Source organism: Bidens hawaiensis, unplaced genomic scaffold, assembly GCF_021521415.1.
Source record: "Bidens hawaiensis isolate Kalapana, Puna unplaced genomic scaffold, B.hawaiensis_p1.1 tig00020226_1, whole genome shotgun sequence".
Lineage (NCBI taxonomy): Eukaryota > Viridiplantae > Streptophyta > Magnoliopsida > Asterales > Asteraceae > Bidens > Bidens hawaiensis.
In genome coordinates this window covers 120,497-264,675 of record NW_027493076.1, presented here as the reverse complement: position 1 = coordinate 264,675, position 144,179 = coordinate 120,497, and the positions used below count along the sequence as shown (strand labels likewise).

Genomic DNA, 144,179 nt, shown 5'->3' with positions numbered 1-144,179 from the left:
GGTTCGATTGATGGAACGAAGAAGAAGATTCTGGAGACTCTTGTAACCCTAGATCTATTGGAAATAAATTTATTATTATTATTATTATCTCCCTATATAATAAAATAAAACAGTGGGTTTTTAGCCAGATGCCTTTAAACTGCCACGTGTCAATTTTTTGTTAATTTAAAATGGGTTTTCACAATTTTTCCTTTATTTATTTCAAAATATAAAAATCGGGCTCTCTCTGCAGAATCCATATTCATCATTCCAATCTTCTTAACCCTAACCAAAGCTCCGTCACCATCGACATATTCTGCTCAAAATTGCTTAGAGTTCGATGATCAATCTTCAACTTAAAAGGTACCCCTCAAACCCTTTTTCTCTAATGTCAATCTAATTCTAGGTATGCATCAAAGCTGATTCAATCGATCAATATTTGAAGTCGATGAATCTTCAATATCTGATGTCGATCATTAAACAATCCGATTCATCTGATGTCCAAAGTTAATCATATTTTCCATTTACAGATTCAATGTTAACAACCAGTATATAAAAGTTCTTTTATGGAATTTATATAATCATGGATGGTTGATTTCCTACATCAATTTAGATGTTAACCATTAAGCATAATTTCATATTTTGGGTTTGGTCAGCAGTCTATGGATTACCATTTATCTTAGGAATAATTTAATTTTTTTTAGTACTAAATGTTTGTTTCTTTTTGTAGGTGAAGATAATCATCTTCATTTTGAAATTGTTGTTATTGATGATGATTTAGAAGATGAAAAATTCTATCATTCTTGATATTGTTGTTCGTGATCGTATGGTAAGATTTTCTTTTTAACGTTTTTTTTTATTTATTATCTTTTTTTATTATGAGTATGTTTGGAATTGAGTTTGAAAATACCTTACTGGCTTTTTGTTGTTTTCAAAAAGCCAATAAGTTAAAATATGTTTGGCAATTATGAAGTCCTTTTTATTTTAGTTTTTTAAAAGGGTTAAAAAATAGTTTTCTAAAAGCCTCAAATCATGCCTTTTTAAAATGGTTTTTGGTTTTTTCAAAAAGCCAATAAGTTAAAATGTGTTTGGCGATCACAAAAATCTTTTTTATTTTAGCTTTTTGAAAGGGTTAAAAACAGTTTTCTAAAAGGCTCAAATCCATTTTAAAAAACCTAATAAGCAGTTATCAAACTCAATCCCAAACATGCTCTATGTTATTTGTTATTGTGTCTTTGTTGGTGTTTTATTTTGTCTGTGTGGCGTTTACCTGTCAACTTTGCAAGGACTAACGGTTTGGACAAGAAAATACAATTGGTACTGGTAAATATTCAAGCTGATCAAGTAGCTACCAAGATGTAATGTTCTCTGCTTGTGATCAATGATGTCAATACACGCCATGAGACTTTGTAGGTAAAAATGTATGGTTTTGTATCATTTTCAAATACACGTGTCTAATAAATTTGTGTTTTTCTGTTATGTAGATTGTCTAGAGGAAATCTAACAAAAATATAATAGTTAGTCCAAGGTTTGTTTTCTTTAAAATCTAACAACTCCTTATTTTGCCACTATCATATTTGAAACTTGAATAATATTTCATTTGAAATCTTTTAATCTTCTACAACACCTTCTAAAAAAGATCACCAGGATCTTTGTCAACATGATCTTTGCATGAGAATGGTTTAGGTTTGTTCCAAGGGCCAGGCTCAGAGTCCACGGGCAAAAATGTTCTATGATCCAAACATTACCACAATAATGTTGTTTTACATGGCTAACTAGGGGTGTTTAATCATTTTCTTTATTCATTTTACATATTTTCATTAATTAGAACTTCATTAAGATTCAAAGGTGACGTTCCTTAGAAGTTTGCATAATCAATGTGTAAACTATTTTACAACAAGATATTGACAGGGCTTTCATTTTTTTTTTAAATAACAAATTTTTGTTGTAAAAATGATGTAAATCGTATATGATCAAAGTAAAGCAATGTACTCTATTCACGACAAATAAGAAAGCAATATTTTATGTAAAGGAGAAAGGAAACTTTTTTTTTATCTCTATTAATTGATGTATATAAACTTAATATTGTTCATTTTATTTTTTGACACAAGCAACCGATGCTTCATGTGGCCTCCTCTACGAATGGTGAATGATATCTCGGGATTTCCTTATTTGTAGGTACAAATCCCCAAGGCTTTATGGAACCTAACGGTAAATTTGGAGGTCAAACTGTCAACTGGTATGATCATCAAAACTTCAAGATTATACACTTACAAATATTCTAGAATATATGGTCTAACAGATTCAAATTTTGAGTTTATTGGTAATAGTAATTTTCCCGGTTTTAATTTGTAGGTGTGCAAACAGAAGTCCATGTCAATTTTGAATTTATAAGATGATATGTTTGACTAGGAAAGTCAAAGTACATAATAAGATCTGCAAGTTTGGTTTTATGAAAACAAACATGTTTTGATTTGAGTTTCTTTTGTGTCAAAGATCGACCTCAAGTTTGATAAACTGATAGAACTCCGAAAACTTCTTTACCTTTATGTAGTTTTGTTTAGTTATATTACTTTCTATGTATCTTGTGTTGTTATTCAATAATTTTTACCCAAGAACCTAAAAGTTTGTTTATTTGGATAACCTTGTGTGGTTATTTTGTCTTTTTCGCTTGATTATTAATAGCCTAATAGGACTTGACAGGTAAAAATGAAGTATGTGTATATAAAGTTGATTTCCAAATATGCATAGGAAGCTTGGACTCTTTGGAGCAATGAGGCTTGAATTGTGGTAGAGAATGACTTAAACTATTAATATTGGATAAGGACGGTAAAGTCATAAATATGACTACTACAAACAATGTATATATCTTATGAACAAATTATGGTAAAGTCATAAATATGACTACAAACAATGTGTATATCTTATGAACAAATTATGTATCGTAGAGAATTGTAATTTGTATGTTTATAGTTGTATAATGGTTTATATCTTATGAAAAAATTATTTATCTTACTATCTATAGTATTACTTTTTCTTATTTTATTATATTTTTATCAACCCGTGTATGACACGGGTTCTAACCTAGTTATTATTATTATGGTGATGATAAGAAGAGTCTAGAAGCTTGGTGGATGTTGAACGATTTGAGTTGACTCGGTGGTATTTGACCGAGTGAAATCTATCGAAACTATAAGGGTCTGTTTGGTATGAGGTAATGGAATGAATGAATGAATGAATTAATGAGTGAAATGAATGTGGTAATGGAATGGGCAAATGAATAAAATGAATTATTACCATTCCATTGTCATGTTTTGTTACCATATAGAAATAAAATGATTCTTCACTTTATTATTATAATTATTCACCAATGATAATAATTATTATCATTAGTGAATATTATTATTAGTAAATAATACTAATAAACATACTTGTAAAAACGTTGAATAATAATATTAATTAATAATATTATTCATAATAACTAGTTTTTAAGACCCACGCCTTACAACGAGATTATTTAACCAAATAAACATACTAGTAAAAACGTTGAATCACACATGTACATTGTGAAATGTTAATTTCTCAAAATTTAAATATAATAGTAATTCTAATATAATAATAGTTATATTATAATATGCAAACTAATAATAATATATTATTATAATAATATTGATAATATACAATAACTATAATATAAATTGATGACCGTCGTTTGAGTCAATCAAAAACCTAATTATTCTAAATAGATAGAGCAAGTAGGGTATCAAATCACAAGGAGTAAGTGGTCAATGCAATTCGTGTAACAGATTTAATATTATGAAGTACTGGTTTTTAGTGCTGATCACACAAGCAATAGTTTGAATTTAAAGAACTAAGCAACGAACAAGTAAACGAGTTGTAAGCAGTTAACAAAGCAAATCACACCCGGGAATTCAAGTAAGCAACCAACAGTTATCTCATGCAACCTAACAGATTTATTATTAACGATTTACTAAAAACTGGTCAACCAGACAAAACCATAGACGTCAACAATTACTTTACACACGGCACTGGTTATCAAACAGTCATTGCCAGTGTGACTCAGTTAAGGGTAATTGTACGTTTTATCGTATTCAATCTAACCAACATAGTTATATGACTAATTATCTAGCAACTGGTAACAGATCGTTCAGACCAACGCAAACCTAAACCGACCGAACACACAGAAATACTAAACATCAATAATCATATATCAATCATCAATAATCAAAACATAAGTATTCTTAATCACAAGAGAAAAACTGTAAAGAGTTACAAACTATACATCCCGGGTGCGATTCTAGGAGATTAGCAGAGCCTAGACATCATTGAATCTTCGATATGGATGATAGAAATCATATGTAGGATCTTCACACGAGCTAGGATGATAGAAATCGCCTATAGGACTGCTGGAAATCGCCTCTTGGTTGTAAAAACGGAGTTAGGGTTCTTTAGAATGAAAAATATTATTTAACCCTAAATTTCCCGTCTGAGCATCCCATCGCGATACGCGATGGGGTCTTCAACGGTCCATCGCGTATCGCGATGGACCAGGAAAGTCAACGAACAAATTAAACCCATAGTGATACGCTATGGGCCTTCAGCCAAGCCCATCGCGTATCGCAATGGGCCGTGTCATCAGCAAACTTCTTACTTTGTCTAGTTTCGCGTGCTGGACATCCCGGGTCTTTATACCGTGTCACCACAGGTCCAAATTATGCACTTTAACGCCTGTAGCCTGAAATCCAATAATACGCGTATGAAGTATCGATAGTTCTAGAGTAAACAGTTAAAACTAAACAATAAACGAACTAAAACATATACAAATTAACCGACCATCGCATCCCCACACTTATCTTTTGCTTGCCCTCAAGCAAAACTCTAAAGCAAACATCGACCTCCATCATAGGTATGTAGATTATCGCCATTAATACTAGTAAGGTTTAAAGTCATACCCAGTTTCCCAGACTGACACTGTTTTTAGATTGACATCTCACAAATACTGTTAAATGTTATAATAAAAACAACAGAGCCGCCCAGACAGGTGTACTTTGTTTCCGGTTAAGGCACACATGCTCATACCACTCGTAATATAACATCTCTCCTCTCGGTTTAATATATGGACTAGCAAAAGATGTGCCAGTATCACTCAGCTCTCAATATCACTCATAAGTACATATTAATCCATCAAGCTGCTTTGGCACAAATGCAAATCAAGAGATCAATAAAAGGGTTGTAACGGGGCCAGGTGCTTGTATGGAAGGGAAATATTTAAGTAGCTCAAACGATCCGACCCGGCTTATTACAAAACATCTAAATAAACGAAACTAAAGTACAACTAACTGACTGATTATATACATCTAAATAAACAAACTATCAACATACTGATTTCACAATTTTTTTTTTGACATAAACGAACTTCAACGAACTACAGAATATATAATTGAACATAAACAGACATCTTTTTGTCTTTTTCTCAATTTTTTTAAGCATAATAACATGATGCTTAACAATGGAACAAATACAAATACAAGAACAAAAACAAAAACAATTACAATTACAAATAAACCTAGTAAGCCGGATCGTCTCGTAACATAATGTCGGGGTTAAACAAACGAAAAATAAGTCCAAGAAATGTTTTCTAAGGGACCCAACCCCCTGCCCCTCACATTACCCACGCTCATATGTATAATGTATGAGGCCCAACCCCCCAGTACCCATACTCTCGCTCATCCAGACGAGGCTTAACCTAATTGCCTCTATCACTTTTGCATTTTGCCAACTACGATCCCGTAATCCATGAACATCAGTGAAAGCACTCAAATGACGTGTGTTTACTATATATTATATGTGTATTATATATATTTGGGTCAACTCACACACGTACCGGAGGAATAGGGTTGACGATATAAACATGTGTACCTGTCCCCATGACTCGTTATCCCCGCCTAAACGACCCCATTTTCAACTTCTCGTAATAAAAACATTTGTGAGAAATACTAACGAGACGCTGAAAAACCAACCATGACCAAAAACCTATGACTTGGCATTAATGGCAATAATTAACGGTTAACAACTTTGGTTTCTTAACACTCTTCGAGTTACTATCGAGCTAAAATTTTTCAAATTTCCCCCATCCCCACAGTTAAGGTTTACATTGTCCTCAATGTTAAAATAGATATAATGATTAATAAACATTTGAGGGACGGGGTTGGAATTTAATTTTTGACTAATAAGCAATTTTAAAATTCGGGGCTCAAATGTGACGGTTCTACTAATAATTATACAATTACACTTTTAACGTTTAAATTAATAAAAACAAAATAAATTATGAAACTGAAATCACCTGATATCAACGGGACTGGAGAAGGACCAGTCGGCTCGTGAACTCTCATAAACACTCGTATACTCTCGTGTCATCCAATTACCAAACTGACAATCGAACCTGCAAAATCTCGAGACATGTAGAAGCAAGCTTCTCACGAGTGTAAGACATGGGTCTTTTAAGAGTTATGAAAATGAATATTTATTAATTTTATTAAAATAATTACCGAGCCAAATTAAGTCGTTTCATAAGAAATTCTGTTAAGTTAGTTAAAAACGTTAAAAGACCTAACTCACTTTCGTAGGAATCACGATTGCATTTAGCGTATGCAACAAGCCCTGTAAACCTCCCGGTAGCCCGGGAGGACGAGTGGGGTCTCGTGAGGGTTTATAATGAACGACACCCACAAAGTTCGGTTACAACATAATATACACGTACCTGGATTAACCACAGCAAAATGAACATGAAAGCACTCTGGGTCGCTTAACTGAAATCTCATTTTCTCATGGAACGGTATCCCCACACTTAGCTTTTACTATGATGGTACGCTTGAAATACAATTAGTAATAAATAAAAAAAAATGCAAACTAAAATATACTAAAAATAAAATATAATATTTTTTAATGAATAATATAATTGTCATTAAACTCAAAACGATTACAATAAAGTGGCAAACAAGCTGAGTCGCAACTCCCTTTTGAATAGCAAAACCAATCATAATAAAACCGAAACTTTGGGACTTAGGAGCCGAAGAAATGTCATGCACGATAACTGAACTATGCTCAAAAAATTCACAGCCTTCGGGGCCAGAAAATCAAATGTATTAAAAGTAAATTGGAGAAACACATGTTGACTTTCTAAACAAGTTTTCTCGTGTTTAACAACTTTACCCGATTCAGAAAGGATGCTTTCATCCTTAGCCTTCCACGCATCCAACTTTGACTTGAATGATAGACCAGAGTTGTCTTTGATTAGAGTTGACAATCTAAACCAACTCAATTTCTCTAGCAACCTTATAGTTACTGCACTTTTGTTATAACATATAACAACCGTAATTAGTAACCCCACCTCCATTTTAAGGCCGTTAGTTATTGGAGACGTGAATTGGGCACGGAGCACCGCCACTTGGCTTCCTAGGCACCATACACTGGGCATTAAAGGGGCACAAGAGAAAGAATGTGGGCGTGATAGCTAGCATGAGGGCATGTTTGTTTCTTATCTAACCCAGTCATCTCCACTTCATCTCACCATCACACTTCACATTTCACGTCTTCATAACACATGTTGGTAGGTTAGCTATGAAATATGAAACCCCCTATTGTCTACGTTACATCCTTTTTTTTCGCATTTCACACTCACCATAATGGACAGCCTATTGGCACGGTCGTTTGTCAAAAACCCAACCATATTATAGTAAACCAACTCCTGTCTAAAACCCAACAAACACAGGATGTGGAATCCACATATTTAATCCTAAACAAACCATAAAACATGATTTGTGAAGAATAATACCTCAACATTGAACAAAATAAACCACAAATTCGTGATTTTGTTCCTGTCACAACATGTAAGCCTCATCCTAATCTTTATTAAATACATCAAAAATTGTTTGTAATCTCAATCTTAATCGAATCTAGAGTCCAAATATGTTTTGATCTCATTTTTGTATACAAGCGTTAATTTTATAAAATACGATCCGAGTCTTCTTTACTCAAATGTAAATCACTCGATAAAAGCTTGATGTAACAAATTTGTAGACCAAAAAGTTATCGACTCTTAAGAATTAAAACTAGATTCCAAAATATGCTTTTAGTCACTTTGTAATTAAACATGAATTCAGTAAAATATGACCATTGTATTCAAAGGCTATACACTGGATATAAAAATACAAATATTAAAAAGCCATTTCGTCGCCTGAGAGATTCGAACTCTCGCGGGGAAACCCCATGTACTTAGCAGGCACACGCCTTAACCACTCGGCCAAAGCGACAATTGTGATAGTTTTTACTATATATCTAATATAATGTGACATGACATGCTATGATAAATAGAATCTTTTCTATAAAATGTTAACTGGTGTATATATTAAGTGTGTATACCTTGTGAACTGGTAACTCTTTTTTAACTTTTGATTCATCAGTGGAACTGTAGTGTTTTTTTGACTTTTTCTTTATCAGGTTAATCTTTAAATAAATTCAAGACATTAATCTACTTAGCTAAATGTATTAGTAAAATAGTTATAATCAATACAAAGCATGCCACTTGTTTTAAAATTTTATCTTTTTAAAAGCAACTCTCATTTTTCATCATCAATATACTATTGTGATCTCATTATGTCAGGTGTACGTCATGATAGGGTGGGGGACAACGTGTCTCCTTAACACGAAAGTACCATCATGCATCGCCTATCAATGTTTTCGTTAAAGCAGAAAAGTCAAAATGAAAATTTATAATAAAAGTTATTGTGTATGTTGCTTCAAATAGTGCTAGAGTTGACTAGTTTGATGATTTACATACCAACGTTACGTTTTTGGTTTTTATTTGAAACCACACTCATACAAAATAGTTTACGATATAGTATGTGAAACCACTCTTAGTTTGTTTTGCTTTTAACATGGGTCGTAAGATATAGTATCGTTGTAGATGTCATGCTTCATGTTATTTTGTAAATTATTGAATCTTTTAAAAAGAGAGATACCGTCGCAATTTAGGACAACCTTGTCCAACCATACACTTTATCATGTATCTACGCTAATCATTTATACAATACAACGACGAAACTATGGAGTACATACGTTCTCTTACTTTGAAGCGAAAAAAGGAAACGTAAAAAATGGAACAAATGAATAGAAACTGTACATATATCGGCATAGAGTGTAATTTGAGGAATATATCTATACTATATATAATATAAGAGTTAAGGACCTCTTAAAATTTAAAAGGTACTACTCTTATTGCATGTTATACAAGTAATAATGCATAAAATTTTAAAAATGTAGGGACAACTTAGTCTTTGCTCATTCAAAAATAAGTTACAATAATGGTCCTTCAACTTCAATCAAGTTTTGTTAACTTATTAGATAGTTACACATTCCCCCCTAAATCTAAACCAACTACCCACACGACTCTTTAACGACCGTAACTTTTTAACTCTTTAATATTTTTTTCTAAATAATTACATCATAAAAACGAGCATTTTATTCTCTTTAATTTGAGTATGGTATTGCTATAGTTTATTAATTTTTAAAAAACTAACATGTTACGCGATTACCATTTATTACCGGCAACTGGTCGGACATGTTCGGCTAATGGTGTTGGAATTGGTTAGATTTGAACATGTTAATACAAAAAGGGTTAATTTAGTTCATGTTGGGATGAGTTTAGATCGAAAGGGTTCATGTCAAAACGGAATTCGGGTCGGAACTGGTCCGTCAAAATGGATTAGGCTAAAAAATAGTTTATTTGAAATTACTATACATTTCATCTTTGCTTCTTGCTTGTCGCCACCAGTTACGCACGTTTAAGCATCGGTTACGTGGATAACATACCGAGTTGCTCACGTATAGACGCTATGTGACGCGCTTACTGGCACCGGCTACACGTCCGATGCCACGTTAAATGCATACCACCGTCGGTTTACGTACGTACCGTTGCGAGGTTACAAACATACTAACACCAATTACGTTTGCGCGTACACCGCTGCATCGCGCGGGCAACTGGCTAGTGTATATATGTAAACAAGATCACAAAAATCATACAAAATTATGAATCATTTCTCTAACTTCTTCGATCACGAGCGATGCTTTACCCCCACCTATCACTTCTGATTTCATCTCTCCATCCTTCCATAACTACAAGAATGCAAATTTAAATAACGGGCATAAAATGCATGTTCTAAATAGCCAGTTCATAACCTAAAACTCACCTGAATTGTTGGCATTTTCTGCGTCAACAAACAAGTAGAGATCTGTTATCTCACTTTATGTGTTTCATCTTTGTATCATCTATATTATAGGTTATAACTATAGGGCATAATATTACACTATCCTCTATAGTACAAACCTACAATACGTGTGGAACAAATATGACACATAGAAAGTGAGACGACAGATCCGAGCTCATCACAAACAAAAGTAGTGTTAATATCAAAACAAATTAATGAACCATTAGCAACATCATATCAACAAGATTCATCAGATTTAAATAAAAAAGCTCTACGTACAGAGATATTTCCACGCTTCGCGAGTGCTTGTGGTACATTATTCACATCCACGCAATAAAATTTGAGCCTATTTAAGAATTTGAGTAAAAAAAATAATTTGTCAAATATATAGTTATACCCATATCTATGATATTAGATAGATTGTCTCATTTTTTGTCACACTTTTATAGTTTTGTATTATATTGCACAATATAAGTTTATGATACATGATATATAGAAGAGACAAAAGGTGAGTTAATAAACTTGAACTCAAATTAAACTATTTATGTAGACAATAGTTTAAAAGAAAGTACTTGATGTCATATTCTGCTGCCAATTTCTCCAATTTAGGCTTCAAGTATATGCATTTTCTACACCAAGCAGCCATCCTACACATGCATTCTTAGATAGTCTTTAAAACCCGAAAAAAATCGAATAATAATCAGTTTATAATCGAAACCATCCTACACAAATCACAAAATGAGAAAGAATATATACCAATCAATGATGATGGGTTGAGAAGCTTGTTTTGCTTGTTCTAAAATAATATTCAAATGATCAATATCATTGATAGGTTCCATTTCTACAAATGAAGGTCTTGATAAGTCCCCAAAGGCTTCAACTTTACAATCTTTTTTCACAATTTTATTCCATCGATCCGTTTTTCTTCGAACAAAACCAAACCCATGTGTTTTTGTCACGTTTGATCGATACACATTACACCAATTTGGCTTTTGTGCCTGCTGTAGATCTCTATGATGGAGTTCTATGTGAAGAAGTTGAGAACTAGATGATAAAATTGACATTTATGAACAGAAGATTTATTAAAAATAGTTATTTTCTTTAGGAGTTTTGGGCTTTGAGATTGAAATTAAATATTTTGGTTGATGGGGAAAAAATTTGGAAAATAATAAAAGAGAAGGCTTATCCAAAAGGAGAGATGGAGATTCAAATCATAATAAATGTTGGGTTTATTAAAGATATCAAAAAGTAGTTCTCTTTTTTATTTGTGTTGATCATACATGTGTAATTATGGAGATTCAAGTATAAGATTTTAAAAGGTTATTTATCTGTTTTGATCATACTTATGTAACAAATCTACTTAAAACAAAGATAAAATGACTTATGTAAACCGGCAAGGAAGATAAAAATCGAAACTTGTTTGAAAAGAATAACGGTTCAAAGTCAGCTCAACGACAGTATAGTCAAGGACCAAGGTTACTCAGTTTGTAAATGATCTACCAAGTTAAAAAAAACGGGTTGTGTTCAAGTTAACGTGTTTAGTTAAATAGCTCAAGCCCATGTTGACATATTTAACTCGTTTAGTTAAACAGGTTGACCGAAACTACACATGCTTTATATATTATTCTTTCAATATTATGTTGGAGATTTAAGTTTCATCAGGCCTTTTTAGTTAGTCGGACTACTTAAGATGAAAGGTAATAAACATAAACATAAACATTGATACAACTTAGAAGAAGTGGAGTGTATGCGCGTTCAAGCCTATTCTTATCTATGGGTTCAAGTGGGCATATCTACCTAGAACTGGATGTTCAAAGGGGGCATCGCTTTTAGAGAAGTCTACGTAAATAGCTGGACTGGGAGCCTAGCGAGTGGCGCCCACGACGAGTGAAAATTTGATCATTATGTTGAAAGATCTTTAGATTGCTTTTGATCTTGCTTGGTTCATTAATAGAAACAGATCATCTGTAAAAATTTTTTATTTTATATTATTTTTATTTTTATTTTTATTAGATATGTGAACTTGAACATTAGGACATTTATTACTAGCCATGTATCCTACTAAAAGTACTAAGTAATAATAAATTCTATTAAATGCCTTGTTTTTATTAAAAAGAAGGGAGTAAACAATGGGCTTATATGATCCAATTTTGTGCACAGGCCCAATTGCCCAAACACAATGCTTAAAATTTAGAAAGCCCAGTTTGTTTAGGTTTTTACTTTTTAAGTTTCATTTTGTGGGAAATAATAAAAACGTAAACACAGATACAGATCAAGGCTAGTTACGTTCTGTTTTGATTTTCATTTTTCAAATTTACAAACTTATTTACTCTGTAGTTGCACTTAATAGTGTAGACTAAAACGAAGTACAGTTAACTACTAAGTTACACTGATGAAACATGTAATTATCAAGTTATAATAGCTATAAAATAATACACACAAAGTCAGATAATTAAAAGACAATGGCTATAGATTATAGAAATACACATAAGTACATGTGTCATGGTCTATGCTCACGCCCAAAAGTAAGCCACCTAAGCACTTGGAGGCATTGCCATTTCCTTCGTGGCTCAAGCCGTTGGGTCTCTTATTGTTTTCAGTTGAACCTACCATTTCTTGGGGCTAGATAAAATAAAGAAAACAAAATGCACAATAATATTTAACATTTCGATATAAATTTTATTAACGAAAATAGGTCGCTTAAAAAGTATAATTGAATAGTTAAACATTCAAAAATAAGTTCAAGGAAATTTGAACTGAAAGTAAAAAAAAAAAACTCAAAAGTTAACGAGTTTTTGACTTTTGGTATTAAAGTGAGATGAAACGTTGTGTTTTCTAAAATGGTGAGATTATAAGTAAACTTGAAGAGCGTTCAAATTTTTGTTCTATAAAAATCTAATATTTGAAAAACCAGAATATTCAGAGTTGACTGCATCAATTAATTAGTCCTTATGTACTCACCAAATAGTAGTTTGAACTTTGAACAATAATTATTAATTATGATAATTGATTACGCTGAGGGGTGTGGAGCGCTAGGAAGGGCGCAAGAGGACAGCCGCTCGCGCCCCGGGGCGCGAGCACCACACCACCGAGGCGCGAGAGGGGCGCGAGAGGGGCGCGAGCGCGGAAAAAGAGGCAGGCGCAAGAGGGGTAGCGGCTGGGGGGAGCGTGAAGGCATCTTGGGTTCCGTAAATAGAGCCGTTGGCTCATATTAATGTATATTAAAAAAAAAAAAAATTTTTCCTCTATATATATTCCTCTATATATCACATATATATTCCTAAACCAATACATACCACACCCAAAACCCTTCTCACATACCACACCCAAAACCAATATCACATACCAATATCAGATTACATGGCTGGAAATTGGTACCCAAACCTAGATTCAGATTACAGTTACGACGATTTATGGTCGGCACCGGACCAAGCGATGTTTTATTCGGGGTCGCAACAATCATCCGGCTTTCAACCATCCAACATATAACCGTCTCCTAACTTGTAGTTCCGGAGACACAAGAACCAGAACCAGAAGGTGAAGCTGCGGGACAAAGAAGACGCGTCCACCGGAAAAAACAAGTTGCAACGGACGGGTCGGGTTCGGCTTCGACCGGAAGGACGAAACGGAAAATCACTCCGTGGTCATCGGATGAGAAGGAAGCCCTGTGTCGGGCTTGGATAGTCACTTCTGAGGATCGGCGTTGCGGTAATTGTTTTAACGTTTTTAAAAATGATTTTTAATAAAAAAGTTAAATGACTTACAAATTTATTTATGCATTTTGCAGCGGACTACCAAAAGAGCAAGGTCTTTTGGACAAAGGTTAGGGAGACGTTCTATTCGCTCGTTGGGAGTACAGAGCGGAACGCCGATATGATTTCGGGTCGGTGGACCGAAATCAGAAAATTTGTCGGCTTGTTTACTAATCTGTTCAACAGGAACGCCGGTCGTATGAGACCAAGTGGCAGTGACGATTTGGCGGTTTATAATTTCACTGTCGAAGAGTGGAAGCAGGAGTGCCTGCGGAGGTATGGGACGGTGAAGACGTGGGACGATGTAAAGGTGTGGGAGATGTTGAGAAGGTGTTCTAAGTGGGTTGAGCTGGTGGCGCCGGACGTTGATGCGGAAGTAGGGCCGAAACGGACTAAAACTAGTTCGTCTGGAGCGTACAGCACTTCCGCCGGGTCGGATTGCCGGGTTGGATTCGACCTAAACGTTGCGGGGGAGGAAACGTCTTCACCGTCGAGGAGGCGGCCATTGGGAAGGGACGCCAGGGGGAAAAAACCGGCTGAGGGGGAAGCCGTAAACATCACCGATCTTGTTGAATCCCTCAATAAATTCAACAAAACCATGGAGGTGGTCTCTAATGACAAAAAGGAAAAAAAAAGAATGAGAGATTTGGATTTCCTTACAAGAGACTTCAGTAACCTAAATCCGGTCGACCAAATGCTGATGGAAAAACAAAAGGAACGTATCCGGAAGAGGTTGATCGAAAAAGACCAAGCCGAAGAATAAGAATAATGTTTTTTTTAGTACTTTAATTTTTTTTTAGATATTAATGTGTTTTTTTAATTAATGTGTGTTTTTTTAAATAATTTCTTGTTTTTTTAATAATACGTTTTTTTAATACATTTATAAAAAAAAAAAAAATAAACCGCTCGCGCCCCCTCTCGCGCCCCCTCTCGCGCCCCTCCACACCATGGCCCGGGGCGCGAGCACCACTACCAACACCCATCTTATCAAGTTTCTCTCTCTGCCACACGTCACAATATTATTGGCTGGCGCCCCCACTCGCGCCCCCACACCCCTCAGCCTTAGCTCATTGCTCATACTTCTAGAAAAAAAAAAGTTAACAATTTCCTTTTAAAGGGTTTAATATTCATCACACTTTAATCTATGGTCAAGAAGTAATCACCATCCATTTTTATTGAGTTCTTAACCATCAAACGTTTATCAAAAGAGTAATGATGCATGTCCCGTAATAACTTCAATTATGACTAGTTTGTTAATACTGTATATGACTTGGTGTCATATTTACCTTTATTAATCAATTACAAAATGATATTTAAAATTAAGTAAAAAAGAAAATGAATCAACTTTCTTTTATAGGTACCAATTTCATAGTCAAAACCATATCGATCATATGATTACCATCTAACAAAAGAGCTCCAAAAACAATAAAAGAAGCAAAGAAAAACAAATAATTGTCAAAAGAAAGGCAAAATGCATTACTAGAAAATGGTATCATTGCTACGAATTTCGTGACGCAAATTTTTGCGTTGGATTTTGTCACGTGTTTTCCGACACATTTTCGACATAAAATGTAACTCAATTTTTTTGTCGTTTGTTACGACACACTTCCGACAAATCCTAAATTCCGTCAGAAATGCGTCTGAATTTCCGACAACCGTTCCGACGCATCAATTTAATTCTTTATCTTATGTCATATATTTACGCGATAATACAACTGTTGTCTGGATTGCGTCGGGAAAAATATATAACATTTTTTTAATTAAAACATAATACATTGATGTGTTGTAATTTCCGGCGCAAATCCGACACAAAAGTTTAATTTTGTACTTTTGTATTTTTTTAATATGTTAAATATATTTTTTGATATATATTTTTTGACGCATTATTACAACTTTATAAAAAAAATTTGTTAATACGTAATTAGGTAAGAAAATACATATTATGTCGGAAATGTGTCGGAATTTCCGACGCAATTCCGACACAACGGTTACTTTTATTTATTTCCTAATACATTTAGTAAAATACTAATGTCGGTTTCGACGCAGTTCCGACACAACGGTTATTTTGTGGCAAATGCGTAGAAAATTTGTAGCAAGTTGCTACCTATTTGCTACACATTTCCGACTGCTATAATTTGTTTTGTTTACTCGACATTAAAACATACATTTTTTAATCTATTTCTTTGTATAACTTCGCTATATGGGCAATATCTTTCTCCCTAACTTATGCTTGCTATATAATGTACAAGCATACACGTGTAACATTACAGTTGTACTTACACAATTACAAAGAGTTGTTATATGTTATAGTTATACAAACCATATTTATGTAAACGCATTATATGTTTGAATTTGTGAAGTAAACGTGTTTCATTTATAATGACTTTGTGCAAAAGATAGAATAATAAAAAAAAGGTTTCAATTTTGAAAACTAAAAACAAAATTGTATTTTTTGTTTCATAAAAATGGGTCGTGTCATGACTCACGTGGATCAATATCCTATTTAATAAAAATGGGTCGTAAACGTGTCATGACTCACACATGGTTTAACGGGCTGAACCCATTTAGACACGATTTTAATGGTGTACTTTCACCCGTTTATTACCCAAATCAGCTTGTCGAAAACACTTAAAGGTCTTAATGGATCACATTTGCTATAATATATACATTACGTCAAAATATGATAATGCTATATTTTATACTGGACATAGGATATTTACGTCATAATCTGTATACAAAATCGAAGTAACCGACCTGATTAACCGAACCAAGCATATAATACCACTGAATTCGGGCCCCACTAGTCATATTAGCCCCCGTTTAAAGTCCACTAGTGCTTTTTTTATTTATTTGGCAAGAGTTTTTTAACCCCTAAAAGCCTATTGACTTAGTTTTTAAACCCTAAATTCATTTGGCCGTGGCTGTTCTTCGGTAACCTCACGAGGTTAGTTACTTGATTAAATTTATAACCCTATTCAGTTAAAAATCTTCACAGTGTAAAATAATATAAACATCGTCGAGATGTTTTGCTTGCTAATAATAGCTGAAATGTGTATGTGTGTTTAACCATATGATGTCCTATCTTTGTTTGAACAGAAGGTGTTTGTGTTAATGTCTAACAATTTTCCTCTCAAATCAAATAAGTATTGCAATATTTTCTATATTTTATTTACTGTACACTTGTATGTAAATTCTAGATTTTCATCTCTCAAATCAAATAACTAGTGCAATATATGTTTAAATGACTAGCAATTGTTTTGTGTTATATGTTTAAAATATTTCTTGATACTGTACACTTAGAAACATAAATTGTTTATTAAGTAAACATTATGTACTTGACCATTTTTGTTTTATAATAAATGCAGGGTATATTCATTATGTCTGGTAGACAAGATAAGCGACGTGCTGGTGGAGCTCGTGGGCGTGTCCCGCATCCAAGTGTTAGTTCAGGCAGACAACAGTCAGTTTACTCTAGTCCTGTTAGTGGTGATGCTAGTGGCTTACAGAAATACACCTCATCAGGAGGTCGTGTCGTATTTCATGGGGCAGGAGGTCGTGTCGTAAGTCATGGGAGACATATTGGTCCTGGTAATAGTAGTCATACTAGTTCGCATAATCCCCCACACTCTCGACACTTACAATCGATCTCTGACTATGAGGATGATGATTATGATCATGAGTTGGACAATGACGATGACGATGGGGATGAAACACCTAATGATGCCTCTCAACGCGACTCGACTTCCGGAGGTAGAGCTCGTGTTCTATCTCAGAAGCCACCTATAGAGCGAGTTGGTCAAGGGTATGTCTTTAGTTTCTTCATTTTAATCTATGTTATTATAAATATATATGGTTTATTTTTGGAATTTGAGATCACTTGTTCACCTCGTCTGAATTTTTCCTACTTAATATTACAGGTTTGGAAAATTTGAAGTTCACCAAAGTATTTACGCCATTCTAAGTGAGCATCTTAAAGGACCATGGATCACATTTACACAGGTCCCAAAGGATATACTCGATAAGATGTATGACAAATTTAAGGTAACGTATCATAGAGTTATTTATTAACTGTTTGGTTTATGCTTATTTTTGTTAACTTTACACATTTGACTTTCACTTTTTATTTTTTGCAGACTCGTTGGAGTTGGGATCCTGATTGCAATGAATTCAATCGTGAAGCTTTTATCAACATGATAAAGTCACGATACAGGGACATCGTGTACAACCTAAAATTTCAATCTTCAAAAAAAGCCAAGTTAGGCGGATGTGAATCCAAGAAAACGATAACAAATTTGATATCATTCGTAGATTCCCACCTGATTTGATTGCTGAAAGTGTATGGGAAGAGATGTGTGATGTAAGAGAGTTAATAAACAAGTTGATATCATTCCTTATTTCCTGTTTGTCTTTTTTATATTATGCAATTTTTTTTTGTTTTTCATTTTGTACAGGCTTGGGACACGGAGGAGTGGAACATGAAGTCTAAAAGCGCAAAAGCAAACCGCATGAAAATCGACAGTAGTGGCAAGTTTTCCCGGCATACAGGTGGCTCAATTGGATACGATGAGTATCGTGTTAGACTGGTAAGTTAATAATATTTTTCTCATGACTTCTAATAATTGTATATCATTTTAACACTTACTGCACTCTATATCCTTTTATTTCTCCAGAGGAAGGCCCTTGGTAGGGAACCAACTTTTAAGAAAATATTTCTTGTTACCCACCTTAACAAAGAAGGTAAAAGAAAACTGTTGGCTGGAGAGCTAGACGTTAACAACTTGGAGGGGATGGTGTTTTGTACCGAACGAGCTAGAGAAGCTTATGTAAGTTCTATGTTTCACCTTAAAATTGTTAAATAATTTATCATATGAAGCTTAGTATTCAAACAAACTTGTTGGTGATGACTTGTAGGAGGAGTACTTTTTTTTGATGTTGGAGAAGTATGGACCTGAATTCAGTGACGACGATCCTGTTGTGTGATCACAAGTTGTTGCAAAAGGCCGCACGAAACGGGTCTTTGGGATAGGATCTTCGGATCTGAATTATGTGGTGACCGGGAGACCAACATCTTACGAGATTACACGATCATCTATTGAGCAACAATTACAAGAAAAGGTGTGTTGTTATTACTGTTATCATTATATTTTTACTATTATTGTTATTATTATGTGTCGTTTACTAATAGTTATACATGTTTTAAACATATGTAGATTCATAGTATGGAAGTTCAAATGGAAGTTGACAGGAAAACACGGGAGGAGATGGAAGAAAAATTGCGTCAAGACCTGCAACAAAAAATAGACGAAGCGATACAAAGAGGTGTTGCAGAGGCCATCAGAAACTCGCAACTTTCCGATCCTCAGTAGTAGTATTATATCAAGTGTTTTAAACATTTCAGTATGTAGTGGATTTGTGGTCGTTTAAATTGGTTTTGTGGTTTTCTTATGGATGCTAATGACGACTGTATTTTGTGTTTTGATGTGGTAAAAGTTGTTTTGTGTGAGTTTGTGGTTGTTTATACATGTATTGTGGGTTTTATGTATTTTTTGCGTAATAAATAGATAAATATGTGTCGGAATTCTGTCAAAAAACAATTCATGCATGTGTCAAAATTGCGTCGGAAAACATTTCATATTTGCGTCGGATTTGTGACGGAGAATAATTTAAAGTGGTGTTAGAATTGCGTCGGAAAAGGAAAAAACTTAATACGGTATTTATACATATACGATATTATAATATTATAAATACAGTATTTAAAATTATTAAATTAGAAGGTATTAAAGATACAGTAATTATAGTATTAAAATTAGTTGTTAAAAGTGTCGGAAGCGTGTCGGAATATTGCGACAAAAAGTTTGCGTCAGAAAAGTGTCTCAATGTGTGTCGGAAACGTGTCATAAATGAATTTCCGACGAAGGTTTTTCTGACACGCACATTGCGTCGTGAATGAGTCGGAATCGACTGTTTCTGACGCGTTTCCGACGCAATTCTGCGTCACAACACAACCAGTTTTCTAGTAGTGATGTTATTTACATATGCAAGAAAGCTACTTGCATTCATGTTTCTTTTTACCTTCTAAATTCTTAAATTAGTCAAAATCCACTAGCCAAAGCAACCTACTTGACATTTTTATGTTTATGCTAGTGTCCATGACTGCCGGTAGGCGGTGATTGTTGGCCTGGAGAGGTGGTAGCGGTAGTGGTTGTAGTGGTAGCGACACGTTCACAAGACGGGCACATGGTAAGAGTGGTGGCCGGCATTTGCATGTAGAATGGTTGAGAAGTCTTTAAAGCTCGAAGTTCTTGAAGTTCTTTTTGCAAGCGTCGGTTTTCTTCGGTAAGGGTTTCGCAACATCGTTTTAAATATTCACAATCTACCTCAGTTTGCTTCAGTTTTGTCCTGTGATTATTTAATCAACTTAGGTTTAATAACTTCTCATAGGTATATCATTTATCAAAACATTTTAACAATAAAAATGATAATAGTTTATACCTTGCTCTTCTATTTTGAAACCAAACTTCAACCTGTCGTGGACGTAGATTCAACTGTTTAGCTAAAGCTTGCTTTTGTTTCTGAAAAAGATAACCAACAAACAAATTTATTAGTTTCATTATCAGTTAGATACTCCCTCCGTACCATTAAAAGTGTCTACATTTTTTTTTGTCCCATTACGAATGTCCAATTTCAAAATTTATTAGTCAATTTCTAAGTTTACCCTTAAACACACACAATTAACATTAATAAACAAAATTTATGGACCCAAATTCCAAAGGCATTATTGTCATTTGGTAAGCAAAAACAAACAATACTTTAATCCACATTAAACTTTGTGTTTTTCAAACTACGACACTTTGATCGAGACGGAGGGAGTATAAAATAATTAAAATCATAAAATTACACATAAAATTAAATTATAAAAATGCATCTTTATATTTTTAATATTTTGAATTACTTATTTGAATTATAGACTCAAAACCTCAAATGTTTAAAGTAAATGTAGACTAAATGATGGAGATAAGAAAGACATGCCATGCAACATTAATCATGTCTAGAATTACTTTGATAAAAAAATGTTTTATTAGGGTTTAATAATGGAAGTTTGTCACTTTGTCGGACTCTTATATCATACATCTCATGACATATAATCAATGAAAAGTACAACATAAGCATATGGAGCTTGGCAAAGTGGCACCGCACGTTAACTCCTTTCAGTTCTACACCAAAGTCATTTATTACTTATTTATGTGAAATATACTATTTATAAATATATTTTTATTTTGGCGAGACACGTTCGATAAATTGAAAAATAATAATGTCATAAAAAGGGAGCCGTGTATTATTTTTGAAGGTCATCTCTGATCTCTAGTCTAGTCAACTTGATATAGTTGTTGTAAATGAAAGAGAGCGACCATTAAGTTGTCATTAATTTTATGAAATGATACATCAATCTATTAGCATTAATTTACATACATCAGCCTAGTAATAATAGAAAAGAAAATGATACATCAACCATGCTAGCTAGGTTGTTGTGTTGTGTTGTATCATTAGTTTCATGAAAACGTGAGTTTGGTGATAATTAATATATTATAATCCAAAATTCAATATATACAATCATAATTTATTACTACTCCCGTCCCATTATAAGTGTCCATGTTTGAAAAATACAAAGTTTAAGTTGGGTTAAATGATTACTTTTTTTTCTTACCAAATGACAATAATGCTCTTGAAAAGTGGACCCATCAATATTGTTTATTAATGTTAGTTGTGTGTTTAAGGGCAAACTTGAAAATTGACTTATAAATTTTGAAAGTACACACTTGTAATGAGACAAATAAAAAGAAAAATATGGACTCTTATAATGGGACGGATGGAGTAATTAACGGTGAGATAGATGCTCCACTAAGATTAATCATAAAATTTGGCCACTTCAAACATACAAATTACAATCCGTCAACTACCCTAAACTGCTACCCGATTACCAATCTTTCAAGCACTACCCCAAGTAGTGGGGGCGGTGTACGCGTTTAGTGAACTACTACCCTAAAGGCGCACCAGAATGGTTCCCTTTCCCCCCTAACACATAGATTTGCTAAACGTACTATAAGTAAATAAACTCGCTTGGATGTGAAGCAAACTTCATAGAGTTTTCTCCGAACTCAGGATTTTCTCAAATTATATGGAAAAATATAAAGCAAGTATGCAACAAGCTATACTGCTAGCTCTTTTTGGATCGTAAAGCTAGGTCGTTTAAAGATTAAAATTCATCAAATCTTAGGGTTATAAGTTATAACATTACTCTATTCATGACATGTTGGACTCGACTATGCAATTAAAACAAGTGAAAAATGAGAGACTTACAGGGTTAAGTGAGTTATGTTCTTTAAAACTATCTTCCAGGAAAGCCGACTGCTCTTTCGTGAGTCGAAGCTTTTTCCTGGTCAACCCGTTTTCATCTTCATCACTTAAGCCACCACCGCCTCTCGAACAAGCTCTATGATCTCTTTCTATAACATCAACTAATTCAAGGTTGACAGAATCTCTTTTCCTCGAGTTAAAGGACCTTCCACCATTGAAAATGGAAGTGAAATTTATCTGAAATGATGATGTTCCACTGTTAGTACTGTTGTTCGGAGATGAATCTCCAGCCACCTGTTGTTCTTCTCCGGTTTCATGGTCCGATGCGATTGTCAATGGTTTTGCATCGATAACTTTTGTTGGTTTAGTGATTTGTGATCCTGATTCAACTATCACTGTGTCAAAAGAAACATAAAACATTACAACTAATGGTTTGTTGGTTTAAATATTAAATCATAGAATCTAAATCACGGTAAATAATTTACTTGTAATAAATAATACTAACACTAAATAATAATAACAACAACTTGCTAAACATAGAAATGACAATGTTTTTTTTTCATACCATCACTAAAACATTGATATTTATTAACGAAAAAATTTATTAGAAATGTCAATAATTTATAGTCTATCATGGTAACCGAAGTTAGATTAAAATTACTTATAACAATAATAATAGTAATAATAATAATAATAACAAGAATAATAAATGTTGCTATATATAAAAATGACTAGTTTGTTTTATATAAACCCTATACAAACCTAAACTGAATTGAAATTTCTTGTAATAAGTAATATTAATATGAGAATAATAATAACAATACTAATAATAAAAAAGATATTAAAACAGTAATAATAATAATAATAATAATAATAATAATAATAATAATAATAATAATAATAATAATAATAATAATAATAATAAGTTGTTGCTGTATCTAGAAATGACAATTTTCTTTTATAAATCACCAACCAAAATTTCATTAAACTAACTGTAGTAATAATAATAATAATAATAATAATAATAATAATAATAATAATAATAATAAAACGTTGCTGTGTTTAGTAAGACATAAAACATGATAATTTGTTACTAATTATATGTAGTGTATTATTTCACTACAACCTGTAAAAGTATTTTAAAAAAAATTAAGAATTAAAACATGAGATTTTACAGTTTTTTGAGAGCCATGGGAAAGTCCGGTGAGTTGAAGCCGGTGGTGGTGGCGGCGGCGGCGGTGATTTAAGAACCGGTGAGAAGGGTAGCAGATCAAGTTGCAACGGCGGTGATGATGATGATGGATCAGATGAAGAAGAACAACTTATTCTAACTTTGTCATCATGAACATCTTCAAGTTTATTTTTGTTGCTTTTAAACCCCATGCAAAACCCTAAATCTTTCATATTCTTATGTTGTTGTTGATCCAACAACATGAAGGGTTTTGGTGTATCACCTAAACTCAAAGCAAGCTCCATGTTTTGTTTGCTTCTCTCTCTAGAAAACTATATCTTTCTCTCTCTAGAAAATCTGTGAAGACATGAGGTATGTAAGGTTAAGGACAAAAGGAGACTTATATAAATAGGCTATTAGGGTACAGTATGTGTACATGTACGTATTGAATTGAATTAAAAATGTTTTATATTATTATTATTATTATATAGATATGGGTTAGATAGATAGATAGAGATGAGAGAGAGAGTATAAACACAAGACAAAACCCAACAAAAGAAAAACAAGGGTTTTTTGTTTTGTTTTTTTTTTTATTTTTGTTTTTATTTTTTTTTATTTTAATTGTTGGTTTGATTAAGGAGCATAAAGTTATCTTGTTTTTGTGTTTTGATTTTTCTTAAAGAATTTTGTTTAGATTTGATTTGGGGTAGGAAAGATTTATACAAAAACAAATCTTTGTTGACCACATTTGTATTTCTTTATTTATATCTCATGCCTACTTCTTGTGACTACGAACAAGAGAGAGATAATATTTGGATACTATTTGTATATATAAGATTTGGTGTGCGTGCATAAAATAAAATTTTCTTAAAAAGTATTGACGACACTATTACAACTGTTAAAAATGTGGTTCTGGAAACTCAAGGTTTTTTTTATCAGAAATTATAACCTTCATTAATACTAAACACAAGAATCTAATTATAACACAAAAGTAGGTAAGCGGACAACAAGTTGTGTCACTCTCTTTTTGAATGATAAAATTGATCCTACTGAAAACAAAGTTATAGTTCTTTGGCGTCGATAAATACGACCCACTGAACTCTTTTAAAAAGTAGCAGCTTCAGAGGTAATGACCAAAGTGCATCGAAAGTAAAAAGAATAAAATGTATTGATGAGAATTTAAAAATGGTTAGAGGAGAAACAAAATATTATTTTGCTTCAAACCTTCAATATATCTTAGGTTCATCTCTATTTCCAAAACTCATGTAATTTTAATATGAAAAATAAGGCTTAGAAGTTAGAATCGATAATTTTTAACTTTGATTTAAAATATTGTATATATTTTTCTTAAGGAAAAAGTAATTGTCGAATGTAATGTCACATGTAAAATTATAATAACGATTCATCTAAATTGTTTAATTAGAATAATGTTGGCCGTTCAAAAAAAATAACAATGTGTCTATTTTAGTTATAAAAATGCATTTTATATATGATAAACTATATAATAAATATATTATTTAGTTAGAAGTGTTCTAAGGTATTATTTTCATTGCTTGTTGGAGAATTTGGAAAGCTAAAAACGAGTTGATCTTTAAAAACAAACCGGATAATTTAGATATATAAAATTATTGGGAATATACAGGTCTTGGGGTTCCTATGGTATTATAATAGAAAGAAAATTAAATAGGTCTTCCAGGTAGATTGGTGTTTCTTTAATCTTAAGTAATTCGGTCGATTTTTTTTCGTATTCCATAGGGGCGGTTTGGCATGTTTATAATAGTTATCGTTCAAAAATAAATTATCTCTTTGAATTGTGTGTCTAACTTAGCTACGACCAAATTATTCTGAATTGGTAAAATAGGATGTCGCTAAGTTATTTTTGGAAATATATAGGATTTCCTAAAGTTCAAATAAATCTCTCTTGGTTTGTCAAATTTTGTTAATTTTCTTGAAAAGTGTGGATATGCATAAGTGTTGAAATTTGAAAATAGTGGTGCTAAATTTCGGAAAGCAATTAGTCAATAATAGCAAGATCGAATTTGATTGTACCCGTGTTCAATTTCAAACCACGACTTCACTAGTCCACGTTATTTGAAAATGAAAAGACGTGAGGAAGAAAACAAAAGGATATCAAATGTTTTTTTTGTGGTTTCTATGTTTTAGTGTGTAACACATCGGTGTTATTGTGAATTTCTTAAGGATATTCGTAGTATTTCTCGTACCGAATTTATTGGGATAGTATGGGTGCGGGTATTTTGGTACGGTACATGATTTGATACCGTCTTTTCAAATCTCAAATAATCTTGGTATTAATATTGGTATGAGTAACAAATAAGTTGAATAGATATCAGTATCGGTACGACACCAACATTTAATAAACCATAGTGCCAAAACAGTAATACTACAACAAAAATATAAAACCAAAACAAAAAATTAAAAAAATTTCCACATGAAATCTCCTTGCTTTATGATTTGAAAAGTCGGTTAGACCTATCTTTCGGATATTAAATATGGATATCTTCCAATAAAACCTCCACATAATTCAAACAGGTACAAAATACCCATATACACGTACCTGTTATTACCGCACGAATACCGAAAACCAAAAATCTTGGTACCGTTATCTAGACCGAATATGCTATATCAGTAGGGGTATAAGCACAGATACAATATTCGAGAGAAAAATCTCATCGTACTTTTATCTAGTCTTTATCATCAACTATTTTATTTTATCAGCCCTAACTCCTAACTTCTCATACTTCAATATTCTTCACTCGCTTATTCGAATCTCGAGTTAAAAATATAAATTTAAGTTTGTAATTGCGAACAAAAGATAAGAGAGGACGGGGCACTCACATAGATACTATGTATGGCTTCCAAACCACATGACAACACAACCGTCATCCCATGTGAGTATGATGCATGACTTCCATCCATGTCAAATGTTTGCTACATAAAATTGATTTTATGACAAAGATTAGAGAATTAAAATGAATTAATAATTACATAATTACATATGTGAGATTATGGGTAAATTTTTGTAGTTTGTGGAAACTTAAAATATAAATAGGTGACAGTGAAACCATTAAATGATTTTGACACGAATAAGTTAACCAATCATATAAGGTTGACACCATAGTAAAAGTGCATGTAATAATATAAGAGCATTAGTGATTGCCAAAAATCCTTGTAAAATATTAGGAACTTGTTTATATATTTTATTTTAATTAAGAGTAAAGGCAACATGAAAAAGAGTGAACCAGGAAAAGCGACCCGACCAAAAAGAGTGGTTTGGTCGGGATTAACACATGAAAATAGGGTTTGACCATCTCCTCTGACCCAGACAAACACACCCATTTTACTGTTTCAATACAACTGTGCCTTCCATTATAAATTCATTGCAATTGTTTTTATGTTTTCAACTTTAAAACTTTAATAATAACAAAAGTTCAATAAGTTTTAAATAACAAATTAATAATAACATAACTAAATTCTCCCGTCGCATTCAACTCAATTCTCTCGTCGCATGATGAGTTTATTTGGTTTTTAGTTTTTAGTTTTAATAATTTAAATTAATTATGTATATTTAAGTTTTAAATAAAAAATTAATAATAACATAACTAAATTATTTAGGTTTATTAATAAATACAATATCAAACTTCTCACGGATAGCGCCAATGAAAAAACACGGATCTACTCCCTTTAACGGGTCCTAGATCCAATTAGTCTACAGAGTAGGATATGATAACAACCATCACAATATGAGCACAACTTCCCAAAGTCCAATGACCGGAACCTGCAAAACAGACATCGTGAGCTCGTTACGAGAATGACAAGAGAGGGGTCTTCCCGTAACCACCATCCGACGTGAGAATAAGTATAGTTCTGATGGAGATAAAGTACTTAAGTAATTTAAGTAGATAGTGGAGAGTGAACAGGGGCGAATCTTCATTGGGGCCAGGGGTGGCCCCGGCTCCCCTATTTTTCCGCAGTAGTGTAAATTTACCCGTTTTTTGCCGAAAATTTTTATACGTAGTGTAAGTTTAGCCTTTTTTGGTCGAAAATTTGAGTCCGCCACCCCCCCCCCCCCACGTTTGTGAAATTTTGTAAACATTTTGAGCTCGGCCCCGGTGCCTCAGTCAAAGCTTCGCCACTGAGAGTGAATGAATACCTTATGGAGATTGAAAGAGTATCTATAGCCGAGGGGTGTGGGAATGTAATTTGGCCAACTGTCCCTTTCTATAAGATGCACTCGTAACCACCTGGACACGTGCCCTCATATAATAGGTTGAGCTATACGTTGCATGTGTATGAGCATAACAACCTAGACACATGTCTTAATATGATAGGACACTATGTAACCCTGGCCATGTGCACAGTTATAACAACCTGGACATCTGTCCTTTATTTATTGGCTGAGAGACCACGTATTGCCCAAGAAAACATCTTGGTAAGTCTTCGAGAAGGCAATTGGTTATTTACAGTTGTCCTGTTGGCATTGCCTCCTGGTCATTTTGGCGGGTAAATGTGCCATCACGCGGATGACGTCTGAGGGTGCCTGGAAGCTTCCACGTGTGATATAAGAATGTTCTTCCTTTACAAAGTTATGCGGGTGATCCATATGTCCCGCGGGTGCCTTGTGAGGAGTGTTCCTCTTACCTGCGGGTATCATTTAAGGGTATTTTGGTCTTTTTGGTACCCTACCTCTATAAAACTACTAAGAAGAAACCAAGGAGATGCTTGAAAATTTACTTATATTTAGTTTTCTTATGATTTTTTGAACGACCAACGAATAAAAATCCAGGTAGCTAGAGTAATCCAGTGATATAATGTGATCCCATATATTCACGATCGCAGATAATGCTGGATAGCCCAAGTTCGTCATCTCTTGTTTCAGAAAATTCCGTTGCCCGAAGACCTTGAAGCGAAATCCCACAACGTATAGTCTTAGAAGTGAAAGCCTCACTGAGAAAAATTTTAGTAGCAAGTCCTTATTTTATATTTTAACTCGTCATATTAATATGTAATTTTTTTAAAAAGAAAAAAGGAAAACAAGAGTCGTTAGTCAAATGGAGGCATTTAGTTGGCCGAAAGTTGAAAAACGCACCTATCAAAATGATTGGAGGATGGATGGTGAATAAAGGTAATAAAAGGCTTTCACTTTATCAAGATCATCAAGACATAATTTTGTGAATTTCGTATCTTATATTTCTTGATGCATATTTTAAATCTACTAACATATAGGTTACTTATGAAAAGAAAAAAAGTGTGTGTGTGAGAGAGAGAGAGTTTGAATACGAGTTTCAAAGGCCACAGAACACTACATCATGTGTCCGTGAAGTGATTCGCGATCAAGAAACACATATCAACCTTCACTCGGATTTGGTATTGCATATATGGAATGTTTATAATGATGAGTTTTATTGGTGTATTTTCGTTTTGATGTTATCATGAATTTTCAAATTATAAAAGTCTTTTAAGAATTAATATTAATTAAATGTTCATTTAATCACTAATAGTAAAAGTTCTCTTGCCTAGGTAGCACCTAGAGGTGTACATAAAAACTGGTTCGGAACTGGTTAATCAGAAACCGAATCAAACCAGTTCCCAAACCGTCAGTTTGTATCGCGATTTAGGTATTTTTCAATCAAACTTGTTAAAACCGGTTTGAAACCGCCCCAAATCGATCTGGATCAGTTTGGCTTTGGTACTTTATTTTTTACTATCACTAACCATAACCACTTAATTTAACATCTTTTTTAACGACGTATCATTTTACACTTAAATATCACATAACCTTACACTTGTAAGTATTCGACCTCTTACCATATTATAAAAGACAAATATCATAGCACTAAACCACTAGACCATAGTTATATGATCTAACATCTAAACGCTCGTTTTCAAATGCTTAGTATTTCTTTTAAGAGACTACAGTGAGTGAAAAAAGGGGACCCATGGATATGGAATGACATTTATTAAGGGAGTGTTTTGAAATTTTAAAAGGTGAAGGATGGCCAGATATGTCACGCTTTTAGGATCATTGCAATAATTGAAGTCATGCTTGTTTTAATGATGAGGGAAGTGTGTAATTACAAAGGCAAAAGCCACATTTACACTACCACCAACCACCGCTTTCCTTATTAGAAAATAGAGTAATAAATCAACTATACTTGGTTTTCAATTTGTAAACTTTTACTTTTTATATTCAATTTAAAAAGACAATTTCTAGTTATATCTTACATCATGACAAAGACCAACAAACTATCAACTCCAAGTTGCAACTTACTTTGTCACTCCGGTGGGCTCACAGATCTCAACGTTAATTGGTACATAATAGAACGTCTATCGGAAGAGCGTTCATTTCAAAGCCAGTAGTATATTAAGAACCGTGAGATAAATCAAAGGAAGAAATGAAGAATGGAAAGTAAGAAATAAATATATGTTTATTGTCTCTAGTTTGTGTTTTTTTTTCTCTTTTTACATTTATTGTCTTTGGTTATGAAATACATTTTTTTGTTAGAATAAGGAAAATATATATATGAATAAGGTGGAAATCATGTGAGAAAGGAAGATGAGTAATAAATAAGTGACGAGTCCATGGCTTTATAGCCTAGTGGCATCTTGGTGGTGGGATAAGGCTTAGGGACCATAAGGTCCTGGGTTCGAATCCTACAAGGGGGTTTTCCCAAGATTTATTGGGTTTCCTCATGAATTGGTGGTTAGGCATTATTGCCTAGTGAGATGGATATGATCGCGTGGTTCTGCTGGTGACACGATGATACTCCAGTAGTCCGTGAGTGATCCTAATTTGCCGTTCAAAAAAAAATAAATAAGTGACGAGATTGATGGAAATTATTGCATCACCGATTTTGTCCCCTAATGGTGGTGCACTCTTGTCCTTGTTCATGTTCTAACCAGGACCCCTCCCCAAGCACACACTTATCAATAAGCTAATTATAACAAAAGTATATAATATATAATAATATCTATCACATACATATGTAAGTATGTTCCGTTGCATCAAATCTAGCAGGAAGATCTAGACATCTTACAAGAAATTAAGCTTAGTTTTTGATGTAACTATGTAAGTGCCTAGGCAATAGAAAAAGACACCATACATTATATCCCGTGACTTGACTTTACCATGACAATAACTATGATGAAGGCTTTGTATATATAAAGAGCAAATAATTACTTAATTGATGGTGATATGTATAAGCAAGAACAAGTTTATCATGGCGTTTATTATAAGGTCGGGCTTTAAACCTCTACCAAATTCTTACAACTTTGTAAGTGTCACATCACTTAGCAAAACTGAAAGCACAAAACGGTGTTTCCACACCCACATAGATGCCACATCACCAGGCGGCACCAAATAACCCTTGTTTCTTTCTTTGTATTCAACATATAGCAATGTCGTTACCCTAAAAAAGGATGCCGGAAAGAGTTGTCTTGTTGTGTCATAGAAAGGAGCGTGATGTTCCCGCACGACCTCGTGACGTCGTGTCAACACTACAAACCTTGCAAAAATGGTATAACACATGGTCTAACTACTAGAGAGCTAACTAATATTGATAGTCAAAATCCATAGGCAATTGTAGTTGGATCATACAAGGATGAGGTCATATGGTTTTCATGGGGTCATGCTAGGGTTTTACATCTTTTATTTTAGTTTATATTATACGGGTTGTAATCGTGTTGGGTTTATAGATTCCAGTTGATCGGTTTAAAAAGAAAACTTCACCCTTATGGAAAACAAAAATATATATATATATACTGTAACTTAGTTTATCTGCTTGGAAAATAAAAACATATTGACTGTTTTAATAAACTTATAATCAGGAGTAATCAAGTATGAAATAAAAATTATTTAGGTTTGAATTTAAAGCTAATTTTGGATATCAGCGACATAATATTATTTCATCAGAATTATTATACCGTGTTGTCCCTTTCTCTCACAACTTTTGTCCTTTTTGTTTCTCTGTTTATCCTTCAGAAGAGTAAGCATTAACTCTTTACTCTTTCTACTTACATGTTCTCTAGGCTTTTCATCACATTTTTATTTTTTGAATTGTAAAATTAATATCTTTTATACTTTAATATATATACTAGATTGATCTTTTACCTCTATATACATATATATTGTAATATGCTAATATGGATCCTTTTAACCTTACATATTTTATTTTATGCGGACATTATGTCAAGTACGTATTTTTTAGTGTATTAAGTATATGTTTATATATAATTGTATATGAGTCCACATATACCCTAAAATAAATTGTGATGATACGTAATAATAATCAGATAGCGATTATTCTTGTGATTATTTTTTGTAGTAAACATTTTCTAAACGTTGTATTGTTTCGTACTCAGGACCGTGTCCTTTTGGGTTTCAAAGCATTATTCGTTTATCTACATAAAAATAATAATAATAAATTTAATTGTATGAATTATAACATTCTTATAACTATATAATTAGTTTTCTCAAATTTACTTAAGTAAAACAGTTGTTTCAAAGTGGGACATCCTGATGGTTAATGATTATGCGATGCATTTGGAGTCACACAATCAAAAAATTAGGGTTTAAATCTCACCAAGTAAGTTGTAGTTGTAGTGTATTTATGTTTAAAAATCTAGAAATTGTTAAGTAACACTTCTTATTAATATAATTAAAAGTAATATCATTTATAGTTTTTATTTACAGTATTTTCAACAAGAGTTTAATATATTTTTATTTTTAGAATATAAAGTAAAGAATTAATAGAAAAAAGACAATAATTAGAGAATTATTATGTGAAGAATAAATGAAAAGGACAGTTTAGAAATGCATTGCAGACTAGTGATATGACAAAAGAATATGCTACGACCGCTGGAGGTCTGTACGTGAGATTTGGAAAGAAGACATAAGATCCTTCCTAGCTGACCTACCCCACATCTCCTCTTTGGTCAAACTCTATCTCAAGGGTAATTTCGTAATTTATTATTATTACTTTTTAATGTTTTTTAATTAATTGTGTATTTTGTAATTTTCTTTTAAATATTTAACTTTTTCTTTAACATTTGGAGAATTGTATAAATTAGAAAGAGGAAAAAAAACTAGCAGGAAGCTAGGCGAAGAAGTAACAAATTAAAACAGACAGAAGATACAAAAGAAACAAGTCACTTTACCCTGTCCAAGTTCACCAGATTGGTGACCGTATTGGCGGCTTAACACATTACTTTACCCAGTCCAAATTCACCAGATTGATTCAACTTTTTATTCACATGAATACACAGGTTTTTAACCTTTTCAACAATTTGTCTTTGATGAGGACTTTTAAGTTTTTAAACACCTATAAGTTCAAAAATTTGCAAACAAATTAACCTTAAGACCTTGTATGCAAGGGCCGGTGTAAATTAAATTTTAGACTAACTTGAACTTTATCTCTTGATCCTCATCTTTTAATCCATATTCAAGCCCGCCTTAGGGCCCGCCACTGTAAGGCCCCATTTGGTAGTTGATCTTTGGGGGGAAAGTTAATATATAAAGGTCCGTTTTTTAGTACTTGTTTGGGATATCCGAAACTTTCTCGTCTTTGATTATATCTAATCAATGCGAAAAGAGTGAGTTGTTTTATGATTACAAGAAGATGATAGAGTGAAAAGACATCTTCTCATGTAAACAAACACCAACAATGGAAAATGACAGACAAAATGATTATATATTTTCCATGCTTTCTCGTCTTTGATTATATCTAATCATCATCATTAGTATCATTTGCAGCCATGATAATCATCATTAGCATCATCGTGCATTCTTCAATTCAATTCAATCATTCTATCTTGTTTAATATTTTTTTGAACGGCCATTCTAATTTCTATATAACTTTCTTCCTCCTGGGATGCTGTATCATGTTGGACAAGGGTGGGACATGCCTCACACAAAAATCTGATCATGCCATGATGTTTTTGACATGGATAGATGGTCTACCATTATTCTACTCATATAGTCTTGTTATTATCAACACTATGTCCCCTCATATATACTAATGAGAGTATAAATCCATCATAACTTGACATGATGTGTGTTCAAGATTGGTGTTATAAGTTGCCCTAATCAATAATATTCACTCATTAAGGCTGAGGGGTGTGGGGGGCGCGAGAGGGGGCGCGAGTGGGGGCGCCAGCCAATAATATTGTGACGTGTGGCAGAGAGAGAAACTTGATAAGATGGGTGTTGGTAGTGGTGCTCGCGCCCCGGGACATGGTGTGGAGGGGCGCGAGAGGGGGCGCGAGCGGTTTTTTTTTTTATTTTTTTATAAATGTATTAAAAAAACGAATTATTATAAAAACTCGTAAATCATCAATGTGTCTTCTTTCTTCTCAAATCAATTCAACCCAATGGCTCTCACATCTAAACTCCACCCATCTCCATATCCAGTTACCCATTTCAAAAACCCCAAATTCCATCAATTTCACATCATCTTCACACTCTCCCTTCACCGAGAAACACTCAATCGAACGCTACCAACGCGACAACTGGGTCTTCAAAATCGAATCCGGTCAAAACCCATTACCCAATGAATCCAATTTCTTTTTTTTTTTAATAAACAAAAAAATTCGGCTGCCGGAATTTTTTTTTTTTAATAAACAAAGAGCCCAACGGCTCTATTTACGCATTCCCATGCCGTTCACGAGCGGCTGTCCTCTTGCGCCCTTTCTCACGCTCCACACCCCTCAGCCTAAGCATATATTGATCATGAGATTTAGTAGTTAAATAATACAACTTTCATTGCATGTTAATCTTGCAACATTTTTTTTTCTTTTTTCTTTTTTCTTTAACCATATAACCATATAATGATTCATTTCATTAATTCTAGATGTCCTAATCTTCAATTTATTTATGGTTAGTTTCAATCACTCAAGACTGAGATGACCAAACCAAAAACATTAGCGTTTAGTATTTAAGGTTTAAGGTTTAAAATTTATGGAAAAAGGTTAGGGTAATAGTAAATATAAAATAAGTAAAAATTTGAGCATTTGACCTAATGATATCTGGTAGCGTAATAGTTGCTTTATTCCTTGGAGGATGAGGGTTCAAACCTTGCGTTCGATGGATTCATAATCAGCATATTTATTTTTGATAAGGTAGATAATCCTTATATATAACAACAACAACCATACTCAGTAAAAATCACACTAATAGTAAAGTTATTATCAAGGTCTAAAGAGGTAAGATGTAGTAAAACCATACCTCTGTTCTAAAGAATAATCCTCCTTTTAAAGATATTCACAAATATGACGGAAGATCTATATAAAAGAACTAAAATGTGTAGCTTTTATGATGGCATCATTAGTGGCGATAAACATGAAATGATTAAAGGCTATTAATTGTGTGTTTAAAATTGAAACAAGTTAAAAAGAATAATGGCATGCTTATCAACTCCTAAGACCATCCGTAGCGCCACGTTTTGCATTATAACGCCGGGGGCACACCGCCCCCTCTCCGGCGTTTTGTTTTTTTTTAACGTTGTATATATAACGCGGAAAAGACACACATATCAAAAAAAAAAGTAATCGTTGGGGCCATGTATCCGTTGGGTTTTAAAAAAAATTATTAATTAAATTTATACTATAAAAACAAACCAAACTCATTTTTCAACACATTACTCCCACTTCTATACCAATTATATTTTTTACACAAATATTTCTACCAAAATGTTTCCGAATAACAACCAAAATGTTCTCGGTTTCGGTCAATATGCCCGTCAAGGCAACCAAAATCCACAACCGAACTCATCTACCGCCCCGTTGCCAACCGTACCGACCCCGAATCCGTTCGACCCGCAAATGGCCGCGTACATTGCATTTTTACAAAACTCTATGTCAAATGCGGTGTCCGGTTTCCAAAACCCAACGGCAAACATTTTTACCGGTTCGGGTTCCCAACCCGTCCCGGACACCCAACCCGACGTCGAGTCCGTGCCGGAGACACAACCCGTTCCCGAGACCGTAGGCGGTTCGAGCCAACGCGGACGTCCTAGAAAACACGCAAAAAAGCCCACCGGTTAACCTCAGGTTAAAAACACGGTGATACCGTGGAAGAACGACGAGTGCGTACTATGTGCTCGTGCATGGTGCGCGATATCAGAATATGCCAAGTGTAGTAGGTTTTTAAAATACATATATATTTTTTAATTTTCTTAGAACAAATATTAAACTTGTAATGTTTTTATTTTTTTAGCGAACTATCAAAAAACGGGGATATTTTGGCACAAAATTAAAGAGTTGTTCCACAAACTTGGCGGGGACTCGCGTCGAGAAAAAGATTCCCTACTGTCGAAATGGGGCGACATAAACACCAAATGCTAGGGTTTTGTCACACCCTCATCTTAGGCCTAGGAGTGTGATCATTAGTTGGTACCATATTTGTAAATAAATCAGAGTTGCGGGTTAATGCGGAAGACTTTAATAAACATGTGGATTTAAAGTTAAAATATTTACATTACAAAAGACGAGACGAAAGTCTCGTTTAATTTTACTTGTTTATATGTTTTACAAAACCACCATATTTTAATATTTACACAAAGTTATCTGAGCCATCGGATTCTTGATTCAAATACTTGTTAGCCCTTATCATAGAGATTAGACTAACTTGGCCAGCGTCTTTTTCCCCTTCGATTCGTAGGGTACGTTTGTCAGGGGCTCGAAGTTCAACGGTTTTGCTATTGCAAAGTATATGAGCATGGTTGTCGGATAACCAATCCATTCCCAATACAGTATCAAAACCAGCAAGAGTCATAGGTAACAATTGAATAGGCAAAACGTAACCGGCTAATAAGATTTTTCCGTTTTCTAGAGCTTCGGAGATTTTAACGATTTCGCCATTAGCGGTCTCGACGCTTAGAGTTTTATTAAGTTTGATTAAAGGTTCATTTAATAGACTAAAAAAGTTATAATCTATAAAACTTAAATTGGCTCCTGAATCAAACAAAATTGTAGCATACGCATTGTTAACTAAAAACGTACATGTGATGGTTTCCGGCATGTCGGCCGCTTTCTTGGTGTCCAAGACGAAGACTCTTGCATTGCCCTTCTTGGGCTCGTTCTTTTGACCGCTACCACCCGCACCACCAGTCGCAGGCTTATTCTTAGGGCATTCGAAGCTAAGATGCCCCATCTCCTTGTAGTTGTAGCAGGTCATCTTTTTCTTCCAACAGTCGGCAATAGCATGGTCGGGTCGATTACACGATTCACAAACTCGGGGAGTGAAGTTGCATTTATCCTTATGATGTTTCTTACAAACTTTGCATTGAGGAACGTTGGGGTTAAAGCCGGCCCTTCGTTGATCAACTCCTTTACCCTTGAAGCGGGTATCTCCTCCCCTCATTGAGTCATGTGTTGTTACGACTTTCTTATCTTCTTCTTTATTGCGGATCATTCCGCCCATCAGGTAACCTGCCAACTCCATCGCAGAGTCAGCGGTTTATGGAAAGTGTGACCTCACCATGTCACGAATCTCTCGTGGCAGTCCCCTAATGTAACGTGTCACTTTGCTGGATTCAGGGGTAACCAGCTGGGGAACTAAACGACAGTATTCGTGAAATTTCGTGTTGTACTCACGAAGGTTCGTTCCAGCAACCTTGTGAGCCAAGAATTTGGTTTGAATTTGGTCCGTTTCTTGCATCAGACAGAATTTCGACATTAGCAACTCTTTAAACTCGTTCCAGGTCAAACCATACATCACCTCCCTTCCCCTACTCATGATTAGTGTGTTCCACCATTCTAGTACTTCGCCTTTGAACATCAGGGCGGAGTATTGGATCTTTTCTTCGTTCGAACACTTGCTTGTAATTACAATTGTCTCCATTTCTTCGAGCCACCTCAAAGTTGAAATGGCTCCCTTGTCACCAAGGAAATCCTTTGGTCCATAGCATTTAAAGTCTTTGAACGAACATCCACCAATTTTAAGTTTCTTGAACTCTTGACGGACCCCACCATCAACGTTTGATTCATGAACGCTTTCATCCATACGGGAGGGTATAGATCGAGGTTTAGAGACAGACTTTCGGGAAGGATTTTCAGATTGCGAATGCTTTGTTTGTCTAGATTGGGATTTAAACTCAGATTCGGCCCTTACGGCGTCTTTTACTAATTTTTGAATTTGTTTCATGTATTTGTCGGGAATCGGTTCCTCTTCATTATTTTCGGGACCTTTCCCTTTTTCTTGTCGTCTTTCGGCTTCCTTTCGGGAAACCTCTCGGTTATCACTTTGTCTAGACATTCTTTTTATTTTATTCTTTTATCTGAAATTTAACATATTTCTTTTATTAATATACAAGTTTATTTATTTCACATATTTATACATATCATAAAATGATATGTATATTATGTTACAACATTCTTATATATCGTTTATGCGATATACAAGTTCTTATCCTTATTACATCATATAACACATAAACTATTTTACACACATAAACTTCTTATGCTATTGCCATCATCTCCTTAGTCTTTCATGAACTTCTTAACAACCCTTGTCAGTTTGTTGCATTTGCGAAGAATTGTCTCCCCTATCTTTTTCTTTCTCTTTCCATCAGTATCAATCTTCTTCCTCAACTTATCAGTTTCCTGTAGGGCTCGATCCAAATGCTCCTCCTGGGACTTAGGTATGTCGGTAGGATACCCATACCTTGGTGGTGGGTCGCGGTAACCCATCATCACAATATCGTAGTGATTCTTCGGGTTTGGATACGGAGACATTGTCATATCCGAGGGATAGTTAAAGAATGCATTGGCTGCTTCATTTTGCTCACGTATCACATTTGCTTGTTCTTCAATTGATGGGATCTCGCCTGTGTACGGTGGGAAGCTTGACGATGCCTTACCCTTAAGCTCTTGAAGGAATTGCATATATGGGTCAACAGAGCCATAATTTGGGGTTTGTTGAAAGTATGGCTCTTCCACCGGTGTCATCTCTTCATTTGGGTTGTCGGGAAATTCTTCTTCCTCGGGATATGTTTCCTCTTCCGGATCCTCCTCTAGTTCCTCTTCCAGTTCTTCTTTAGTCATTGCAGGTACATGGATCTTCTCGTATGGCATTGTCACTCTCATCTTGGGTTTGTGAGACGGCCCTCCTTTTTTGATGTGAGAATTGGCGGAATCCATAGTTGAAATGCCGGTATGCCACCTCTGTTGATCTAAGTGGCATTGCATCCAATCGGATGAAGGAGAATTGGGTTCTTCCTTTACTTGCTTGTTGGAGAGAAAATAATATGACGGGTGTGGATTTGGCGGCACATATGTTGGATCTGAGTAATGTAGTGGAATCTCCATTGGTTGATATGTTGGCACTTCTGATGAGTGATACATTGGTGGGTTGGATGGATGATAACTCGAGTGCCTTGGTGCTTGGTATATTTGATGTGGAGTGTTATCTAGATGGTAGATTGGACTTTGCTCGATGCCGGGATTTGGTTTGCTTTGATTATGATCCATATCGGAATTGAAAAATGTTTCGAAGTAATCCTTACTCATGATGTCCTTTGGGAACTTGTAGTATTTCTTTGCTCTTCTTGCTTCATTATCATAATACTTCATTAATTCTTCATATGACATCTTTGATGGGTGGTTTAGAATGTAGAGAGGGAAAGAAAGGGTTACCAACCAATCTTATCCCTATTCAAATAAACAAGTATATATTTCCTATGCTTAGATCGAAGCTTGGGTATTGTTTTATGATACCCAATTCGTTAAGATCGATGGCTCTGATACCAACCTGTCACACCCCCATCTTAGGCCTAGGAGTGTGATCATTAGTTGGTACCATATTTATAAATAAATCAGAGTTGCGGGTTAATGCGGAAGACTTTAATAAACATGTGGATTTAAAGTTAAAATATTTACATTACAAAAGACGAGACGAAAGTCTCGTTTAGTTTTACTTGTTTATATGTTTTAAAAAACCACCATATTTTAATATTTACACAAAGTTATCCGAGCCATCGAATTCTTGAGCTCTTCGTCTTTCAAGCTCTAATCTTGATTACCTGCAAAATGTTATAAAATACGACAGCAACGAATGCTGGTGAATATGCTGACGCGAAAATATTTTATTTACTTAATTACCCATCGAGACCACGTAAGCCTCGGCCCATCTTGGCTTAGGAATAATCAAGTTAAAACAATCATTATAAACTTGAGTCTCTACACTAGGTCACCTCAGCAAAACACCGCAGCGTTTCGACATAACTTAGGTACCATAAATATACACATGGTTAGTCTCACTCGGACGTAACTTAGGTCCGGCCCATCGTGGCTGGAGGTCGTGACCAAGCGTGGTGCGATGTGCCCACCGCATTCCACATATGTAAGGATCCAGACAAACGTATACCACAGCCTGAGGGCTAGGCTTATACTCTTATTTACAATGTTTTAAGAGACACGTAGCCTCATGTAATGTTTTACACGTAACACGTTTGATTGTTTAAACAAGTTTATAAAAGTGGGGCGTATTCACCTTTTCAATAGGATCGGCTTCCAACACCGTCCGTGTGTCTTTCTCTTGCTATCTCGCACCTATAGTACGAGTACAACTTTTGTTAGTCGGATACACGATCCGACTTAAGACCTTTACTCTTATTTATCTCGATGAACCTTTAGTTCATTTTCTCTTTTTACTTTAAAACCTTTAGTTTTAATAGTAATTTATAAACCTTTAGTTTATTCTTAAAACCCGACGTTTCTTCTTCTTTAAGAAACATATTCTTTTCTTTATTATTTATGAATACTCATTATTCTTAAATAATATATTTTATAACAAAGATTAATCATATTCATATATATACTCACATATATGTTTTCATTTTTCTTTTCTTTATTTTCTTTGTTATATGTTTCTTCGTTTATCGAGAATAACTTCGACTTGGGTATTAAGACTTTATAACATTTTAATATATTTTAATCGGGCATCATGCCTACCTTTGTTGGCTTAGAAATTGTAACACCCCGACCAAAGGCGGATTATACATCGGGGCGCCACATATTGTTTCATTACTCGTGACACTATTGGTGTCAATATTTATTAATACACATTTTATCGCGCACGCGCAGCGGGGAAAATAAAGAACATAAATCAAACATAAATCAATATATTATAAATTATAACATTCAAACATCATTAACTTGTCTTGATACATTTTAATTCTAGGTCCAAAAGTAAAAACGTCCTACGTGTCCACAAGCTCCAAAACAGCTACTGCAAACCTGAACATGTGTTAAAATAAACGTCAAACACTTGCGTGTTGGTGAGAAATCAAGTTTAATACAATACATAGATAACAATAAATCTGCGCGCAACATGTGTATGTCTGGTTTTCAACAAGGGTGTAATCTGATCGGGACCAACTCTAAGAGACAAGACTGCCAGTGCTCACAATTGAGCTCACAAACAAGACTAACTGTGCAAGTGTAACAAAAGAGAAAATCATAAACGATAGTTCTCCCGTGTTCATCTAATGGTACCATGAAAACTGCGGAATAGACCGTCCATACGGTTAATGATCCACACATACAAATAAACAGCCAAGTCTACGTCCTCAACACATGGGATACTGCGCGACTAAAGTTCATAAACAGTTTAAGACTCAAGTTTTGTATGAACACATGAACATCCCAAAGCATTTAAAATAAAAAGGGATTAGATACGAGATAACTCACTTGATAAACGATGCGGTGAAAGATATGCAAGAATCAACTCTTAAACAAGCAAAGTTAACCTATAATTAAGATTATTGTTTTAATGATTTGTTTTAAGTCTTGATTATAAGTTAGCATAATTAATAAGTAAATTATTATATATAATATATATATATTACCGGAAAAGCAGGGAAGAACAGGGAGGAAGACGGAGGCAGGAGAGGAAGACGGCAGAGAGAGCAAGGAGCAAGAGAACAGGAGAGATTAAGTGTTTGTGTGTGATGTGTTATGAAAATATTATTATTATATATAGGAAAACCCTAGGAGACACAAACCCTAGAAAAAGGGGAAAAGATCTCAAAAAGTAAAAGAAAAGATATCAACGGTAAAAAGTTCTGAAAAGTAAAGATATCAAAAGATATGGCAGCTGCAGGGGGCAAGATAAAGCTGTCAGGAAAACAGTAACAGGCATGGGCGGGTCAGATAAAGGTACTGGTCAAGCATGGCAAAAGCAGATCTCAAAAGATAATGTCAGTCACTTTTTCTACCAACCAATGGGGGTTGGTACGCATGCTGCGCCGAAAGTAACTATTCAGACATTAGATAGGTTAGGTCAACAGCACAACAGATAAGACAACACAAAAGCAAACGGCTAGATTTAAACAGAAGATACAAGGGTTAAGCGCGGGAAGGCTGAGTGCGCGAGCGCGAAGGCTGGCACAACAATCCTTAGCGCACTGCGGGAAGAATCACAAATCCTTAGCGTGCTGCGTGAAGAGCAAGAATTCTAAGCGCATCGCGGGAAGAACATACATTCTTAGCGCATTGCGGGAAGAACATGCATTCTTAGCGCGCTGCGAGAAGAGTTCTCTTCACGCATCGCAGGAACAAGATGTCTTCACGCAGGCTTCCATGTAAGGAGTCTGGCGCGTGGAGCTGCAGACAACCTTAGGCGGGAAGAACCAAAGGACAAGCAAAGAGTTGAGGGAAACAAGGTTTAAGGGCGGGACGGCGACAAGAGGGAAAAGAAGGCGGAATGAGAGAAGGAAGAGGGAGGGGACGGCGGAAAGAAAGAGAGAGAGAAAAAGGCGGGAAGGAAATATATATTATTATTAAAAGTAAAATATAAGTATAAATAAATATTAAATCATAAAAGAAAGAGATCGGGTCAGAGAAACGGGTACCTGGGTCGGGTCGGATCAGGGCAGATGTCACAGTCTCCCCTACTTTAAGAAATTTCGTCCCGAAATTTATCTCGAAGTAGGTTGCGCAGAGAACAGGTGCGGGTACATGATCTTCATCTGATCTTCCCTTTCCCATGTAAACTCGGCTCCGCGCTTGGACTCCCAACGAACTTTCACGATAGGGATACGACTGCGCTTGGTTTGCTTAACCTCGCGATCCATAATCTCAACAGGCTTCTCAACGAAATGCATAGTTTCATCAACTTGAACTTCATCAAGTGGAATGTGAAGGTTCTCGTCAGCTAAACACTTCTTGAGATTGGATACATGGAACGTTGGATGCACATTACTGAGCGCGGGCGGCAGGTCAAGTCTGTAGGCAACTTTTCCCACACGCGCGAGAATCTTGAATGGACCAACATAACGAGGAGCAAGCTTACCCTTCTTCCCAAAGCGGACAACACCTTTCCAGGGCGACACTTTGAGGAGAACAAGATCACCAACTTGAAATTCGAGAGGCTTTCGCCTACGATCTGCGTAACTCTTCTGTCGGCTCCTGGCAGTCAGCAGATGATCACGGATCTTGGCGATTTTATCGGTTGTCTCTTGAACAAGTTCGGGTCCTGTGATTTGAGTTTCACCCACTTCGCTCCAACAAATCGGGGAGCGGCACTTACGACCGTAAAGTGCTTCAAATGGGGCCATACCGATACTGGAATGATAGCTGTTATTATAAGAGAACTCGATCAAAGGTAGGTGTGAATCCCAATTACCTCCAAAATCAAGAACACAAGATCGGAGCATATCCTCAAGAGTTTGAATAGTTCGCTCAGACTGACCGTCAGTCTGAGGATGATATGCCGTACTCATGTCCAAGCGAGTTCCTAGCGCAGATTGGAGAGATTTCCAAAAGCGAGATATAAAACGGCCATCACGATCGGATATGATGCTCAAAGGAGTACCATGGCGGCAGACAATTTCCTTGACATAAAGCTGCGCGAGATGCTCAACACGGTAGTTTTCACGAATGGGCAGAAAGTGAGCAGACTTAGTCAATCGATCCACTATTACCCAAATGCTATCATGCTTGCTTGCTGTCAAAGGTAACTTGGTAATAAAGTCCATCGCTACACATTCCCATTTCCATGTAGGAATTTCTGGTTGTTCGAGCAAACCAGATGGGCGTTGGTGTTCAGCTTTTACTTTAGAACAAGTCAGACATCTAGCTACGAACACAGCAATATCCTTTTTCATACCGGGCCACCAATAAGTAATGCGCAAATCCTTGTACATCTTATCAGCGCCAGGATGAATAGAATACCGAGATTTGTGCGCTTCACTCAGGATATCTGCGCGAAGATTCTCATCAAAGGGAATCCAGATGCGATTAAGATAGCAGAGAATTCCACTCAGATTAGGGACAAAGAGTGCTTCCGCGCCACACGCTAACTCGGCGCGAAGGTTACCATTACTGATGGATGCGCGCTGCGCGTCACGAATACGCGATTCAAGGTTGCTTTGAATCGGCGCGAAGTGAAGCTGGGTGCGCGGCAAGATACAGTTAAGCTGGCAGGGTTTTCGGCTGAGCGCATCGGCTACCACATTAGCCTTACCAGGATGATACCGGATCTCACAATCGTAATCGCTGATGAGTTCGTTCCATCGGCGTTGCCTCATGTTAAGTTCCTTCTGATCAAAGATGTGCTGAAGGCTTTTATGGTCAGTGTAGAGGATACACTTAGTACCATAAAGGTAGTGTCTCCAGATCTTCAAGGCAAAAACAACTGCACCAAGTTCGAGATCGTGAGTTGTATAATTCTTTTCATGAACCTTGAGTTGCCTTGATGCGTAAGCGATAACCTTGCCTCGTTGCATAAGAACACAACCGAGACCTTGGTTGGATGCATCGCAATACACGACAAAATCATCATTACCCTCAGGTAGCGCAAGAACAGGAGCTTCACACAACAAACGCTTGAGCGTTAGAAAGGCTTCTTCTTGCTTCGAGCCCCAAATATACGGTTTACCTTTGTGCGTCAGAGCTGTTAAAGGCAAAGCGATCTTCGAGAAGTTCGAAATGAAGCGCCGGTAATAACCAGCTAAGCCTAGAAAGGAACGGATCTCAGAAGGAGAGGATGGCGTAATCCAGTTCTTGATTGCTTCAATCTTGGATGGGTCGACATGAATACCCATCTTGTTTACAACATGACCAAGAAACTGTACTTCATCAGACCAGAATTCACACTTGGAAAGCTTAGCATAGAGCTGCTCGGTTCGAAGCTTCTGCAACACTAACCGAAGATGTTGCTCATGCTCGGCCTTGGTCTTAGAATACACCAGAACATCATCGATAAACACGATCACGAATTTATCCAAGAAAGGCCTACACACCCGATTAATAAGATCCACGAAAACGGCGGGTGCGTTGGTTAGACCGAAGGACATGACCAAGAATTCAAAATGGCCATAACGAGTTCGAAAAGCAGTTTTCGGAACATCTTCATCGCGGATGCGCAACTGGTGATAGCCAGAGCGGAGATCAATCTTCGAGAAACAAGAGGCACCTTGGAGTTGATCAAAGAGGTCGTCAATACGCGGTAAGGGATACCGGTTTTTAATGGTGAGTTTGTTCAACTCGCGGTAATCAATACACATGCGAAACGATCCATCTTTCTTTTTAACGAACAACACCGGAGCACCCCAGGGCGAAGAGCTAGGGCGAATGAATCCTTTAGCAGTCAACTCTTGAAGTTGGCTGGCCAGTTCTTGCATCTCAGCGGGTGCAAGACGATAAGGAGATTTAGCCACGGGGGAAGCACCAGGGACAAGATCAATACGGAACTCGACTTCACGAGCGGGAGGGATACCAGGAAGATCATCAGGAAAAACTTCAGGGAAATCACGCACAACAGGGATATCGCGAAGCTTCTTCTCTTCAGCAGGCTTAACCACATGGGCTAGGAATGCAATATACTTCTTCCGCATGAGCCTTTGGGCTTCGGCGCAGGACATAAGTTTAAGACCGCGGGAGGGTTTTTCGCCGTAGATGTAAAGATCACCATTTTCTCGAGGTATGCGTATCAACTTCTTGGCGCAAATAACTTCGGCGCGATTATGCGAGAGCCAGTCCATACCAATAATAACATCAAAGCTTCCAAGAGGCATAGGGATGAGGTCGATCAGAAAATCGTTTTCGTTAAGATTAAGCGTACAATCTTTAATCACTGAGTTTATTAAAACAGTTTCACCGTTAGCCAATTCAACTGAAAAATCTTCTTTTAAATCGCTGCGCGGTCGCGCAAGCTTCTGCTCGAAGGCGCGAGAGATAAAACTTCGATCGGCGCCAGTATCAAAAAGTACAGAAGCATAAAATCCGTTAAGTAAAAATGTACCATTAACTACGTCATTATTCGCTTGCGCTTGGTGCGCGGTTATGTTAAAAGCTCGTCCACAGCGTCACTTGGTTTGAAATCTGGTTCACCGGATTCGCTTGCGTAATCTGAACTTGTAGTCTTGGACATGCGTTCCGGAAATGACTGGGATCACCGCAGTTAAAGCACGATCTGGGTCGTGGGTTTTGGTAGATTGATTGTGGGTTCTGCGGGTAGACTGGTGGTGTTGGCGCAATTGGATTTGCGGGAAGGACTCTACAGTTCTCAGCAGTGTGACCAGTACGGCCACATCGGGTACAAAGTCGACACGGGGTTTGGGTTGGGTGGTGAAATCTACAGGTTGGGCAAAAGGGATGGTTTCCTGTGTAAGGTTTCTTAGTTGGCGGGGCAGGGAGTGCTGGATTGGTTAAGGCATTGTTATGGACTGCAGGAGGTGCTGGGTAGGTTGACAGTGGGTTAGGCGCGTAAACTAGGGGTTGGTAAACGGGTTGCTGGACAATGGGCGGGTTGGTAAGCGCATAGGCCTTGCGCCTGCGCTTGAGGTTGTTACGGTTTGAGGGTTCTGGTTTGGTTTCTGCGGGTTCAGGGACAGTTTTGGTGGTTTTGGTCTTCTCAGTTCCCCGCAGGAACAGGGTTCCTGCTCTGACATGGTTGTCGCTGAGCACAGCGGCCAACTCAATGGCGTCAGAGAGGGTAACTGGGTTTCTGGCCCATACAGAATCTTGAATTTCCATGGGGAGACCCCCAAGGAATTTCTCGATTGCTCGGCGGGAAGGGGTAACAAGGTGAGGGACAAGCAGGCTTAGCTCGTGGAAGCGCGTCGCGTACTCGCGCGCTTCACCGCTGTATTGCTTAAGATTCCAAAATTCCTCCTCTAGGCGCTTAATTTCGTTGGGAGGGCAGAATTCTCGCGTCAGAATTTCCTTGAATTCCTCCCATGTCATGCTAGAAGCAGCCTCTGCGCCACGCGCATGAGCTACTCCATTCCACCATGTAAGCGCTCTAGATTCCAGGACACTGGAAGCATACAGGGTTCGTCTGTCTGAGGGGCATTGGGTATGGAGGAAAGTGTTTTCTATCTTCTCGAGCCACTGGAGCATCACGGTGGCTCCTTCGAGACCTGTGAACTTTGGAGGGTTACCCGCATTAAATGTCTTAATGTTATAACTCGAGGTGTTGGTATTGTTTTGGCTCAAAGCTTGGGCTATTGCGGCGGCCATTTCCTGGGAACGTTGCTGTCTACGCATGCGCGAGGCTTCTCTTCTCTGAAATCGGCGAGATAGCGGAGGCATTCTATAAAAATTTTAATTTTAGTTAATATCTTAGTTTTATCGCAAAGTATAACTTTATAGAGCTTGGTTTCGCAGAGTTAGATACTATCAAAAGTTAAAGTAGATTAAATGACCCTAAATGCAGACTTAATAAAGGTAACAAATTCGAATCAAGAATCGACAATTCATGTATCACCATGACTTTCCGAATTCCCAATTTAAAATATACGAGCAAACGAGTATTGGAGATTGACGATTCATGTATCACCATGACTTTTCAATCTTCAATATAAAACATACAAGAAAATGAGTATTGGTGGTTGACAATTCATGTATCACCATGACTTTTCAAGTCTCCAACCTCAGAACATAATCGTAAATGGAAATTGAAAATCAACTATTCATGTATCACCATGACTTTTCGGATTTTCAAACCCAACAAACGAATATGTAAGAAAAATCAATAAAAATCGAAATTCGACAAAAATCGAAATATCGCGAAATAAAACATAAAATCATATACCGCGCAAGCGCGAGCATATTCATAAATAACGAGTAATTAACAATAAGCGCGCAAACATGAGATTTCTCTCATGCGCGAGAAGGGACTCTTAGGTATTCTAGGCCGTTACGTCTAACCACCTATCCTAAAGTCAACGAGCTCTGATACCAATCTGTAACACCCCGACCAAAGGCGGATTATACATCGGGGCGCCACATATTGTTTCATTACTCGTGACACTATTGGTGTCAATATTTATTAATACACATTTTATCGCGCACGCGCAGCGGGGAAAATAAAGAACATAAATCAAACATAAATCAATATATTATAAATTATAACATTCAAACATCATTAACTTGTCTTGATACATTTTAATTCTAGGTCCAAAAGTAAAAACGTCCTACGTGTCCACAAGCTCCAAAACAGCTACTGCAAACCTGAACATGTGTTAAAATAAACGTCAAACACTTGCGTGTTGGTGAGAAATCAAGTTTAATACAATACATAGATAACAATAAATCTGCGCGCAACATGTGTATGTCTGGTTTTCAACAAGGGTGTAATCTGATCGGGACCAACTCTAAGAGACAAGACTGCCAGTGCTCACAATTGAGCTCACAAACAAGACTAACTGTGCAAGTGTAACAAAAGAGAAAATCATAAACGATAGTTCTCCCGTGTTCATCTAATGGTACCATGAAAACTGCGGAATAGACCGTCCATACGGTTAATGATCCACACATACAAATAAACAGCCAAGTCTACGTCCTCAACACATGGGATACTGCGCGACTAAAGTTCATAAACAGTTTAAGACTCAAGTTTTGTATGAACACATGAACATCCCAAAGCATTTAAAATAAAAAGGGATTAGATACGAGATAACTCACTTGATAAACGATGCGGTGAAAGATATGCAAGAATCAACTCTTAAACAAGCAAAGTTAACCTATAATTAAGATTATTGTTTTAATGATTTGTTTTAAGTCTTGATTATAAGTTAGCATAATTAATAAGTAAATTATTATATATAATATATATATATTACCGGAAAAGCAGGGAAGAACAGGGAGGAAGACGGAGGCAGGAGAGGAAGACGGCAGAGAGAGCAAGGAGCAAGAGAACAGGAGAGATTAAGTGTTTGTGTGTGATGTGTTATGAAAATATTATTATTATATATAGGAAAACCCTAGGAGACACAAACCCTAGAAAAAGGGGAAAAGATCTCAAAAAGTAAAAGAAAAGATATCAACGGTAAAAAGTTCTGAAAAGTAAAGATATCAAAAGATATGGCAGCTGCAGGGGCAAGATAAAGCTGTCAGGAAAACAGTAACAGGCATGGGCGGGTCAGATAAAGGTACTGGTCAAGCATGGCAAAAGCAGATCTCAAAAGATAATGTCAGTCACTTTTTCTACCAACCAATGGGGGTTGGTACGCATGCTGCGCCGAAAGTAACTATTCAGACATTAGATAGGTTAGGTCAACAGCACAACAGATAAGACAACACAAAAGCAAACGGCTAGATTTAAACAGAAGATACAAGGGTTAAGCGCGGGAAGGCTGAGTGCGCGAGCGCGAAGGCTGGCACAACAATCCTTAGCGCACTGCGGGAAGAATCACAAATCCTTAGCGTGCTGCGTGAAGAGCAAGAATTCTAAGCGCATCGCGGGAAGAACATACATTCTTAGCGCATTGCGGGAAGAACATGCATTCTTAGCGCGCTGCGAGAAGAGTTCTCTTCACGCATCGCAGGAACAAGATGTCTTCACGCAGGCTTCCATGTAAGGAGTCTGGCGCGTGGAGCTGCAGACAACCTTAGGCGGGAAGAACCAAAGGACAAGCAAAGAGTTGAGGGAAACAAGGTTTAAGGGCGGGACGGCGACAAGAGGGAAAAGAAGGCGGAATGAGAGAAGGAAGAGGGAGGGGACGGCGGAAAGAAAGAGAGAGAGAAAAAGGCGGGAAGGAAATATATATTATTATTAAAAGTAAAATATAAGTATAAATAAATATTAAATCATAAAAGAAAGAGATCGGGTCAGAGAAACGGGTACCTGGGTCGGGTCGGATCAGGGCAGATGTCACAGAAATACCCTAGACACTTAGGTAGCACTTCGACGCCGCTCTATCAACACTCCTTCCTTGCAAACTCTTTCTCCTCACTTGGCACGCTTTTCGAGACACCAACACTCTTCGGCACGCACTTCGAGGTAATCGTCGGGACGTCACCTCCTTCTTGATTATAACGTTGTCGGAAAGTGGTATGTATACGGGCACGCAAAACAAGGAATCGGGCACGCAAAACAAGGTGGATCAATAGCACGTATTTCGAGGTTTAAAGAGAGAGTAGTGAGAGAGTATGTATGGGTTTTTGGTGTGAGTTGGGATTGAATTCGTAGCTGCCTATTTATAGGCTGAAAATGGATCCCATCACGTACCGCGACAGGTCCCTCAGCAAGCCCGTCGCGTACCGCGACGTAGGCTTACTGAAGCAATGCCTAGACCTGCCACGTGGCGACACGTGGCGGACGTGTTGCCACGTGGCGGCAGGTAATGCCATCGTGTGCCACGTGGCACAAGTGTCACAACCTGTCAGATACCCTATCATGTACCGTGATGGGGCGTTCTTCTGATCCATTGCGTACCGCGATGGGTCAGGAAACCAGAATTTACAATTTAGTCCCTAGAGTTTGGAATTTGACAGAATTGGTCCCTTGACTTTTGAAACTTGACATTTTTGGCCCGAAATTTACATGATGTTACAGGTTTCTATACGGTTTTCTCTCGGATGAATCGAACGAGGAGTAGCGGTGTCTCGGACGCGGAAGTCGTGGAAAACGCGTTGACAGAGTATCAACATAAGGTCTCGGGGTCCTTCAGTTACATTGGCATTTGGAAAGACTACTTGAGGTTTCACCCAAAATGGGGCTTGGTTTTGGATGCCAAAGCCGAAGGTGGTCCGCGTAATAAAAAGTCTAAAACATCGTCTTCGGTTGATCTAGACATGCCCCGTTCCGACGCTCGAAACTTCAACCTAAGCGATAATGAAGCCTTGAATACTACCGAGATGCCTCGGCCGGGGGGTAGAAGAAGCAAGGGAAAGGGAAGGGGGAAAGGGGTCACTTCTTCGTCGAATGCCTAAATGGAAACTCAATTCAAAGAAATGAACTTTTGACTCCAAGATTTACACGAACTTGGAACCCAACGACTTAAAGTAAATTTGAACGTCGCCGAACTACTTAGAAGGAATGAAATGGACAAAGACATCGAGATTTTAGCAAGCGAGCTAACCGAAAAAGACCCGAGAGTCCGATCTCTAAAAGCCGCTCGACAAGCGAAAATTTTAGAAAAATATCACATGTAGTTTTATTAGTATCATTCATGTATTTTTTTTATTTTAATTTAGTTTTTATTTGGAAGTTTAATGTATTTTTTAAATTTTAATGTTGTTTTTTAATTTTATGTTTAATTATTTAACTGAATTATTATTTAAAAAAACAAATAAAATTAATAGTGACTGGGCGCCACGTGGTACATAACGTCTGGGGGTGGAGAGTTATGACTACACCATTTTTTTTTGTAAAAAACCATAACTCTGACTGGGCGTCACGTGATATAATGCCTGGAGGTGTAGAGTTATGAGTACTCATGGTCTAATGAATTGATTGACCCCTCTCCATTACTACAAATATACAAGCAAAGAATAACCATGGTGTGGGCTACTCGGGTCTGATTTACGGGTCTGATCCGTACATGCCCCGTTCTGACGCTCGAAAACTTCAACCTAAGCGATAATGAAGCCTTGAATACTACTGAGATGCCTCGGCCGGGGGTAGAAGAAGCAAGGGCAAGGGAAGGGAGAAAGGGGTCGCTTCGTTGTCGAATGCCTAAATGGAAACTCAATTCAAAGAAATGAACTCTTGACTCTAAGATTTACACGAACTTGGAACCCAACGACTTAAAGTAAATTTGAACGCCGTCGAACTACTTAGAAGGAATGAAATGGACAAAGACATCGAGATTTTAGCAAGCAAGCTAACCGAAGAAGACCCGAGAGTCCGATCTCTAAAAGCCGCTCGACAAGCGAAAATTTTAGAAAAATATCACATGTAGTTTTATTAGTATCATTCATGTATTTTTTTTATTTTAATTTAGTTTTTATTTGGAAGTTTAATGTATTTTTTAAATTTTAATGTTGTTTTTTAATTTTATGTTTAATTATTTAAATGAATTATTATTTAAAAAACAAATAAAATTAATAGTGACTGGGCGCCACGTGGCACATAACGCCTGTGGGTGGAGAGTTATGACTACACCATTTTTTTTGTAAAAAGCCATAACTCTGACTGGGCGCCACGTGACGCATAATGTCTGGAGGTGTAGAGTTATGAGTACTCATGGTCTAATGAATTGATTGACCCCTCTCCATCACTACAAATATACAAGCAAAGAATAACCATGGTGTGGGCTACTCGGGTCTGATTTACGGGTCTGATCCATACATGCCCCATTCCGACGCTCGAAACTTCAACCTAAGCGATAATGAAGCCTTGAATACTACCGAGATGCCTCGGCCGGGGGGTAGAAGAAGCAAGGGAAAGGGAAGGGGGAAAGGGGTCGCTTCTTCGTCGAATGCCTAAATGGAAACTCAATTCAAAGAAATGAACTCTTGACTCCAAGATTTACACGAACTTAGAACCCAACGACTTAAAGTAAATTTGAACGCCGTCGAACTACTTAGAAGGAATGAAATGGACAAAGACATCGAGATTTTAGCAAGCGAGCTAACCGAAGAAGACCCGAGAGTCCGATCTCTAAAAGCCGCTTGACAAGCGAAAATTTTAGAAAAATATCACATGTAGTTTTATTAGTATCATTCATTTTTTTTATTATTTTAATTTAGTTTTTATTTGGAAGTTTAATGTATTTTTTAAATTTTAATGTTGTTTTTTAATTTTATGTTTAATTATTTAAATGAATTATTATTTAAAAAAACAAATAAAATTAATAGTGACTGGGCGCCACATGGCACGTAACGTCTGGGGGTGGAGAGTTATGACTACACCATTTTTTTGTAAAAAACCATAACTCTGATTGGGCGCCACGTGACGCATAATACCTGGAGGTGTAGAGTTATGAGTACTCATGGTCTAATGAATTGATTAACCCCTCTCCATCACTACAAATATACAAGCAAAGAATAACCATGGTGTGGGCTACTCGGGTCTGATTTACGTGTCGTGCACAGTAACTTATCAACGCCAAAGAGTTATAACTTTGTTTCAATAGGATCGAGTTTATAATTCGAAATGGGGTGACGGCGTAGCTTGTTGTCCGCTTTGAATCCTTTTATTTAATATATGAAGTATTTCCAAATTTAAAAAATTAGAAAAAATTACGTATCATTACCATATATTTTTGGAAGATACACTTTCTACAACCCGAATCCATAACTTTGTATTACATGATAATGGCATGCTTACCAACTCCTCATGAATTGTTTTAACCAACAGCAATAATTGTATTTATAACATGAAGGAATCTTTCTAACAAAGAGCTAGAAAAGAACAAACATTACAAAGTTTTTTATTTGTACAAAAAGATAGCAAGATTAGAGTATTCTTATCCCATTCTCCATCCTCATATTTATAATTATACTAAAAAACACTATATTTCTCTCTCATGTTTAATTAAATAATATTTTTTTATACCTTTATCATTACAGTTTTCTCTCTCCTCTACTCACAACCAATCCAACAAATATTAAAAAATAAATAGGGGTAAACAATGTTTTCCAAATGTTTCCCCAAATTTACAAAAAATCACTACATTTCTCTCTCCACCCTATAATTTACACTCACAATCACTCACAACCTCACCCCATAATTTACAAACTCCCCACACATAATTATAGGGGATGGGATGTGAATGCTCTTACTCAGTCACTCAAATCTAATGCTTGGAGATTAGACCTATACTAAATCCTTAAGAAACTAGTTGCCTTGAATATTTCATAATAATTACGTGTAACTGCTTCTTTAACCTTTATCGCCTGTAGTCTGCACCACTAACGAGAGATCTCCTTAATCGATCTATTTTGGCAAGCATCAAAGTTACACCATGACCTTATCTTGTTCATTATTTCAATGCAAAGTGCGTAGGGCCCCAAACTCGGGTACCTCACAATGGTTGGATTTATTCATAAGATACAATTCTTAAATAGAAAGTTTCACACAACGGTTTGATTCATTTAGCAGTTGGATTCATGTTAAGATTAATGGTGGGATTTATGAACCTATTGAAATCTATGTTAAGATCAATTAGTTATTTTCCCACCATGTTGATATTATTCCACACATATGTAATTGCGTCATTTTACATGACACTAATGCAAGTTCTTCTACTCGAATGTGTCTCTTTGATTATATTGACCCGTAAGGCATTTGGTTCCGTCTTATATTTCCAATTCATATAGCTAATAGAAATGATTAATTACCTGTAGGCTGACTGGTACACAATTCATTTATTAACCATCATGAAATCTTCAATTCCTAAATTCGGCTAAAGCCAAAAAAATGATGGAACTTAATGAAGTTGTTTGGTTTAATCAAAGAAGGGTCCCATATATAAGTTAACTCAAAAATTTAAAATCATGACTCAGTTAATTTTTTTAGAATGTCCAGCTTTTTCGTTCATGTATTTCTTTAAAAAAACGTGTGTCGGTTTGTGTGTGTATTAATATTTACAACAATACAATAATATAAAGAATAGAAACTTCTTCGTGCATTTTATAAGACCACGTGTAGTAGGGGTGATGCAACAAGCCACTTATTGTCACCTCATCAATATGTGTTTAGCCAAACAATTACACACGGAAGAAGAGGGGCGCCAAAGAAATGAGCCTTGTTTGTCGTTATTGCATTCTCAGGCAAAGGGGCTCAAGATGGTGGGGCCAATCTATGTTATAACCAATCAAATTCACCCTTTCATAATTATAAAGAAATAATAAAATAATAATTATGGTTTCAGTTATATCATTACGAGTTTTAAGTGAAAGGTTAGTGTCCCTTGCGTACATGGGTGGTCGTTTTTATTTTTTCGGTTAAACCCCACCTGGTATAGTTATAAAAACAAAATTTTCATTTCACACTATTATATCAATATATTCGAAGATAGTTATCATCATAATTTACAAAGAAAACAAAAACAAGGAATTTCAAAAGTGATAATGATGAGAAGTAGAGTTGACTGAAATCCAAATGAAGATTTTTGCTTGGAACAGACTCAATTCAGAATTAGACAACTTTTCCTTCTTCTCAGAATTTGTTCTTTTAACCAATCATCAAACCCACTTTAAGTAAATCACCATAATCATGTTACACATTCATTTCCATATAATCAAACCAACCTAAATCATGAGAACATATATAGCTATAATTGGCATTAAAAAAAATAAAATATATAGCTATATATATAAATGGGGTTAACTTTTAAACAAATATTAAGGGTATTATAGGTCCTTATTCTATTTACCTTTTTACCTTAAATACCCTAAAACTTCATCAATCATGTATTGATTGCCATCACATTTTTATCCTGAACTACCTTAACTAGCGGCTCCACCCATTTCAAGTTTCATGTACCCTAAATCAGTGGCGAAGCTTAGACGAAGATAGGGGGGGCTAAAATTTTCGATCTAAAACGGCTAAGTTTATACTATGTATAAAAAATTTAGGGCGAAAACGAGTAAATTTACACTAATGCGCAAAAAAACAGGGGGGCCACCCTGGGCCCTAAGTATGCTTCGCTTCTGCCCTAAATCATTTACTCTCTCTCTCTCTCTCTCTCTCTCTTTCTCTCTCTGAGTCAGTGTTTGTCCCCTCCCCCTTCACCATCTTTCACTCACTGGCGACGATGTACCCACGAATGGTATAGTACCCCTCAACAGGCACCCACCTTACACCTCAGCCACCCTTACATATATTTTCTACTTTCATCATCTTTACACCCCCCCCCCCACAATCTCGTTGATATGATAACAGTGCAAGAGAATGACCTCCCCGGTTAAGGTCCGCCTCTCGATTGATGTGATATGTTTTCTCTCTTCATTGGGTAAAAATGCAAGCTACAACCAAAAGACACCCATTAGATAGTCCATGGACTTGAAGCTCGTGAACATGGCTGGCTCAAGCCTCAAGCCTTTTGGGGAGCCTAAATGGATAATAAAGTTGGTGCCATATATTTTTGTAAAAGAAAAAGAAAAGTGTTCAATCATATGATTTTTATATCATCTATATGTATGCATAGTTTCATATGACAAATATGACCACCAACAATTTCAAAACCTAAAATAATCTTATGTTTTTAAGAAATTGAGTGTCCTAAGGAAGTGAGGGTCTATTACCCTTGCTTTATTTCACACGCCCATATATTCTTTAGACTGTTGACACTCCAATCAAGACAACTGGTGAAGAAGTGGAGAAAATTAAGGGTCTCACTAGAGACACCCCATATACACCTCGTATAGGGTTATATAAGGGGTTATACGGAGGCCTATACGCTTCGTATAAGATTATATGGGGCCTATATGCCCGGTATAACCCTATGCGAGACATATTAATGGTTTCATAGCAAAAATGGGCGGTGTCTCTAGAAATCCCCAAAATTAACCTTTGGCTTGGGCTTATGAAAATTGGATCAACTTTTGTTGGACCTATCTTCTTGAGTTGGGTCTATAAAGGATCACCTCATCAAAATAAAAATAATTTAAAAATATTGTAAATGTTTAAAAAAAACTACTTTGACCAAGTCAATTCAACCTTTATCACTTTCTCAATAAGTTCTATTACCTAGATGACCAGTTTTATTATTTTCATCTACATGCCCTAAACACTATCTTGTAATTAATAAACAAACTATAACTAGTGGATTGATTAATCTAAATCAAGGAAAATCATAATCTGGAGCAAATAAAAGTTTAAGCAGGAAGCTAAGATTCATAAGTAGTTTATAGTTCAAAATTAAATAACTTAGTTTATAGTTCAAAATTAAATAACTTACAAGTAGAGAAAATAATTGTATTAGAGTCTTAAAAGCCCAATTGTTTCCCAGGCTTCCCAAGAGTAACATGTTTTAATAAATTATTTTATTAGCCCAATTGATGAGTGCTTACCTAAACTTCCCAAGATATAAGAAGTAAGTAGTCTTAACACTATATCAAATCCCAATCAAGAATTCCAACAATTTAGAGGCAATTATTGATGCTAGAACTTATAAGATAAAGTATTTATTTGTTTCTTTCTTTTTATGGTTTAACGTGATTGTTTGAGACGTTTTGACTTATTTGTATAAGAACTAAGTAGTCTTAACACTATATCAAATCCCAATCAAGAATTCCAACAATTTAGAGGCAATTATTGATGCTAGAACTTATAAGATAAAGTATTTATTTGTTTCTTTCTTTTTATGGTTTAACGTGATTGTTTGAGACGTTTTGACTTATTTGTTTCTCGTCTTTAGTGATGAAAAAAATACTGTATCCGTCACTAACACCCTTGATAAATCCGTTATTTATTGGTGTTTCCAAGAAAATATCCAGCATATCTTGTTCTCCATTTTTGTGAAAACCAATAAAAAAAACATCCATATCATCCATATCATAACATTAATTTTCATTACACAAGACCACATATTTATTTTCACAAATACAAGCCTGAAGTTGAATGTAACAAAGTACTTTTAACCTTTATAAAAACATAATTCATAATCCAAACAAAACTACTAATTAGTTATTAACTTTTCACAACTAAACTAAACTTATGAAATCAAACCTTCAAAAACAGATTGTAGTATTTCTTGTGCCACTGCACCGGTAACACCTTGAACCGCACTTCCCGCCATTGAAGTCGCGAAACTCGTCTGTCTTGGATATTGTGCATACCCGGGAACACCTATAGCCGGTGTTACCTGCGAGTAATACGGTTGGGCGACTGGCGCTGGTGGTCGCAGTGATTGCGGCATAAAATGGTAAGTTTCATAGCTAGGAAGACTAGTAGACTTTGATAGTACTTGAGGACTTTGCACGGGTTCCGAGTAATATATCTTTATCGATGGTTGTGCTGGCAGTGGAGTAGTGGCTAGCGATGGTTGAGTTTTATAATGAGGAAGACTAGTGGATTTTGATATTGTTTTGGAACGTGTCCTAGACGTGACACACTCCATATGAGCATCAAAGTCACATAAACGGCACCGGTATAGCCATTGGTTCGAGCCAGGTCGCGCACATATATCGCAACTAAACCCTTGGTAATTCTCGTACGGTGGTCTAAAACAAAGACCGAGTTTATGACCATGGGCCCCATGGTCTATTAACAACGGCATCGAAGCACAAACCACATGTAAGTCAAGTTGACAATCGGGACAGTGGTACGAAAACCCTGTCCCGTTAGTGTCACACGCGTTACAATTAAAAACGCCTTCCGGGTAGGCAGGAGAAGATAAAAGAACAAGATCATGTGATTTATCACTTTTGTGTTTTAAGATACAAGGAAGATTGGAACATGTTTTGTGAAGGTAGAAGTTACATGAAACACAAGTATAAAAAAGCGTGTTGGATACACTCATGTCACATGCTAAACATGTGGCTTGAGTGTTTGAGTTTTGAAGGTTTAAAGGATATTCATGACAAAAATGGTTTATGGGTGTATTATCCTCAAGTCTTCCCATTGTTGTTGAAGGTTTATTGTGATTTGTGAACTAAGAACAGGTAATTTAGAGAAAGTAAATGTGTGTATATATAGAAAAATGAGGATTCTTTTATTGACGTTGATTCCTAATTAATAAGATTCGTACCTTTTATTACTTTTTTAATAATTAATCAGAAAATCACATTTTAATATTTTAATAATTTTATGTATGACTCTTAAATACTCGATAGTAATCCATGCTATCAATATGACCAACGACACAGTTAACTTTCGTTTTCATTATTAAGGGCGATCCCTATTTAATGAAAAATTTAGCACGTCTGCTCATAATGAATAATTAATTGATTTTTATCTCGATCAATATTAGTTTGAGTTTTCTTGTCAGTGAAATTAAAAGTTAAGAGAGTCACGGGTCACATTACAACTACCAAATATTGGCCAATGTGTTATTGCTTGGACTATACATATCAAAATTTACCTATTGATTCAATAGTTAAAATGATGTAACGTATATGCTATTTTACCTTTTATCGTCAACGCATTCACATAGCCGATAGATAAGTTTATATTATCAACTAAAGCGAGACTGCAACGTTTACCGGTTGTCGTATTTTCATTGCTCTACTTATTGAAGGATATTCGAAAATGGAGATTAAAATGGAAATACTTTCATCAATCGTCAACTTGTATTTGTTCTTTAAATGGCGTCGTTATGTATAAATAATGAGAAAACAAACACAAACAAACAAAAATATGACTATATTAAGATAGGCCAATGCGGAATATAAATCTTTCATAAAACATCACATATCAATCATAAACATGTCTTAAAACATTCCTCTTGTCTTTCAAAATCAAAACATAACTGGTAAAACATAACATGTCTTCAGATGCCAGACTCTTATTCTTCTACCATGTGCCCCCACTCAAGCCAATTGTCTCATTCTATTCACCTGCGTGCATACTAAAAGTCAGCTACGCTGAGTGAGTTCTAGTTAATCATACATCATACAATGTCTTTACTTACCTTCAATTACGCATCCAAAGGTACATAAGAATTACTTTACTCATTTACTTTCATTACATAATTCCATACATACGTTCATACTTTATTATTTTCATACTATATAATTACTGTTTATTCTATCTCAGATATTATTAGGGTCTGATCCCTCTTTCTTTTGTCTATCTCAGATATTATAAGGGTCTGATCCCTTTCTTGTCTATCTCAGATATTATTAGGGTCTGATCCTTTTTTCCTTTGTCTATCTCAGATATTATTACGGTCTGATCCCTTTCTTGTCTATCTCAAATATTATTAGGGTCTGATCCCTTTTTACTTCTCTATCTCAGATATTATTAGGGTCTGATCCCTTTTTACTTCTCTATATCAAATATTATTAGGGTCTGATCCCTTTCTTCTCTATCTCAGATATTATTAGGGTCTGATCCATTACTTCTTCATCTTCGTACATACCGTTTATACATACCCGTACCATACATATTCTTTCTTTAGTCATTTATACATATTCGATATTCGTATGTTGTACATATATATATATACATACTAGTAGAAACCCGCGCAATGCAGCGGGAGCGACAGTTTATAACGTTGTACCCGTCTTTTTGTTAGTTCATCAATTCTATCGTGATGTATTTGTATAGTACATTTTGTTTTCTTTTCATAGCATTAATGTTTTCAGAATTGATGAGATATAGAAGCGAACGTCTTACTTGTCGGTCCATCAGTCGAATTGGATTACGTTATAAATAAAATAGAAATATACACATTGTAATTATAAGATTCAAACGCATAAATTAATTTTAAGATAAGTATACATTTTTGTTAGTCTAGACAGATACATGTGCAAATATATATACACAACAAGCTTCCATTGTTTAACTAACTTAAACATAAAATTCAAATAAATAGCTATAAAAAATATAATATAAAATAAAAAGATACTATTAGATCATATGGCCCAGTCCATTTTTATACAGCCGGTATTTATACAAATCACAAGATAAACTGTTCACCACGATTAGAAGTTTTTGAGACTAACCAACCGAAATGTGAGAAAAAAAACTAACGAAATCATACTATCGACCCGGACCAGATTAATACATTTTAAAAACAACCAGTTCAGCCCAAACCTGTTTTGTTCTGAGCCTAATTGATATTTTTTTTAAAAAGATAACCCATTTTGACCCAAACCAAATTTGATACATTTTTCAACGACCCGTATTGATTCAAAGTGATTTTGCTTAAAACCCGTATAACCGTTAACCAGAACCCGTTTTGCCCGAACAAAATTTCTACATATTTTAAAAATAACTAATTTTTACATGAGCCAAAAATAGTTACATTTTTAAAACGATATGTTTTGACCCAAATCAAATAAACATATTTTTAAAACTATCCGTTTCAACCCGAACTTAATTTGCTTAAAAAATCCGTAATAACCCGAACTCATTTTCACTCGAACAAGACTGATACATTTTTTTAAAACGACCCGTTTTAATCACACTAATGCACTAATGTGAAAGACAAACTATTAATGGAATATAGATGCATCCCAGTGTATATGAAGTATAAACTCAATCATGTAAACAATAAATAATCACCTAATCACATGTTAGCAATATATATAACACACCTGCATCTCTTTCAAAAATAAATTCTTGTAACTCAGATTGGGATCCAAAGGTTCCTCATCTATCTTGAATGCACGCTCTGCACTTTTACGTTACGTTTTGTATCCTGAAACAAAACATAAGTGTCTAATGATGGCCCGTCTATTACTTTAGTAAATATTATCTAATTATATGATAATAATTCTCATTCCAAAGCTTATTTACAACATTAATCTTACCTTCTCCATATTTGGAACAAGATCTTGTAGCTTCTTCACTTATTCAGGTTTGTATTGCCTGGAAAAATATTCAAAAAGTCAACTGGTCAACTAAAATGTAAATTAATATTTGCAAGTCGGCCGGGGCCATTTTCACTCTAACTAAAATTACTCGTTTTGACACAAATCCATTTTGACCCGCAATAAAAATTACTTGCTTTGACACAAACCAATTTTTGACAAAAATTTAAAAATTACTCATTTTAAAATGAAGTAAAAACATCGTAAAATACAAGTGTGCTAGCAACGTAAAATCTGCTATGGTATTGTTACTGTCAAAGTAGAATTATTTGTGAAACTCATAATGGTTTATGTTGGGATGTGTTTTCTTAAATTACTAAATCCATAGTGAACATGACTTAAAGCTACAAACGGGTTTGAAAATACATGGCTTAAATTCTGTTTGAAAGGACATTTTTATAATTTCCGGTAGCAAGCGAATTCTTTCAGACTACAGGTTGCAATTAAGGGAAAAAATTTAATGTTATAAAGTTGTTTGCAAATTGGTCAAGACCTGAATCCGGTTAGTTGGTCTATGGGTTGAAATTTGAAGTAAGTTCGAGTGTGATATGTGGGATTTAATTAAAACGACATTTTAGTAACGAATGAACGAACTCAAAAAACCTTTTGAGCGTTTTAGTTCATTAAAAGAACTGTAACAATTTTTTTTGTCCATTCACTTAAACGAACGAACATGAACACATGTCTCATATGTCAGTTCATCAACACTCATATGTGTTTCATCAAACAAAAATAAGAAAACCATATTCATTAGATTCTTTGTGTTTGATCGTTTATCTGACTAATGTTAAACGAATGAGCACGAAATTGTCCAATTTGTGTTCGTTTACAAGCCTAATATAAATTGACTTGCAAAAAGTATTCCACGCGCATTAACCAGGATTTTCATTTATTCTTCTCCGATTATTAAAAGTAACTAATAAGAAATGAGAGAATCATTACCTTTGATTTGATTTCTTCTATTAGGCATCCAAAAATATTTGTAACAGAATTTTGCAATCTTGTAGATACTGATATAATTGACGTTTTGATACATCTTTAACAAAATTTGGGAGAAAACCGGAGATATATAAGAACAAATGCCTGCATATAAAAAACAATTATACATTATGAAATTTCAAAATTATTAGGGGTGTTCATTATTCGAACTGCACTCGAAAAAGTCAAAATTCACCCACTCACATCTTGAACAGTAACATGCTCGTTTGCGGTTGCTACAAACTTTATCGGCTTTCCAGGTACCACACCAAGCAGCCAGCTTTGATTGATGTTCGCTCATGGTATCTATACAAACCTGAAGCAACAAGTTGCTTTGTTAAAGATGCATCTTATTTAGTTTTATAATTTTGTAGTTGTGTTCACTCAAGAGACAAAAATAATTATAAAACAATGGCAGTTGACTCAATGTACAGTTGCATTATACCTTCTCTGTATGAGTCCCAATCAAAAGCTTTTATCAACAGTCAACATAAACACTGCCTTTTTCTTCCAATTTCTTAGATTCAAACATAATTTTGAACTGTCAATCCCATTGAAACATGAAATGCGTTTTTAACTTGCGTCAAATTTCTGTTTCAAAAGTAAATAATTTTCATTTACCTTGACTATGAAATCATTTGGGCTTGAGCCATTTTTGGAGAAAGGGAAGAAGACGTTGCGTCTGTAAAACAAAAGGAACGAACAAAACATGATTAGATTACGATGGTGGATCTAGAATTATAGATGGTGGATATCAAATCAAATCAAAATTTAGATATCAAGCAGAAAATCATATCAAACCTGGAATTTTTGAAACCTTACCTTAAACATCAGGTGGTATAGGCGGGATATGTGGGTTTCTAGGGGCTTGTGCATTGTAAACTAGTATGTTAGGCATTAAGAGTTTTTGATTAAATTACCTTATTATCCTTCCTATATATATTATAAGATAGTATATATATATATATATATATATCTATAATATATATAAATGAAGACATAAAAATCCTACGTGTCGCGATGTGGTCGCTCTCCCTTTTTTTAGAGTCACCAGATTTGCTTAATTTTTAAATAGAGATTTCTCATGCATTTGACCCTAATTCATGGGTATGAGTCTTACCAAACATGAGATATTCCTTAAACGGGTTATAACATCTCATTAAATTAAAAAGTATTCTCATCAAATTATTTATGTAAAAATCCTATAAAATAGAATATAATAAAAAATAATGTCTTATTTATTTTAAAAAAGATATATATATTATTTAAATTAAAAAAAACAATTTGATATTAAAAAAAAATAAACGGGTCTTGGGTCTCATATATCAAAACCATACGTAGGATAAAAACTAGTATATATATAAGGGATGGATCTTGCGAGAAGTGATATTACAGCGAGAAGTGCGAGAAGTGAAGGTATAACTCTATTAATCCTTAATTTTACTCCATTTCATATAATGTTACATATATATATATATATGTAGGTTGATTGTATTTATTTCTTAATTATGCATTAAAACCTACCTACAATCATATAAATGTACCGAGCCATATTCAAACCTATGTACCTACACACATACAAACATACATACACATATGCAAACACACGTACACATATACAAACATATGTACACATAGACAAACATACGTACCTACACACATACATATGCACCTACACAACGCACCTACACATAAGAAAGGGAGTGAAATTAGGGATTAATGGAGTTACACATTCACTTCTCGCACTTCTCGCTGTAAAAAAAAACTTCTGAAATTATCCACTACCTATATATGTATATCATGCACATTCATCTTTCATATACATACCTCCCTTGTCAATACGTTCAATATCCGAAGATCGTTCACGTACCAACAAGCTTTCATTTACAATCGTAACATAATGACTATCACAAAAATCATACAAGGCATACACTTACCATTTAAGGTAAGTGTATTAACTATCACATCGAGTATGCACACAGCCCCGAAAACATAACAAGGAAATGGGGCTAGAAACTCACCTGGATCTTATTGTGCTTGCTGTTTATTGTAATTCCTTTCTTTAATTGAGCACGGGTAACTGTTATTTATACATATGAGTTAATCATCTGCACACTTAATTAAGTGGGTTATTTAGTTAACTTATGCATCTTCTAAGTTGGGCTTGCTGTTAGACTTAGGATAATGGGCTAGCGTGTTAATTTAGGTATGGGTTTAGCATGGTGTGGACCTAGTTAATTCGGCTCAATAGTCTGTTAGGGTGTCTGGGCCCAACTGGACTTAGGCCCAACACTCAACAGGGAACCCTTATGCTTGGCCGAAATCCTTCCTTAACCGAGAACCCATGTTTCCAGCCGAGAACCCTGACCGAGAACGCAAGGTTGCCGAGAACATGTGTTCTTGACCGAGAACACATGATCACCGAGAACCTTCTTGGCCGAGAACTCCTGTTGGCCGCCTGTTTGACCGAGAACCATGAGGTTTGACCAAGGATTCTCAAACTTGGCCGAGAACCCCCAGCTCAACTCATTTTTCAAATTTCTATCTTTTATTCCATTTTAGGCTTAATAACGATTAACGGTCCAAGATTGCTCCTTTAGCTACATTACACCACCATTTATAACTGTTTTAACATCTCCTAACCCCCATGGCTCAAAGTCTAGTTCGTTATTGCCATAAAGCTTGAGCCTTTAAGCCTAAAACGTTCTTTAAGCTAGTTATAGGGTTTTATTCATGAACCGTATCTAACCATGATCCTTTTCGTCCATATTAATCATCAAGTTTGCTACTTTATGAACTAACTAGACCCGATATACTATAGGTTTGAATTTCATGATTATTCGTTCATAAAAACGTAAACTTTAAGATCAAGAACATACCTTTATGATGTTCCTAGGTTACGGCTTGGCTTGTTTGTCAATCTTTATTCTTGTATATCATGGATCTACCCGGATTTGGCTTGGTTTGATCTTGGATCTCGCCCTATCTCTCTCTTGCGGCCGAAATGGAAAGGTTGTGTGTGTGTTATGGAGGTGTAGGGAGAATAAGATGGATAAGATGGATGGAAATGAAAAGATTTAGGGTTTAAGGGGTATTTATACTCCCTTAAGCCTATGGACCTAAGGCCCATCTTTCCTTTTTAGTCCATGATTAACCCATCTAATTAGTTTACTTATCTTGCCCTCTTTATTATTATTATTATTATTTATGTATTTACTAACTCGAGTAAACTTTTCCGTTATAAGAAATAATATATAAAATATTATTATTCGAAATTTTGGGATGTTACATAGCCCGAAATTATTTAGTGAAGTGGGGACTAGCGATTAATCAGGGATTAATCAGTGAATAGTTGGGATTTTTGCAATACTACTTACTGGTGTACATTCAGGTTTATCAACTTCGAAGATATTGTTTATCAACATTAAGTAAAAGTATTGGATTACCTGTAGTGTAGCGTTAAGCAAATGCCGCGTGCTACAACATTTGTTGCCTATCCCGACAATGATTTTTGATTTTTTCCCGACGACATGTTGTCGGTATAAACGTTAAAAATCTTGTTCCGGCGACAAGTTCGTTGTAGGGATAGTGTTGTCGGCATTGCTTCGCCGACCCTGATAGAAAAAAGAAAAATCTTTCCGGACGACACGTTGTCGGGACAGATATTACAATTTTTTAAAAAAAAATCATTTATTCAATTATAAAAAGAAAAAGATTTAATAAAAAAAATTAAAATCCTATCCCGCATGTCGTTGGTAAAGAAATTACCAAAAAAATTAGTAAAAAAAATCATTTATTTGTTATTAAAAGAAAAAAAGATTTAATAAACAAAAAATTAAAAATCTATCCCGACAACACGTAAACGGTAACGGTAGACACATGAATGTGCGATCAACGTTTTTTTGAGTTTACCTTCTAACGACATATCGTCAGTATAGGGTTAGCTATACCGACGACACGATGTTGTCGGGATAGGTGTCATAGGGATATATGAGCTCCTATTCTTGTAGCTAGGTTAATTATAGTTTATTCTTAAACTGTCATAAGAGGATACATGATATTGAAAAAAAGTTTAATATGATAACTTATTGGATATTGTTTTGTATATGGATATAAACAATCACTCAAGCTATATGTTCGTATAAGTGATAGTAAATATATTCGTGTTGTCGGCAAATCAGCAAATTGATGAGACTCACATTAGTATATGCATGTAAAGTTGTGATACAATGAATACATGAAGTTAAAAACCAGGTCTATAAACGTGTAGCTGGATAGAATGTAATATATGAAATGCAAAAGAAGTTCATACATGATACATGATCAAGATATGTTTAATGATGTTTTGCTACAATGAATACATCGCATGTGTTTGTTACTAAACTCATCAACAAAGTATGTTTGACAAAACTAGCTGATAGTTATAGCTGGAAGCTGCTAGCTGATGGTTGTAAGCTGCTGGCTGGAAGTTGTAGCTGGTAGCTGAAAGTTGTAACTTTTTAGATATAGATATATTTATATGTTTGACAGAGTACCTGAAGCTTTTAATAAAATGTATAAAATTACTAAAATGAGCATAACTAAAAACAATAATAGTAAATATATTTATTTTAGAAGGTTATTTACGTAAATTAAAATACTAAAAGCTTGTAGCTATTTCTAAACGCAACTAGTAGATTCTTTAAGCTTTAAGTTTTTTCTTCTTACCTAAAAACTTCAAGCTCTTTAAACCAATTAAGGCTTTTAATTGAGTAGGAGTTTTTTTCTTAAAAGCTTGAAACTCTTAAAAACTTCCTACCAAACATACCCGACGTATGTATATTTCTAAGCATGTCCCACGTAAACTTACAAACCCACTAGCAAGGGAATTGTTGGCCGTTGGACAAAGACAACGATTGACATAGTTAAATCCTGATTCAGTTAACCTTATAGAAAATTGAAGTATTTATATTATTAAATGTAACATGCATGATTATTTTGAACTTCTGCCGTATATAGTGAACTCTAAATTTAAATAGTGACGTGTAAACTGTATTACGTTGCACCCTGGTTTTAGTGTGTGACATCACTTTCTTTGATGTTAAGTTAACTCTCTTTAAATGACAACTCTAGTCCCTCATATTTAAGAATGATATTATTTTTTTGTCTATACTTGATGTCCACCATTAATAACACCAAATGTTATTAAACAAACTTAGACGTTCTGTCAGTTATCTAAATTAACCGTTAAAAGAAAAAGAAACATTCGACTTGGAGCATGTTTTATTAGAAAAATAATTCATGTAAACAAAACATCTATCACTATATTACGTTTGAACTTTCCTATTCAACTTTTTTTTTTATAATTTTACCATGTTTACTGTAATTGTTTCAAATCCACATGTTTCAACCGGACTCATTTTGCATGCATAGTTTTCAACAGGGTGTAAACGAGTCAAGTCGAGCATGAGCTCGACTCGTGAGTATTTTTTAAGCTCGCTCGTTTCGAGCACTATTTCTAAAGCCTGAGCTTGGCTCATGAGTAGTTTTTCAAGCTCGAATTCGGTTCCAGCTTAACTCGTTAATCATTTATTAATTACACTCATTTATTACTTAGCAATTATTTACTTACCTTTATACTTATTTTTGTATATATCACTTTAACTTTTTTTTCATAAAACATAATATATATTATCTACTAGTTTTTTTTTCTCATAATGTCATATATAATAATTATCAAAAAACTATATCTTTAATATATTAAATAAAAATTATACACATAACAAGCCTGTTTTTGGGGTGATAACTGGTAAAATGTAGTTTGAATGTGAAATAAAAGGTCAAAGGTTCAATCCCTATAATATACAATATTTTTAGCTATTCAAAGAAAAAAACTTGTTTAAGCTTACGAGTTGGCTCGAGCTCAACAAATGAAACTCCGACTCATTTATTAAACAAGCTTGTTATAATCACAAGCCCATCTCAAGTAGATGACGGATAGGTAGGCCCCGTCTTTAAACTCAATAGTCAAGGGATTACTTTTGCCCTTTCTCTAAACCGCCATCCATCCATCCCAAAACGACATCGTATCACCCTCTATCCAAAATCATATACAAACTCCACTCTGCCTTCGTGGCTCAATCATAGCTTAACAAATTAGGGCTAATTTATTTCCTCTGTTCAATCACATCATCAAATTCGATCAATTCCGCAGGTATTATCTCAATTAATCTCCAATTGCGATTCATCTCGTATCGCTCATCGTCTAATTCGATTCAATTGTTACGAATTCGTTCAAAATTCGTTAAGATCTTCAAAACTTATAGTATGCTTGCGAGTAGCTAAAATGAACGTTATATTGTATAATTCTCTGTAATTGAGCTCTGATTCTGTTCACCGGACGTTCTAATTTGATCATGTGACTACGTGATTATGATTTTGTGACTTAGGGTAGATATTTAGGGTTTGCTTATTGAGAATTTGGATTTGAGATACATTTAAACTTACTTACCTGTGGTTTGCTTTGATTACTAATGATTTGAGTATGATAATTCGATCTAGACAAGTAATTAGTTATTTATTGACTTTTGATATGAGCATTTAGTGTTTGACCTGGAGCTGGCTTTTTAGGTGAAATTAATACCTTAGCTTAAGAAATAGATATGTTAGTATGTTAAAATGTTATGATAGTAGTTTTGGAGATGCCTTGGTGTGCAAGGCACGGTAATTTGGCGTGAAATGTCGATTTAGGATGTGAGGTTGTTATTATTATTATTATCATATTGTTTAGCTTTAGAGGCACGCATGTCTAGGTTTGGGTCTATATAAAGCGTGTAGACGTTATCAGTTGTAACTAAGTTTTGAGCATGTTTCTTAATTACAATATATGTTTGGGTGTTAGCCAACATAATCGTGGTCACCGATTCTTTTCTTGATGTTAAGCCCTCAATATGAAAAATAACGCACTTGTTGAGTTGTTGTTTTGAACTCTTTGTGTAGCAGTAGTATTATTTCTGTATGATGAATCATGAATGTTTTACGATTTTAAACATTAACTTAGATGTTGTATTCAACATATATCCTCTGAATATTGTAACAACTTCTGGATTTTAGTATTCTATAAGATATATTCTTGACCAATATCTATTTGATAAAAGGACCAGTTGTATAAGCTCAATAATAACAATTGGAAGTATAAATCACGTTTAGCAGAATCAGTCTTTAGTTTCAGCTCAAAAAGATCTTTGCAGCACTTAATATTACTTAACCTTCAATTATAGTAGTCAATTTACATCATTCTCTTTCTTGTAGTGATGGTAAATTATGTTTCTAATTAAGATACATGTGTGTAAATACTAAAGTCTTATGGAGTGGTATATGCTTGATATGTTCATTGTTTGACTTATAATGAACTTCTTATAATCATTGTACAGAATTTTGACCAAAATGACACCTGTTGGCCCTTTTGTAAAAGCTGCTAGACCTGATGACGGGTCTTCAAAAAAGTCAACTGAAACTCAAAATAAGCAATCAGGATGCCCAATGAGCAAAGATATCCAAAATAAACAATCGGGATGCCCAATGAGTAAGGATAACCAAAATAAGCAGCAGGGTTGCCCAATGAGTAAAGAAAACCAAAATAAGCAGCAGGGATGCCCAATGAGTAAGGTTAAGCAAGATTCCAGGGAGTCAAATGTCATTCCCGCAAAATGCCCTTTTGGATATGATTCTCAAACCTTCAAGCTGGGACCCTTCAGTTGCCTATTATGCCAGGCACTACTTTTTGACAGTAGCCGATGCGTTCCTTGTACCCACGTCTTTTGCAAGTAAATATACATCCAAACACCTCCTTAGTTTATATTATTCTTCATTACAAACAACTGATTGTGTTTGGCTAATACAAATCTTCAATACAGAGCATGCATATCACGCTTCAATGATTGTCCTCTATGTGGTGCGGATATTGAGAAGACAGAAGCTGATACAAATCTTCAAGCTGTAGTTGACCAATTTATTGATGGCCATGCTAGAATCAAGCGCGGCCCAGTTGACACAGACGAAAAACAAGTAGTTGATGAGAAGAAAACAATTATATATGAAGATGTCTCCTTGGAAAGGGGTGCATTCCTTGTGCAACAAGCAATGAGAGTAAGTTAAAGTCATTCTAATAAAACAGCTTATTAAGATGAAAAGTAGTTTTGTAGTCTTAGATGATGTTTTTAGAATATAGGCTAAGAATATATTATTTAAGCGGTTTTTCGATTAGCGTTTTGAAAGTGATTATGTGTTATTTTGTTGCAATTGATATCAAGATCATAATTGACACATTAATGACAAAAATACAAGAATTTGAATTAGTGATAGTCAGATAATCGCTTTCAAAAGTGCAGCCAAACGTCCCCTTGGTTTATATTATTTTATATATTTTTCTTTCACAAACATACTTATTTTTGTGCATTGCATGTAGGCATTTCGGGCAAATAATTTCGAAAGTGCAAAATCAAGACTAAGTATATGTGCACAAGACATCAGGGAACAGTTGGAAGCTACAGGGAACACATCAGAATTATGCTCACAGTTAGGAGCACTATTGGGTATGCTTGGCGACTGCTGGTATGCGTTTATGGCTTTTTTCTAAATATAATAAACTTTCAATTAAGTGGTGTGTATTATATTACGTAAATCTGTATGAATAAATGATCAGTGAGGTGATATTTGATACAACTGAATAAACAAGGGTTGTGTAAATTGCTAATTTAAAATTCTAAATGGCTAAAAGATACAAGCATATATGAATTATCAAAAGACAAAACGAACCATAAACTGCAGGGTCGGTTTTGGGCTCATCTTTGGGTTTTTGAAAACTCATCTGTTTCGGTTTTTTTTCAATAGTTTCGGTTTTGTTTTTTGGTTTTACTATTTGGGCTGGAAGGTTTTGGGCTGATAAAATAAATGGATAAAAATAATGAATTTGGGCCAGACTTAGGTCTAATTTGTTTTTGGTTAATTAATGATTAATCGTTTATTACACATTTGGAACTAAATTTATAAACCACGTAAAATTGTTTTTTTTTGTTGGTTTGGTTCACTTCTGATCGGTTTGGTTGGGTTTTTCTGGCTTTTGCTTGACGGAGAAACAGTCTTAATTAAAAGATGTTTAATTGAACAAGTGGCTGAATCGTTCTTGTGTATTTATATACTTTAAATTTTGTTTTTAATGAGGGTTTTCCTGGAATAATGACATACGTAATGTTTTGTAGCCGTGCAACCGGAGATGCTCGTTCTGCAGTTGCTTACTTTGATGAGAGTGTTAATTTCCTATCAAAAGTACAAACAGAAGATCTAGAGGTACAGATAATATAATATTATTATAATTGTGAAGGTACCAATTTTGACCTGTTCACCTACAGAGTACATACGGGTCAAGAAACGGGTCAACAGTCATCCTAGTTGTATTCAAATGCAAAAAAGTCTCCTAATTTAACTCTCTAGGCTTGTAAACGTATACGAACGGAGCATGTTCATGTTTGTTCGTTTAATTTTAACCGAACAACCAATCGAACACGAACAATTAAGGGAACTGGTTTTCTTGTTTGTGTTCGTTTGTTAACATGTTTGTGTCCGTATATGTCCTAGCGCATTAACAGTACCAACGAATTTGATGAACGAACGGTAACGGACATAAATGAACGAACAAGGCATGTGTTTTGTGTTCTTACGTTTAACTAATGAACAAAATGTGGTGTTATGTTTTGTTCATGCGTGTTCATTTATCAAACAAACGAACTTCTGGCGAGTTTTTTTCCCCGAATCATGTCAAAATCTTCTTCTTAATGATTTTGTTATGAAGTTTAAATTCAGGTCATGATATATTCTTAATTATATTGCAAATGTTTGCAGGTCACACATACACTTTCAGTTTCCTTGAATAAAATTGGGGATTTGAAATATTATGAAGGCGACTTGAAAGCTGCAAGGGATCACTATTTTCGGGCTTTAGATGTTCGTCGCAAAGCTATCAAGGATTCTTCTGAAACTCCGTCTCAGGTCAGTAACATATAAAATGGATTAAAATTAAATAAAGGTTTAAAATTATGAGTCAAATAATAGTGGTAGGTTACACAAATGAGTTTAATTTAGTTTTTTGAACAAAACAAATTATCATTCATATTTAGAAAAACTTTCAGTTTCAGTTTCCTTGAAAGAAGATTAATGGAAAAGTATAGGGAGAAGAAGCGTGATCTACATATGGTGTTTATTGACCTAGAAAAGGCCTACGACAGTGTGCCACGACAGGTGCTCTGGGAGTGCTTGGAGGGTAGAAGAGTGCCCAGGAAATACATAGAGATAATTATGGATATGTATACCAGGAGTGAAACAAGTGTCCGTGCGCCAGTGGGGGATACTGATTTCTTTCCTGTAGAGGTAGGTCTTCACCAGGGGTCAGCGTTGAGCCCGTTTCTTTTTGCAGTAGTCTTGGATGAGTTGTCAAAGTCGATTCAGGGGACTCTCCCGTGGTGCATGATGTTCGCAGACGATATTGTGTTACTTGCTGAGAAAAAACAAGATCTAAACATGAGGCTTGAGGAGTGGCGAACAACCTTAGAGACAAAAGGTTTAAAGATTAGCCGATCTAAGACGGAGTACCTACACTGTGATTTTGGTGGGATAAACGACAGTGAAGACGCACACATCACAATTGAAGGGCAGGTGGTCCCGCAGGTAACGAAGTTCAAGTATTTAGGATCATTTGTACAGAGCGATGGGGAATTAGACAGTGATGTGACCCACCGAGTTCAGGTAGGATGGTGTAGATGGAAAGCAGCCACAGGTATATTGTGCGACAAGAGTTTCCCGACTAATCTAAAGGGAAAATTCTATAGGGTGGCAGTTAGACCTGCAATGCTTTATGGAACAGATTGTTGGGCCATCAAGAAGGCACAAGTGCGGAAGATGGAGGTAGCAGAAATGAGAATGCTACGTTGGATGTGTGGGCACACGAGGCTAGACAGAATAAGAAACGTTGTGCTTCGCGAGAGATTAGGGGTGGCGAACATAGCAGACAAGATAAGAGAGTGGAGATTGAGATGGTTTGGACATGTAAAGAGAAGACAGACGACGAATCCTGTTAGATCCGTAGAAAACATTACGTTAGAGGGGAGGAGGGGTAGAGGACGACCGAAATTGACTTGGGATGAGAGGATTAGGCATGATTTGATAGACCTAAACCTCTCCGAGGACATGGTTGAGGATAGGAATTCGTGGAGAAGTAGAATTAAAGTTAAGGATTTTTAGAGAGAATTGAATACCTTAGGGCTTAGACTTAACTTATTTAGGTCACATACCATAATGGTATTTCCCTTACATATTTTATTATCATTATTATTATTAGCTTTTATATTGCGGTTAAACGGTGACCTTATTATTAATATTATTATAATTAGTAGTAGTTTTTATATAACTGTTAAACTTTGATTTCCTTTTTTTTTTGCTTCATACACATGTTCTTAGAGCCGAGGGTCTCTCTGGAAGCCACCTCTTTATTCCTTTGGATAGAGGTACGGTGTGCCTACATCCCACCCTCCCCAGACCCTACCTATAGCTTTGCTGTCGGTGGGATTTTACTGGGTATGATTGATTGATTGATTGATTTAGAAAAACTTTAGACAACATGAAGCTAACAAAAGTCTTATTTATCAACTTATATAGAAATTGTAGACAAACTAATCTACAGAATTCTTCAAAATTTTTTATTATGTTAAAAATTGATAAACTTTTAGGTTAGCTATTTGACTAGATGCCATAGGATGAACTAATGCAATCATCAAAGAATGTTGACACAAAGCTAATCAAGAGTTAAAAGATTCACCATTATCAGAATAACAACCAGTAAGGTATATACCTGAATGTAATGTAAACAACGAAACTAAATTTAAGAATATATTCACACATAAATATGAAGTGTGATAATCCCACCAATTCTTATCATTAGCCTAATTAAACTAAATGTAAATACCAACAACCTCGGTTTTAAAATACGTGCATCTGTAGCGCGTAGCGTAGTGCGTCCATCACAAGATATAGTACATGATGTGATTCCACAATGTGTGTCTCACATGATGCGATCTGATGTGATCTTATTAGTGATGCGGCGCCTTATGTAGTTGGCCAGTACATGAACAAATTGGACCGCCAATTGCAACAGGTCCGAGTTTTCAAATCTCATTTTAAAAATCTGACCATTGATTGAACAAGTCTTAACGTGAATGATTAAAATATCTTGTATTTTAGTGTTTAAAAGTTGATAAATTATCATTACTGATAATTTTTTAGTATCCTTTTAATAAAGAAGGTCTCATATACTCACATCACACATTGGTGTTTGGGATTATAACGCATCGGAGCGCCACACACATTGTAAACCAAAAGTCCACCACTAGAATGAGAAGATTAGCCGGACATAATGGAAATAAAGAAAAATTGAAGAGGGAATTCATCCTTACAATTATGAAGAACAACGTTCAAAATCCAAATAATAAGAACAATCTCCAGAATTCTAAAAGTAAAGTGTGGTGAACTTCAAAATCCAAAGCTTGAAAAATGAAAAACAAAAAACTCCATGAATGTAACCACCACTTTATTTAAGTCTCTCTTCATAACCCCCACTTTAATTAAAGACTTAATTATCCACCTATTAAGTTTTCGCCCATTACTTCAGTATTTGATGATTTTAGTTCTTCTTCACTTGTTTTCTTCTTTCTTCTCCCTCGACATGCATATACATAATTGAATAAATTATAATTATAGTTTTGGTTCTTCAAATAAAAATATCAGAATTCACCTTTATGTTCATATTTACTTTCTTTCCACCAACATGTGTTAATTTTTTTTTTCTGTCAAGTCCAGTCATTTGTCTCGCATGAGGACATTCTGGTCTTTTTATTCATAGATACCAATCTTGTAAAATACCAAAACAAGAATTTACAATAATTACAATTTAACAGTAAGGCATTTGTTTTGTTTTGACATGTGTCTTCTATATGTTTGTTGTTTCTAGGTTCTAGATATCGCTGTATCTCTTGCAAAAGTTGCTGACGTGGACAGAAATCTTAATGCTGGGGATGCTGCAACTGAAGGGTTTCAAGAAGCCATAAATTTGTTAAAATCTTTAAAAATAAACCCTGAAGAAGATGCTCTCAAACAGCGGGTAAGAGCCTAGGATCAAAGAATTACTTTTATTTGTATCAATAAAGCAATAGTTTTTTAAAATGCTTTAATACATTTATTATTATTATTATTATTATTATTATAAAAAATAAAGAAAATGCTTTATTACATTTTTTATAACTGCAGAGGCTTTCGGTTTTGGATTTCCTCAACAACCAACTTTCCAAGAAGGAATCCAACTGAGGACCGGATTGGATTTAGGCACGTTTTTCACGTCTTATCAATGACCCACTTGGCTTTCGAGCTTTAACAGGTTCATTATATGGGTTGTTAAATTTGATCCGCAATATAAGGATCTAAGTTGATAATAATATCTAGATTTTGTTGTTATGCTTGTTTTTTGGTTTTCTGTATGAGATGAATGATCGTATGTTTTACTGGGACTGTTCATGTATATAAATAAGCATATATATAATAACTTTTTTTTGGGTTGTAAACTAATCAGTTAAAGGGGTATCGCCGCTTTCAGACCTTTTCAGTAGGGCTGTAGACAAACCGAGTGGAGACGAGGCTAGGCTTGTTTATATTAGCCAACTTGTTGACTTCTATAAGAAATTGAAATGTTAAAAATTTTGTATTTTTTACACATTGACATATAACAATTTAATATTTAAAACCGGCCAAAGTGTATTATGAGTCTTTGAGCTACTTGATTCAAAACGGGCGGAGTGGTGCCGCGTAGGAGGTAGAGAGCCTCAAATGACTCAGAGCTCATGTGAACCCTAAATGTTATAGTTCTAGTCTATTGTTGAGTTGAAGTTTTCATTTGCATTTGAGGGGTTTGGATAATTGTTTTGAACAGATTTTTCATAATTTAACAACATATTTTATTAATTTATAGGTTGGGGGTTGGGGGGGGGGGGATCTAAATAAGTAGAGTAGTTGTGTTTGGATTAGCATAAGTATTATTATTACACACTCTCATTTTAAAATTTACAACAAAAGTAGCGTAAATAATGGATACTCTAGTGTTATCTTATGTTAAAAGTTGTTTGTATCTATCCGGACACTTAATTTATATTATAGTAACAGAGAAAAGTTGAATTCCATGAATATTAAAATGGCACCGTAGCGGCTGCAATTTTGCTTCCCGCAGCATTAACAATGGAAGACAATGTGGTTGGGATTACTATACTCTTTGCTAGAAAGGATGTTAATATTGTTTGGTATTTGATCTTCAGTTACGGTTTAGCTTATCTTGTCAACTTGACAAGTTTCTTGGTTACCAAACACACAAGTGGTTAACTCTTCAGGTGTTCATTTATTGTCGCATGTTTTTTAGTTTATGTTCATGGCATTGACTTTTGTCTATTGTTAGTGAGTACTAGGTTTTGGGAAATGCGAAAGGAGCAGTGGAGGTTGTTATCTCGATTTTGTTATTTAAGAATCGGGAGTTGATGACGGGATGCTCGGTTATTTGTTAAATGTGGCCGGGTGATTTTGTACAGTGAAGCCAAGAAAAGTGCAACATAGATAGAAAAATACAGTTCGTAATCATAGTTCCGTTATAATTTATTTGTTATTTAAGAATCATGTGTCTATTTGTTGACGGTAAAAAATGATATTTGGCTGTGCGTTATTTGTTGACTGTAAAAAGTAATATTTGTCTGTCAGACAACCGTGGTTTATTTGTTATTTAAGAATCATGTGTCTATTTGTTGACGGTAAAAAATGATATTTGGCTGTGCGTTATTTGTTGACTGCAAAAAGTAATATTTGTCTGTCAGACAACCGTGTAACCACGCCTAGACCCATAAGATGGAACCGGCAACGATACGAGCCTATAGAACGGATCCTGTTCAAGTAAGGTCGTGTTTGGTCCACAATTCGTGTTCTTTATAAACATCTGGTGTTTTCTACCTTGCACCGATGGGGATGGTGCAAACTAAACCTGTATTAAGGTCCTCTTTTATAATACAAGCAAAAGTGTATTATACTATTACATGGTTCAATTAATAGTAGCTATGATTATTGATTATTGATTATTAATTTATTATGACTGCTATTTTTCAAATACTGGTGAGGGAATCGAGTCAGAACGAGTTTGAAAGTAATGCTTAACTGATCAAGTTTTGAACTTCGAGATTATAATCAAACCGAACTCAAGATTGACACTATATTGACTCGACTCAACTTGATCACATCTCTACATACCATAAGTTTTGTAAATATTGTGATTTTAGGTTCTAGTGTAAACAAACCAACCGGCTAGTTAATGAGCTAGCCAGTTCACAAGCGCGCACCAACTAGCGAGGTAACTTGGCTCGGGGTCAGATTATTTACAAATCGAGCCAAGCCAGCTTCAAGTGAACTTCAAGTCTCGAGTATCGAGCTATTTGAACTGCCATATCTTTCAGCCGCTGTCACCACAACCATCATCCGCCACCACTCACTATCACCGCCTACCGCTACCATTTATAGTCTGTATGCATAATTTTATAATTTTTTTTATAAATAGTTTCTTGAATTTCTTGAAAATAAAGAGAAAATTATAAATTTTCATTCACAAATATAAAAAATATAATCCTAAAGGTAATACAGGATTTTTTTTAGCCTGTGTAAACATTGATCAAAATGCCGCGGTCTAACAAGCTACATGACTAACACAAGTCCTAATAACTTAACCATCCTAAAATACAACTTTACATCAGGGGCAATTTGCGCATTGTCACCGACAGAAACCTAAGTTCACATTTCAAGAAACAAAAGAATTGCGTTTTCTCAACTCCGCAGATGATAGTCAAGAGTATACGCATGAATATCCGAAGGACTTGTTCCAGGCCTGTAAACAACATACATCATTGTCGTAAGAGCAAATCCATCAATTCACTCGAGTTCACGGTGAAGTAGGCATACAAAAGATGCAAAATGTAAAAGTACCTCTTGTTGATTATCCCGTAGTGAAACTTCGGTTTTCCAACCTTAATGTCTTCAACGTACTAATCAAACAAAAGATTTGAACAAAGTAACCACTCAAATTACTAAACGTAAACAAACACGAAAAACAACAAAAGAAATGACAACTGCATTAACATACCAAATTTAAGGTAACGAACATCGATGAAAAGGAAAGAGATTCGAAAGGAATATCATCAAGCCGAAAAAGGCGACATTCCGATGATTCGGACCCGGTGAAAAATGCGGCGTCATCAATTTCGCCAAAAATATTATATAAGTCTGACCACACACGAAAAAAAAAAGAAAAGTCAAAATCATTTACTAATACTTGGGGGTGTTTGGGTACGTGTTTTGCTACATGAGCTTCAAAACGTGTATCCAAACACTCGCTTTGTAAAAATTAAAGATTTTGTTTTGTGACTTTTGTCTCACTTGGCCTATAAGTGTGATGTCTAACTGAGCAAAGGGGGAAACAATTTCCACTTTAGCCCCTGCTTTTTCCCATGTTTCCCTAATGGCCCCTTCGGTAGTTGACTCACCGAGCTCCAAGAAACCTGCAGGAAGTGTCCTGTGAAAAAAAGTTTCATAATTTAAGTATCTCAACTCTTGACCCGTTTGGTCAGACGGGGGCTGTGTTTCATCTGTAACGGGTGAAACTGGTAAATTACTAACAAAGACTTGAAAAGAAAGTGAAACCGCTCAAATGCATAGAATGTCGTAAATCATTTTATTATGAACTTAAACTATTATTAAAGCAGTATAATTGTTATAATCATACTTTACACACTAATTATTTATTAAACATTTAAAAATTGTGGACCGTCACATAAAAATATCACGCTCGCTCATTTTGCACCTCTAATCATATTCTTGCATATGTATTAAGAAATGATCACATGCATTATTATATATTCACTGTATATGTTATCGTGCTCAATTAAGCAACCTACCACCTGAAATCATCATTTTTTGTTTATAAACATAGTATAAATAAAATAATAACAATAATAATAATAAAAACAATAATACTTCATAATAACAATAAAATGATTTTAAAAAAGCATACCATTTTTGGATTTTCATAATGCAATTTTTCCACAAAGAGTGCAAATAGCTCTTTCTTTCTCCTCACCGTCCGGTATTTCATACTTTGTAGGGCCTCCACATGATTGACAGAAATTAAGTTTACGTCTACCGCCCTGCACATTGCTACAAGTCAAGGCAGGTAATGGATTTCGTACGTCTCGAAACGGGCCAGGTTGACCCAAAACACTAGTTGTGGCAGTATGATTACAAAAGTTGTATTATTTCAACAATAGTCCAATTTTATGCATTAAAACTACAATTTGAGAAACCTTAAACTCATTTGACCCAATTTCCTGGTTGACCCATGAAGCATAAAACATAACCCGAATCAACCATTGCATAAGTCTAAGGGTCAAAATGGCCAGTTATATTAAACAATGTAGTGGACTAGTGGTCATCAAGATCTTATAACAGAAATCAAGATTCCAACTTTATGCTTAAACTTAAAATCCTACAAGAATTTAGAGGTGACAAAATGGCGGGTCGTGGGATTAGGTCAAAACGGGTCGGGCAACCCGCAAAACACATTTTTATCTATATTCTGACCTTCATAAACACATAATGCGCTAAATATAATTACAACTATGACGTTCAACCCGTTTGGCCCATATGATTAAGTAGAGATAAACATGACCCGAATCAACTAAATCTTCGGGTTGCACATGTTAGTAAAAAAATAAACATTAACAGCCGATTGGTGGGACTCGAACTCGTTCTGACCCAAACTGTAACAAAAAGGCCAGAAATTTAATTTCTTGCATTTCTTATAAATGACCCGTTTTGACCCGAATCAAAATAACCTTTTATTAAGCTGGCCCGTGCTGACCCGCACCCATTCTGACCTGGTATTCCACCCGACTCGCCCGTTTTGCCAGGTTTAGATATAATTAACAATCATCAAAAACCAATCTAAATTATCCACCAAGAAACAAACTTTAACAACTTATTATTGCCCTAAAAGCTAAAACACAGTCCCATTTCACAAAAACCAATCTAAATTATCCACCAACCGTTTTGCCAGGTTTAGATATAATTAACAATCATCAAAAACCAATCTAAATTATCCACCAAGAAACAAACTTTAACAACTTATTATTGCCCTAAAAGCTAAAACACAGTCCCATTTCACAAACTAACAAGCACCCATCATGTTAATAACATAAACACTTACAGTTGACCTAAAAGTAGTAGCTGAAGATGATGAAACTGCATCTGGGTTTGATTCAGAAGCAATTGAAGAAGCTCTAAATTGGTGAAAACTGCATCTGGGTTTGGTTCTTGAAGGTGTTAAAAGTGGTGTTCTTGAAATAAAAGAAAGACTGTTGTTATGTTTTAATCTGTGAAAGAAGAAGAACCCTGAAGATGAACCCACAAATTGTATGCTTCTAAACATTATTATTATTATTATTATTATTATTTACATGAAATCTTGGAGAAATATAGAAGAAATCAAGAATCTTGATTCTTGATTTTGAAAGAAGGGTTTGATAATTGATAATCCCCAAAATGGATTTTGGTTTTATCTTTTTTTTATTTCCAAAATAACTTAACTTTTAACTTTTACCGAGTTTTATATGGAAAGATCGTTTAAACTCGTTAAAGCTGTATTTTCAAATTTTAACTTTTGGAGCTTCATTTATTAGTTTCGGACTTTCAGGGTTCACTCTAGTCGAGTTTGAATCGAGTTTTGACTTGTTTAAGGTGTTACACACGAGTTGGAGTGCCGGTTTAAGGTTTTTCTCAACATATAAAAAATAATTAAAATTTTATATAGTTTAGTTAATAAACAAAACACAAGTCGAACCCGTGCTGAGCTCAAGCTTGAAAAAACGACTCACATGCCAAGAAAAAGAACTCGATACGAGCGACTCGAGCTCACGTCTCGAGCTTAGTTAGAATTAACTGGATCGAGCAACACGAACAACATCGATAATTAAAAAAACCATGAAATCTTGTGAAGATTTTCCTTTTGCATCCAAAAATATTGCACTTCAAAGTGGTAACAACAAGAATAGTCTTTAGTACTTGTAAACGAGCTGAGTCACTTGCGAGCTACTGTCTACTTAAGATTGGATTGATAAAATGTTCAAAATGGGATGAGGCTTATCGAGCCCAACCAAGCAGTATAACTCCTTTTTAGTTATTGAGCCTCAACTTAAGCCTTGTATGGAAAAATCATTTAGGCTCTTCGAGCTTGAGTATATTTTAGACTGGAATGAAGTTGAGTTTGGATTGCATTGTTAACAATGGTTCAATTTGAAAGTTTGGGATTATCGATAGCAATTATCTACGTAAACTCTTTGCTTTATCACATGTTAACCTATTTTTGAAAAGATATGACCCCGATCCACAAAACGAAATATTTCCCTTTTAGGGACTACATTGACGGTGTAAGTAATTGATGTTGGGTTCGTGTTTTTTCATAGATCCAAACCATATCTTTTCATCTTATTTATACGTTATACCTTTTTTTCTCCACAACTAAAGCTTGTTTTTGAAATTTACTTTGTTGTGTAGTTTTATTTACTCCGACGATGTTATGTAGTATTGTTTTGGTGTATAACCAAACCCGTTTCGACTCTTTACACAATCCAACCCGACCCGCTCATTTTGTCACTCATACACCATAGGACCACTTATTACTTTGTTAGGTAGCGTTTGGTATGCAGGAATGGAGGACGGAATGGAATGACCCATTGTGAGGGAATGGAAAATAGTGTGTTTGGTTGACCAAAGGAATGGAATGACCCATTACCTAGTCCATTTCATTCCCTCTAAAATACCCCAATTTCATTCCATCCATACCCCATGTTTTTTTTTTCCTTCACCCTACATAACCTCCACCACCCTTCCAACAACACCACCACCTAACATTAACACCCACCACCGCCACCAACCACCGCCGCTGCCACCAGCCACCACCATCGCCGTCCACCACTGCCACCAACCATCGCCATCGGTGGCAGCCACTCAGCACCGCTAGCCGCCCGCCGCATATATCAACCATCACCCCACCATCACACATGCCGCCCACCGTCGCCACTGCCACCAATCCCCACCATCGGCGTCCTCCACCACCACAAACCATCGCCATCAGTGTCAGCCACCCACCAACTCCAGCCACCCGCCGCATCCATCAATCATCGCCCCACCATCACACACGCCGCCTACCGTCATCGATGCCCACCACCACCTCCACTGTTACCGCCACCACCATATCCACCGTTACCGCCACCGCTCCCACCACCACCACCACCACCACCACTCACTACCATTTTAATTTTATTTTTTTATTTTTTCTTACCTACCAATAATACAAAGTAATAATTTATTTCATTCCAATGTGGTAACCAAACATTTTATTGGAATGGTAATAACTCATTCCATTCCTTTGTCCATTCTATTCCGTCGTCCATTCCATTACCCCATACCAAACATACCCTTAGTAAAATTAACAAAACATTGTTAGGCAAAGCGTAATGGGCGATTAAAAGGGCGAGAATGGGGCGACAAAGGGGGAGCACATCGCCCCCTGGGCGATATTTGGGCGAAATGGGGCGGGGGCGAGGAGAATTTGTCGCCCAATAAGAAGAAAAAAATATTATTATTATATTAATGTGTGTGTGTGTTATATATACATATATGTATATATTATTATTATATTAATATTGTAACCCCTACATTATTACACCACACAAACAAATTTTCACCCCTTGCTGACTGAGCGTCACACGGCGCAAACGCCCCAATTTGTAGCCCCTGCACTACACATAGCCTTAGAGTGAACTATTTTTTTATTTTTCAAATCAAACATGACATGGGCACATTGCCATTACAACTATCTTTAATCAATCTCAACAACCCAATTATATTTGTCTTCAATCTTCCCAACTTGAATGCCTACTAGCCTTTTGTACAACTTCTGACACACCAACTCATCATCCTTTTTATACTCAACTCTGCAAACAAGTCATAATAATTTATATAAAATAAATCATTATAATGAATTAATCACAACATCCTATGATTGATGTTTTAACACTAGAAGAACAACCTTTGACCATTGTATGTTATGCTACCAACACTAGCAACCGTAACCGCAGTTCCAGTAGTGAAAACTTCGTCGGCTACCATCAATTCGTCCACTTCAACTAAACGTTCCTCGACCTATAACATTCGAAACATTTCTAGAGTAAATGAAAACAAATAATTAGAAAAATAAATTAAACACAAGCCTTGTTAATACCTTGTATCCTAAATCGCGTGCAATATCAATGATGCTCATTCTAGTGATTCCTTCGAGTATAGTACCCGTCGTTGAAGGTGTTGCAATAACATCACCCTACACATGTAACAAAATAAGTTACAAAAATATTATTAGTATACGTAGAAACAACATCACCTATTTTGACCCAACCCCAGTCGACCAACCTGACCTACCCGTTTTGTCAGGCTTAGTTCGACGAACTCCAACGAGTCATATAAACTAAATGAGTCCATACATTTCTCAAGAAAAGTACCTTAACAAGGAAAATATTACAAGAACTAACTTCCTCGATGTACTTTTTATGGACCGAATCAAGGTACACTACATCCGAAAACCCTTGTTCCTTGCCTCTTAATAACGGTTTGAGTACCTACACAACATAAGTCATGTGTTAAATTTATAATGTTTTTTTGTCACATGTATTTCATGCACTAATGATCATATGTAACATATCAATAAAGTCATCTTAATAGTAATACCGGGGCATAGTTTGTAATGCTCTTGACACCTCCCGCTCCACCACGAGTTGTACGATGAAACTCATTGTTAACGTATAAGTTCAACGGTGCCGTACCGTCCTGTATTTTTGTCAAAATGGGACTGTATAAGTCACTAGTATATATGTATTCAAAAAGAGAAAGTAAAATAAAACCTTGAAATAGTTGCCAACAGGGGAAGCATATACTAAGAATGTATACTCATGGGCAGGAGATAAGCCCAATATAGGCCCACTTCCAATTAGCAAAGGCCTAATGTAGAGAGACCCTTTTCCTGGAGGTGGAATCTGAAAACTAATAATAATAAATAATAAATAAATAAAATAAGATAATAATAATAATAATAATAATAATAATAATAATAATAATGATAAGCCTAATAAGTTAAAATAAAACCTAAAATCTAGAGGTGTAAAATTGGCAAGCCACTCATGAACTACGCTAGATCGGCACGTACAAATCTTAAATTAAGCCGAGCTTAAATAAACTCGATCCTAATAATAATCTTGTTTGATATCAAGATCGATGGCTCGGGAGCTAAAACAAGCCTACTATTTATATAACTTTTATTTAATATATTGAATATATATATATTTAAATAATTATTGTTATAAATAAAATTATGACTAAAATACCAAAAAATGGTTGTATAAATAAAACATAAATTAAGTGTTTATGTTATATATAAGACGTAATTAACCAAGCTTGAAACTATTCACGAGCCAAGCTTGAATTCTCGTAAGTTTTATTAACTAGCCAAATATCAATTTAAGCGAGCTTGGGCTACACTTTTAAACTGTTTTAGTTTTTAAAAGTGTATATTCAGGAAGTGACTAAACCATATGGTAAATGAATATTGAATATTATAAATATTATAAATTCAAGAAAAAATGTTGTAGTTGAAAGAAAGAAAATTTCCATTTCATATTGAGTGTTACCCCACTCTCAAAAACCAAAATACACTACTCTTACTAATCGTTTTAAAACCAGTTTGGTAATATGCGGTACGAAAGGGGTACGTTTAGCAACATCCTAAAAAATTTCAGAAAATATAATGCAATTTATTTTTTGATTTTCGAGAAATACCCAACGTTTGTTCGCTATAGCTGTTTGTTTCACTGCATCTACAAATTGTTCAATAGACGGAGATTGCATGCACATCCTCTCAGCTCCAATTTGCATTCGGATCGCGTTTTGATCTAGTCGAAATAGCAAAATCCGACCATCTTCTCCCCTCACGGCTTTTGTACCTTCAAAGATTCCCTACACGAAGACACTCTTTAATTGTCTGTCTCACTAGATATATACAAGAACTAACGGTTGATACCAAAAACCTGGCCATAGTTTAAAACTCCTGCAGCCGGGCTTAGTTCGATGTTGCCGTAATCACTTAATTGGCCTTGCTCAAAACCGTTGTTTGATGTCCATTTAGCCTTGTACACGTAATCAGTTTGTCTTAGACCAAAACCCAAGTTGGTCCAGTCAATATTAGCATATTCATCATGTCTGGAAATCAAACATCTAAAAGATTAATCGAAAATTTTCATCCAACGATAACAAAGTTTCTCAAGCATTTTAAGTGACTCGAACTTTTTTTTTCTTTAAAGTCACTCAACTTTGGTTAAATATTCAAGTAATTTAAAATGTTTTTTTTATAAATGTTTTGACATAAATGGAACATATAAGAGTCTATGTTAGCCTGTTTTTTTTTCCGAACGGTGACTTTTACAGTTAAGCTATCTCATTGCGCGAACACGTCGCGCCCCGCCACCCCACTCAGGCCAACTATGTTGACATGATCGGGATCCACGCTGGCATCCGAGTTTGGCTTGGCGTTCCCGGTAAAACCCAGTTGGCTCACCCCGCCCGAAGGCACGACAGGTTTTAATGCTCTGGTAAAATCCGGTCAGAATCAGGATTCGAACCCGGGACATCCGGGTCATCCATCATGTTCCTGGCCATTGGGGCAAGCTCCGCTGGCTAGGTTTAGAAACATAGTCACTGATATAGTTACTAGGATTTATATATCTTTTATGTAGGTAACATTTATAAAACAAATTCACAAGATTTAACACAGCAAATGAGAGTATAATTATTTTAGAAAACAGTTGCAAACTTGATTATTACTGAATTCCTTCAAAATGTCGATTCAAATCTTCAAACCGAAATATTAGTTGATCCATACAACTCGAGTTGTTTCGTGAAACCAATCCAGTTGAATCGGACGATGAACACCCCTAACCTAAATTACCTGATCATAGGTTCATTTTCCCGAACCGCAGTCGCAGCCTGTGCCGTTAAACATCTTGCATAAACCTTAAACATCACAACAAAAAATCTACTTTAGGATTTAAACCTTCAATACTAGTATTGGATTTTAGTTTTAACAGGCTAGATCAACTAGTAATTTCAAGGGAGAAAAAGAGCAAAAATACGGAAAAATATAATTAAAAAAAATAACTTTTTGAACAGATTTTCAAGGTTTAATCTTTTATGTATTTGGCCATCTGGCCGGGTCTGATGACATGAGGGTGATGATTAAAACTTTGGAGTTATGTTTGTAGCATCAAAATCAGTATGGAAAGTTGAAATCTCGTCTTGGAAAGACTTACTCGAGTATAAAAAAACATCTTTCATGCATTTCGGACATAAGTAGGAATAAAAATAAAAACTAAAAGTTAAAAATTAAAAAATAATAAAATAAAAACAAAAACAAAGAAGTATGGTTCTGCATGTCATACAGGTTTGCATGTCAGTTTTTTATACATTTGTTCAAGGTACCAGAAGCACTAGGAAAAAGAGTGGGCCGTTATGCTAATACACCAATTCACATATAATAAAAGAGAAAAAGACAAAACCATTTACCAGATTCTTTTTGTTTTGTTTTCCTCCGAATTAATGTTTGATCTTAATCAAATTTTTATAATTATTAAGTTACTCTTAAAAAAATATTATCATTCAAGGCGACTTTTACAGCCTAAACAAATATGAACCTAGCCTCATTTTTCCCCTACCGGGTTCGAATTGTTCGGGTTTCGTTTAACTCGAGACCAAAATATTTGCTTTGTGTCGTGTCGGAGCACATAATACTGATAACCATCGTTGTAATCGATTAAATGAATAGCTATAATGAGGTTTTGAGGTAATCAACTAATCATAACCACAAAAGGACAATGCACTATTTCCCTTTTTTTTGCTTTCCACTTTATTTTTCAAACGTAACATGTATAAATTGTTCTTTTCTAAGTAAACTTAAAAATTTTGGGTTTACGTTGAAAAACCTTGGGATGGTCAAAAAATCGAAAAATACGCTTATAAATATAAACTAAATATAAACTGTGTGATGTAGGTTGACCCACCTACACCCTATATATACCGTAGTAAGTCTATGTGCATAAGCTCTGATTTACGTGATTTTGTTGGTTAGCAGGGTATTGAAGAGTTTCCTGGCAACATATTCTAATGGTAAAGAAAACCATTTATAGTATGTTTTCATGAAAATCAAGCAAGCACACCATAGTTTCTTTAAACTTGCTATTAATATGGAAAAAGATATGTAAAGAAGATGAAGACAGAGAAAGAGGTGACCTTTGATAATAACGAAGTCTGAACCGAACCACGAAATAAGGAGCTATGTCGGATCATCATGTTCAATTTCAGAAAACCAGAGAACAAAAATGGAGAAATTGGGAGAAAGTTATATGTAGAAAAAGAGAGTTTGGTAAGAATATATAGAAAGTGAATGTGAAAAGGTGGATATAGATGTTATATCATCAACTTTATATATATAGACGTCTGTTATAATATATTACAAAGGAAATATGTTAGAAGATGATAATCAAATTTAAAAAGTGTTTCAATTATGTATGTTGTAATTTTATAAAGGAAATATGTCACAAAATGATAATCAAATTTTAAAAGCGTTTCAATTATGTCATTTATGTATTTATTTTTTTCAAATTGAGTCACTAAATCTTTAAATCAAACCATCAAACCTCGTTGGATTTTTTGTGCGTCAAGAAAGCAGTGGGGTGAACATGTGAATGTCGAAATTTACAATATATGTAGTTACATTTGAAAAAAAATTAAAAACGATAATTATATTGAAAATAAAAAATAAAATTCACGTTAAAACTCCACATCAACTTTAAAAAATAGAAGAAAAAAAATTCTTAATTGAAATAAAAATAAAACATGTTAAAACCTATAATTTAATAAAATATAAAGTTGAGTGACCTAATTTTAATATTTTTTATACTTGAATAACTTAATTAAAACACTTTTAAAAAATTAGTTGTTATTCTAAAAAGTTACCTAGTAATAATAAAAATAAAAAATTGATCTTTGAAATTACTGGTTTTCCTTTAGTAAAAAAATAAATAATTATTTAAAAAACACAGTTTTAAGTGTGTTTGATGTTTTAATGTTTGTACATTAGTAAGCGTGTGATCATAATAAAAATAAAGAAATAAAGATAAAAACCAATTTTAAGTGTGTTTGGTGTTTTAATGTTTGTACATGATTAAGCATGTGACAAGTAATGTCCTACGCGGCAGGTTTATCGCGTGTATATATTTTATTTTTGTTTTTATCCATTTTCTATCCTTTAGAAGGCAAAGCCATGTGATACATGATACATGATACATGATACATGTCACATATTCTTTGTATCCAACAATATATCTTTTTATAGTAAGTTACGTATGAAATATGTTCTAGAAATGTTTATTAATTTGAATAAAGCATTCAAATTAGGTTTCGGATATTCGAGTCGGGTTTTTATTTGAACCGAATAAACTCTTGACTATTCGAATTCAGTTTCTAAAATGTCAAACTCGGCTAACCCAAACCCCAATTATGCAAATATTGTTACTTGTGTCGTTGAAATTTATGCATCTTTTTAGATGTGTATAATACTACATTTATATGTGTACAATATTGTCGTTGAATTAGGTTTCGGATATTCGAGTCAGGTTTTTATTTGAACCGAATAAGCTCTTAACTATTCGAATTCAGTTTTAAAATGTCAAACTCGGATAACCCAAACCTCAACAATTATGGAAATATTGTTACTTGTGTCGTTGAAATTTATGCATCTTTTTAGATGGTACAATACTACAATCCCAATGAAACATATTGCATGATAAGATATGAATTTTTGAATAAGGTAATAAGAAAAAAGGTAACAATAAAAGTCGTGAAATTGAATATTGCTTGAAAATGTATGACTACAAGATGTTAAAAAAAATACTAAAAATGCTAATTAGAAATTAATAATCTTACTTTTTGTGTATTGGTCAGTAATAACTTTATCTTTAAAATTTTCTGGCAACGCTCCAACTTTTCGACTATTTTTTCTCTCAATGGACCTCCAATAAAAACACTTAACGTCGTTAGGTTTTTTCCGAATTTCAAGTCGATGTTTTAGGGCTTTTGATCGGAAAAGAAAATACGAGTCGACTGATGTAAAACTTATCTTGAAACGGTGATTTTAAAACCAAAGTCGTTTCAAACTAACATAATAACCTATAGTTTAGTTCTATTTCAAATTAGATTAGATTAGAGGATTTAAAAAGTCTTAAACTTAAGTTGGACAAGACAAGTTCTTAATCACTACCATCAACATCATAAGTACCTAACATAAATTCTAATTTAACTTTTTTATTGTTATTGCATTTTATCCGGTTTTACCTGTGTTTCTTAAGTTCTTATCGTGTTAGATTATTATAATTAATATTCTAAGTTTGCTTTTAATTTTTATTATCACAACTTTATTTACTTTAAAGCTTATAATATAAACATTATAATTATATAAAACCTTGCAACATATATAACTTATTTGCAACTCTCTAAAACTATCGGATGTGTTTCAAATCTTAATTAACTATTTTGGTCTTAACCAACATCTAATCTTGTTATTAACTAACATCACAATAGACCTAATCGAATAAAAGTTACTAAATATAGTTTCAAATCACAGTGTTATGCTGTTGTACGATACTATTTCGATACTAGTAGTGAAAAAAGATACCGAAACCGACTCATATCGTAACCAGTATTCACAATATTGATTGGGCTATCGGTTCGGTAAAAAGTTATGTGTATTAAAACACAAAAAAGGTTATCTACGATGGCTTAATCACATAAAACTTGTCTCACGTAACCCATGAAATAAAGTCATGATATACCCCCAAATGAATTCGACATTTGTTTTACATCAATCAAAAACCATAAAAGCAAACACTGATGAGGGTTTCGATAATACTAGCATTGGTAACGTTGTTGTTCGGTCGATATTGGTCTGGTTCATCACAATATCGATACATAACCAACACTCGGTATAGTTTACGATACTGAATAATTAGTTATAATTAAAATACTAACAAATAGTATTCTAATCTCATACTTCCAAATATGTTTCGTTCCAACGTTTAGACCATTTAAACGTGTCAATTAGTTTACATTGCTCGCTACACGATCCTGTAGAATCAACTTAATTAGCTATATTGTTATATCCAACAGTTTGTTGACACAAGTTCAAACTATGGAAATCCTTCGAATATTCGATCTACACATATTCAATTCAAACAAAAACCACGATTGTGATTGCCAATATAGAAAACAAAGAAAGTGACTTTGTTATCACTCGAACAATTAACACACCTGTTTATTGGTTTTTGTTTGAACCATGGTCACCATTCTATGAATCACATATGTTTAGATACCATAATTAGTTTTATGGGTTCAATATTTTTCGATGATCAGATTTCTAACAACTTGATGTCAAAATTTCCAGGTAGGCTCGAGTCAGATCACATATAAAAGTACACTACTGAAAATACACATAAAAATAATCAACGTGTTATTTGAAATATAAAAATATATATATATATATTACATGGATGCTCCCTGTGGTAAAACCATATTATACGTTTGCTCCTTTTCTAAAATATTAGCTATGGTTTTTAATTGCCACATTGATAATCTTTGGAGGGGATGGAGCAGACATGCAATATAACTTTAAAGAGAGTAGTCACGCATCTAACTATAAAAAATCGCATTTTATAGCTGTGTTTCACTGATTTTCATGCTTTGAGGACAACTTATTGCATTTTCAACATCATACTTCACATGAAAACAGCTAGAAAAAAACTAAACTAGATACATATTGGACGGATTTGAGGTATGCAATTTCACGATTGCATCGTAATTTCGCTTCAACCGGATGGTTTCTTTCTTCAATCACTCGACTTGTTTCTTATGTTTTGTTTGTTGTTCTCAGTTTGTCCATTGCTACTCTCCATATTGGTAATAAGTTTGAGCTTATATACTAAACAATAATTTATTTATCTATCAATGGGCAATGGGGTCACAACTTTTAATAAAAAAACAAAAATGAGTCAGTCGTAAAAAAAGATTTGAGTTGTTCGAAATTCCAGTGTTATACATTCTACATGAAAACACAAAAGAGAATGGGGTCGGTTGACCTTGACCCCTTATAATCTTCGTCTATGACCACGTGGACACGTGATGATCATTCGATCTGCAAGACTTGTTCATGATTACTAACTCATGAGCCATGATAAGCCACAAATGAGTTTGTGTTACATACACCACACATTTGGAACCTAATGGTTATCTTGTGACGATTCAAGCAAACACACTTGTTTGTGATACTTGTTCGAAGATGACAAGATGTTGGCCATTAGATGATGCCTTATTACCTTTACATGTTACGTTTGTCAAAAGTTTAGATTTGATAAATCTATATCATTTATTAACCAACCATGAGAATCACTTTTGTAATGGACTTTAGAAATGAATAAAAAGGAATATTAATAACACACAAATTGAATTTATTTAAATAATTCAGATAAATAATCCAAACTGAAAATATTCCTGCTGGATGTCCTACCTTTTAATTTTTTTCTTCATTGGACCTACGTTAAAAGTAACTTATCGGCATTAAGTTTTACTAATTTTAAACTCATGTTTTAGGGCCTTTGGGCCTTTGATCGTAAGAATGAAATGAGCGATTGATGTAATAAGTATGCTTTTGGTTTTGTTTGTTTGGTTCATTAAATAAAACCAGGCATTTTAACATGTTTAGTTAGTTACTTAGTTATATATAAACTTTGCAAATTATACTTTAAGAGCAACATTGAAAATTTATATATTTTAAAAGTTTAGATATGAAATTTAAAAATCCCTAAATTTTAATTATAAAAAAAAATTCAGATTTTCTTTTATTCAAACATACAACCATTCAAATGTGTAGTTAACAAATTGTTTAATTCAAGATCAAGACATTTCCTTTGTTAGAATCCTAAAAACAATTAAGATTCACCACAAAAACTCTCTTTGGTGTTCTTATATCATTCAAAACATGACAATTCATTCATGCACCCCTTTTTAATCCTTTCAAGGTGCTAAAAACCGATTTCGTTGTCGAGTTGGTGAAACCGCGCATCGAAACTTCATCGATGTCTGTATTTATGCACTGGTCGATAAAAACAACGGCTACTGTGATATCATCGTGCACCGCACGCCTAGAACCTTTTCCCATCCTTTTCACCTCGTCATACCTCCTTTTCGCTTTTCGAGCGGCTTCATTTATTGCTGAGTTAACAAGCCTTCTCGCAATACCCTACGCAAAGAAAAAATATGAGTGTCGTTTAAATGGGTCGATTTGGATTTTATGTTAAAGAAAGGGTCAAACGGGCGAAAGTCGGGCATAAAGCAACTAAATCAGAGAACCCAAAAGGCTAGATTATTAGTGAAATAATATAACTTTTGTATGCATATTTAAATTCTTAACTAAAGTAAAACCGAATTAACCACGTAACCAATCCAAACGAAAACAGACGGTTTGGTACATTTGTCTTCTAGAAAACGAGTTCTTACAGTTCGGTTTCGATTATACATGTCACCATCACCAAACCGAACATGGCGATCAAAATGAACGCGAAACGATCACTTTTGTTTGAATGGTAAGCAAAAAAATATAGACCCTAGTGTGCAATAATAATAAGTGATCAAACTAAAAACTTCAAGCCCAAAATTCTTTTTAGGCCCAGTTTTCAGGAGGCCCAAGCTCATTTTAGGCCCAATTTTCAATAAGCAATTAACCCAAAACGATAGGTTTTCAAAATCCCATAAGCGAAAATATTGGTTCCGGTTTATTTAGAGCCCAAAACTGACCCAAACCGACTCATACTGTAGTAACATAATTTTTGTCATCGTATCTAACTTGCTAATTATTTAACAAAAAGTTGGATAAATATTTGAACGATAAAAATGTGGAAAAGAAATAATAACTTACCGATCGGGGACTATAGTGAACGATTTCAACAACTTGTTGATTTGTTATGTGTTCCCATAATCCATCTGATGCAAACACAATAAACTTGTCATCAGGTTTCAATTCTCTAGTGTACAAAGACGGCCCGTTTCTCAAAACAGGCCGTCGGATGGGTTCACGAAGGTGGAACCGTGGGTATGATGGATCAAGAGCAAATTCGGGTTTCTTCAAGTATGCATCTCCAATGCTTCTTGAAACCTAAAACCAAAAAAGCCAAAATCATGAAAACAACTAAACACATAACATGGGACAATTTGTAGAGGTGGCAATGGATGCGAGTCAAACGGGTAATCTTTTAGTACATGTCTAAACGGGCGGGTCCAGTTGAACCAATTACACGTCGCTCGGGAGCTACTCAAGAGTAGCTCACTAAAAGCTTAAATTAAGTCAAGCCTATATGAGCTAGATCATTAAATAAGCTTGTTTGATAAACGAGCCCAAGCTCGCGCCTAAAAGTAAGCTTATTCAATCACCAAGCCTAAGCTTGAGCTTCATTTAATGATATCGAGCTGACTTGTGAGCCTATTTTGTATAATATTATATAATATATAAAATTTATATTTATATAATAAATATTATTATGTATAATTTTTCTGATATAATAAATAAATTATAAACATCATGTTTTAGAAATCATGATTAAAATATTTATAAAAGTATTTAAAAATATATATAAATTTAATAATAAATGAGTTGAGCACTAGCCAAACTCGATCTTGAAAAACTACTCACTAGCCTAGCTCGAGCTTTTAAAATCGAAGTCGAAACGAGCCGAGCTCAAGCTTGGTGAGTTAAATGAGTCGGGGTCAACCCAAATATGTATCTAGTTTCATAAACATGTTAAATGACGAAAATACCCTTGAAATAATTAAAAAGACAAATACATTCGTGTCTTTCAGAAAACCGAAGGGCATTTTCGTCATTTAAATTAAATTACTCAAAACTGCCATGACACCACTTCTAACAAATGTAACAAACATTTAACGTGTCAAAACACAAAACCTGAATAATGCCTTTAATCCGCCACACGCCTTGTTTCATAACAACAATATGTGGATCATCAGGGTGATCATGCACAAGCTCTTGTCGAATTTCATCCATACACGCGTTATGATCTTCGGTTATTTGTTCGGCCACAATTTTATTCGATTTATGTTTATTTAATTTCCCGATAACCGCTCTAGAGTCACCCATATTAGCAACATATAATGTGTTATCATATATTAATCCAGCTAGACAACACGAACCGACAGCCGCCATTAGTGGTTTTATGCCGCAACTTCTACGAACCAACGTTAGGAATCCGTCTTCTGTGGCGGATACCGCGGTTTTTAGGGCTTGTAAGGATATTAATCCTTGTTCTTGAATAATACCTGTTTTATTGATAAGCATTGAAAATAAGATGATATAAACAAATACATGTAGCATGTTGATATAATAATAATTTCAAATTTGAAACTAATGGACTAAAATTGCAGATTTGGACAAACTAGAGGGACGAAAACCGCAGTTCACTAAAATAAGTATTATAATAAAGAAAGGGTGAAAAGACATGTTTACCCCTGACTTAACGATTAAATTTAAAGGTGTTAGTAATTTGGATGTAATTGGCAAGAACTGGGAAACGTGGAGGGTCCATATGCAAAAAATAAACTCTTTCGACTAAATTCACATTATTTGCCAAACCATAAGGACTAAAATGGCACTTTACTCTAATATAAAATTAGGATAACATAAGTAATTAGTGAAATTTCATTATATGCTAAGTAAACATTGACTAAAATAATTAAAAACCATTGAACATGTACCTAGATTCCTTTTTCAATTTCATTTTAATTTGACAATTATAAAATGACTAAGTTTGATTTAAAATAACGGTGTTAATTGTTAAGTCAAAGGAATTTTATTATATGTTTTTAGATAAATATTATTTTTTTTAGTTTAAACTTTAAAATAAATTACATTTATTTTCCTTAAGGAAATAGCAAATTTCAAGTTTCGTACTTAAACTAAGAAAGTAACAAAATTTGTCCTTTATTTAAATTTGTTTACACGCTCTGTCATTTCCACTAAGTAGTGTATAAAGAACAAACTTAACAGAAAAAATTAGCGCCAGTTAGTTGGTTAGAAAGACGGAACGTGTAAACAAGTTTAAACATCAAGGACAAAAGGTGTAATTTAGTTTTAGTTTCTTAGTTGAAGGACGAAAACTGAAATTTGTTGTATACCTAAATGACAAAAGGTGTAATTTACTCTAAAATTTAATACAAAATTACACTTTTGTAAAAATATATTAATTTTTTTTCTACTATCGAAATATATAACCATGAAAAATGGCCATTTGTCATTTGCCAAAACAATAATTATTCGTTTCGAATCAAAATTTTCGTCAAAAATGGCCGAACCAGACCGTGAACAAAAGTGGAATGCGAAAGTACAAAAGCGAAAAAGATGACTCACGAATAAGATGAGTGAACAAATGATCACAAATATAACGTGAGGCTTCAGGACCACCATGACCATCATAGACACCAACAAATGTGGCATCTTGACCTGTTTCCACCTGGCTATGATCTTCTATGACCTCATTAGCTTGCACAACCGCAAACGAGAACTCTCCGAAGGCGTGTTTTTCAAGATCCTTGGACCATATGAGTGGATCATTGTCATCATGATCCGACACGTCATCCTTGTTCATACGGGCATATAGACTTAAAGGTAGCCATAATGCTGCTGATGCTAACTTCCCCACCCAAGAAAACATCCTTCATTTCCCTCTTAACTCACCAATCTGAGTAAAAGTTATAATCATAAACTATTTTTAACTTATAGAGTTGATTACTTAATCATGACCAACTGACCATTGTTTTGAAGACCGGACTAGTTGGTCGCACCGGGAATTAGGAGTAACTGACACTGGTTTCAAACAATAGTAATTCAGTTTCACATATGTTTTATACTTTCGTTAGAGAGTCATATATTTTTTTTTCTCTTTAAAGTCACTCAACTTTCATTAGATACAATGTTATGATTTTATAAAATGTGTTAAAAAAATTAAAAATAAGTGAGCTAAAAGAAATATATATGAATTTTCTAGTTACTATTTTGTCATTTTGTGATTATTTTTTAATTTACTTGAAATAAGAGGTTATAGAAATGAAAAGGTTCATTAAACAATAAACATAAAAGTTTTTAAACATTTTCAAAGTATTAGAATATGAAATGAAAGTAAAATTTGATTTCTACTTTGTGAAATTTTCTTTAATAGTCACAATTTGAACCCAAACTCATATGAACTCCGTCGAGTCGACTGAGGTGTTGTGAGTACTCGGCCTAGACCGGAAGTACATGATTCTTATAACATATACTCTAATTTAATATCCTTTACCTTTTTGGCTTTTTATAAGTTTTTTTTTCATATAAATACAATTTACATTTTATGTAATAATAAATTAAATGTTTTCTAAAACTAAATATGACGTCATCGGTGCCAGAGTATCAACCACCGGAGTACGTCATCAAATGGCCGGAATTTGACCGGAAAAAAAAGTAGTCAAAGTTGATAAAACATGGAGAACTTACATAGGAAGATAGTGCAAAGCAGTCAGTTCTGCTTCAACCAATTGCTTAAAATATTGCAGGATATTGTGTTGACCGGAATAGATGGTTTATAAATGCTACGGTGGTTGTCGGTGGCGTCACGGTGGCATAGAGGGAGAAAGAAAATGATGGATGAAAGTGAGGAACATAATAATAATAATAACACAAGAAGGTTTAAAAGGATTGTTTATATACACCAAGGCCCCTCATGTATACAAGAGTTCACATTTTAAAATTATACTTATTTTGTAGGGTTTAAAGACTGTTTTCGATTCTTTATTGGTCATTGATCAGATCGGTTGTATATAAGGTTATAAAAGTTTTAAATTTTAAAAAATATCAATATATGTAATTTGTTCCAAAACAAAACATTAAACTGCTTTAGCTTTATCAGATTCCTACTAGCACATCGGATTTTTAAGAGAGCGGTTAGATGTGTAAAGGACTATTTCAAACTTTTGAACAATGAAAACAATATTTATAGAATATAAATAATGATTGATAATAATTAATTTTATTTTTTAACAATCATGATAATAATTTTTTTTTTAAATCAATAGTGAAAAACATATTCTAAGAATAAAATTTTATTTTTCATTATTGAAATATACAAGGTGTTGTTTTCAAATAATATGCATCTCATTTCCCTTCAACAAACTTTTCTAGAGGACGATTAGTTACCTCTTAATTTAATCTTATCATAAGATCTTCATTAAAAAATAATTATGTATTTGCTTATGAAAGTAAAACTTTTAAATAATTCTAAAACTAATTTCACCCAAACATGTTTAACTATAACTATCGCTAAACTGAATGCATGTGATTACTGATTTGTGCGTAAGATCTATTGATTTTTAATTATTGTAAATATGTTGTTTTTTGTTTTCTATCCCTCTCTTTCCTTATCAAATATCTTAATTTTACCGGTTATCATGAACTTTTTATTAAAGATACAAGTAAAAAAATACATGTTAACACGATTATAACGTTGCGTATTTTAAATTACGGAAACGCCCTTACAGGAATGGCACTTGACATTTTGACACATATAAACTACATAAAGGGCTTCACATGCAAAAATGAGGAAAGTCAAGGGGATTGGTTTAATAGAGGTAGATGGATGTCTCTATCCAAAACTTTTGGAGCAGCAAAACTCAAGTCATCCGTGAGCTGACTTGTATTAATTGACCAAACCCTATCTGTCATCTGAGTCCTAGATAATTTACATTAATGTCACTTGAATATAAATTTATACCGATCTAGTCCATGAACATTTTAAAATTGTATATTGGTATTTATAGGTCCCTACCATCTCCTTTTGGCACTGTCGGTCCCAACTAACAAATTAGCTGCTGACGGTCTCAACGGTCCACGACTAATGGAATCCTAACACCGTTAGTTGCAGGTCGCCGGCAAAATGTTTTTTGTTGGAAAAGTAACATTTTTTTCCCAGAAAACACCGCCACCACCACCAGTTGACTCACCACCAACCAACCACCACCAATTGAGAACCATCAACCGTTTCCGTTGATTTTTCTAGGGTTCCGGCAACTACAATAATTGAAGTTTTTACTAGAAAAAGGTTCCTAAAGGTCCGATACAAAGTTACAAAGATGTTTGGGACAAAAATGTTGGGTTTTCTGGAAAAAAATTTGAGTTTTTCAAAAACGTTTTTCCGGCGACCTGCAACTAACGGCTTTATAATTTTGTTAGTCACGGACCGTTGTGAACAAATACGTTAAAAGTCGGGACCCTCATCAGCCAATTCGTTAATTGAACCGACATCGACCAAAATACGATAGTTGAGATTAATAAAAACTAATATACCTTTTAAAATATACACTTAGACCATTCAATTCTTTAATAGTGATAATTGATACATTTAACACTACCCTTACTAGCATAAGTTTGTAGTTAACATTCCATGTAACATGCTAGACAACATCTATCTTTATAATAGAATATCACTAGAGTACTTATTTTCTAGGTATACCAACGTTAGCGTTCATGTCTGGTGTCTCACAGTCTTTAACGCCTATGTTTCCATATCATCATTATGTCACGCCTTTATAATAGTTTTATCTATACGTGAACACAGTTTCGTATCTATTTTTCATGTGTCGACCTGGATTTAAGTTACTAAAGGAGCTCAATATTATGAGCTTATAATTTATATGGTGGGGGAGCCAGTTAGTCAATACTGAGTTAAAGTTGCTATCAACAGAAAGTTACTACTGTTTAAGTTCAAATTTGAGTTTCTACTGACGAGTTCTTACTAAAAAAAAGTTTGTACCAATACAATAAATACGTCAATTCTAGATGTGTGATCTCTGTTCTTCTTTATGTCAAATTGTCCATAGACTTCCATCTCTCATCTCTTCTCTTTAGTTATTTTGTTAGTTAATTATTAAACTATCTTTTTGAAGTTATAAACAGTGTTGTAATAGTCGCTAGTCGCCCGGTGGGGTGGGGACTAGCGATTAATCAGAGTTAATCGAGAATAATCGGGATTAATCGGATCAGACTTTAATGTATAATTTTTCAGTTTTATATACACTCACACATTTTTATATGTAATTTTCAATTTTATACGTACACAAAAACATTTTGGCCGAAAATTGGCTAGAATCTCACAGAAAACCCTTGATTTTGGCTGGAATCTCGCTGAAAAAAGTTGATTTGGCCGGAATCTTGTCGGAAACCGCGTATTTCGGGCGGATTTGACCATTGGCCAATTAATTGGCGGATTAGCCCAAAATTAATCAGTGAAGTTGGGACTAGGATTAATCAGGATTAATCGACACCTAGTCGGGATTTTTGCAACACTAGTTATAACTACTATAATAAAGATCAACCTTCTGTCTTTCGATCTCTTCATCTCAACTCTTTTTCATCAATATTGACATTTTTAATGGTCAACGGATCCCTACATAACATATCTTGTCCATAAAGGTTTGAAACATAAAAAGAAATCTATACACATAACAATTTTACTCCATTGCATACGTACAAGATACTATTGATAAATCATTTATTCCAAGTAATTAAATAAAAGAATATAAAAACATACGTGTGTCCATATCTCACAAGGAAAAAATCAAACAAATCAGGGGTTCCGTCTCATAGTTTTATAAATCAGGTAATTTCGTTTATTTGAGATGAAAACGAAATTCCATATTTCATTAAACTTTAGTAAGGAACCCCTAATAATCTCATTACAACTAGCAACATTATCAGCAAAATGTTGGCTTAGATCGCGTCACTTAGCAAGCGTTTATGCCGATTATAATATTGCTTCTCCATGAACACCTTTGATGCTCCATCAAGAGTTCTTTGCCATGTCTAAAATTAAAAAGCAAAATTAGAGCATAAACAATAATATTCAACTCAATTAAACCCAAAATCAACTTAACACAACAGCAATTTTCAAATTTAGATAAAATTTGATTCAATTATGGTACACACTACATACCTTCTCCATTAAACGCTAAATTAAGCTCAAACGCAATAGCAATATCGAAATCGGATGAAGTTTGATTCAATTACGGTTAGGGGTGTAAAGAGCTACTCAAGATCGGCTTGTTAAAATTCGAATCAAGCGGAGCTTAAACGTGCTTGAGCCGTTTCGCGAGCCTAAACGAGTTTTTTTAATTATAAAACCTTTTTAAATATATTTATACATAACTACTATTATGTATAAACTTATGATAAAAAGAATCAAGTAATATATATTACATTTATATATAAATAAAATAATTACATAATTAAAGCTCGAAAATCTACTCACAAGTCTGAGCTCGAGCTTTAGAGACACAGCTTTTAACAAGCCAATCTCAAAAACTCAAGTTGTATTAAGTTAAAACAAGTCGAGCACAAGCCTCCACGAGCTCAGGCTCGGCTCGTTTACACTTACTATAATATTACACCCTAAATTAAACAAGTTTACTTCAATTTAGGGTTTATTTGAATTCATAACAAGTTTGCTTCCGTTACAGTAATGTACTCAATTAAACCTTAGATTAAACTCCAATCCTCAAATTCATAACAAATATACTTCAATTACAATAATGCCTTAAGGTATGATAGGTACGCGAGACGCTCAAATGCAAAAATACTAAAACGCTCAACGACGGTTTTGGTGAAGAAAAGTAAAAAACTGATCGATTAACGATCCAAAACTGTTAATTTCGGTGAACCAATGATTAATTGGATGTATATTGACGATTTTGAGATCTTGTGATGTGATTTCATGGATCGATTATATGAAATATAAGGATTCTTGTATTTTTGTACGTTAAGCAATTATTGTATTGCATCTTTTCTATATTATATACATTTGAGCTAAATTCTATTCAAAATAAAAAATATATTCGGTTCGGTTTTTTCGGTTTCAGTAACGTACCTTTTCGATGGTACCAAAAATGGACCTCTTTTTAAAACTTCTCGCATTAAAATGACTTCTCCCGACCGTCTAGCAATCGTGATAGCACCGGAAGATCTTCTCACAGAGGGAAGGAGTGACTTCCGTTCCGTTAATACGAACTCGGAACTCTCGCGGTAGTTCGCTTCTGTCGTTTGAACAAACGGAGTGAGGTTTTTGAACGGTGAGTAGTTGGAGAGTCTAGTTCTGCGAATTTGCTGAGGAGTTGGTCTGAGGAGGCTTTGGTGATGTGTTGGACAGTGGTTGTTGTAGGTGAAGCAATGGTGGTGGTGTGTGTTGTCATTGCTTTGTTGTTAATGGTTGTTGAAGAAGAAAAGAAAATGGTTATTGAGTTAGAGATGATAATGAGGGAGAAAGTGATTATGAGACTTAATATTAATCGGAATGGACCGTTGGTGGTGGTGGTAATTGTAATGGTAATGGTGGGTGGGTAGAATAAGGAAATAGAGCCGTTAGGAGCCTGGTGAGGTGACTGTATTATTATTATTATTAATTAAAATATTTTAATTAATATTTGAAATAGATAAATACAAATGAAATTAAAACAAAAACAAAAAAAAGATAATAATAACTTGTAGACTAATAGTAAGATGTTTGGGTTCTTACGTGGAAACCCAAGTTTGATTCTCATTTGTGAAATTTTGGGTGGATATTATCAATAAAGGATTTGTGTTAGAGGTGCACAAATCGGGTTCAAATGGAAAACCCGAACCGGTTCCAAACCGGTTTTTTTACACCGGGTTGTAAAATGGCACCGGTTCCAATCAAGAACCGGTTCGGTTCCCGACCCGAACCGATGCCCAGATATGCGAACTTTTAAGAACCGGGTAGGGTATGAACCGGAACCGGTTTTTACGTAAAAACCGGTTCCACCGATTTTTTTTGAAATTTAAAAATTAGAGCCGTTAGGAACCGGTTCCAACGGCTATATAGCCGTTTTTGACCGTTGGAACCGGTTTTTTAACTATAAATAGGTTATTTTCTTACTATAAATAGCAAGGTTTGTTTGTTTACTTGTTAAACCACTTCCAAAACTATAAAACACACTCCAAACCACAATTAACCTTAAACCGACAACAAATGGCAACCAATGATGACGTTGTTATGGTGATCGAAACAACAAGATGCCCCGATGTTTGGGTTCATTACGATTTGTGTCTCATGACCGACTCACATGAGTTGGCACGTTGCAAATATTGCTCGAAGTTTCTTAAAGCAGGGTCCAACTCGACATTACGAAAACATACGAATAAGTATTGTCGAGAGAAAAGAAGATTGGAAGCTAAAAAAACGGAAGTGGGAGAGTCGTCCGGCTCTACAACCCAAAAATAAGTATTCCCGGATTAAAACGACGGACTTTGTTTTTTATGTTTTAGTTGTTATGTTTAGTATCGTTTATGTTTTAATAATGTTTGTAATAGTTAGTTTTTAAATAAATAAAATGTTCGTCGTTATTAAAAAAGTAACAAAAATTAATCATGAGTAACAAAAGTAATTATAATAAAACAAATCAAAACTAAATATTAGTTGAACAAGTTACAAATAATTTTACCAAAACAAATAATTACAACTCTTCTTCGTCTTCATTCTCGTCTTCACCCTCGTCTTCGTTATCGGAAGAAACCCCGTCCTCTGCCTCCTCATCATGAATATGACGCTCTATTGGTATTTCGTCTTCAAAGTTCGCCTTGTGTTGTACACGATCCACCGCATCCAAATGGTCCTTTAGGCAAATGCAAGCCTCTAGAGACTCGGGAGTTAGTTTTGTTCTTCGCATAGATAACACCCTCCCACTAAGAGAAAAAACCGATTCGGAAGCAACCGTTGAGGCTTGTACGGCAAGCAAATCACGAGCCATGGCGGATAGAATGGGAAATTCGTTTTGTTTACCTTTCCACCAAGCCAACAAATCAATATTGCGAATTTCGTCGACCGTTGCGCCCTCAACATAGTTTGCTCCACTATATCGACCAAGTTCGCTACTTGGTGTGTTTCCTCTTTGCCTCTTAGATGCCGATTCACGAATCCCATTCATCAAGTTTATAAGTGGGTCATTGCACGGCCTACCAGTTGTTGTTTTTTTCACAAAAGACGATCTCGTGCTTGGACCATACATTTGAAAATAATGGTCATAAAGGTCTTGAAGGTTTTTGTTGAACTTGTCCTTCGCTTCCGTCGACAACTTCGGGTCAATCTCGTGCATACCTAAGTTGTCGAATATTTCCTCAATCGTTGTTTCAACCCCATTAACATTCCAATAGGGGTTTAATGCGGCGGCACAAGTAAAGACCGGCGGTATGATTTCAAAATATTTTATGAACTTTTCTTTCATCACCGCAACAATATTTTCGAAGAGTTTGTTCTTCTCCGCAAAGCTTTTAAAAACACAAGACATATAGTACAATTCTTGCAAAACCCAACAACTAGTAGGGTAATAGACTCCCGATAATTTTGTTGTTGACTTTTTGAACACATCAAGATACTCCAACAAATAACCGACTTGGACCCAAACACTTTCCGGAAACATATCGGCCTCGCGTTCTTCAACAAGATTGTTATGAAAAGCTTGTAAAGTTTGGCGTTGGGCAAAAGCACACTTTAACATATGACAAGTTGAGTTCCAACGGGTTGGAACGTCCCAATTCGGCCCCAAATACTTTCTTTCAACCGACTTGCAATAGTTCTTATATTCAAGATGTCTTCTTTTACCACTTTTGAAGACATCTTGTAACATAAGTCTAAAGTATTTTAAATCATCACAAATGTGTTCATTGTCAAGACCTATTTGAACAACCAAGTTGATGATATGTGCAACACATCGGACATGAAAAAAATCCCCGAAACAAGGTGGTGAATATTTAATGATAAATTTTTCAGCCGCCTTAGTATTGTTTGAAGTGTTGTCAAACGAAATCGAAAATATTTTATTTCTCAAGTTGTAAGTCGTTATAACTTCATCAAGTAATTCAAACAATTTTTCGGCGGTATGTGGGAACGGGAAGTTTTCAAAAGCGATGGTGCGTTTCATCAATTGCCATGTCACCGGATCAACCCAATGAGCGGTGACACATATGTATGATTCGGGCAACCCGTGTGGTGCCGACCAAACATCGGTAGTTAAACTAACCATGGCTTCTAAAGAATGAAAAGACTCGATTAACTCTTTTTTAGCACACTCCCACAACCTGATACAATGACGTCTTAAGGTAGTACGACTTACATGTGTGTATCTCGGTTGTAGAGTTTCGCGAATCAACGACGTCAACTCCGGGTCATCAAAGTGGTTAAACGGCAAACGTCGTTGAATAACGAACTTTGCCATTCTATCTTGAACTTGAGTCGTGTTGTAACGAAATAGTGTACCATCTTTACCCAAGTCAATTTGATCGGTCGCGCCAATCCCTTTCAACGCCTTGCAATATGGCTTCTCGATGTGCTTTCTCAAAGTAGAGTTGGAATCGTACTTTAATATTGAACCACATAGTTTGCAACGAGCCTTTTGATAACCTTCGTCATCCACAATCAAATCTCAATTCTTCCATATGTCTTGGTTGCGGTTATGGTTGACTACCGTAACAACCCTTGGGTCCTCCGTAACAGGAACGGGGGCAACAAAAACACTCTTCTTAGCCTTGTTGTTAGTTTTTTTGATGGGTGCCATAATAATATTTAGTTGGATGGTCGGGTAAAGGAACAGGTTTGCTAAAGGAGTAGTATTTTAGTTTGTTTTTGAGTTTGGTGGTGAAACAAGTAATGGAAACAAGTTATATATATGTTTGGGCATCAAAAACCGGTCCCAACGGCTATATTACCGTTGGAACCGGTTCCAACGGATCTTTTGTCTCAAAAACCGGTTCCAACGGCTATATTACCGTTGGAACCGGTTCCAACGGCTAATTGGTGTCTAAAAAACCGGTTCCAACGGCTATATTACCGTTGGAACCGGTTCCAACGGCTAGTTTGACTTTTGTTTGACCCTTCAAAAAAAACCCGTCGGAACCGGTTTTTCCGGGTACGAACCGAACCGGTTCCAATTAAGAACCGGGTTGGAACTGGTACTGACATACAAATAAGAGAATCGGGTACGATTTTCGGGTACAAAAATACCCAAACCGGGTATTGTTCCAACCGGGTTGGAACTGGAACCGGTTCCGGTTCGGTTCCACCAGTTAGGTTCCGGAACCGGTTTTTTTGTGCACGTCTAATTTGTGTTAGCCATTGTGAGGTTATCGGTAAGAATCCTGAGCCCACCCGGATTTAAGTCCCATTGTGTGTTACGTATGTCAGAGAGTTATGCTCTTATGATGGCACAAAGACTGTCAAGTGACAGCTGGCGGCTAGGTTTCCCGGGAGAATGCCCAATCCAAACTCTGAAGTTAGTGTGGGCCCGGTTAATTAAAACAACATGGTCTGTCTAGAGTGGGGCAACAGAGTTTTCCGAATTTGAGGAGTGTGATGGGCTAACGCACAAGAAAGTAGTCGTTCCAAAAAGAAAATTGAGGGGTGCAAACGAGTCAAGCCGACCTAGGCCCGAGCTCGACTAGATTCAAACTCGGCTAGTTTTGATTTACGAGAGCTCGAACTTGGGTCGTTTCTCGCTCTTTTTCTAAGGCTCTAACTCGGTGAGTGAGTTGTTTTTCAAGCTTGGGTTGGCTCGGGCTCGACTCGTTTATTAGTTGTTTATTAGTTTATTTATTATTTTTATATATAATGAGACAACCTTAAAACAAGCCTAAGCTCAGTTAAGACTCGACAAGCCTGAACATGTTTAATTTAAGGCTCAGACTCGGCTTGATCTAGGACAATCTCCGCTTGGATCGAGCTCTTTATTGCTTACTATTTGCAAACTTAAAAAAAATAGAAGACTAATGAGGGGTGAAAACGGAGTTGAAGAGCTTAGTGATTTTGTGTGAGTTGAATATTGTATTACAATGATTTATGAGTATATTTTATTGTGTTGATATTATCATATTGCTTACTTTGAACTTTTTGCTAAACTTGGCAGACTATTAGATCATAGACTTATCCTTGTTAAATACACAAAATGGATGCATACCTCGTCACTCTGCCTAGTGGTAAATGTAGGTGACGAATCAAAGCTTAAAGGTTTATGTTCCGCCCAACACGATATACACATGTTTAGGTTCAGCCTAAACAGATTCCGAACAGTAGTCAGGTTCAACACGTCACAAATACAACCAGTTGAGCAGTTTTTCACATCAAGGAGAGAACCAAAAATCCATAATAAATCAAACAGTCATACAAGTGATTATACGGCAAACACAGTTATAAAACACGTAAACCAACTAAACTTCTAACCGATCACATGCATCAGTAAACCAACCGCTAACCTATATAGTACATCATTAAAGCTCTAAAATTTTTTTACCCGCACGTGTTTATGAGCTGATTTGAACCCCAAAATTGAGAGTGTGGCACTCAAGGTTTCTCAAGTTCACCTACATGCCAAAATCATAGATATTAGATCCTTGTAATCATACTTGACAAGAGTTGAAAAAGCTCGAATCGAGCTGAGGTTTAAACAGGCTTGAGCCTAATCTGAAGCTCATTAATAAAACAAACCCAACCCTGAGCCCAAGCTTCATATACCAAGCTTGACTAGATTCATTTACTAAACGAGCTTGTATTACGTTATTAATTTTTTTTTATTTTTTAACTTCTGTTAACTTTGAAGTAAAATGACCAAAATACCCTTTTATAACCAAAGGAACTATTTGTGTATAATTATGATAAACATAAAAAAATAATATATACTACGTTATATAAACGAGTCTTACCATAACCGCAACACCTGTCTCACTAAACTTCGGGATAGAAATAAGTCTCACCACCTTCCTGCATAAAAGTTTTACCAATATTACACAAACTTAAGCATTATTCATTAATAAATGTTTTTAAAAGAAATGAATTTAATGAACAAAAACCTTTTATTATTTGAGTCCCGAATTTATCCTGATTACCAACAAAGTAAACATGTGGACAGCTCTCAATGAAGAAAGGATCTCTATCAGTGAAGGGATAACATCCTGTACACCAAGATTTTAGTTTTATAAAAGAACCTTTTTAAAATAATTTTATAAAAATTATATAATACGTTACCAAGTGTGTTTGGTGCGGTTGGGGCTAGGTGTCTCCATCTTAATGTTCTTTCCATAAATTCTAATGAATCTTTTGCTTCTGAATACTTGTTAAGATCATCAATGTTTTGACCAGATGTTCCAAGAAATCTAAAACTCATTGAAATTGTGATTTAGATTTATAAATAAATAATAAAAATATATATGGAAAAATGTGAAGGTTGTATTATGAGCCAAAACAGGTCGGGTTGACCTGAAACACCTAGTACACTAATAATTTTAACTTTTATAATAAAGTGATTTAGGCCTGTAATTAAACCGAACATTCAGTAAACCGTTAAGCAGGAAGTTCGTTCTGTTTAATAAATGATTGAACGTGAACAAATAACTTTGTTCATTTAGTTTAAACAAACAAACATGAACACATGTCTCGTTTGTTCATTTATGTTTGTTCATTCAAATTTGTATATGCGTATTCGTCCACGTTCATTTATGTTCATTAGTTTACATTCGTTAATATATTCATTTGATTTTTTAGGCTCATTACAATTTAGTCTAGTTTTAACAACTTTTTAGACCCAAGACATTCTTGTTCACATTTACTTTTAATTGGTTAAGCTCAGTTACATTCATGAAGCATTCGTTAATACTGTACACGAACAAACATAAACGAACACGAAAATTTTAATTTCCTTAACGAACAACACAAACAAGTAAACCTCGTTCAATTAATTGTTCGTGTTTGATCGTTTGTTCAGTTAGAGTTAAACAAACATGCTCCGTTCATGTTCATTCTGTCCGTTTACAAGCCAGTTCAGGTGAATTATAACCCGTTTCTTTTTGGCTTAACCATTATAGATCATACAGACAAACACAACCCGGTTAACCCATTCATAAGTAAACGAATCATAATAACCATCTCTAACACATACACAGTTTGTATCATGAATCTCATATCTTACCTCACATTATCCACATCAAATAGATGAGGATTAGGGCATGACCTAAACGTGTTATAAGCTGATGATCCAGGAAATAGGCACTTATTCAAAGGCTGCAAAAAAAAACATGTAGAGAAATTAATTTTTGCAAGAAAGTTATCAAATATGTGTTGTTTCTAATGTTTAATTATAATGAATTGACAACCTGTTGTGGCAGAGCAAAGTTTGCAGGGTCGTTGTATCCCGGCATGATATCTACAGGAATACCTGCAGCAATCTGCATAAAACAAAAGATTATTATAATAGTTGTATTTATGGTTTTACATAATTTGTTAAGGTACCTGAGTCAAAAAGATATCCAGCTCTTTAACTGGTCCATATAATTTAGATTGGTCCTTTGAGGCCAAATTCTGCAATCGATATATAATATTCATGTTATGAATTTTGACTTTTGAGTGACAAATTGTGAAGCTGATCGCATCAATTAGCTTAATTACCTGCCCATTAAGAAGCCCGTGTTGAATTTGAACAGAATTACCAGCAACAGTTACTTGAACTATTTGTGCTGCAGAGTGTTGTTCCTGTTTAAATATCGAAAAAAATAAAAATATTATTAGGGCTGTTCAAAAAGCTCACAGCTCGTGACTATCTCAAAAAAAAAGCTTGAAAAAAGATCGCTCAAAATCGGCTTGTTTGTAAACTAGCTGAGCCAAGCCGCCTCGATTTATAAATGAGCTGAGGTAAGCACGGCTCAGTGGCTAGTTCGTTAGGTTCGTTTAGCCGGCTCATTTAATCTGAAGCCCAAATTTAATATATATAAACTCTAACCCAAAAGTATAACCCAAATTATAATGTTATGAACTATAAATTCTGTAGTCAATAGTTATGCGTTATGTTTATGTTAAAAAGATTATTTTTTTCATTTTATTAAATCAATATGCGAAAAAAAATATATAACTATTTTTCAAATAAACGAGCTGGGTCTAGCAATTTACGAGCCAAGGCTGAGCTCAACGTTTCAGCTCACTAAGATACTATGCAGTTAATGCCGAAAAATAGCGGATATCGGTCAATGACCGATAACTGAGATATCGGTTATTGCGGTGGGATAGCGGTGTATATATATATATATATACATATACATATACATATATATATAAAACACCAAAAGTTATCTAATAGTAATACTTTAGTCTTAATACAATAACCGGTCTTTAACGTATCGGTCTTTAAACAAACAAGATCTGATGTATCGGTCTTTAACGTTCAATAATATACTGATTTAGGTTAAAATAAGATGGAATTGGGCTATGGGTTAATAAGGTAAACGATTTGGGCCCAAAAATCTAACAAACTTGGGTCAATAATATTGGGCCGATAAACTCAATGAGTAAACCGATATATCGGTTGTTAAATATCGTCAAATAGCGGTAAAAAGCGCCGCAAATAGCGGTTCCGCTATTTTGACCACTATTATACCATGGGGCCGCTATCCGCTATAGCACCGCTATAGCGCCGCAATTAACTGCATAGCTAAGATAAACAAGTTAAGCCCGAGCCCATCCTGGCTCGGCTGGTTTACTGCCCTGGGTATTATTACTTGAAACACATGTAGATGGGGAGCACATGAAAAATATTGGACCTTTTTATCTCCTAGATGACCAGTAATGTGATCAACAAGAAGCTGGAGTTGAAGAGGGTTAAAAGAGCTGCTGCCAACATTCAATCCAGATACTAAAACAACATATTTGTCTTCTCCTGTTAATTAAACAAGAATCAGACTTTATACAAAAGATATATGCATTTTAGCTTTTTTGCTAAAAAGTTTGCAGAAGTGATTAATGAAAAATCTTAAAAATTGATTATTTGTTCGAATAATACCTAATTTATTTGGTAGATCCAACTGTGGTGGCAAACCAGCTTCAAGAATATCTTCAACAAAAAAATCACCTCCACCAGTTTCCTTTCCATGTAAAGCAACAACATTGCCTTTGAACACCAACATAAAACACATATCAACAGTAAAGACACTTTTAGAGTATAATACTATAGTTTTAACAGTTTGAAGATCAACACAAATCATGTGCTTCTTAACTAGTAAAACTTAGCATTTATCTTGATACCTGTTACATACACAGAAGGTGATAACACATTGCCTTTCAGGTTTACTCTTCCACTTTCATCTTCAAGAACCAAAGTATCATCAGTGTGCACAAAATTATCAGGACTTACAAGTGGAGTTGCAGATCTCTGTATAAAATGTAACAAGAATTATAAGCTTACAAATATGATGATTAATAAGTAACAAAAGATAAGCTGTGTGATTGTGCTGATTATATAATTTATACCTCTTGTGAATATTCACTAAGAATTGTAGGTTTCAGTTTCATATGCTTATAAAGTGTACCAACAATAATGCACTCTTTGCCTTCTTCAAGCCCCAAAACCGTACAAACTACATCATAACAAAAGCAAAAAATCATAAGAACAATAAACCCTAATTTTTAACAGGGCTCACAGTAAGTAAAGACGACAATGTACCTGGCAAATGAGGTTTCCAATTAGGAAGAAGAGAGTAAATGAGAGTTCTGATCAAATGTAATCTTATGTAGTAAATCTGGCTGTATTGTTGACCCTTGTACATCTCTTTTTGAATCTCAAATATTTCATCCTGTTAATAGATGAATAAAGTGCTTAAGTGAATATTTATTTTTTTAACCTAGAATTTTATAAATTAATAATAATCTAAGAAAGTAAAAGGTACCAAGGATTGATATAGAGATTGTTTCCGTTGAATCGCACCGGTTTCAACATCCATGGCTGTCATAGCTACTGCAGAAAATTAGGTTCAAATTCAAGCACCGCAAAATAATAATATAATACGTGTTCATAAGCACGGCATTTAAATCGAAATCATTACGCTGCAAATCGACTTCTGAAACAGGAAGCCTAAGCATACATAAAGCTCAATCACTACTCCGTCATGAATCAATTAGAAAACATAAAATCAAAAACCGAACAAGCTTAATTAGCTTCGGAATTTGCGATATTTATCTGTAAATTAGTACTACATCATAGCTTCATTTTTAACTGTGGGAAATTAGGTTAAATCAACAAGGTTCAAATTCAATTCTGCCTACAGTAGTAATTCATACAACAGTTCTATGCAGATCACAAATTATCAAATAATGATCAAAATAACACTTCATATAGACGAAATCTGCACTTGTTCATACGTAAACATCCTCTAAATACCTAAACCTATAAATTATAATAATAATAATAATAGAATAGAATGCGTGTTTATAAACACAGCGTCTGAATCGAATTCACTATACTGCAAATCGACTTCCGAAATAAAAAAAACCTAAGCATACTCAACTCAATCACTACTCCGTCAGGAGCTTAGGTTCATAAGCACGGCATCTAAATCAATATTCATTAGCAGTTCTTCAATAAATTATCAAATAGTTTTGCATGATTACAAATTATCAATTAACGATCACAAAATCACTTCATATTGACGAACTCTGCACTAGTTCATACGATAACGTCCTCTAAATACCTAAACCTAATAATAATAATACGTGTATATAAAAGCACGGCATCTAAATCGAAATGAATATACTGCAAATCGGCTTCCAGAACAGAAAACCTAAGCATACTAAAAGCTCAATCACTGCTATTTGATGAAATCACATTTACAAACATATAAATCTGAAATCGAATATTCGAATTAGCTTTCGGAATATGCGAATTTACCTGTAAATCAGTACAGCAACGAATTGTAAGGTAACAATAAGGTGCCGGTGAGTGGAAAGAAGAAGAGTAAGGGTTTGATTGACGGGAGGCGGGAAATGAAAGAATTGGGGGAGGGGGGGGGGGGGGGGAAGCAGTAATAATAATAATAATAATAATAATAATAATAATAATAATAATAATTATTAATAAACGAAAATTGTTCTGTAAATTATGTTCATTTGTCTAATAAACGAACAAACATGAACAAAAAATTTGTGTTCGTTTAATTAAACGAACGAACATGAATACATGTTCCGTTCGTTTATTTATGTTCATGAGCGTTCGTTTATATCTATTTATTTATGTTCGTTTATGCATTACTAAAAAATAATTAAATATTATTTGGATAGGTCATTTGCTTAAAGGTTTTATATTTGTTAATTTGTGTTCATTTACGTTTGGATAGGTCACGTTCTCATCTTTGTTCCCCTTTATAGAATAACCTAACCCTAAGGATTGATTAACAAAATATTTTAAGTCTTTTTAAGAGGAATCATAATTCTTATCTACCTATTTTTACGGAAAACGTGAATTTTCAAATAAGAATAATTTTTATGCTAGGCTCTTTTTCGAAGAAGTAATGGTTCCGTCACTTGCTTGGCCTTTATAACATAATTCAAATCGACATGTTAAACAGGTTAAAAATAGAAAATGCTACCTCTAATGCAAGTTTTAAATTTTGATATATAGGCTTTATAAAAAATTACATCAACGGGAGCAATGACATATTGTTTTATACAAGCTATAGAACATGGAAACGCGTCTACATACGGAAGCTTGTTAAGTTCAATGCGTAACGCTATCCGCAATGCGCCAAGAGGCTTTAGTAGCGGTGGTGGATGGAATGGAAATCGTTGATTCCCTCAGGTATTAATATTAATGTATTAACGGATTCTTACATGATATATAATAATATCCTAGGAACATTAATCGAACATAGGTAAACTGTTCAACTGTGTAACTAACTGTATCTAATTTTTGTTGACAGGAACCACAAGTGACTTCATGCGAGCCTTTTGATATGTTTGCAAAGCCGTTTTCCTTGTGATCCGACACATATTCTAGTTGTGTACAGACCTGTTGATAGGATTTCGTGATGCTTACAAAGCGAGTTTCCTTGTGTCTCGACAGTCCGACACATATTCTAGTTGTGTACAGACCAGTTGATAGGATTTCGTGATGCTTACAAAGTGAGTTTCCTTATGACCTAACACCTATTCTAGTTGTGTACAGACCGGTTCATGGGATTTCTTGCTCTTCTCAAAGTTAGCGTTGATTGCTTGTTGAATTAGGCTTCGAACATATTAGTATGAAGTGTATTTGAGTGTATATAACTATATATATATGGTGTATTTGACTGTATAACAAGATTTAAGCCATCAATTGAATTGTTTGCTGTTTATTAAATTATTATGAAATAAAAAGTTCTTTTTTTTTAAATATATGTGATATGTCGTAGTTGGGTAATTTCCATGGGCTGGTATGTCTTGCCTTTGTGCATTAAACAATCTCATATGGAAATTTTAGACTGATTATTTGATCCTAACAAATGCACACCACTAAGAGTCTAAGATCTCTCAATATGTGAAAACAAGGGAAACCTTAATTTCTGTTAATGGTTTTTGAGTTGTTACAATTTAGAGTAATTGAATTTGCAAAATGTAACTAAAGGAATTAATTTGAAGTTAAAGATACAATACAAGTTACATGGGTGGAGGACGCACTTTGTACGACATGAGTCACGATTATTAAGTAATATTAATAAAACAAATAAATAATCTCTTATATATAATTTGGGAAATTATAGTACATATAATGTATACAAATCTAAACGAGAATAACAACAAATATAACATATATATACATAACTTGATTCATACTGAGACATTAACTTGTGCTCCTATAGTGAATTCTTCAACCGAGTCGGAGTCGAGTTGATCATCGTGTTGAAACCGCACCAAAGCCGCGTTGACAGCGACCTACCGAGACATGATCATTATTTCCTAGTCGTGTCTTCTTATGTGGTCATTCTCTTAGTGAACCTGCCTTGATCACCATAAGCCATCCGTATCTTCCTAGCTGCAAGATTGAACAAATAGTGGTTCCTGGTTGTGGCTGAGGATTTCTGTTGAACAGAGGTCCCTTAAAACAGATTTCGGGCTACCTTCGCAAGCCTGTCTGTTTCCCAGGATACAACAGCCGAAGCAGTATGTACTGCCAGGATTACCCTAGCACCCGAACTGTATTTGTAACGAGAGATTGGGATCGAGAGAGAGTTGGAATTGAGAACACGAACTGGTTTGGCGTTGTGTGGTCAACTCAGACCGAATAATCTCTAAAACTTTATAACACAAAGTAGAAAATAAAGTCAACTCAGACCGAATACACATGTGTCTGGATCCAAACATAACCATTCAGCCTAATCATTCCAAGGCTACGTGGCTGTGGGCTAATGGTTATAACTAGTTTCCCAGTAAGGGCTACGTGGCTCGGGAACAATTGTGTGTGTAGGGCTGATGTGCTTGAAGTAGTCAAATAATTATTAACTAAAAATAAACTAATATAGACACTAAGTAATACTCTAGACCTTTAAACTTAACTTAAACTACTAACCGGCAAGTGAACCGGTTGACTCTAGTACAACTAAGTAAGTCCGGATATCGAACCCACGAGACTCTTTAAATTACGAAACTAACAAATTAGACTCAACTACAAGACATGACTATTTATTAATAATATTTGAGGGATATTTTAAAACTAATTAATTAAAACTCTAATAATAATTAACTAATGATTACTTTAATTTAACTATTAATAAACTAATTAATATAATAATAAAACAAACCCTAATTATTATTATAATAATAAAACATAATCATTACTTATTAATTAATTAATAAAACTTAAACCCTAATTAGTTTTAACTAATAAACAATTTAGAAAACTTGGATTAATTCAGATGGTTAAAATAACTACCCAGGCCGGAATCCTCAAAGTTACGGTTATTAATTTAAATGGAAAAACGCAAGTTATGGAACCGGGATCATAAGATAGACCCTTGACAGAAAACCCGAAAAGGACCCTTGAACTTCAAGAAGACGCCTATGGATTTCTAACAAGTTTTAAGACTCATTAGTTTTATATTAAACTTCCTTACGGTTATTTAATTGCTTATGTCTAAGTATCTTTTATGACGAAAAGCTACCTTACAGCGCGGAATTCAAAAGATAGCAAAGCAAACCTAATTAATTTAATAGACTAAGCTGACAATCAAATCTAGACGGACTCCTTACGAAGAACTAAATCTAGCAATCCTGACAAGCAAAGATCTATTAATAGCCTATCACTTTACAGCTTTTTAGACTAGCAGCTCACTTTTATTTGTTTAACTGATTTTATTGTTTCTATAGTCTTAATCGATATCAATCATAAACTAGTCAAGAACACACATTAAATGACCTAACAAAACCCTATCCTATGAAACAATCAACAAGGGCAATGTGAAACAATAAATTCAAGTAAACAAAACCAAGCAATCATACGTATCAACTAAATAAAACTCAACCGTTTACTTAGAACATAATATCCATAACGAAACGAAAATCCAAATAAAATCAAACCGAACTAAGGTTCATCACGACCTAGGCAGTCTATGGAATTTAGCCTATCATATTAAAATCTAAATCAAACAAAACAAATAATAACGAAAACATGGTGAAAGTATAAGAAACGGGGAATCGAAGATGATAAAACCCGTAAACTCGAACATGAATGTGTAGCTCTTCACCGGATGTTCTCTCGCCTTCAAAATCACCAACAAACGCGCAAAATAGCTTCAAGAACTCTCCAAAATCGGCTGATGGCTTTCAGGTTATGCCAGGTTTAAGTTAAAGGTGTTTAAATAGCGAAAACAAGGCCCGACAATAAGCAAAAACGAATTAAAAACCCATCAGCAGCCCCTAGGCGCCGCGCTAAGAGCATTTAGCCTTCCCCCTTTGCGCGGCGCGGCTTGCATCTCCAAGGGGGCCGGTCGGTATGACCGGTTCTCTATTCTGGTTCTTCTTGACGCGTTCCGGATCTCCGTTTTGGCTCGTTTTAGCTCGTTTTTCGCCCTTTTTAATCACGATAAAATCCCGGAACCTACGAAACATAGAAATGTTAGTAGTATACAAATCTCGACTAAAAACGAACAAAAACTATTAAAATATTAATTAAAAATGAACAAGGGAAACATATATATTTAGCATTATATCAAGGGCAGTGGTACATAGACCAGAAGTAGAAATGCTTCTGCTGAGCTTGTAAAGAAAACTATATTTGTATTATAATGTCATTCAAATGTTTTATAGAGTCATACGTGTTCACCAGCATATAGCTGACGTATTTTTTCCCACATTTCAGGAAATACAAATTAGTACAGGTATCGAGACATTCATGGAGTTAGATGCTCGCAAGGTAATGATGACTCAGTTTTTAATTATTAAAATATTACAAACGGCATTTTAACAAGCTTTATAAATCAAACACCGGGTGTTTATTATCCGAGAAGTTTTCAAATAAATTAATATTCTATTCAACCTAAGTCTTCCGCTAAAATAACCTGCAACTCTAATGTATTTACAAAACAGGTACCAACTTGTGGTCACATGCCTAGGCCCTAAACCGGGGTGTGACATATGCCATCTCAGCAGGTGGCGCACAATGCTTCATAAAACTCATACAGACCCCAGGGTCAGTGAACCGGGATCCCTTAGTAATGTCCCAATGAGGGACAAACAAATCGTGCCTATCACCCAAGTTTGAGTCCCATAATAACGGGAACCTGATGGTTCTAGGCGAACTGGGAAAGGCGACGATTGTTGTGGAGGAGGTCGAGGAGGAGACTCGTTAACCCCGTGACCTTCCACATCCGCAGCAGGGTTGTATTCCTGGAAGCCAGTACCACCCCCAGTCTGGAAAAGATAGTCGAAATGATTATCAGTCCCAGACTGGTTGTTGGGTTCCTCTGCTGAAGTATCAATCGGAGGAGTCGACACCCTCACTTCTATAATAGTCTCAGTTGGAGGAGAGGTCGGTTGATCTTCCACGTTAATATTACTTGGAGGAATAGAAGGTTGGTCTTCCACTTCCCTTTCTAGAAGAGGAGATGGTTGCCTCTCCGCTTGAGGAGTTGGAGTAGGAAACCTCTCAGACACATCTTCTGGTAAGATCAGTGAATCTACGCAAAAAGCTACACTTAGCTAACAGCCCAAAATAATAAAAAACCCCAAGGGTAATACATACCTTCTACTGTGTCAATGCGATCAGCAAGATTGTACTGTGGCTTCTTGGGATGTCGAGTTTTCGTTTTTTCTTCGGAGGTCCCGCCTTAGTGTCCGCAGCTTGTGCATCCGCGTGACTCGCCTGAAAAGCTGTTAAGGCTCTTTTCTTCTCCAACTCTGCCAATAAATGGGAGATAGAAGAAGATTCAGGGACATTGTCACTAGACTCCCTCTCTTCTTGAGAGGCAGAAAAATCAGAGGCATCGCCATCATCATCACTTGATAATAAAATGGCGACCGTCCCTTCAGAAGTAACAACATTTAGCGGATGAGGGTTTAAAACATACGCACATGTTTCAAAGGTTGCATCAGAAACAATGGGCTCAGCCCGTACCTTCTTTGGGAAAAGGAATTGGGACTTGGTTTTCTCATGAATAGGTAGATCGCCCGCATCCCGGATGCTATGTCGGACGCAACCCCTGTCCTCAAAAAGGGCATTAAACATAGAACATCGACCTAAAAAAGATAAAAATTAATCACAAAAACTTCAAGGAAGAAGAAAAAACGTTAAGGGTAACTTACGTTCATGTAAATCAACAAAGATGGGCTACATAAACTCCGACGCCCACAAGCGGATCATACTTGCCCACACCAGGGCTTCCTCAGGTAGTACCCGCATCGGCGTTGGTTCCGCCATTAGAGTGCGAAACCAGTCACGTCCTTCATGGGCAGCTGTAACAACGTCCGGAAGACAAGAATTAACCGGACGACGGACCATGGCAACAGGAACCACGTCCTCAGAGATCCAAAAGAATTTGCAACGCCAATCGGCGGACACCTTCTCAACCTCGTATCCAATACTTCGGTCAGAAAAACCTTGACATGTGTACCAACCATCACGGTTGGTAAGTCGGTAAAAGACGGGGAATCGGTCAAAGTGTGGCACTAGGTCACGTGCTATACATACGAACTCGTAATGACAAATTCACATTACAGTACGTGGGTGTAGCTGGGATAAATGAATTCCGTAGGCAGTTAATACCTTCATAAAGAATTTCGTCAAGGGAAGACGAAAATTCCCACGGGTAAAATAATCGGCATAAACAGCCATTTTACCAGGGGGAGATAAACTGGCTATAGAGCCCGGAGAGGGAAACTCCGGCTCCCACTCCGGTGGAATGCCATACGTCTCTAGCAATCTCTCGTATTCTGAATAGTCCCATGAGATTTCTATCTCATCAACTTCAGTTTGAACGTTCGACATTGCAGAAGAATTTGGATATATGAGAAAGTTCAGTGCTCTATCGGAAAGAAAGCAAAAAAGGTAATTAGAAAATAAAGGTGTTGGTACATGTTTGTCAGTAGTTCATAGTCTAGTATTTGTTATCGAGTCTGTAATATAGTTAATGGTTTGTTTATGTTTTGTTTTGTAAACTAGCGAAGTTATCAGCAAGTTCGCTATGGCGAACTTGCTGATTTAGCGAGGTTACTGACAACTTCGCCAGTGGCGAAGTTGTCGTGTTTAAATACACTGTTTCAGCCGAAACAGAGGAGAACGTGAGTTAGGGTTTTTGGTTACGCTTTGTTTCGTTTTGTTCTCTGTAACAGTGACTTACTGTCACGTGTTTAGTTATTCAATATAACGTGTTTACCTTATAGCTCGTGTTCATTGTTCGTGTATTCAATCTCTACAATATCTACACTCGTACCTATATACGCAGGGATTCCGCACCTGCGTTGTTAGAGATTTCCCGTGTACGATCCGCGTTCAGGAACCTTCAATTGGTATCAGAGCCATCGGCTCGATTGTGAGGTTCGGGATTTCACGCGGGTGTAGATTTCGTTTCATTTCGGGTGTTACCGGGACGAGTTTTTGGTGTGTTTATTCATTCTAGCTACCTACCAGTGTGTTTAAGCCTTTAAACCTTCAAAATTCTCGTTAAAATCCGAGTTTCAGATCTGAACTGTTCTTCGCGTTCATCGGGCGAAGTTGCTGAATTCAGGCGAAGTTGCCGTCACTGGAGATTAGGGTTTCGGCGAAGATATAAGGATTAGCGAAGTTAACCACAACTTCGCTTACCTCATAAGTTCGCCAAAGCGAAGTTATCCGTAACTTCGCTTACCACCCAACTTCGCTTACATCCTAAGTTCGCTCATTCTAAGCGAAGTTATTCTTAACTTCGCCAAGTCAAGCGAATTTAAGATCCAGCGAAGTTCTTGTTCAGCGAAGTTAACTTCCAGCGAAGTTATTCTTAACTTCGCCATCTGAGCTGTTTTAATATTTTTTTTTTGTGTTTTTCAGGTTTTTCAGGTTTTCGCAAGGATGTCCGCGATTAACATCTCAGATTTAGTCAAGATGGAGGTAGAGGCGGGGTCAGCCACTAAGGCCCCGAGGTTGATGAAGGGAACGGACTTCGTGGCATGGAAGGACAGGTTCATCCAGTATATCAAATATCAGGACGCCAAGATGTGGGTGTGCATGCAGGATGGATATGTACCTCCAACCATGCAATACGAAGGACGTGATGTGGTGAAGAAGTACAGTAAGATGGATGACGAGGAGAAGAAAATGTATGAGGCTGAGAGTAAGGCCCATGCTGCTATTACTATGGCACTACCTCAAGAAGTTCTTCATACATTCCGAAAGTACACTTCTGCAAGAGAGCTCTGGGATGCTCTGGAAAACAGATTCGAGGGGAACGTGGGTATACGTGCCTCAAAAATTAAACTTTTAAAAACCCAATTCTCCGTCTTCAAATATTTGAAGAATGAATCCTTAGATGATATTATCACCCGATACTATCACTTAATGACAGAGCTTAGCAACTATTCAATTGCCTATCGAGAGGAGGAGATCGTTGAAAAGCTTCTAGATGCTCTCCCACCGAAGTGGGAAATGTATACCGTGTTAATGAGGGAAGACAAAGACTTTCCTAACTGTGACTTAGAAACTGCAGTGAACAAGCTCAGAACGTATGAGCTAAATATGGTTCGAAAGGAGACACCCACAGACCAGATACAAGACCCTGGTATGTATGGTGCTAAAGTTAACTCAGGCTCAAGTTCAAGGCCTGAATCTGCTGCATTTTATTCGAAGGGGGAGTCAGGTTCTGACTCTGCACATGAAGGAAATGTTTCTGTGAACTCAAATGGGGACGTATGTTTTGTTGCTGGAGGATCTAGTGCTTCAAAGCCTCAATCCTCTACAAGTGGTTATTCAGCTGGTCCCACAAGCAATAATTACACCAAGATGCCTATGAGTGTAAAATCTGCTGAAGAGCAGTTTGCAGTCTACGCTTCATTTATTGCTTCATACGAGAATTATATCCAGGGGAAGATTGTGGACCCTGCCGTTCTTGATGAGGATTATGACCAGATTGATGCTGACGATTTGGAAGAAATGGATTTGCAATGGCAAATGGCAATGATCGTGAGACGGGTAAAACGTTTTATGAACAAAACAGGAAGAAAGTTTGTTGGTGGTAGGCCTGGATTTGACAAATCAAAAGTAAGGTGCTACAATTGTCAACAGTTCGGGCACTTTGCTAGGGAATGTAGGAATGAGAGAGTTGAACGGGGACAAGTTAGGCCTAACCAACACTCTGGAATTAACCGCGAGATCAATGCCATGTTAACTAGAGAGGCAGGAGAATACAACTGGAACCAACACTCAAGTGGTTTGGGTGAACAAGCACACATGGCTGAGACTGAAGCTGTAGAAGTTGAGAAGGTTGATGGAGAGAAGAAAGCAAATGAAGAAGAAACTGCTTTCATGGCGAACGATCAGGATGGTAGATCCAAGGTATGTCCCAAAATTATTTGTGCTAATTGTGAAAATTTGACTGAGCAACTAACCAATATAACTGATCAGTATGTCAAATTAGATGCTGAGTTTAAAACTGTTAAAGAAGATCACCATTTCATTAAAGCAAGAGAAAACAGTTATAAAGTTAAGATAAAGTCTTGTGAAAAAGACATTAAAAGTCTTAAAACTAAACTTGCTGAGAAAATAGAAATTATTGATCTTAGTTATGAGGTTTTGGAAGAAAAGACAAAATTGATTGCTGATAGAGATAAACAGATTGCTGACCACCAGGTAAAGGTGGTGGAACTGAACCGCAAACTTGAGCAGTTCAGAAACTCCTCGGCTATCCTTGATCACCTTGTGAGTGATCCAAGTACCTCTGCAAAGAGGGCAGGAATCGGATACCACGAGGTTCCACCACCCTTTAACCATAATTACACTTATAATCCAAGTGTTCAGAAATCTGTTGATTTTGAGATTGCTCAGTCAACCCCAATTAGAATTACTAGTGTCAAACCAAGTGTTAGCTGTGGCGAAACAAGTTCGCCTGTTTCTAGTGTGAATATTTCTGTATCAAGTCCAGTCTCATCAGATTCGGATATGTTGTCCGAATCTGGTCAGACAAAAGAAAAGGTAGAATTACCCACCAGTGGAGATAATGATAAAGTTTCTAAAAAGAGTTCTCCACTCAATCCGTACGTCCCACCTTATGTGAGACGAACGGCTGGTAATACTACCTCTACATCCAAACCAACATTTGACAAGAAAATGGAGAGTAGATGTTGCTTTAGATGTAACAGGTTAGGACATCTTGTTGCAGATTGTCCTTTGAAACCGAGATTTAGAGATGTGAAGCCAAATAAAAATGAGAATAAGCGTCATTTTATTCCAGCTAAAAATGAAAACTTTAAAAATTGCCAAAATGTAACGAATTCAAGTTTTCATAAAAACCAACCTCATTTTTACAACCAAACCACAAGAAATAACACTTTCTATTCTCAAAGGTTTGGAAGGCATTACACTCAATCTGCAGGGAGATTCCCTAACAGGACGTACAGAAATTATCCTGACGCTAACTTGAGAAAGCCAGGGTACGGGATGTATCGATCCAAGACCAACTGGTCTTGGGTCCCAAGATTCTAACTCATTGTTTTATTGTGTAGGAACAGTTGAACAGGGCTGCCAACAATCTTTGGATTGTAGATAGCGGCTGTTCCCGGCACATGACTGGCAACAAACACTTGTTGCAAGATTTAAAACCTGTTCAGGGAGCTAGAGTTAGTTTTGCTGGTGAAAGCGGAGGAAGAATAACTGGGAGAGGAACAGTGTCGAATGGGAGAATGACACTTGAAAATGTAAATTTTGTGGAGGAATTAAAGCACAATCTGCTGAGTGTGTCGCAGATCTGTGATAAAGAATATACTGTCCATTTCACTAAGAATGAAGCAATTGTATTGAAGCCTGGTTTTCATATACCAGAAGAATGGATAGTAATGAAAGCTCCACGTGAAACGAATACATACGTGATGGATATGAGGTCTACTGAAATGGCCACCAGAGAATCCTGTTTAATGACAAAGGCAAGCGAATCAGAATCAGAGTTATGGCACAGGAGAATGGGACATATTCATCTTCGTAAGATGAACTTCATTGTCAAAAATGGGCTTGTGATGGGTGTTCCCTTAAAGAGTTTTAACTTTGAAGATAAATGCATAGCGTGCAAGAAGGGAAAACAACACAAGAAAAGCCATCTCACCAAGACGATCAACTCAATTGCTGGTACTCTAGAACTACTTCATATGGATCTCTTCGGTCCGGTGAATGTACAAAGTCTAGGCGGTACTTCTTACTGCTTGGTGATAACTGATGATTACTCACGATATTCGTGGGTATATTTTCTGAAAACGAAAGACGAGACGACTCAGATGGTGAAGAATCTAATTACAAAAGTCGAGAACGTCATGAGTAAATCAGTTAAATTCATCAGAAGCGACAATGGGACAGAGTTCAAGAACTTTGAGATGGAAATCTTTTGTCTTCAGAAGGGTATTGAGCATCAATATAGCGCTCCGTATACTCCACAACAGAACGGAGTAGCTGAAAGGAAGAACCGAACGTTGATTGAAGGAGCCAGAACTATGCTGGCCGACTCAAAGCTTCCTGTGATGTTCTGGGCTGAAGCAGTTGCTACAGCCTGCTATGTTCTGAATCGGGTGTTAACCGTTAAGAGACTTGGAAAAACTTGTTACGAGCTTATGCACGGAAGGAAGCCCAACTTGTGTGGTCTTGAACCTTTTGGGTCTCCTTGTTCGATTTTGAAGACTAACTCGAAATTTGGTGAAGTAGCCGATGAGGGAATTCTAGTCGGTTATGTTGTTGGGACTCCCAACAGACGGGTCTTCAATACGACAACTTGCAAGGTGGAGGTGGTTTGTAACACCGACATTACTAGTTATCAACCGCCAAAACCAAGCAATGGACCTGCTGAGCTTTTTGACTATGTTAAACTGTTTAAGTCGTTTAACGTACCTAATTTGGAAATTGCTGAAGAAGACGAAAGAGTTGTGACGAAGATGATATTTGATGAGGAAGAGGAGCTAGTGCAACATCAGATGACAGAAAAATCTCAGCCTTCCACATCAAACCCTATCGATACCCCTGCGGCCTCAACTGAAGATGAGTTTATTAATCCTTTTCACTCTCAGCCTGAAACTACCATAGATGAGATCTCTTCAAACTTGGAAGACAATTTACATGTCGGTGCTGTTCCGACCACGAGAATTCACAAAGATCACCCTTTGGAGAATGTTATAGGTGATGTGTCCTCGGGTGTACAAACCAGAAGTAGCCTGAATGAGCACACCTGTGTTTATTCAAGCATAAAAGAAACAGGTATAATGAATGAATGTTTGTACTCCTGATTTATAAGCCAAATTGAACCGAAAAATTATCAAATGGCTTTGAAGGACAGCTCGTGGGTCGAAGCTATGCAAGAAGAGTTGGCTCAGTTCGGGAAAATGGAAGTTTGGACTTTGGTCGAAAAACCAAAGAATGTGCACGCTATAGGCACGAAATGGGTGTTCAAGTGCAAGAGAGATGAAAAGGGGATTATTGTGAGAAATAAGGCGAGGCTGGTTGTTAAAGGTTTTAATCAGCAAGAGGGTATTGACTACAATGAGGTTTTCGCTCCTGTTGCCCGGTTAGAAGCGATTCGATTGTTTTTGGCGTTTGCTGCTTTCAAAAAGATGAAGGTGTTTCAGTTGGATGTAAAGAGTGCGTTTCTTAACGGGAAAGTTGACGAGGTTGTGTATGTTGAGCAACCACCGGGTTTTCCTGACCCAGACTTTCCTGATCATGTATACAGGTTGAGCAAGGCGTTATATGGTTTACATCAGGCACCTCGTGCCTGGTATTCAACGTTATCGGACTACTTGCTGGAAAATGGTTTTGAAAGGGGTTTGATCGACAGTACGCTGTTTGTGAAGAGAGAAGGATGTGACTTCTTACTGGTTCAAGTCTACGTGGATGACATCATTTTTGCTGCATCAAGAGTATCCATGTGTCAAGATTTTGAGGCTGTCATGAAGAAACGATTTGAGATGAGTGCTATGGGTGAACTAACTTTCTTTCTAGGATTGCAGGTTGATCAGAAGAAAGATGGAATGTTCATTCATCAAACAAAGTATGTTCATGATGTGCTGAAAAGATTCAAGATGGAGGACAGTTCTCCATATGACACTCCAATCTGCGTCAATCACAAATTGGGAGCTGAATCAGATGGTGACGCAGATGTGGACCCTACTCTGTATCGGGCGATAATAGGTTCTTTAATGTATTTAACTGCTTCTAGGCCTGATATAATGTTTTCTGTTTGTCTTTGTGCTCGCTTTCAGGCAAACCCAAAGGAATCTCACATGAAAGGTGTGAAGAGGATTTTGCGGTATCTCAAGGGCAAGCCGAAACTAGGATTGTGGTACCCAAAGGGAGGAGACGTTGAACTGGTGGCATATACTGATTCTGATTATGGAGGTTGTAATCAGAGTCGGAAGTCAACAACAGGAGGCTGTCAGTTTCTTGGAGGAAGATTAGTTTCCTGGCAGTGCAAGAAACAGACATCAGTCGCAATTTCAACTTGCGAAGCTGAATACATGGCAGCATCCAACTGCTGCTCTCAGGTTTTATGGATTCAGCAACAATTGCGCGACTATGGTCTGAATTTCTTACTCACTCCTATTTTAATTGATAACACTGCCGCCATCTCAGTAATTAACAATCCCGTGAAGCACAGTAAAACTAAGCATATTGACATTCGTCATCACTTCATACGGGATTGTGCTGAGAAGAAACTGATCAAGATCGAAAAAGTTGATACACTTGAAAATTTTGCTGACTTGTTTACAAAAGCGTTTGATAAATCCAGATTTCAAAACCTAATTGAACTAAATGGGATGATCAATCCCGAGTAACCATGTCTTTGTTTTTGATTTAAAAAATAAAAAAAAAAAAAAAAAAAAAAAAAAAAAAAAAAAAAATGAGTCTTTATTGCTTAAAATTAGTCGGTTACCTCGGTTTGATGGACATCTCCTCGGATATGTTTTGGTCCTTGTTTTCGACTTAGGAAATGAGGATAGCCATTAACCGGAAGACTGAAAGTAACTGGGGCAGTGTTGACATGTTTTTCTTTCAGTTGCTGAAAATTAGTCGGTCATTCTTAGTAAGAAGGACACATACTTGCATGTGGTCGGTCCAGCTGATCCAATGGATCTTCAGGATAGCCGTTTACCTGATGACTTTGACATGATTGGGGCAATTGAATTCAAAACTTTATTTTGGGAAATGAAATTACTTTTCAAGTCTATTACTTCGTAAGAAGTTCTTTGCTGTGTTTAAAAGAAAATTGATCCACCCTTGGAAAATGATATGTATACTGACTATGTGTGCCTAACTAGTGAAGTTATTAAGCTTAAAAGGCTTTAGAACAGTCATTGTATGTCATGGTAATTTTAATGGTGCGTAAAAGTGTATGTGATACTAACCTAAATTTACTCGAATTTAATGTGGAAACTCCTTAAGAGTTTTGCATGTCTTCATACACATCTTTTCGAAGGATAGGCAGAAAAGCAACTACCCAGTCATACACGAGCCCGTGAGTGTTCTGATTCCCGTGAAGAAAGCATTTCAAGACACTGCAGTGATCCAGATTCGGGACTTGCAGTAGTTTAGTACTCCGATGAAAACTCTTATGTGTGATTAAAAAAAAAAAAAAAAAAAAAAAAAAAAAAAAAAAAAAAAAAAATGTACTTATGAGAAGTAGTGACAATAAACACGAGAACCGACACTTCTCAAGATTTCTCAAGTTTGGAGTAAGAAGAAAACGGGAAGCAGACAACGAGTATCTACAAGTTAATCAGACACTATGGGTCGAAGTCAATTCGGGGTGACTTGGGTATAGCCAAATACGCTTTGAGAATAGATAGAAGGCATCATTACCTCTGAATTGTTGCCAACTTAAATTTTTGAGCTTAACTGAACCTTAATCCGTATCACAGAAACAATGAAAACCATTTAAGTTATTACATGCTTACAACCTGTTTCTCTATGTCATAATACAGCCAAACACGGATCCAAGTGACAGTCACGTAGTTAGTATGATTCCTGTTAGGATCTTTTCTAAAACATGGTGGTCCCCTGACTAGACTGAAATTTGATCCCTTGTTTCGTAAAATAAGTTTTTCCTATTTTTTAAGTTGTATTAATTTTGACTGGTTACTTGGACATGACCATTTTAGTTATAACTCTTTTTGGAAGCTTCCAAGGTTAAATGACAAATTTTTCAAACTTAAAGGGCTGATTTTGTAGTTACTGGCGAAGTTGTTGAATTTGGCGAAGTTGTTGAATTTGGCGAAGTTGTGCTTAACTTCGCCATGGCGAAGTTATTCGTAACTTCGCCAGACACAACTCCGCCCTATATATGTTCTGTTTCAACACTGTAGCTCTTTCATAAATCTTCCGGCGAACATAAAACCTCAAATCCTTCGGCGATCTTTATACTCAATCGTCTTTTCGATCTTGTGTTTCTTGTTACTATTATTCTTGTGGTATGTGTTATCACTTGTATCTTACCTCTCTCGTTCGTAATAGTTTACCCGGTTCGAGACCTTGGATCGTCGGTCTTTCAAAACCAAGTTTTTCCGACCCTTTGTTACGTGATCATGGACGAGCCTTACGTCTCAAATCCTTTGAAATATGTTGTTCTTCACTTATAAATCATCGATTTTGTCCGAAAATCATCGGACAAAATCGATTGAATCTGAACAGTCGCTGGTTCTGGTTCTGGCGAAGTTAAGGTTTTGGCGAAGTTATCCTCAACTTCGCCAGTGGCTGAAGTTCGCCAATGACAGGGGCGATGAGTTGAGGACAAAGAGACGACAAGATCATGACGATGATCCCAACGCACCTTCGGGTGCAGGTGGTGAGCTGCCAAGAACCTCTCAGGATCTTGGGGCTTCCACAGCTGAGGGGGAGTCAACTGATGCAGCGGGTGATGATGTTGTGGATGTTGATGACGATGCTGATGTTGAAGACGTCATCGATGCTTTGAAGGAGTTAGATGAGGAGGAGGTTGATGACTTTGTGAATGATGATGACGATGATGTGTTGCCCGTGGAGGAAATTGAAAGGATTGGAGAAAATATTGATGTGGTGAATGTGTTGGAAGAAGGAGAGATCGTGGATGACGCAGTGGAACATGAGATTCCAGCTGTTGAAAGAGCAGATTTGGGAGATGAGAATGTGGTAGATGATACGGTATGGGAGGAGCAACCAAATTGGAAAGAAGGGTGTGCTCAATGGTTTGTTAAAACTAAGAAGCCTGCAGTGCCAACAATGTTTAGAAAGACGTATAATATAAAGGGCTATGCAGAGTCGAAGAAAGGTATTATATGCTGGTTGTACGACAAAGAGTTGAAATTATTTGTGATCAAAAGGTACGACGGCATTCAATACTTTAAAAGATTATTGAGATCTCTAAACTCCCTACCGGAATGCGAGGTGAAAGAGTTAGCAAGACTGGGGCTAATTAACAGAAGTAACGATAATATGGCGAGAATTATTGAAAAGATCGTCTGGAAAGAAGCCATCAAAGACAAAAAGTTTGAACTGCTAAAGCCTCAGAAAGGAAGATTGATAGAAGATAAAGATAGGGGAATGAGGGCTGACGGAAAACCATGGATGGTTATGAAGTATAAACCAGTCCGACATCTGAAGGAAGTACCAATGAGAGTCATGCCCAAGAATGTCCTAACAGATCTGAAATGGTGGTATGTGGATTGCGAGACAGCTGAGGCGGTTATGGAAGATGAGGACGAACAAGAAGTTCTTCGGGTTTATGACCCGATGCATCTTGTTAATCTATCGCAGGCTGATCTGGAAGTGCTGAACAACAAGAAGATCTTCTACATTCCTGCTTGGAAGGATCAAGCGAGGAAATATCAAGGAGTTGTGTCGGTTTGTGTGAGAGAAGGGGCGCACGCGTGAAAGTGCAAGATTACAAGACTCAGAGATCAAGATATGAAGCTACTGCCAAGGGGGAGTCTGTTGGTACATGTTTGTCAGTAGTTCATAGTCTAGTATTTGTTATCGAGTCTGTAATATAGTTAATGGTTTGTTTATGTTTTGTTTTGTAAACTAGCGAAGTTATCAGCAAGTTCGCTATGGCGAACTTGCTGATTTAGCGAGGTTACTGACAACTTCGCCAGTGGCGAAGTTGTCGTGTTTAAATACACTGTTTCAGCCGAAACAGAGGAGAACGTGAGTTAGGGTTTTTGGTTACGCTTTGTTTCGTTTTGTTCTCTGTAACAGTGACTTACTGTCACGTGTTTAGTTATTCAATATAACGTGTTTACCTTATAGCTCGTGTTCATTGTTCGTGTATTCAATCTCTACAATATCTACACTCGTACCTATATACGCAGGGATTCCGCACCTGCGTTGTTAGAGATTTCCCGTGTACGATCCGCGTTCAGGAACCTACAAAAGGCGATAAAACTTCGATTAGAAGCTTTCTCCTCCTTTTATACCCATCGCAATTAATGCGATGGGATATGAACAGTGGAGAGAGAAACGCATTGCCTAATCACAAATCGTCACGTCACGCGGGAAATTCGAAAAAGAGAAAAGGCAGCGCAGTCGGGTACAGTGACAGCCGGCATAAACGTCCCATCATCTATTCACGCGCCTGCGAGTTGTCAACTTGTCCTTTTTCATGATTATCTATACCAATAGAAAGATATTTTCTACCTAACTTCAAGATCCAAAAACCCCCAAAATACATCAAGTTCAGAATTTCACCCGCATAAAGACTTCACACGGAAGAAACACTGGACTGGGGGACTTATAGAGGTAGGGTACCAAAAAGACCCAAATACCCTTAAGTACTACACGCGGGTCATTGAGGAACCTCTCATATATCACCCGCGGGACATTCGGATCACTCGCATATCATGGGAGAGGAAGAACATCCTCGTACCACGTGTGGAAGCATCCGGGCACCCTCAGAAGTCATCCGCAGGACAAGACATTTGTCCGCCAAAATGACCAGAAGACAATGCCAATGGGACAGCTTTCAATAACCAACTATACTCCAGAAGAACGTCCACGATCGTTACTTGAAGGGTACGTGACTTGCCCACCAATGAAAGAAGGACACCTGGCCAATTTATTATAACCGTGCACATGGCCAGGGTGCAATTCGTCCTATCATCAGGTGACGAGTGTCCAGGTTGTTATACCCATGCACATGGGACGTATAACTCAACCTATCATAAGAGGACACGCGTCCAGGCAGTTATCAAGACCTTCTAAAAATAGGACAGTTGGCCCAATCACCTTCATACCCCCTTTGGCTATAAATACCTTGTCAACCCGCATGAGGTATTCATTCACATTCATTCACTGGTATTCTGACTACACTTAGTCTAATTTACTTCAGTACTTTCTTCACTACGAACGTTACTGATTCTCACGTCGGAGGGTGGTTACAGGAAGACCCCCCCCCCCCACCTTGTCCTTCCTGTAACGAGACTCACGGTGTCTGTTTTGCATGTTCCGGTCATTGGGCTTTGGGAAGTTGTGCTCATACTGTGTTAGTAGTTACCGTATTTTACCCTGTGGACTCGTTGGATCCAGGACCCATACCAGGGGATCAGATCCGTGTTTCTTCACCACCCCACTCACGTAATACATATAACTTATATGTATACAAATTTAATAATTTTTAATAGGGTTTGTGTAGGTTTATTGTTTTGGAATAAAATGAGAGGATTTGAAAAAAAGGTTGGAGTCTGATATGAAGCTAATGTCACGATTAATGAATGTTTGTTGTTGTGAGTGCTCTTGATTGCTTACGACAAGCGAGGGCCTCCAAGGTCATTTATGGCCATGAGCTTGCATGGGAGGGTTCTAGTCTTTTAAATAGGCCGAAATTTAGCAACTTAAAATGGTTACACGGGTTAAGGATGAAAGCACACAATATTGGTGAACAAAGTTGCATAAAATTATCTCTAACTAATAGAGTTAGTTCAAGCTTTTTACTTATCACTTATATATATCTATTTTAGTGTATATTATTGTATAATATGTATACAGTAATATACGCCAAGTGCAAAATTATTACGTGTTGTTTAACAAAAAGTTCTTGCTACAACATTATCTTAACTTGGTGGTTCGTACCAAAGGGTTGTAGTTCCTTTGGTGATGATCACGAAACATTAAACGTTGATGCGGGCTCTTTTTTGTTTCTTTCTTTTTCCTTTTATGACTTATACAAATTGGTAGCGAAAAGGTTAGGAAACTACCGATACAACAAAAAAAAATGCAACAAAATGAATCTCAAAGATCATCATACTACACCCAAACAAAAAAGGTGCAATCAAGTACATTAGATTAGCATCCCCATTAAAAACACACGACATCACATTTAAAGACTAAAAATATTAGCCACCGGAAAAAAGGAGTATCACTGATGGATACGACTAGGGATGAGCTTTTTTTTCCGAATACCGATATCGTACCGACCGATCGTAAACAGTACTGGTGGTATTCCCTTTTCTTAAATTCAGTATCGGTAATTTGCGGTAAAAATAGGTATTGGTACCGAATTTATATAAATTATATCTAGAGATTTTTCAAGGATTCTAGTTCAATTTTTAAAAATATCACAAATTATATTTGATTATTTTATGCTAATTTTAAGCAACTATCTATTCTATTTGATATATCAATTTTGTGAACTTGGTTTGGTTATGGTTTTGTAAAAGTCTTCTTCCTTTGTTAATTTTTTTCATTTGTAACATGTCAAAATTAATGATAATCAATGATATGTAATAAGTTGAAGTTATGGCTAATAAAAATGCTAGTTGGACCAGCTAAACGTTAAAAAAAAGATATAAATAAAAGCGTTGAAGTGATATTGAAGGGTAAATTACCGAAATGCCGACAACGGGACGGTACCGATACCGAACCGATATATTCGGTACGGTATTCAGTATCTATTTTTGCTCAAATTCTGTATCGATATTTTCGGTATCGGTACTGGTACGGTATACGACCATTGTTGATGCATGTGTTTTTATATTGAAATGTTAATGATCATCAACCCATTAAATGTAAATATTCTTGTATATTAACGGGTAGAACTATAAATGGTGTTTTCCTCTTCAGTCGTAATACGAAATTTACCAGAAAGATCAATTTGTTCGGTTGTTCACCTTTCAGCAATCTCTACTCAAATGACGGATGTAATCAGAATGTTTCCTTGAACACTACATCGAGATACTTGAGTTTTGGAAGACGGGTTCTTCAAACATTTTATTTTTTTTGAAAGACCAATATATTAGAAACAAAAGGGGAACTATCTAGCAAAAAGCAAGACGTTCAAACTTACAAAACTTACAGGAGAAATAAAATGCGATTTATGCTCTATTGTCAAATGCTACTATTTATTATTTATGCTAGTTCATCTTGTACGTTCTTCATCACCTTTATGTTTCTCAAAATCTCAGCCATGGAATTTGTTCCACCAAAAATATATCATGTTACAATAAAGTCTAAATTACAATAGAAATCACTTTGTTATTTGATAAATTTCATATTGAAAAGTAAAAAGAAATCAAAGTGTGTATTTAAGTTTAAGAAAAAGTTAAAAACATTAATCTTGATTAAAAAATCAAAATGAATGTGTTTCAAAAATTTGTGTATCAAAAAATGAATTATTAGTGTGATAATATCTATTTTTGAGTTTTAAGTGTATTTATTGTAACTTACTTTTTGTGTGTAGTCATAATAATCATTTATTTATATCTGATATCACATGGTTTGGTAGAACTTGTGGCTTCTATTGTATGAGGCTATCACTATAAAATTAGTGATATCACATGGTTTGGTAGAACTTGTGGCTTCTATTTTATGAGGCTCTCACTATAAAATTAGGCGACTTGTGTTACTAAAGAGTAAATTTTTGTTTTAAGGGTGTGACGGTTTGTAGCCTCATGTATATATATATAAGATAAATATCTTAAGATAACCCTTTGCAAATTGAGAACTTTGAGAACCATTTTGGACCACTAAAAACATCTTTAAAAAAATATTTAAAAAAATCATAAAACAAAAAATAACAAAAATTTTAAAAAAGTAAAAAAACCAAAATTCTTATATTTCTGTCTGGTTTCATTAAAAAAATAAAAAAAACAAAAAAAAACGTTGTATTATACACATATGTATAATTTTATTTAACCTTTAATTACGTAATATATACACATATGTACAATATTATTTATCTTAAATTATACACATGTGTATAAAAAAATCATGTAAATGTACAGAAGTAAGAGAAGATGATGATAGCCATTAGATTAAAAGATGTAAGTTATTGTTTTTCAAAGTTAAAACACTTTTGTACTGACTATTGGGTATTTAAGTCCCGACATTTTGAATAAATTATTATTCTAATAAAAAGTCTTTCGATTTGCAACTTATGCTATGAAATATTTATAAAACAGGTACCAATGTTGATCACAAACCTAACCCATGGAGTCAGATGTGACACAATGGGGGTTTTGGATACATCAAATCTCTCTCAGAGATTCCCCATTTTATTCTCGACATATGTTTAGGGGGTGTTTGAGATTACTTATCTTACCTTGCTTATAACTTAAAAGTTATAAGATGTTTGGGTAAGTTATAGTTTACAAGGAGTAAAATAAGCAAATCCCAAATACCCCCTAAACATATATAGAGAATAGTCTACTAAACATATGCACAAAATAAAAATGGGGAATCTCTAAGTGAGATTTGATGTATCCAAACTTCGCTAACCTCCTTGTAAGTTAAAACATTTGGCAGATTCTTTGTAAAGTCGCAACCTAAGGGGTATTTTCCCACAATTTTGATTATGAAAACATAACCTTATTTTCTTTCCTATAAAAAGGATAAGCCACTAGAGCCCAACATATTAAGAAAAAATAATGTCATCAAACATCTATAACACATTGTGGCACCAAGCACTCACAAACAAATATGAGCTTGCTTTTGCTAGTCTTATTATCATAGTCATAACCCTAGCCATTTCATGGTACAAAAATACTACTTCAAGTTCACCACCCTTGCCACCAGGACCTAAAGGTCTACCACTAGTAGGCTACTTCCCATTCCTTGGTCCTAACTTGCACCACAAGTTTGCCAAATTAGCTAACCATTATGGACCCATTTTCAAGCTTTATCTTGGAAGCAAGCTCCATGTGGTGGTGAACTCGGCCGAGCTAGCGAAAGTGGTAACGGGTGAGCAAGACGAGAGTTTTGCTAACCGCGATCCACATATAGCCGGTCTAGCCACGAGTTATAATGCTAGTGATGTTGCATGGGCTCCCAACAATGCTAATAGGCGTCACCTTCGTAAAATATTGGTGCATGAGGTTTTAAGTAACGCGAATCTTGAAGCGTCATATTCATACCGACAACATGAAGTAAGAAAGACAGTAAAATATGTTTATGATAACATTAACACAGCCGTCGATATCAATGAGATATCTTTTTCGACGGTTTTGAATGTTTTAACTAATATAGTATGGGGAAAAGGGTTAGCTGAAGGGTCAAAGTATAATAATCTCAGTGACGATATACGAAAAGTGGTATCGGGTGTCGTTGAGATAGCCGAAGGGTTAAACATATCCGATTTTTTCCCTTCGCTTGCTCGGTTTGATCTTCAAGGTGTCAAGAAAAAAATGGAAGGGCAAATGAGGCAATTTGATCGAATTTTCGAGAAGACGATTGAAGAAAGAATTAGCAAGGCTGAAGAGCATGGTAAGGTAGAAGGAATGAAAGATTTGTTAGAGATATTGTTGGAGCTTAAAGATCAAAAGATTGGACCATCAATCACCATGACTCAGTTAAAAGCACTTGTGGTGGTTAGTGTTTCTTTCAAATGTTTGGATGGTTGTTATGTTTATCATGTTTCATAGAATGTGAAACATGAATATAACTAGTTTAACTAATTTATAGTTTTTATGTTATATGCATTAAAATGGATAAATGATGACATCTAGTAGATTAATCTTAATTATTTTAAAAATTGTAAAGTTACATAGTGTACATTTGACTTAAACAAGTTCGATTGTGTCCAGTGGCGGAGCCACATGTGCTTCACCGGGTTCAACCGAACCTGGTCAATTTTAGGTTTCATATATAACATATACGTACGATTTAACGAGCGAACCCATTCTTTCCAAACGAGCGAACCCATTCTTTCCACGAGCGAACCCGACATTATGTTAAAAAAATATTCAAACCCATTTATTATAAAAAAATGTAGTTAAAAGGTACTTTTGTTAATGAATAATTGTCTATAAAGTATAAAAACTTAAAAAAAACTACAAGAATTAGTAACAAACATTATTAATTGGCCAATAGGAGAAAATTCTGAACCCATAGAAGAAAATTCCTAGCTCCGCCACTAATTTGTGTCTAAATAGGTCAGTACCTATATCTATAACACAACTAAGTTTTATGTTTCATGTATACATTATAAGAAATGATGAAAGCATAGTATACTCATTTTAATTATTTAAAAAAGTGTATAATTACTTGGTGTACTTTTTCTTTAAACATGTTTAGTCGTGTGTTAAACAGGACATTATTCATGTTACCTTAACTTTTCTTTTAATTCTTTTAATTTTTTAATAACCGCACATAAGATTGTGCGATTTTTTAAATAGTATTTTTAATTATACTTGAAGCATGATTCCCAATGATTTTGCGTTGATGTGTTGCATAATTGTTATTTTCTTTTTGTAAATTCAATACGAGTCTGATTTAAGTATCTGGGTTGACATGACTTTTCTTTAGACACTTGTCATAAAAAGGTTGTCAAAGATTATTTTGTTAGTTTTCTTGGTTAACATGATTATTTTTCGTTAGAAACATTTATTCTTACAAAAAAAAAATGTATAAAATCATAGACTTGTAATGTGATTAAACTTGCTTCAAACAGGATATGTTTCTAGGAGGTACAGATGCAACTTCAGCTATGGTAGAATGGGCTATGGCCGAGATTTTGAGAAACAAGAATGTGATAAAGAAAGTACAAGATGAACTAGCCGAAATAGTAGGGTTCGACAGTATAGTCGAAGAATCCCATTTACCAAAACTTATGTATCTTGATGCAGTGTTCAAGGAAACATTTCGGTTACATCCACCGTTACCTTTCCTACTTCCCCGAGCTCCAAACCAGACTTGCATTGTCGATGGATACAGCGTTCCAAAGGGTTCAACCATCTTTCTGAATGTATGGGCCATACAAAGAGATCCTCAGTATTGGGACAACCCAAGTGAGTTCATTCCTGAGAGGTTTTTGAACAATGAGATTAAGTTGGAGAAATGGGATTATAGTGGGACAAATCCCAAGTTTTTCCCATTCGGATCCGGTCGAAGAAGGTGCCCTGGAATCCCGTTGGGCCAGAAGATGATGATGCATATTTTGGCTTCGTTGATGCATTCATTCGAGTGGAGCTTGCCAACGGGAGAAGAGATTGATCTTTCAGATAAGTTTGGTATCGCGATGAAGAAAAAAAAGCCACTTGTGGTTATCCCGTCTCAAAGGTTAACAAACAAGAATCTTTACATGTAACGCGATACGATAAGAGAAAATTGTTGCAAGTGTCTTTGTTCTTGTTCTTATACTTTGGAGCTTGATCCACTCAACAAATTTACTATCTTGGACTCTTGGAGCCTATCCCACTATACGGCTCCCTATCAAAGGTTATCCCGTCTCAAAGGTTAACAAACAAGAATCTTTACATGTAACGCGATACGATAAGAGAAAATTGTTGCAAGTGTCTTTGTTCTTGTTCTTATACTTTGGAGCTTGATCCACTCAACAAATTTACTATCTTGGACTCTTGGAGCCTATCCCACTATACGGCTCCCTATCACATTGTGTCAGTGTAATGAGAAAATAATCGAATAAGGTTCCAAACCTCTAATTGTGATATCATATTTGTTTAATAAGGATGTTGATCTAATACTTTTGGTTACATCATTGTGTTTGTGTGTAGTTCATTGAGGCTTTGGATTTCTTTTGTTGCAAGTTTTGTTATCATCTTTATGCTTATAAAAACAATATAAAAAAAGAAGCTAAAAACACAAGTCTACAAACACCATATTCTAGTACAACACTTATTCATCTAACCTAAATAAGTTACATGTCCGTTTAACATCAACGACATGTATCATATCATGTCATACCATATCATATCTTATTACTATACCAATACACACCATCCTTAACACCCTCATCTTTATCAACATAAATGCACTCCTTTGTCTCCCTATACATAGCCGCCTTAAAGATTGAAGTCCCATCAAACTGATAATAATCTCCCAAAACCGGCTTAATCGCGTTAGTCGCTTCCATTGCGTGATAATGAGGCATTGTTGAGAACAAATGGTGAGTCACGTGTGAGTCGGTAATGTTATGAAACACCTTGTTTAACACCCCGTAGTCTCGGTCGATAGTGGCTAAAGCCCCGCATAACCAGTCCCACTATGTCGAGTCGTAGTGAGGTAAAGAGGGGTGAGTGTGTTGTAAAAATGTGATCAAGACTAGGAAACCGTTGACCACGAGTAACGGGCCACCGTACATGGTTAAGACCCACATGAACCCCTTTGTCGACTCTAGACGGAAGAGGACATATAGGATGGTTAAAATACCCGCGTCGGAGATGAAAATTTGGGCTCGTTCACGGTTCGAGTAAATCGGGCTGTTTGGGTCAAAATGGCACGCGAAGCGGTCATAGTACCGGCCCGATACGTTAAAGGTAAGATATAATGGCCAACCAAGGGTTAATGTGAAGAGTGGGGTCAAGATTCGACCGGGTGGGTTGTTTAGGTATTTAGCAGTTGACCGGACATTTGACTTTAGTTTCGGGACAAAGACTTCGTCGTGCTCGATCGAGCCTGTGTTCGAGTGGTGACGACGATGGCTAAATTTCAAGAAAAGTATGGGACGAGGAGGGCCGAATGAAGAACAAGGCCCACGATGTCATCGAGCCATTGGTAGTCGCTAAATGCGTGATGGCCACACTCATGGGCTATGACCCAGACCCCCGTTAGGACACATCCTTGTAAGGCCCAGTAGACGGGCCATGCCACGTAGGCAAGCGGGCTCGGGAGGAGTGGGATGTAGTTATTGGCTAGGTAGTAGAAAATGAAAGCGATTGTGAGGTCATAAACAACATATGAGAATGAACGGATGACGGATCGTTTAAAGCAATGAGGCGGGATTACTTTTTTTAAGTCTCCAACTGCGAACGGGGGTTTCTCGTGTAGGGCCCGCTCGAGTGGTTCCGGGCCGGGCTTTTGTTTGTCGGTGCTTGGGTTTGACATTCGGCCGCCGCACCCATTTTTCAGTGACCTGCAATAAGATGTAAAACTAAACTTAGTAAAATATCAAGTAATGCTTATAACCTATAAGCAGAAGCAGAATATAGTCAAACAGGCGGATTTTGTGTTCGTGACATCATGTAAATGCACGTGTCGTGTTCGGGTTCAATCAACAAACCTACGTATTTAACAGCGCTACCAAGCACCCATTAAGAATTAGCATCCAATCAAAAGAGGAAACAAGAAAATTCATTGGGAAACAACAGGATTTAGGAATATGCCATAAAGGTAACTTGTTTATCACTCTAGATTAATATAATATAACATTAGCATGATCATGCGACAAAAAAAGGTTCAACTACATATGGTGGTTGTGTTTAAGCGCGTTAAATATTTAGTTACAAACTGATTAAACTGAAAACTAAACTAAGCCGAAACTGCTTAAAACTAAACCGTATTTGGTTTTCAGCTGAACCGAATAAGTTATTCGGTTTTAAGAAATTCAGTTCAGTTAAAACTTAAAATCAAGAAACAAAACTCATATACTAGGATACACACTTTCCTACAGTACAGCCCTTTTACATATAGCCCTGTACAAAATCAAGAAACTAAACCAAGAACATGAAATCCAAACCGACTAACACCATCTTGTTAAAATTCGATTTCTTAGTATTAAAACCGAAGCCGTACCCAATTCAAATTCGTTTTTCATTTGGTTTTGACCATTTTGAATTATGTTTGGTTTTAGGTTTTGACAGAAGAAAAAATAAACAAAACTAGGGAACCCAAAACTTGAACCGATAAACACACGTAACTGTACACAACTCTCGATTTCAGTATCTTGAGAATCGAGTAAGGGTGACGTGTTACATAACAAAATGTGGGAAAAGATTGAAAACTTTAAATTCATTCAAAGTTAGAAACAACTTCTAAGTTTAGCAATGGATGCTATTCTACTCCATCCTCAATGATAGAATCGAACAAAAATTCGGTTGTCAAAATATATATAAAAATAGATTTCCTTAGTAAAGATAATAGGTGTTTCATCACAAGATTTCTCTATTTTATGTTAAGACATCAATGAGTCCAAAACTAGCTCTCATAAAAAAAAACAGAATAATCGAACTAACAAGAAACTTTCTGTTATGATTTTTTGATAATCTACTTTTATGGTTCTGGTTATGTGTATAAACAACCGAATTAACTGAACCGACATTAAACCAGTCGTTATACCTTTTACAAATAGCATGTTACAAGTTTGGAAAGCTTTGTTATAGCTTTTATGAGAGAGCATATATGCTGTTACTTGTTCTCTTGTCATGTATAAAAGAATACTTATTAATTGAAATTAGCTTAAATGCATTGTGCCTAAAACTTATGGTTAACTAAATTAACTAAACCATATTTTCCAAATAACGAAGTAATTGAACTATTTATAACCAAAACCGGCCGGATAAATATTTCTAAAGGCCCCAAAATATCGGTTATAGCCCGTAACCAAAATAGTATCATTTTAGCCAATAACCGAACCAACTCACCAATACACATACAGATACCTAATTAGATATACAGTTACAATAGCAAAGTCATATTCCAAATTCAAGCTTTTATTATATCCTGGTGCATATAAAGTTATAAACTACTTCACTTAATACACCATTAAAACATAATCAGGCATTCTGGAAATTAAGAACCAAAAGTCTGGCATTACTAGGGTGTAAAATTGATAAAAAGCTCAAACCGAGCTAAGTTTTTTTGAGCTCAAGCCAAGCCTCAAACAAAGCTCTTTTAGTTATCGAGCACAAGTTCGAGACTTGTATGGGAAGCTCATTTAAGCACATCAAGCCTTTTCAAGCCTCGTGTTTTTTTAAGTTTTACCTCTTCTGGACTTCTATATATTAATTTCACACTGCACAGCCGAGCTCTGACTCGTTTAAGGTACTACATGAACTCGAGCCAAGCTTAGGTTCGTTTAAGTTAATCTCAAAATATATAAAATTAGGTAAAAAACGTATATAAATTAATTTGTAACTAATAAGCCGAGCCAGAGTTTGAAAAAACAACTCATGAGCTAAGCTCAAGCATTAGAAAAAGTGCTCGAAACGAGCTGGGATCTTGCTCTCGTAAGTCAACAAGCTCAAGCTTCGGCTTGTCACAAGCTCGCTTGTTTAAGATTTTTCTCAAAATATATAAAACTAGATAAAAACGTATATAAATTAATTAATAAATAATAACAAGCCCAGCCAAAGAGGCCGATCTCCGGCTTTAGAAAAAAAGCTCGAAACTTAACACTTGAATCACAAAATTAGCACAAACTATTAATGCTTAATACGAACTAATCCTCATATCAGATCCACAAAACTTAAACTCACATTCAACCAAAATCAACGCTCAAACCTAAAAAATCTCATAAAACTTTCAGATTCGACGTATATATCAACGTTTCAACAAAATTCAAACTTACGAACGCAGTTAGAAATCACAACATTCAGCTTCAAAATTCGAATCATACAGTCACAAATTACACATTCAGCTTCAAAATTCGAATAATACAGTTACATATCACAATATATAACATATAGATTTCAACCGTTAGATATATCGAATATATCAATCTCTGAATTAAACCGTAAAATCGACGAATGCGATCGTAAATTAAACAAATACAGGAATACGTTACGTGTACATGTGTGACGTGTAATTATCAAATAATTAGTTTAGATGAGAAGATGATTGCCTAAATAAAGAGTTTAGAGATTCGGTTATTGTTTGTTTGTGTGTGGATCGGAATACCGGAAAATGGACGTCCGGCGAGATGAGTCGGCGGCTTATTATTACTGTTGAGTGCGGAGAGTGCCGCTATTTATCGTTTAGGTTTTTGAGGGTCCCACGCAATCGTACACATTATTATTATTATTATTATTATTATTATTATTCAAACAATAACTAAATTCATATAATCAGGATAAACTCGTTTCAACCAGTGGGGTTTACTCTAATAGCTAAAAAAGACATGACCCGGATGTCCTGGGTTCGAATCCTGATTCCGACCGGATTTTACCAGAGCATTAAAACATGTTGTTTCTTCGGGCGGGGTGAGCTAACTATGTTTTACCGGGATCGCCAATCCAAACTCAAATGCCAACGTGGATCCCGATCACGTCAGCATAGTTGGCCTGAGTGGGGTGGCGGGGCGCGACGTGTTCGCTCAGTGAGATAACTTAATTGTGAAAGTCACCGATCGAAAAAAGATAAACTCGTTTTTCGATTCGGAAAAAAACTCTCGTCTAATTCTAAGGGTGAGTAGAAAACCGAATTAACTGAAAAAATCGAACCGGGGCATTAACCGACGGTTAATTTTTTTGTTTTTTTATAAACTGAATTTTCGGTTCGGTTTTTCATTTTGAAAAAAACGGAACTGAACTGATTGATAGTGATGAAAAACGGAACTAAACTTTGAAAATGAATAAGATGATGAATAAAGGTTGAGGCTGAACTTTTTTTTTTTTTTATTATGAACTTTGTTGAATTTTAAACTCTACTAATATAACTTTATATTTGTATGGCCCCACGTAAAACATACTTTTTTTTTTAAATATATATGTTGTATGCTAATATGTTTTTAGAAGCATAAAATCATCGTTTTCATTTTTTAACTTTTTTTTGCAATACCGAACCGAAAATAACTGAAAAATTAAAAATTGAACAGTTTGTATATTTAAAAAACCGATTACTTTGGTTTCGGTTTCGTCTAAAAGCGAACCGAACTGTGCTCAGCACTACCCAAGGCCACCGGCCGTGAACACTCGCTCAAATACACAACAGTATGATGAGATAAAACTTGTTAAATTCAAGAACTCAGCTAGTTAACGCCATCATCATCTAGTGCCGCTGAAACTTAATGATAGAGATATAAATACCAAGGACATAAAATATTTATTAATGTTTTGGTGACTAGTTTATGAGAGGTACACCAAGTGTGTTGGTGATTTGAAAAAGAAATGATAACTACATCCTTAGGTTAGTGAAATGACTAGGGTAATCACTACCTTGGATTATTGAAGCATTTATACAAGGTTATCACTATCTTTGAACTAGTGATACGCTTGGTGTATCGGTGTTCTCAACCAGATAAGATAAATGTTAATGGAGTAATTCTCAATTGGAAAATCAGGGAGGTGACATAGATTAGATTAGTTAACATCCACTATAACCTCCGTAAATATGTTTTGTTGTCTTTATCTTTTAAACACTTTACATGTTGCATATTTTACATACCTAGTTGTAAAAGCGGTTTAAAAACAAAGATTAGCTTATTAATCAAAGATATTTTTAGAAAGTCCACTCTACGACCCTCTAGTTTTATACACATGATTTTCAAATTATTATTACATAAAAAATAAAATTAAAGAAAAAAAAAACTCACCATTGCCCACCATGCCACCATCTCTAGCTTGTCCAATCCCTTGTACAAACAAGGTCTTCTTTCGAAAAACCGTATCCAATGGAACCCATATGATGGACGGTTCTACGTGGAGCTAAAGAAATCTAAAACTGTGTCACTCACATTTTATACAAGTAAAAATTTTTCAAGTTATGTGATTTATGGGTAGAGTTAGAGAGTGTATGGGTTTTTGTTCTAAACAAATTATACTAAACGACTAATCTAATCTACCCAGGTCTATATAATACCATCTTTGAAAAAAGTTGTACTTATTTATTTAGTTAATAAATAATATTTCACAATATCACATAATATATCCCTTAGAAACATCGATGTCATGTATTTAAAACCATCTTCAATGTCTATTAGCCGGCACAAAGTGTTTTTTTATTATTATTTTTTTTTGTAGTTTTATTGGTCCGTAATGCATTACAAAAGTTTAGTAAGTTTGTCGGTAACGTATTTTCATGGTTAAATTGATTTCCGACTAAATTTTAAACGGTGTTCGACGTCTCAAAGAAATATTGGATTATGACATTTGTTAACAAGCAAAAAATACAAATATTGTTAGATATAAGCATATGGTCCATGGAAAACGTGACTAAACTCTATACAAGTAGGTTGGGGCATGTTTTTTGAAAACACCCGAACATAAAGACAATCCACAACAACCCCTCATTCTTGCCCAAATCACAAACATTAGGAATGCAGTTGTCCCACAAACATATTCTTTTATATAATTGTTTCTAAGTTCTTTAAACACAAATTTATTTTTGAAGTTCTTTAAATTTATTTTTCTTTTTTGTTTATGTGAAATTGTCAAAATTGATCAATAATTACTCGCATCGCATGTATCTGTGTGTCGAGCGATAACTTTGTTAGACATAGTTAAAATCTAAGTTTATACACCAATAGTATTTTATAATAATAATATATAAATTAGAAATTGACTGATAAATACAGTTATATAGCCAACCGATGAGGTTTGTGGTCCATAGATAAAGACAAAAACATTTAAACACTTTGGGTAAGGGTTTGGAAGGCCCTCGGTTCAAGTCCTATTGACAACAAAAAATAAAAAGAAACTCGTCATTAAAAAAAGAAATAAATACAAAAAAAAAGGAAAAACAGCCACTTTTTGTTAACTACTAACTACCAAGTTTTAGGGGTTTGACCATAATTGCATATTATTTAGGCTCCGTTTTAATTCTATTTTATTGTTAGGAGTTACAAAATTTAAGTTGTTAGATGACCAATTGAAGTTTGACTTGTTAAAACAATGATGTATACATTTTCATTTATAATAATTATGCACCAGCCATCAAAACAATATATTTTGTTAGTTGCGT

The 144,179-nt window shown here is 35.5% G+C and overlaps 10 protein-coding genes, 1 non-coding gene and 2 pseudogenes across 17 annotated transcripts in view; 3 read left to right on the top strand and 10 right to left on the bottom strand.

The window, feature by feature from the left end:
• The window catches only part of LOC143560147 (uncharacterized), a 3,561-nt gene extending 3,547 nt beyond the window's left edge, over positions 1-14 (bottom strand). The window contains exon 1 of the mRNA XM_077048519.1: positions 1-14. This exon is cut by the window's left edge and continues 332 nt beyond it. The gene's annotated coding sequence lies outside the window, so the exon portion shown is untranslated.
• An 8,216-nt stretch (positions 15-8,230) lies between these two features.
• On the bottom strand, positions 8,231-8,312 carry TRNAS-GCU (transfer RNA serine (anticodon GCU)). The gene has a single exon. It is a non-coding gene; the product is annotated as a tRNA-Ser (tRNA).
• Positions 8,313-10,052: 1,740 nt separating this feature from the next.
• LOC143560127 (thioredoxin-like 3-1, chloroplastic) lies at positions 10,053-11,475 on the bottom strand. 2 transcript variants are annotated; one of them, XM_077048504.1, is made up of 5 exons: positions 11,022-11,475; positions 10,838-10,912; positions 10,545-10,611; positions 10,248-10,265; positions 10,053-10,173 (listed from the first exon to the last, which is right to left on the bottom strand). In XM_077048504.1, exons 1-5 carry the CDS (start codon positions 11,327-11,329, stop codon positions 10,075-10,077), a joined length of 567 nt encoding a protein of 188 aa, XP_076904619.1. In that variant the 5' UTR covers positions 11,330-11,475; the 3' UTR covers positions 10,053-10,074. The 2 variants fall into 2 exon arrangements, with proteins under 2 accessions (XP_076904619.1, XP_076904620.1); XM_077048505.1 differs by lacking the exon at positions 10,248-10,265.
• Positions 11,476-17,273: 5,798 nt separating this feature from the next.
• On the top strand, positions 17,274-18,496 carry LOC143560134 (uncharacterized). Its single transcript, XM_077048511.1, has 5 exons — positions 17,274-17,819; positions 17,935-18,058; positions 18,151-18,236; positions 18,326-18,382; positions 18,469-18,496. The coding sequence occupies exons 1-5, from the start codon at positions 17,377-17,379 to the stop codon at positions 18,494-18,496; spliced, it is 738 nt and encodes a 245-aa protein (XP_076904626.1). The 5' UTR covers positions 17,274-17,376.
• Positions 18,497-20,047: 1,551 nt separating this feature from the next.
• On the bottom strand, positions 20,048-24,040 carry LOC143560126 (homeobox-leucine zipper protein HAT14-like). 2 transcript variants are annotated; one of them, XM_077048503.1, is made up of 4 exons: positions 23,548-24,040; positions 22,376-22,761; positions 20,510-20,589; positions 20,048-20,416 (listed from the first exon to the last, which is right to left on the bottom strand). In XM_077048503.1, exons 1-4 carry the CDS (start codon positions 23,846-23,848, stop codon positions 20,158-20,160), a joined length of 1,026 nt encoding a protein of 341 aa, XP_076904618.1. In that variant the 5' UTR covers positions 23,849-24,040; the 3' UTR covers positions 20,048-20,157. The 2 variants fall into 2 exon arrangements, with proteins under 2 accessions (XP_076904618.1, XP_076904617.1); XM_077048502.1 differs by having other exon boundaries at positions 20,049-20,416; positions 22,376-22,767; positions 23,548-24,037.
• Positions 24,041-57,251: 33,211 nt separating this feature from the next.
• On the bottom strand, positions 57,252-58,345 carry LOC143560125 (protein VACUOLELESS GAMETOPHYTES-like). Its single transcript, XM_077048501.1, has one exon. The coding sequence runs from the start codon at positions 58,298-58,300 to the stop codon at positions 57,392-57,394; it is 909 nt and encodes a 302-aa protein (XP_076904616.1). The 5' UTR covers positions 58,301-58,345; the 3' UTR covers positions 57,252-57,391.
• A 9,881-nt stretch (positions 58,346-68,226) lies between these two features.
• LOC143560146 (protein NCA1-like) lies at positions 68,227-75,839 on the top strand. The gene is made up of 8 exons (XM_077048518.1): positions 68,227-68,385; positions 69,605-69,997; positions 70,088-70,319; positions 70,639-70,784; positions 71,432-71,519; positions 72,072-72,218; positions 75,229-75,378; positions 75,525-75,839. Exons 2-8 carry the CDS (start codon positions 69,618-69,620, stop codon positions 75,579-75,581), a joined length of 1,200 nt encoding a protein of 399 aa, XP_076904633.1. The 5' UTR covers positions 68,227-68,385; positions 69,605-69,617; the 3' UTR covers positions 75,582-75,839.
• A 1,654-nt stretch (positions 75,840-77,493) lies between these two features.
• On the bottom strand, positions 77,494-80,899 carry LOC143560124 (nudix hydrolase 23, chloroplastic-like; annotated as a pseudogene). Its single transcript, XR_013140059.1, has 7 exons — positions 80,554-80,899; positions 79,363-79,495; positions 79,213-79,249; positions 78,729-78,901; positions 78,436-78,575; positions 78,279-78,337; positions 77,494-78,180 (listed from the first exon to the last, which is right to left on the bottom strand). The product of XR_013140059.1 is annotated as a nudix hydrolase 23, chloroplastic-like (transcript).
• A 2,270-nt stretch (positions 80,900-83,169) lies between these two features.
• On the bottom strand, positions 83,170-87,947 carry LOC143560123 (branched-chain-amino-acid aminotransferase 2, chloroplastic-like). Of its 2 annotated transcripts, XM_077048500.1 has the most exons (10): positions 87,735-87,947; positions 86,398-86,462; positions 85,481-85,652; positions 85,233-85,409; positions 84,302-84,433; positions 84,129-84,227; positions 83,903-84,019; positions 83,629-83,724; positions 83,437-83,549; positions 83,170-83,341 (listed from the first exon to the last, which is right to left on the bottom strand). In XM_077048500.1, exons 1-10 carry the CDS (start codon positions 87,792-87,794, stop codon positions 83,227-83,229), a joined length of 1,146 nt encoding a protein of 381 aa, XP_076904615.1. In that variant the 5' UTR covers positions 87,795-87,947; the 3' UTR covers positions 83,170-83,226. The 2 variants fall into 2 exon arrangements, with proteins under 2 accessions (XP_076904615.1, XP_076904614.1); XM_077048499.1 differs by lacking the exon at positions 87,735-87,947 and having other exon boundaries at positions 86,398-86,617.
• Positions 87,948-92,391: 4,444 nt separating this feature from the next.
• LOC143560145 (putative protein phosphatase 2C 68) lies at positions 92,392-97,451 on the bottom strand. Its single transcript, XM_077048517.1, has 5 exons — positions 97,090-97,451; positions 95,968-96,298; positions 94,510-94,880; positions 93,469-93,705; positions 92,392-92,793 (listed from the first exon to the last, which is right to left on the bottom strand). The coding sequence occupies exons 2-5, from the start codon at positions 96,269-96,271 to the stop codon at positions 92,545-92,547; spliced, it is 1,161 nt and encodes a 386-aa protein (XP_076904632.1). The 5' UTR covers positions 96,272-96,298; positions 97,090-97,451; the 3' UTR covers positions 92,392-92,544.
• Positions 97,452-106,657: 9,206 nt separating this feature from the next.
• Positions 106,658-112,460, bottom strand: LOC143560122 (DNA polymerase delta small subunit-like). Of its 3 annotated transcripts, XM_077048497.1 has the most exons (15): positions 112,350-112,460; positions 111,352-111,419; positions 111,129-111,258; positions 110,936-111,042; positions 110,711-110,837; positions 110,469-110,576; positions 110,230-110,345; positions 109,085-109,168; positions 108,929-108,997; positions 108,793-108,864; positions 108,609-108,700; positions 107,669-107,796; positions 107,484-107,595; positions 107,347-107,404; positions 106,658-107,007 (listed from the first exon to the last, which is right to left on the bottom strand). In XM_077048497.1, the coding sequence occupies exons 2-15, from the start codon at positions 111,412-111,414 to the stop codon at positions 106,948-106,950; spliced, it is 1,326 nt and encodes a 441-aa protein (XP_076904612.1). In that variant the 5' UTR covers positions 111,415-111,419; positions 112,350-112,460; the 3' UTR covers positions 106,658-106,947. The 3 variants fall into 3 exon arrangements, 1 of the variants encoding a protein (XP_076904612.1); XR_013140057.1 differs by having other exon boundaries at positions 107,347-107,595; positions 108,929-109,168; XR_013140058.1 differs by having other exon boundaries at positions 107,347-107,595; positions 108,929-109,168; positions 111,352-111,407; positions 112,350-112,458.
• Positions 112,461-133,957: 21,497 nt separating this feature from the next.
• On the top strand, positions 133,958-136,632 carry LOC143560121 (geraniol 8-hydroxylase-like). The gene is made up of 2 exons (XM_077048496.1): positions 133,958-134,914; positions 135,997-136,632. Exons 1-2 carry the CDS (start codon positions 133,976-133,978, stop codon positions 136,630-136,632), a joined length of 1,575 nt encoding a protein of 524 aa, XP_076904611.1. The 5' UTR covers positions 133,958-133,975.
• Positions 136,633-136,971: 339 nt separating this feature from the next.
• Positions 136,972-138,429, bottom strand: LOC143560144 (delta(12) fatty acid desaturase FAD2 pseudogene; annotated as a pseudogene).
• Positions 138,430-144,179: the final 5,750 nt, after the last annotated feature.

Coding starts and splice junctions, on each gene's coding strand:
- LOC143560127 (XM_077048504.1), bottom strand. CDS start 11,329: ATGTCAATTTTATCATCTAGTTCTCAACTTCTTCACATAGAACTCCAT. Junction 10,913..11,021: donor CAACCCATCATCATTGATTG/GTATATATTCTT, acceptor ATGCATGTGTAG/GATGGCTGCTTGGTGTAGAA. Junction 10,612..10,837: donor GCAGCAGAATATGACATCAA/GTACTTTCTTTT, acceptor ATTCTTAAATAG/GCTCAAATTTTATTGCGTGG.
- LOC143560134 (XM_077048511.1), top strand. CDS start 17,377: ATGCAGGGTATATTCATTATGTCTGGTAGACAAGATAAGCGACGTGCT. Junction 18,059..18,150: donor AGATGTATGACAAATTTAAG/GTAACGTATCAT, acceptor TATTTTTTGCAG/ACTCGTTGGAGTTGGGATCC. Junction 18,237..18,325: donor TCACGATACAGGGACATCGT/GTACAACCTAAA, acceptor TATCATTCGTAG/ATTCCCACCTGATTTGATTG.
- LOC143560126 (XM_077048502.1), bottom strand. CDS start 23,848: ATGGAGCTTGCTTTGAGTTTAGGTGATACACCAAAACCCTTCATGTTG. Junction 22,768..23,547: donor CCCATGGCTCTCAAAAAACT/GTAAAATCTCAT, acceptor CTTTTGACACAG/TGATAGTTGAATCAGGATCA. Junction 20,590..22,375: donor AACATAACTCACTTAACCCT/GTAAGTCTCTCA, acceptor TATCTTTTTCAG/AAACAAAAGCAAGCTTTAGC.
- LOC143560125 (XM_077048501.1), bottom strand. CDS start 58,300: ATGGGAAGACTTGAGGATAATACACCCATAAACCATTTTTGTCATGAA.
- LOC143560146 (XM_077048518.1), top strand. CDS start 69,618: ATGACACCTGTTGGCCCTTTTGTAAAAGCTGCTAGACCTGATGACGGG. Junction 71,520..72,071: donor TACAAACAGAAGATCTAGAG/GTACAGATAATA, acceptor AAATGTTTGCAG/GTCACACATACACTTTCAGT. Junction 72,219..75,228: donor CTTCTGAAACTCCGTCTCAG/GTCAGTAACATA, acceptor TGTTGTTTCTAG/GTTCTAGATATCGCTGTATC.
- LOC143560123 (XM_077048500.1), bottom strand. CDS start 87,794: ATGATGATCCGACATAGCTCCTTATTTCGTGGTTCGGTTCAGACTTCG. Junction 86,463..87,734: donor AGACTTCGTTATTATCAAAG/GTCACCTCTTTC, acceptor GTGATGTTTAAG/GTTTATGCAAGATGTTTAAC. Junction 83,725..83,902: donor GTAATATTTTCCTTGTTAAG/GTACTTTTCTTG, acceptor TTACATGTGTAG/GGTGATGTTATTGCAACACC.
- LOC143560145 (XM_077048517.1), bottom strand. CDS start 96,271: ATGTTTTCTTGGGTGGGGAAGTTAGCATCAGCAGCATTATGGCTACCT. Junction 94,881..95,967: donor TTTGTTCACTCATCTTATTC/GTGAGTCATCTT, acceptor TCAATAAAACAG/GTATTATTCAAGAACAAGGA. Junction 92,794..93,468: donor TTCACTATAGTCCCCGATCG/GTAAGTTATTAT, acceptor TTCTTTGCGTAG/GGTATTGCGAGAAGGCTTGT.
- LOC143560122 (XM_077048497.1), bottom strand. CDS start 111,414: ATGACAGCCATGGATGTTGAAACCGGTGCGATTCAACGGAAACAATCT. Junction 109,169..110,229: donor GTCATCTAGGAGATAAAAAG/GTCCAATATTTT, acceptor ATATTTAAACAG/GAACAACACTCTGCAGCACA. Junction 107,596..107,668: donor AACCGCACCAAACACACTTG/GTAACGTATTAT, acceptor CTTGGTGTACAG/GATGTTATCCCTTCACTGAT.
- LOC143560121 (XM_077048496.1), top strand. CDS start 133,976: ATGTCATCAAACATCTATAACACATTGTGGCACCAAGCACTCACAAAC. Junction 134,915..135,996: donor AGTTAAAAGCACTTGTGGTG/GTTAGTGTTTCT, acceptor TGCTTCAAACAG/GATATGTTTCTAGGAGGTAC.